The following is a 144,179-nucleotide window of genomic DNA, read 5'->3' as shown; positions in this document are numbered from 1 at the left end:
TTCCAAATATCCCATTTCTTCCAAAACTCCAGGCAATTTTACATTCTACCTTTCTACTGGATCTCGAATTTCTAGCTGCATTTTTATCCTGCCTGCAAAATTTTTCAAAATTTCTCACATTTTCCTAAGTCTCATTCTGAGTCTTTCTCTGTCTTCAGTTCGATGGCATCCAGTCAAGTCGATCCTATCTTTCCTGAAGGTCACATCTCCTTCGAGGTGCGACAAGGTCGTCCTGAACATCGAGCCTTTAGCACCGGAACTTTCATTCCCCGGTGGTATTATTCCTGGCTAAAGAGCGTTTCCCGAATGTTCCCGGACCATTTGAGCGAGTGTGGATTAGAACTGGCGTCAGCAGTCGAAAAGCAGACCATCAATGGCAACCTGATCCATGCAATGGCGGAGCGATGGAACCCTCGGACGTGTACCTTCTGGTTCCCATGGGGAGAAATGATCGTTTTTATGAATGAATTTTCAGAAATCATGGGGTTGCCAGAACCAGCCGGTCGACCAAGCGATCCATTAGAACATCAATTCCTTATCAATGTCAAGGGTTTGGACCCCCGAGACTCCTTAGCTCGTATGACAGGCCGCCGATCTTGGCCCCTGATCCAGTTAGAAGGAAATGAATATGTTGACCTACTTGAGTTATACCGCCAGTACGGGACCTTCGTCGAAGTCAGCTCGCTATCAAGAACAGCCAAAGAAAGGATTCAGAATGCAATGGTTCTATGCACTGTAGGATTATCCCTCTTCCCAGATGGACAAAACTACATGGACATCAGAATAATCCAGCTTATGAGAAGATGGGGAAGTCGGCAAACCAATCTCCTCTCTGTAGCCATGGCAGCGCTCGCTTTCCTATATCGAGGTCTGACTCGATTCTCACTTGGAGAATCCATTTTAGTCGAAGGATGCATCTACGCACTTCAGTCCTGGTTTTTCCAACACGTTCCAGCCCAAGCAAGCTCTTTCAGATACAATGGTCAAGAACTCCTTCCAGTGGCGCAGTACCGGTCTATGATCAACAACATTCAAGAGGATGACGTAGTCTGAGACTATTTTGATCGACAGTTGTCTCCTCCCCGATATACGTACGCTTATGGCAAGCGATTCAAGTTGCTAGGACCTTTCTTCTGCACTTATTACCAACCAGAGAGATGTGTTCGGCAGTTCTCTCAAAGGCAGCAATATGTCGAAGCCCGACTGTTATCAGGAGCTATGGCAGAGTTCGACCTCACTTCCGCACAATGGTCCGGGGCATATCATTCTGCCCGCTACAACTGGGATTCTTTTGTTTCTCTTAAAATCTTTCCTGGTCCTAGAGTGTCTGCCGACTATCGTGAATGGTGGCAAATCGTCTGTCCTCCACCTCTTTGTCAAGATCAATAAAATCTTATTCTTCTCATTTTAATAAAATTCTCTTTCTTCCTATTATGGTTTGACGACCTCGCCTAGGTAACAAGGCATATTTTCGTTGTTTATTTCTTTTGCAGAAGGAATGACAACACAATTGTCGTGATTCCCACGACGACTCAGTCCTTAGTAATGGGACATCTTTTCCAAATTGTCTACCATATTTTCAGCAGATATTTCCTCCAAAAGCTAATTCCTTCATAATCTAATCAGGTCTTTTGCCCTGCAGAGAGCATCCATATCATTTGATGGTTGAGACAAGATCAGGCAAAAGAACCACGGCATCCCAGTACTCGTCAGCCTCGGAAGAAGAAATGGGTTCCCCTCGATCCGAGAAGAGTCAAGAGCAGCAACAAGAAGATGATGGCATAGATCCTCAAATGTATGCCATGTTTCGAAAAATGATGAACAAAATGATGAATGAGCAGCCCGGGACCAGCTCAGAAAGGAATCCATTCAGAGAAAGGTTCCATGGACACAAGGGTAAGAAGGCTCCCAAGAAGCAGATCCAGCCAGAAGAGATTTCAGATGAATCAGACTCCATTGAAGATACTGATGAAGAATATGAGGTGCCTCCGGCATTTCAGAAGCGTGGCCAAAGTAAAAGCTGCAGATCAAAGAGCAGAGATAAAGAAGAGCCTTTGCAAGCGCAGTTTAAAGAAATGGCCCGAGTTGTCAAGGATCTGCAAGCCCACGACAAGGGCAAGAAAGTCTTCACCAGTGAGGACTTTTATGACGGCTTAGAAGGGGATGATGATCTGGAGAATCTTCCCCGAAAATTCATCAAGTTCGATGGTTCTGGCGACCCAAAAACCCATCTCGCCATGTTCTTCGTTGAATGCTCTAGGTTCAAAAGAGACAACAGAGCATTGTTCTTATGCTTTCCCCGCAGCCTGGAAGGAGTCGCGGCCAAATGGTACGCGGAACATATCAATCCTATAGAACTGAAAGAGTTCGACAAAGTCGTGAATTTGTTTGTCGAGCGATTTCTGTTCAATACTGAAGCGCTCCCAACATTGAGCCATCTCTGCAATCTAAGGCAGAATGAAAATGAAAAGGCAAGGGACTTCATTCGCAGATGGAGAGAGACCTGCAACAAAATGAGGGATCCTATATCAGAAAGACATGCTTTATCATTGATCCTCAATAATTTTTCGCAACCATTAAGAGGATTAATCTCTACATCACCCTCCAAATCTTTCATTGAACTCATTGAGCGAGCAGAATGGCTCGAGCTGAGCGTGGAGAATGGAGTCTATGAAGGCTTCACATTTTCCAAGAACAACCCTCAAGGTGAACAAAAGAAGAAGGCTCACTTCACTTTTGCGGCTAAATCTTTCAATAATAACAAAGGCAACAAGAATGATCATGGCAACAGTTTGGAGGGAATCAAAAAACAAAAGGGGAAGGACATCAACAGTGATAAACCTCTCCAATCCAGCCCTCAGCATCAAAAGAAAGATCGGGAAAAATCAAAGCGCAAGGATTGGAGAACTGATCGAGAATTCACCCCTCTGGATCAGACACTCGAGAGTATCATCGAGTATATGCTTGAGAAAGACCTTGTCCGGTTGCCTAAAGCTGCTGATCCTCCAGCAATTATGGGCAAATTCAAAGAACAATTTTGCAAGTTTCATCGAGCAGTAGGGCATGATACAGAAAACTGCTTCGTCCTTAAGAACATTGTTCAAGACTGCATTGATAAGAAGCTCCTCGTTGAAGATGAAAAGGAGGACTAGTCATCCTGACAAAGATTTTTCTACAATCATTCAAGAAGATGACAATGCCAACAATTTCCCATTTCCCATCTTGTTTTTCAAAAGAATAATGTAATCCCATTCTCTTTCCTTGATTTTAAAGCATCAATAAAGTCATCAATTTTTTTTCAATAGCTTGGCGTCGTCTTATTTACTTCCTCTTCCTTTTCATAATGTCTCTCTTGTGAAGAATATCTTGAGGACATCTATCAGTCAAGAAGCTTGTCGCCTTATTCATCAATTATCCTTCTTTTATTCAAATTTTTTCCCTAGTTACACTGGGGCATTTTTTTTGGAAAATTTATCTTTACCTCAAAACATCCTGTATGCAGGCAGGATAAACCATTCTCTCATTTTGCATATATATGCACTCATTTACATTCATTTGCACTTCATTTGCATTTCATGTGCATGTGCATTGCATTTGCATTAACTATGCACCCAATTCCATCCCCATTCAGGATAAGGGGTTAATCCTGAAAATCAGACCACATACATCTAAATATGATGGTTTTTTTCATTGCAAGTCAAATAATCCAGTCCTCGAACTGCCCATTCTCAAAACTTTCAATCCAGTTCCTGCGCTGACAATTTGCAAAACTTTGATCCCTTAACCGGGTTCTCCTCTGAAGATCTGAATTTCGATCCAAGCTCCTTTTCTTTCAAAATCCAACTTTCAAGTTTGTCCATATTTTTCTTTTGTTGATCCGGGTTCCGACTCGAGATCTCTTTATTCATTCGAGCTCAGATTCGAGCTCTTTATTTTCTTTTGTTGATCTGGGTTCCGACTCGTGATCTCTCTACATCATTCGAGCTCTAACTCGAGCTCTTCATTTTCCTCTGATTGATCCGAGTTCCGACTCGTGATCTCGTTACTTCATTCGAGCTCAGATTCGAGCTCGTCATTTTCTTTTGTTGATCCGGGTTCCGACTCGAGATCTCTTTATTCATTCGAGCTCAGATTCGAGCTCTTCATTTTCTTTTGTTGATCCGGGTTCCGACTCGAGATCTCTTTATTTACTTGAGCCTGGACTTGAGCTCTTTATTTTCCTTTGTTGATTCGGGTTCCGACTCAAGATCTCTTTATTCATTCGGGCTCAGATTCAGGCTCTTCATTGTCTTTTGTTGATCCGGGTTCCGACTCGTGATCTCTCTACATCATTCGAGCTTTGATTCGAGCTCTTCATTTGTTGATCTGGGTTCCGACTCATGATCTTTGTATTTTATTCGAGCTCTGACTCGAACTCATCATTCTCCTTTGTTGATCTAAGTCATTTCGATCCTCAGGGTCTGTCAATTGCTCAAATTTGATATTTCGCCCACCAATTCAAATTTTTGGATCAGTCAAATCTCAATTTTGACCCCAGGGTCACCCAATTTCCAACTTCAAATTCCACTTCTCAAATCCAATTACCAAATTCTCAATTTTGACCTCTAGGTCACTCAATTTCCAATTTTCGACCTTTGGGTCACTCAATTCTCAATTTCGACCGCCAGGTCATCCAAATTTCCATTCCTCGTTCAGGATAAGGGGATAATCCTGAAACCATTCATAGAAGCGATCCAACTCTCTATAATGGTTCTCGTTCTTCATCGAACTGATAGTCGTTCTTCATTGAACTGATAGTGTTTCAAGTGAACTAATAGTCGTTCTTCATTGAACTGATAGTGTTCCAAGTGAACTGATAGTCGTTCTTCATTGAACTAATAGTGTTCCAATCGAACTGATAGTGTTCCCATGCGAACTGATAATCGTTCTTCATTGAACTGATAGTGTTCCCAAGTGAACTGATAATCGTTCTTCATTGAACTGATAGTGTTCCCAAGTGAACTGATAATCGTTCTTCATTGAACTGATAGTGTTCCCAAGTGAACCGATAGTCGTTCCAATCGAACTGATAGCGTTCCCAAGTGAACTTATAATCGTTCTTCATCGAAATGATAGTGTTCCCAAGCGAACTGATAGTCGTTCTTCATCGAACTGATAGTGTTCCAAGCGAACTGATAGTCGTTCTTCATTGAACTGATATAGTTCCCAAGCGAACTGATAGTCGTTCTTCATCGAACTGATAGTGTTCCCAAGTGAACTGATAGTCGTTCTTCATCGAACTGATAGTGTTCCCAAGTGAACTGATAGTCGTTCTTCATTGAACTGATAGTCGTTCTTCATTGAACTGATAGTGTTCCAAGTGAACTGATAGTCGTTCTTCATTGAACTGATAGTGTTCTCAGTGAACTGATAGATGTTCCTCATTGAACTGATAGTGTTCCAGCGAACCGATGGTCGTTCTTAATTGAACTGATATTATTCCCAGCGATGGTCGTTCTTAATTGAATCGATATTGTTCTCAATGAACCGATGGTCGTTCTTAATTGAACTGATATTGTTCCCAATGAACTGATAGTCGCCTCCTTTGGGGAAAGGAGAGGATAATTTTCATCACGGATGCGTTAAGCAGGACTTCAAATACTCTCTTTCACCAAGGATTTCAAGAACATGTCAATTTGTCAGGCAATTACCTATTGATTTCAAAATTTTATTGCGCAAATTTTACCTCAGTTTAACTTTAGCATTACTTCCAAAAAAGTGAAGCTTTTGCGAAAAGAGATTCAAACTTCAAATTCTTTCTATTGGCCAACCAAAAGGATGAAGGATAAATCCTCGATATGGCCAGAAAAGAAGAGTCAATGTTATTGAAAAGTCGTAGATGATCGATATTGATCGCAGTCAATGACACATCTTTAAAAATTATTCTTGTAAAATGAGGCAGTGAAAATATCCTGAGCGTTAGAAAAGAGAGAATTCATCCAAGCCCTATCTTCTCAAAATCACCTAAGCTGCAATTAAATATCCGCAAAAGGGATCTCTCAATTGTCGTCAAGATGAAGGCGAATTAAGCGAGTAGACCCCCGGGGCCAAAGAAGATTTGAAACATCTCCAAGATGATGGAGTTTGTGACGGATCCTTCCAGGGAAAGTCTAAAGCACTGTCGAGATGAAGGCAGATGCGATGAACCTCTCGACAATCCCTAAAAGGTATTTAATTTCAGCTATCATCCAAAGAATCCCCAGCCAATTAGCCAATATCATCAACATGAACCCATCATCCAAGAAGGATCGAAACATCTCCAAGTTGAAGGAGCTTGTGACGTACCCTTCCCAAAAGAGAGCAAGAGAGGAAAAAGAGAGAGAAAAAAAGTCAGAACATCTCCAAAATGAAAGAGAATGTAGCCAAAACACCAGAGGGCCAAAAGAGTGCAGAAAGATTACCATGAGAGAAACTCTCAGGATATCAAACTGCCAAATTTATCAAGAATCTTCTTTAAATTTGTGAAATTCTATTATCAATACTCTTTCATCAACTGCTTTCACAATATCAAATTCTCTTTCCTGCTCATATCAAGGAAATTGATAGCTTCCTTGAAAAAGGTCAATCGCAAGTAATTTGGGTTTCCAATCTCGATTCTACGAAGTGAACCTTGTTTGGAGGTAATGCTTTGGGTAGAAAAGAAAGAATGTCTTTGCAACAATATACAACATTTTCAAAAATTTTAAATCAACAGCAGAATTCTCAACATTTTGACAATATTTTCTAGCTATCTTGACATGAAGTGAGAACTTGATGTCCGTCTTTGATACATCCTGACACCAATTTTAAATCCCTCTTAAGGACTTGATTCCTTCCCTTCTTTGAGAGCATGAACTCTCAGATTGCACACTTCCCTGTGTCCCCACTGTCCCACCATAGACAGTCCCATTTCGGTTCGAGGTCGAACCACCAATCATTTTCTCGCGAAAGGCAATTTCAAAAGCTGATTTTAGTCTCAGCAATGAGACGCCCAAAATCAATCCCTTTTCAAGCTTTAGGGACCCCGTTTTCCTTCCTTTTGCAAAACCCCTGTCGGATTTACTGTGCAAAATCCGAAGGTTCCATCATGGTCTCTTCCTTCGAGGATTCCATCCATTTTCTGCCCGATCAGGATAAGGGTATAAACCTGAGCCTCACTCAAGGAGGTATTTCATTTTCCACCCGATCAGGATAAGGGTATAAACCTGAGCCTCAATTAAAGAGGTATTTCATTTACCGCCCGATCAGGATAAGGGTACAAACCTGAGCCTCAATCAAAGAGGTATTTCATTTTCCGCCCGATCAGGATAAGGGTATAAACCTGAGCCTCAATCAAAGAGGTATTTCATCTTCCGCCCGATCAGGATAAGGGTATAAACCTGAGCCTCCATCGACGAGGTATTCCATTTTCCGCCCGATCAGGATAAGGGTACAAACCTGAGCCGCCATCGACGAGGTATTCCATTTTCCGCCCGATCAGGATAAGGGTACAAACCTGAGCCTCCATCGACGAGGTATTCCATTATCCGCTCGATCAGGATAAGGGCATAAACCTGAGCCTCCATCGACGAGGTATTCCATTTTCCGCCCGATCAGGATAAGGGTACAAACCTGAGCCTACATCGACGAGGTATTCCATTTTCCGCCCAATCAGGATAAGGGTACAAACCTGAGCCTCAATCAAAGAGGTATTTCATTTTCCGTCTGATCAGGTTAAGGGTACAAACCTGAGTCTCATGTTATGAGATATTCCATCCCCAATCAGGTTAAGGGCCAAACCTGAGCTTCGTTCCATACGAGATATTTCTGTCCCATCCAGGTTAAGGGCATAAAACCTGAATTTCGCTCTTACAGAGTGAGTCTTTTCTCTCCATTCTTCGCTTCATATCTACCATCTTCCTCGGGCTAATTTCTTCACACCCAGTCAGATCCTTCTAACTGGAGCATTTTTTTATGTATAGCCCAAATTTGGTGTGTTTTTCTTTGCCACTAAGCTCGGCCATGAGCCGGCTTAGTAGCAAAGAGGGGCATCTGTAAACACCCACAAAATTCTCATTTTTTTATTTTCTCAAAAATCAAAATAGCACCTCTGAGATGGCGCCACATGGAGGGCTCAGATTGAGCCTGTTTGAAATTCAAAAATTTTCAGAAAATCTATAAAAACAAGGCTCCACGCCCATCATAGGGAGACCATTTTTTTTAGCTCTTGTGAACTTGAAAATTCGACCTAGCCTTCCTGAAAATCCGATTTTTGCACTTTGGAATTCACGCACCTTTGGCTCAGTGAAGAAGGTGTAGTGGGTCGATTTTGGTAAACCATCCGAAGCCCGGAGCGAAGGACGAAGGAAGCTCATGATAGCCGCCCCTTTCAAGAGCTTCTACGCTGCGTAACGAAGCAAGGTGCACTTCTTTTCCTCTTGATTTGATTCCATAATTCGATTCGGGAGTCGTTTGAAGAAAGAGCTCATCCGAGAGATGGATTAAGCTATTCTCATAAAACAACATACATAAAAATACTCAATTATGCTTCTTTGATGATTTTTAACCTTCATGCATTTAGATAGGTTTAACTTGCATTTTATTTCATTCATTTAGCACATTTCATGAATTAACTAGAATTAATTTAGCATTTATTTCAATTCTGCTCATTTTCAGTAGGTCTCTGTTTTTGTCAGTCAGTCCACACGTCATTTTATGCATTTATTTTTATTTAAAAATCCCAAAAAAATCACGGAATGCGCCCTTAGGTATCCCTAAAATTGTGCCAAAAATTTGGTGGCATTTGAATTTGTTTACTTCGGTAAACGTTCAAAATGGAAAGTCGGGTTTTGTTACCCGGGATGAGTTTTGAAAATCATTTGCCGACTTGTAAAATAGAGATATCCCTCATGGGAGATCCGATTTTCGATCCAAAAAATGTTCTGAACTCGGAAGAATGTCTAGTTTTTAACCTGATTTTATCAGAGTTTTCTGATTTTTTTTTATGTCTGACAAAAATCCGAGAGTTCAGGACACGTGTCAGAGCCTGATCTGGGCCTCTGAGATCTTGGATCGACTTAGGGCTATGGTTTCTCTTTGTGTGTTGCTCCAAATCCAAAACTGTAAAAAGTGAAAGTTATTTCCGAGGTGTCCTCTGTTTTCATCTGAAAGCCTGTGATTTTTAGAATAGTGTTGATACCTGCTTCAGATTTTTCTTGTCAGTTCTTTGTTTTGTCACATTTGCCTGTCCTTTTGATTTAGGCAGAAAAAGTTATATTTTTATCCATGTTTCTGTTGATCAAATGTCAAAGTCATGAACATATAAGTTGTTTAGGAAGGGGTCGTGAGTAGATCTGATTAATTTCATAAATTTCCATGGCTGTTTTATATTTTTTTAGCATTTTACATCAGATTAGGGTGATTTTTACCTCTATCAGAACTAAATCTCTGTTATTGAACTCACCATGGCTCAAATCCCGAGGCTGTAAAAACCAAAAATGTTCCATTTCGGGTCCTTTAACAGTCTGCAAAATATCAGAAGTTTTCATGGTGTAAATCTTGCATTATCATATTAAGCATTGCATTTGGTTCGGATCCATAGGCAAAATCCACCATTTTAGGATTTCCTTTACATTTTAGCATTTAAATCATATCATTTCGTGATTTTTAGCATTCTAGGCTGTTTATCAGAGTAAGTAGATGCTTCATACCGAATTTGGTGCAATTTGGAATCCATTTGAGGTTCGGATTAGCCATAATATCAAAACAGGGTCCCGCAGGACCCGGATCCAAAGTGAAAAACAAGCGAAATTCGTTATTTTGGATAAATTGCAAAATGTCAAATTCTAATTTTACAGTCTTAATGTGTTTAGCAGCATGTCATCATGTCTCTTACTTCATTTTATCATCATTTGATTCAATTTGAATTTCGAAATCTCAATTTTACCAAGTTTTCCTTCAAAAAACCCTGATTTTAAAGGTGTAACTTTAATTTTAGGGGTATTTTGGTCATTTTGACCCCAATTTCGAATTTAAAACTGTTTTCCACTGATTTCCATGCATTTTCATCATTTCAAATATCAAGGAAGCATGAGAATAGGGTTTATATCCAATTAAATCCAATAATTTCATAATATTATTGGAAAATCTTGGAAAAACCCACATATTTGAGCTAACCTTATTTTAAGTTTGACAGGAACAATCAAAAGAAGGAGCTGAAGTCTGCAAATTTCTTTTATTTCCTTTATTTAGTGATGTAATAATGTAAATTTTGGAATAAGAGAGTTAATTTTCTGCTTAGACTACGATGCATATCATATAGTTTGAATTTATGCAATATCCTGCTTATATGATTCATGCATTGTTATTTCAAAAGCACTATGGATGTTCACGAATGGCACGTGCACCAACTACTAGGGAGTTGATGAACTCGGTGGAATCCATATTTACGGCCCTAGTCGGAATATGGACGAGACTCAGATCCATCATCTTTCTACTAGTCACATTGAGCCTACACTCTTAGGCTATCTTAAAAATGCACATCATATTTCAAATATCTTCAAAGCATTGTGCATTAAATCAATTAAACTCTGAACATATTCATGGCCACAGTCAGAATATGTGAAGGATTTAATTTGACTTAATGCACATTTTCCAACAAATTTCTTAGAAAACCTTTCAAAGCGCATTCTTTCATTCATATCATTTGCATCATGAAATCATTGGTTTTCTTATGATTTTCTCAAAAAGAACTTCATCCTCAAGAAATCGATTTCTCAAGAAACTCTGAAGATTTTCCAAAATCGGTTTTTCCCAAGTCAAGTTTTCATAGTTTTCCATGGAAACCAGTTTCTCAAGAGACTTCTAAAATTTCCAAAGGTGGATGTCCAAAATCCAAGTTTCCTTCGTTTTTCCTTGAAAATGTTATTTTCTTAAGGTTTTCAAAAAGAGTTTTCCAATCTTCCTCAAAGATCAAAATCAATTTCCAAGTATTTCAAGGGTAAGATTCCCAGGATTTCAATTTCCCAAGTTTCAGTTTTTCTTCTCCAATGAGTTTCCCTATAAATTTTCCATCATTTTCCTAAGAAAATTCTCAAAGTCCGAATCTTCCTGAGAAGTGTTTCCCTTTTCAAATGTTCACCTTTTTCTCAAGAATCACTTCTATTTTCCCAGGATTTTCAACCATTCATGATTTTCCCAAGTCTTTATGAACTTTCTCATGATTTCAAAAACCCTTTTTCATCTGAGTTTTCTGAGAAATTGATTTCCATCTTTTTCCTGAGAGATTCTTTTCAACTCCAAATACTCTCTAAGCATACATCATGTTTTCTCAAGCTGCATTTTTCAAAATCTCATAGCACATGCCTGAATTCTCTGTGCATTTAAGATAGAACACAATTTCGATGATTTAGCTATGTCAAGCACAATTTTGGTCCTTGGTTCGATTACCCCTATTAAAGGCGGCAGGAACGGTCGAACCTCGTACCGACAGGTCGAGCCCCATCCCATGGATTTTCCCGTAATTTTCAAAACAGAGGCGAGTATTTCAAAAACAATTTCCAAAATCCGGTCAAGTTTGAACCGCGAAAGCGTTTCTCTCTCTCTTCCGCAAGGAAGGGGAATACGGGAAAAAATTCGCGACGATAACAGTTTGGGAGTAATATGAACATTTCACCAGTTATTGCTTCTTCCAGTTACGGCTCACCGACTTCTTGCGCCGATATAAGCTCCAAGCAGCAGACTATTCTTTCTGGTGATGATGTACGTCAGATCGTTACAGAATCACTGAATAACTACTTCCATGACACCGTCGCCCCCTTTCTCCGAAATGAGATCAACAATCTTGTTTTGAACAGAGGATCTTCGATTCCAAGTCCCTCTCAGGTATAATCACATATTCAGTTTTTTGTCTGCCTTAGAACACATATGAGCATAATCAAATCACATATTTAACTTTTTCCCTACCTTAGAGCACATATGAGCATGATGGAATCACATATAAAGTTTTTTGCCTGCCTTAGAGCACATATGAGCATGCTATAATCACATATAAAGTTTTTTGCCTGCCTTAGAGCACATATGAGCATGATAGAATCACATATAAAGTTTTTTTGACTGCCTTAGAACACATATGAGCATGCTATAATCACATATTCATTTTTTTGACTGCCTGAGAACACATATGAGCATGTTATAATCACATATTCAGTTTTTTGACTACTTTAAAACACATATGAGCATGCCAAAATCACATATAGAGTTTTTTACTGCCTTAGAACATATATCATTCATGATAGAATCACATGTAAAGTTTTTTGCTTTGCGTGCCTTAGAGCACATATGAGCATGATAGAATCACATATAGAGTTTTTCTGTCTGCCTTAGAACACATATGAGCATGATAGAATCACATATTCAATTTTTTGACTGCCTTAGCACAAATACGAGCATGATCGAATCACATATTTAGCTTTTTGCCTGCCTTAAAGCACATATAAGAATGGTAGAATCACATATAGAGTTTTTCTAGCTGCCTTAGAACTCATCTGAGCATGATATAAGGGCATATAAAAAAATTTTAATGCCTTAAAACACATATAATTCATGATAGAATCACATATAGAGTTTTTTGCCTGCCTTAAAGCACATATGAGCATGCTATAATCACATATAAAAAATTTTTATTGCCTTAGAACACATATGAGCACGTGATAGAATCACATGTAGTGTGTAATTTATTTTATTATATTTTGTTTATCAATACTGACTATTTTTTCTTGTGTAGGCTGCTAGCGATAATCAGCGTAGCGGAGCTGAAGGGACAGATAAAGGCAATGAACAAGAAGACGCACAAAATCTTGGTGATGATTAGAGAACTGTGTTGAAGAAGTTCTAATTTTTTTTGTTTCTTAATTATAATTGTTGAATTGTAAATAATTAAACTTGTTAATTTTAAGGTGGAACGATTAATTGTTTGTAGATTCCTTTTATATGGAAATTTTTGTGTAGTTTGTTTTTTATTTACAGAAAATATAAATTGTACAGGAAATATAAATTATATCATTCTCGGTATTTAATTTTCAAATAAATTTTTTATTTTTTTTCGTGTTTGCGACGGATTAGCGACGGAAACATCCGTCGCTATGGATATAAACCTAGCGACGGCGTAGCGACGGAAACAGTCGTCGCTATGCATATAAATCTAGCGACGGCTTAGCGACGGACGTAAATCCGTCGCCAAGCTGAGGTCGCCGTTTAGTACCGACGGATTGGTGACGGAATACATCGCTCGTTATTCCATCGCAAGTAGCGACGAACCGAGCAACGAATTTATTCCGTCGCCAGTTAGCGTCGAAAAATTCGTGACGTAAGCATATCGTCGCCTCGTCGTCGCTAATCCATCACTAAGCCGGTTAGCGATGGAATGTGGTCGTTGCTAATCCACTGCTTTGTTGTGGTGGTACGTAACTATCTCTTTCCCCATTATATAAGGGGGTTGGCAGCTACAAAGATGATGAAAGATTGTGGCAATGACCTACCCAAATTATACATTCGGGTTTACGTGGTATAGGGTCCTCCTGGGCTCATCGTGGGCGTCGATCGGATGAGGAAAATGCCGAACACCCGCATGCACACTCTCTGACGTCAACATATACACCTGCAAGTACGCTTTCTGTGTATATTGTTTTTATGTACGAAAATCAAAGGTAAACAAGAAAACAATGAAAATTCAATAAATCAAAGAAATAACCAAGGTTTTTCATCCATCCACTTCTTATAACAATGAGTATTGTATTGGGTAAAAAAGTAAACCTTATATCTAAATTAGATTCATGAAAGATCCATTTTAAATAAGAAAAAACTGAACTAAAGTTGGATTTAAATGGATCTCTTAAATCCGAATTTCATGTAGATCCGCCCTTGCGTCACTTTTTAATGGTAAGTTGTTATTTGTTTTTACATTTTTTATATATTTATATTTTATGTAATTTTTTGCATTTTGACAAATTTTACATATGAAAATATTTTCCTCGAGATTCTTTTCAGAACAAACAACATTTTGAATTTATCGCAAGATTTTCCGTTGCTGAGAAAATTTTGATAAGAAGATTATTTCTGACAATGGAAGTTGGAACAATGTCATGCAATTGGAACCAACCCCAGAGAGTCCAGACCCGATCCCCAAATAGGATAGTTTTTTTGGACACTATTTATCTGGACCTGGGTCGTGGTTGTCTTTGTCAGATCCGTTTACATCACCGCCACAGTTGGGGACAGAATCTAATCAGTGGTGCTGCAGATGTGGACAGCTTTTTGTGCATGGGCAATTTCTTGGCAAAGGAAGGCCATGAACGTAAATCTCACAAAGTTCCCAAACTTTGTTAAATGTGAGGTGGCTCGTAAAGTTTGAGACAAAATGCTTGTATTTTTTTGTAAAAAAAAAATATATAGGGACAACAACAACTACAACTACAACTACGACTACAACTACGACTACGACTACGACTACGACTACGACTACGACTACGACTACGACTACGACTACGACTACGACTACGACTACGACTACGACTACGACTACGACTATGACTACGACTACGACTACGACTACGCCTTCATCCCAAAACAATTGGGGTCGGCGATATGAATTTCTGAATTTCCTGACGTTGGCTTCTCTTTCTTTGGGAACTGGCAAACGGAGACTTACTCTTACTATTAGGCCTGTCACGGGCCTATTTCCTTCAATGGGCCAGCGCAGCGCGACGGTCCTTCCTTACCGCCGCAAGCCTACTCGTCAGCTCGCTTGCCGGTCGCGGAAGCTTGTGATCAGAGTGCAAGAGAGCAAGAGAGAATAGAGGGAGAGAAATTGTAATCACAACGAGGGTGAACAAAAGAAAGCTCAACGCATTTAATTCATTCACAATTTTGCCCGCAGGCTATTACAGTTCAAGTATACGGGCTGCCCCTTCGGGGTATTGATTCACCTGAACCGGGCAGCTTACATCAGACTCAATAAAAGCAAAACAGACTCTAAGTGCAACTGTACACTGTAAGTCGCAAGGGAACATGCTCCGCCCTTCAAATCATGTGTCGTCCTCGGCGCCATCTGTTTCGTGGTAAGCCCTGACTTCAGCCGGGTAGCGGCTGTTCATTCGAAATGCAGGCTCCCATGTTGGTTCCGTTGTTTCCTCCCACTGCACCAAGTATTTCTTCGCTTGCCCCAAGTAGTTGACCTTGTGGTGAAGGATATGACTGAGGTGCTTCTCGGCCCGTTGTGCTGCCGGGGCCCTCTGCATGATGGGAGCACGTCGCGGCACATTGCGTTCCGGGTCTCCATCATCTAGATGGAACTGCTTGAGGTTGCACACGTGGAACACCGGGTGCACCTTGAAGTCTGGGGGCAACTCCAGCTTGTATGTCAGCTTGCCCACCTTCTTTGTGATGGTGAAGGGTCCCTCATACTTTCTGAGTAGTCTGCGGTGCCGCCCGCGGAAGATGCATGTGCGACCAGGATATAACTTCACCAACACTTGGTCCCCAACTTGGAACCCTGCAGGCCGACGGTGTTTGTCCGCCCACTTCTTCATTCTCTTTGCCGCTTTGTGTAAGAATGCCTTCGCTAACTCATTTTGCTCGTGCCAGTCGCGAACAAACTGATAGGCGAATGATGGCCTTCCCTTTTCCTGTGTGGCAAGAGTGTGCGGGGTCAGTGGTTGTTGCCCTGTGGCTATCTCGAACGGACTGTGGCCTGAAGACTCGCTCTTCTGCAGATTATAGCAAAACTGTGCCACATCAAGGAGCTTCACCCAATTTTTCTAATTGGTACTAACAAAGTGTCTAAGGCACTGCTCCAGGATCCCGTTGATACGCTCTGTCTGCCCATCTGTCTGCGGATGAAAGCTAGTTGAAAACAGCAACTCAGAGCCAAGTAGCCGAAATACTTCACGCCAAAACTTGCCTGTGAAACGAGCATCACGATCACTCACAATGCTCTTTGGTATGCCCCAGTGCTTTACCACATGCTTTACGAACAACTCTGCAGTCTTCTCTGCAGGGCACTCCTTAGAAGCTGGGATGAAGGTGACATACTTTGAGAAACGATCCACCACAACTAGAATAGAACTGAGGCCCTCTACCTTTGGCAGACTAACAATAAAGTCCATGGTGATGCTATCTCAAGGACGTTCTGGAATTGGTAGAGGCTCAAGGAGACCGGCAGCCTTCTGGTTTGTCCCCTTATCCTGCTGGCAGATGAGGCATGTCCGCACATATCCCTCAATGTCGTCTCTCATCTGCGGCCAATAGTAGCCGCGCTCAAGGAGTGCTAAGGTCCGCTCCTGACCAGGATGGCCGGCCCATAGTGTATCATGGCACTCCTTGAGTAGCTCTCGGTAAAGGCTTCCCCACCGTGGTACAAAGATGCGTCCCCCTTTTGTTACGAGGAGGCCATCTTGTAGCCAAAATCGCCGAGTCTTCCCTGCCTGCGCCAGAGAAACAAGATGTTGTGCGGTCGGATCTTGCTGCGTACCCTCGCGGATGCGGCTCAGCAATGCACCCTCCAAATGCACTTCAGAAGACTTCGCACGCGCAGCTGCCAGTTCAGCCCTACGGCTCAAGGCATCCGCCACAACATTGGTCTTTCCAACCTTGTACTCTAAGGCAAAGTCGAACTCAGCCAAAAACATTTGCCATCGAGCTTGTTTAGGCGTCAACTTCTTTTGTGTCTGAAAATAGCTTGTGGCCACATTGTCCGTCTTGACGACGAACTCGGCACCCAAAAGGTAGTGTCGCCAGGTCCTGAGGCAATACACAATGGCGGTCATCTCACGTTCGTGCACTGTGTAACGCCTCTCTGCATCCTTCAGCTTGCGACTCTCATATGCGATCGGATGACCATCTTGCATAATAACTCCGCCAATGGCAAAGTCTGAGGCATCAGTGTGGACTTCAAAGGGTCTCGAATGATCAGGCAGTCGCAGCACTGGCTTCCTCACTAAGGCTTTCTTCAAGACATCAAAGGCATATTGGCACGCTCCTGTCCAGAGCCATACCCGATTCTTTTTTAACAAATCCGTGAGGGGCGCAACAATGAGGGAATAACCTTCGATGAAACGCCGATAATAGTTTGCCAAACCAAGGAATGACCGCAATTCTGGCACTTTGCTTGGCGGAACCCATTCCTGGATGGCCCTTATCTTCTGCCCATCCATACGCAGCACACCACGCCCCACAACGTGGCCAAGGAAGTTGATCTCCTCCTGCCCGAAGAGACACTTCTCTCGTTTGACACAGAGGTCATTATCCTTCAACACCTGAAACACTGTTCGCAAGTGCCCGACATGTTCCTCCATGTTGCTGCTGTAGATCACGATATCATCCAGGTAGACTACCACAAACTTGTCTAAGTAAGGGTAGAAGATCTGGTTCATTAAAGTCGTGAAAGTGGCTGGAGCATTTGTCAACCCGAATGGCATTACTAGAAATTCGTAAGCACCATAGTGAGTGACGCAAGTTGTTTTTGGCTCATCACCTTCGGCAATCCTCACCTGCCAGTAACCCGATCGCAGATCTAGCTTGGAAAAGATACGGGCACTGCCTAGCTGATCGAACAAGTCTGCTATCAATGGCAATGGGTACTTGTTCTTCACCGTGACCTTGTTCAAGGCTCGGTAATCCACACATAACTGTTTAGAGCCATCATGTTTCATCTGAAAAAGGACCGGGGCACCAAATGGGGCTTTTGATGGACGAACAATGCCTGCGTCCAACATCTCATCTAACTGCCTGCGCAGTTCTTTCAGCTCAGCTGGCCCCATACGGTATAGAACCATAGCAGGAGGCTTCGCTCCCGGGGTCAACTCAATCTTGTGGTCGACCTCGCGTCTTGGCGGAAGACGCTTTGGCAATTCCGGGGGCATCACCCCCCGAAACTCCTCCAACAGTGGGGCTAGGGTCAGTGGCACTGCTGCTTCTACCTTCCCTTCCTCTGCGCGCACTGCCACTAAGAATGTCTGCTCCCCATGCTTGACACCCTTCTTTAGTTGCATTGCCGACAACACTGAAGACTTGCCTTTCTGCGTAAGGCACTGCACTGTGTGGGACAGGTCTGACTCCATGATCGTCAGCGTGTTGAATTTTGGCAACATTATAACATTCTGGCTTCGCAGAAACTCCATACCCAAAATCATCTTGAAATCGTCCAGGGGCACCACAGAGAAGTTGGCTTTACCGACCCAACTTCCCACTTGAATAGCCACATCCCTTGCTTCACCAAGGATGGGCTTGGCCTCAGAGTTTACCGTTTTAATGGTCCTCTGCTTTGGCCCATGCTTCAAGCCCAACCGCTCTGCCTCTTCCCGCGAGACAAAGTTGTGTGTGGCCCCGTAGTCTATCATTGCTGAAGTAGACTTTTCATTCATAATAACTTCAGCGTACATGAGTTCCTTACTGACCTGCATGTTTTTAGCTGCACAACTTCTGGCTGCATTAATCGATCTCATGGCGCCCATCCTCGGTTGCATGGTCTCAGTGTCGCTGCATTCAGTATCGCTGCATTCTTTCTGTGCAGCATTGGCTTGCCCGTCGTCCTTTACAAGGCGCTTTGGGCATTGCCGGGCGATATGTCTATCACCACAGAACCAACATGTCACAACCGCACCCTTGTTGCTGTTGTTATGCTTTGTGTAGTTCTGTTTCTTTTCGGATTGATGGCGTGTCGACGCCTCACCTTTATCGTTGCGCTGCTCATCCTTCTTGCCTCCGTGGTCAGGCTTCTTCCCAACTTTGGTTGATGGGGTGAAAGGCTTGCGCTGAGTGTCAACTAAGCGCTCAACCGCCACATATGCATCTTCCAAAATACGGGGGTTACTCCTTTCCACTTCAGACTGTGCCCATGGTTGAAGTCCCACAATGAACCAGTTGAGCATGTCGTCTTCTGGCATGTTAGGTATCTCCAGCATAAGCTTCTGGAACGTTCTGACATAGTCTTGCAACGAACCAGTATGTTTGAGCTCACGAACCATCCGGTAAGCCTGTCTCTGCGCATTTCTTGGCATGAAGTAGTTGCGCAACTCTACTTTGAAGTCGTCAAAGGTGTCTATCACACATTGACCCCTCTCCATGTCATTGCGTTTCCGCCTCCACCAAGCGATAGCATCACCATCAAGTAAGGCCGCTGCAGCCTTGATCCTCAGATCTTCGAGGGTCACATTCTGGATATCCAAGTAGTCTTCTACTTGGAACAAGAAGTTCTCAATGGCCTTGCTGTCGCGAGAACCATTGAATTTTGCGGGTCTAGGTACATCAATCCCTGATGGTCTCTCACCATTTCCGCCATTCAGGGTCACCGTCCCCTGCAACGTACGGTTCCTCAACTCAAGATCGGTCACTGTAGTCGTCAACGAAGTGACCTGCCCCATAAGTAAGTTCACCTGCTCTTGCAGGCTCGCCACCACATCATTCAATCCATTGAATGATTCACATGCGCGTGAAATCGCTTCATCATGCGAAGTCACATCTTCCACCAGCTTGTTAACAGTTGCAGCCAACTCTTCTTGGCCCCGAGGTGAACCCATCTCCTCAGCTCCGGCAACTGCCTTGCCCTTGGTGTTGCGCAAGTGTTGATAAGGAGCCACGATGTCTTGCTCACAAATCGCAGCCTGTCGACGTGTCTGTCGACACCGACTCCGGAGTCCCTTCCCCAGCACGAGAACGAGCTCTGGTACCACTTGTCACGGGCCTATTTCCTTCAATGGGCCAACGCGGCGCGACGGTCCTTCCTTACCGCCGCAAGCCTACTCGTCAGCTCGCTTGCCGGTCGCAGAAGCTTGTGATCAGAGTGCAAGAGAGCAAGAGAGAATAGAGGGAGAGAAATTGCAATCACAACGAGGGTGAACAAAAGAAAGCTCAACGCATTTAATTCATTCACAATTTTGCCCGCAGGCTATTATAGTTCAAGTATACGGGCTGCCCCTTCGGGGTATTGATTCACCTGAACCGGGCATCTTACATCAGACTCAACAAAAGCAAAACAGACTCTAAGCGCAACTGTACACTGTAAGTCGCAAGGGAACAAGGCCATTAACTCAATTAAATCTCAGTTAAACTGAATCAAATGACAATGATACTTCAAACAGAAAATTAAACAAGTAGTTAATTTTGCACGTAATTTTTTCAGGCGATGATCATGCATATATTTTAGGGATATTTCATATAAAAATATGCATGATTTCATGAGAAAATGATTTAAAAACCCAATTTTATGTTAGTTTCGAGTAAATGTGCTAAAATGATTTAAAAATAGAAAATGCATGAAAATAGTTTTATTTTACATTTTAATGCCTATTTTAGTGTTTGACATAATTGTAGTAGTTTAGTTTTTGAAAATCATAAAAAAATTAGAGTTAAAATAAACTTAGTTTTGTATTTTCTAAAACATAGTCATTTTCAGTTGTTTTGTAAATAACTTTTTGAAGAGAGGTTTTTGAAATGCAATTTTACAAAGAAGAGGGACTTATGGAGAAAAGTTCAAAATTATAAATATCATACGTAAGGGGAAGAGAGACTTGTCTTCTCTCTTTTGCCCAAGCCCTCTCTTCTTCCCCTTCCTCTCCACCTCTTCTTACATCTTCTTCTTCTTCTCCCTATTTTCTCCTCTTTTTCTCATCCTCTTTCTGGTGGAGAATTCTGACAACGGTTGAAGCAAGAGAGAGGATTCCAACCTCTCTTCTAACCATTCCAATTCGGTAAGTTCTTCTTCTTCTTCTTCTTCTTCTTCTTCTTCTTCTCCTTCTTCTCCTCTTCTTCTTCTTCTTCTTCTTCTTTATGAATTTTCATTTTGATTTTTGTTAAGCATTCATAGCTCATATTAAAAGAAATATGTTTTGATTTACAGTTTTTGTTTCATAAAATTTTTAATTCGTAGTTACATGAATCGGTTCTGCTTAAATAAATAAATAAAAAAGAAGAAGAAAAAAAATTTGCCGATGGAACTCAGAACTTCTGTAGCTTTTCCGGTTTTCTTAGATTTGAAGTCTTGATAAAACCTCAGATCTAAAACATTAAAAACAAAAAAAAATTGTTTCAGCAATCGGTGATTTCAACATTTCTACAAGAACTAATCTGAAATCTACCGCCGGAATTCAATATTTCTACAGAAGCTTGATCGATCATCTGAATCGATTCTCAATTTTTCCGGCGACTGAATATAAGAATCCGATTGATTAATTGATCAAAATCCTGTAGAGTTTTGATTTAATTGAATTGAATCGGCTAATTCTTAATCGATCATCCGATCGAATGTCATTTGACTCCCGATGATTGAAGCGTGGTTTGTATGAGTCGTTGCCGGGGATTATCAACTATTTGCTGTTTTCCGGCGACTGAATATGAGAATCCAATGGATTAATTGATCGACTGCCTGATGTTGATCGATTGAACGATTAGATCAATTCCAGTTTGTTAAAATGTTGTTGAAGCAATGATCTAACTGAAGATCAGTGGAATATCAATCGATTGAAAGCCAATGATCGGAATATCTGCGTTTTGATCGGAGCATCTGAATTTGAATCGGCGGCTTATGGATCTCCGGTAAGTGTGGTTTCATTAATCTCTGGTGAAAATTGTTTGACAGCTGATTGGTTGATCTGTGTCACCAATCAGATGTTTGTTATCGATCAAACTATTGAGTTCTGAGAATTAGCTAATCTGAATATCAATCGGAGGTTTGAGAATTTTGAACTATCAGAGTTAATTTCTGAAGGCCTAATTTCTAAAGCTGTTAGTTTCTTTGTAAGAAAAGTTGATCAAATGAATAATTTTCTTTCTGAGCATTGATTTCTGAACTATTTCTAAACTACTAATCTCTTGACTGAATGACTGTTCGGATTATTGTTTGAACATCGGATTACTGAGCAATATTTGAATGTCGATCTCAGTCTGATTTCCAGCTTACTATCTGTTTGCTGCATGACCATTACTGTTGATTATATGTTACTAACTAATTAGTAACTACATTTACTGAGTTGTTTTGAATTTAGGTTTAATTAGTTGATTTGAAATAATTAGCAATGGTAATTGCTTTGTAATTAGAATACTTAGCTAATTAGTAATTAGTTTACTTAGTAAAGAAATATGATGTTAGTTTTTGATACTATTTTTAGTCTTAGAATTAATTAGTTAATTGTCATTAGCTTCCTTTCATGATATCTTTTAGAATTTTTTAGTGTACTTTGTTTAGTATAATTTTTACTTTTATCTCGTGTACTGCTCGTGTTCATTTGAATTGTGCAGGATAGCACAGACTGGAGTGGAAGCGATTACGTGACACGAAGTACAAAGAATAAAGCTTCGTTTTACTTTTTAGTTTAGAATTAGGACTTTGATTGGGTTTGTAAATATTGCACTTTACGCCCTCTGCGAAGGGTATTCATTTGTTGTAATAGTTAGTTGTTTTTACTTGAACATTTTACATTTCAAATAATTCGGCAATAAAGAATAGTTCAGACTTGTGTACTCGAATACGATATATTCTCGTTCCCTGAGTTCGACCCGGTCTCATCCACTAGTGAGAACCGGGTTTTATTATTTGATGTCTGGTTTTCACATGTTTTTCATATAAAAATCTTTTCAAAATTACAACGATTTTAAAGAAGACATCAAATTTTTGGCGCCGTTGCCGGGGAACGGCGTAATATTACTATTCACTTTATTGCCTAGTGTTGGTGTTGCATTTAGGTTTAGAACCACGTATGTGCATATCTTAGAGAAGAGCTTACTTTTCTGCACAGCCCACCTATTAGGATCCCCTTAGAGGTGACTGTATACGATTGGTACCGTACACATAGATTTCATATTTCTTATGCATAATCTCTGTTATGTGTAACTGCGTGGTGTTTGTTTAGTTTTTGTTGTTTTTAGTTTACTCGCTTTGTGGTTTGCGTGGTTTGGCCGCTTAGTGCGTTAGTTAGGTAGAAAACCCAAAGTTAGGACGTGTGCTACACCGGTCTACTCTAAGGTGTACGCAATGGCTGACGATCATCATTTGATCCGTCCTTTGAGGGAGTACTTCATGCCAAATACGTATACTCCCGCCTCCTGCATCACGAGACCTGATGTAGGAGCGAGCCATTTTGAGATTAAGGCCAGTGTGATTCAAATGTTACCTTCGTTTTATGGCCTTAGCAATGAGGACCCATATCGTCATCTCGACGAATTCCTTGAGATTTGCTCGACTGTGCGAATCAATAATTTTGGAGAAGATGCTATGCGGTTAACTTTGTTTCCGTTCTCTCTCAAAGATAAAGCCAAGCACTGGTTAAAATCTCTTGAGACGGTTCGTATTACTACTTGGGAAGGAATGCAAAGAGAATTTTTAAAAAAATACTTCCCAATTGGTAAAACGAATCAGTTTCGTAAAGCTATAACTAGTTTTTCTCAAATTGAGGGAGAACAATTTCACGAGTCTTGGGAGAGATTGAAAGATTTTCTCTGCAAGTGTCCCCATCACCAGGTGCCTTGTTGGCAGTTGGTGCAGTATTTTTATGACGGGCTTACTGAAAAGCATCGTCAAATGGTTGATTCGTCTTGTGGGGGCACTTTTATGCTCAAGAGTGAGGACGAGGCGTGGTCTCTATTCGAGACCTTGAGTGAAAACACGATGCATCATAATTTGTCTTCACGGCTCGATAGGACTACATCTCTGTCTAGTGGTCCTAAGAAAATAGGGATTTCCGAAGTTGGGTCCGAGTTAGAATTGCGTACCAAGGTTGACCAGTTGACTAGGAAGTTAGATCAATTCCTAGCCAATTCTTCGAGAAATCCAGTAGAAAGAGTGTGCGAGCTATGTGCTAGCCCTGCACACTGTGTTTCAGATTGTCCGGCAGCGCCATTATATCCTGAATTCATTCAGGAGCAGGTGAATGTTGCCCAAGGTTTCGCTAAACCCATGCCCGATTCATTTACACCCTCATATAACCCAGGTTGGCGAAACCAGTTTATTCCCCTATCCCATCAGCCCTCCCAGACATAGTATAGACCCAGTAACCCTTCACAAGGTTACTCGCACCCCATTTTTCCGCAGGTTCATCCCCCAGCCCAACATGCTTATACTCAACCCCATCCTCATGAGCCTTCATTTAGTCAATCCTTCCAAGATAGGATATTACAAGTTTTGAGTTCCCATACGCAGTCAATAGCCAAGCTAGAGATTCAAATGGGACAGTTGGTTGAGACTTTCAGTAGGCAAAGCCAGGGGAACCTTCATAGTCAGTCTGTTGTCTCTAAGGGAGAGGATTCCATGTCATTTGACTTGCAACCCACCGATTCACATCATGAGCTAGTCAAATCTGTTACATCCCTTCAGTATGGGAAGGCGTGTCACTCCACTCAGGAATCGACTCATGAACCTCATATCATTTCTACTGACGAGTCGATCTCTATGATATCTCAACAGAAGGGGCTTTACTCACAGCATACATTTTCATCATATAAAGCCCCATTTTCTCAGCCTTTAGGATCACCAATCGTTTTGAGTAAGCAAGAGGTGCAGATGCAGAAGGTGCTTGACCAAGTCAAGCCTGATCATATTCACCACTTGTCTGAAGTAGCATTCATTGATACTCGGTCGGTCCTAGACTCTCGATTCTTGACCAGTCTCTCAGATGAGACTAATCTCTGTTCTTCACGTCGAGAGAGTTATGATCCTACAGTTAGAGGTAGACGGGATAGAAACACAGTGCGTAGTGTCACATATGACACTCTTTTCTATATAGAGCCCGGTTGAGTCTGACTTCATGTCCATTGATCTCATGGACGATGAAGGTTTTTCCAGGGATCCGTCTGGCTGGGGACGTGAAACTTAGCGCTTTATGGGAGGCAACCCATATCTTGTATATTATTAGATTTGCTTAGAATTTATAGATTTTATTTTGTTTTTACTTTTTCATGAGTTTTTCATGTTGTTTTTGTTTCATTCATGGTTTCATGTTTTGTCATGTATGTATTGCATTCATTACATTCATTACATTAATAGAACATGCATTTTTAATTCATGTCAGGTCATTCTACTCTTTTCCCTCATTTAATTCTCTCATGTGCATTCACTTAGTTTCATATAAGCATGGGGGAGTGCCACTGGGACAGTGTCATTCAAGCATGGGGGAGGGTGTAGTTTGCACACCTTGATATTTCTGTTTACGTTCTTGCACATGTTTACACATCTCTCATGAAAAGTAGACTTTTAAAGAAAGAGTTTGAACTTATATGAATGTTATTTCAAATCTGATGTTTTTAGAGGATTTTTAAGCCCCACGAAATTTTTTTCTGACATAGATCTAAAAATTATGGTTGTTTATGCGGATTTCGAGAAAATGATGATAGATACATGTTAAAGTTTATTTTGAATCATAAATATGAATATGCATAGTTGTATTTTTGAAAAACTAAGCAAATGAACAAAAGTATAAAAATGAGCTCAAAAAGTGAGAAAAAGCATGTGTTAGGTTGTTTGGATAATTTCACAATCCTTAGTAGATGGAACTTAGATGTAAGTTGAAACTTTTAATTCCATTTTCGAAAAGGAGAGTGGAAAACTTTGTGATCCTAAGTAACTGAGAACAGATACAAGTTGAAATATTTGACTCTCATGTTATAAAGGTGAATGAAGGAAGTCACTTTTATGTCTTAGTTGATATCTTTTGGTATGAAGTATAGAAGATATCAACATTGCACAAGGCATAAAAGCAGACCACAGGCAAGCTATATGAAAAAAATAAGTGCGCAAAAAGAAAAAGCGTGAAAAGAGAAAAAAAAGAGAGAAAAGAGCTGAAAAAGAGAGAAAAGTTCAGTGCTTAGAAGTGTGATTGAGAAAACCTGTGCAGAAAACATATGAGTGAGGATAAGTAAATAATAATTTGTTTTTATTGGATTTTCTAAGAATAAAACATAAATAATTTTGATATTTAGAAAAGTGAAAGAAATTCTTTTTCTGTGGTGGTGTATAAAAGACTCTAATTATATTGTGATTTTGAAATAATAGGAAATATTTGTGAAAATAGAGTCTTTAATTACCTACTGATTGTGAGGATGTGTAATATTATGCATACATGACAGAGATGTTTGTGGGTAGCATCACTGCAAACCCTCACGAGACCTTACTCGTCCACTGGGGTAACCCAGGGGTTGAAAGGGCTTGTTGCATGAGCTAAATGCAACCGTGATTCCTATGAAAGTGAGTTAGGTGATAGTTTGATTTCATGCATTTTTCTAGTTTGCTCGAGGACTAGCAAAACATAAGCATGGGGGTATTTGATCATGCATATATTTTAGGGATATTTCATATAAAAATATGCATGATTTCATGAGAAAATGATTTAAAAACCCAATTTTATGTTATTTTTGAGTAAATGTGCTAAAATGATTTAAAAATAGAAAATGCATGAAAAATAGTTTTATTTTACATTTTAATGCCTATTTTAGTGTTTGACATAATTGTAGTAGTTTAGTTTTTGAAAATCATAAAAAAATTAGAGTTAAAATAAACTTAGTTTTGTATTTTCTAAAACATAGTCATTTTGAGTTGTTTTGTAAATAACTTTTTAAAGAGAGGTTTTTGAAATGCAATTTTACAAAGAAGAGGGACTTATGGAGAAAAGTTCAAAATTATAAATATCATACGTAAGGGGAAGAGAGGCTTGTCTTCTCTCTTTTGCCCAAGCCCTCTCTTCTTCCGCTTCCTCTCCACCTCTTCTTACCTCTTCTTCTTCTTCTTCTCCCTATTTTCCCCTCTTTTTCTCATCCTCTTTCCGGTGGAGAATTCCGACAACGGCTGAAGCAAGAGAGAGGATTCCAACCTCTCTTCTAACCATTCCAATTCGGTAAGTTCTTCTTCTTCTTCTTCTTCTTCTTCTTCTTCTTCTCCTTCTTCTCCTCTTCTTCTTCTTCTTCTTCTTCTTCTTCTTTATAAATTTTCATTTTGATTTCTGTTAAGCATTCATAGCTCATATTAAAAGAAATATGTTTTGATTTACAGTTTTTGTTTCATAAAATTTTTAATTCGTAGTTACATGAATCGGTTCTGCTTAAATAAATAAATAAAAAAAAAGAAGAAAAAAAATTGTCGATGGAACTCAGAACTTCTGTAGCTTTTCCGGTTTTCTTAGATTTGAAGTCTTGATAAAACCTCAGATCTAAAACATTAAAAACAAAAAAAAAATTGTTTCAGCAATCGGTGATTTCAACATTTCTACAAGAACTAATCTGAAATCTACCGCCGGAATTCAATATTTCTACAGAAGCTTGATCGATCATCTGAATCGATTCTTAATTTTTCCGGCGACTGAATATAAGAATCCGATTGATTAATTGATCAAAATCCTGTAGAGTTTTGATTTAATTGAATTGAATCGGCTAATTCTTAATCGATCATCCGATCGAATGTCATTTGACTTCCGATGATTGAAGCGTGGTTTGTATGAGTCGTTGCCGGGGATTATCAACTATTTGCTGTTTTCCGGCGACTGAATATGAGAATCCAATGGATTAATTGATCGACTGCCTGATGTTGATCGACTGAACGATTAGATCAATTCCAGTTTGTTAAAATGTTGTTGAAGCAATGATCTAACCGAAGATCAGTGGAATATCAATCGATTGAAAGCCAATGATCGGAATATCTGCGTTTTGATCGGAGCATCTGAATTTGAATCGGCGGCTTATGGATCTCCGGTAAGTGTGGTTTCATTAATCTCTGGTGAAAATTGTTTGACAGCTGATTGGTTGATCTGTGTCACCAATCAGATGTTTGTTATCGATCAAACTATTGAGTTCTGAGAATTAGCTAATCTGAATATCAATCGAAGGTTTGAGAATTTTGAACTATCAGAGTTAATTTCTGAAGGCCTAATTTCTAAAGCTGTTAGTTTCTTTGTAAGAAAAGTTGATCAAATGAATAATTTTCTTTCTGAGCATTGATTTCTGAACTATTTCTAAACTACTAATCTCTTGACTGAATGACTGTTCGGATTATTGTTTGAACATCGGATTACTGAGCAATATTTGAATGCCGATCTCAGTCTGATTTCCAGCTTACTATCTGTTTGCTGCATGACCATTACTGTTGATTATATGTTACTAACTAATTAGTAACTACATTTACTGAGTTGTTTTGAATTTAGGTTTAATTAGTTGATTTGAAATAATTAGCAATGGTAATTGCTTTGTAATTAGAATACTTAGCTAATTAGTAATTAGTTTACTTAGTAAAGAAATATGATGTTAGTTTTTGATACTATTTTTAGTCTTAGAATTAATTAGTTAATTGTCATTAGCTTCCTTTCATGATATCTTTTAGAATTTTTTAGTGTACTTTGTTTAGTATAATTTTTACTTTTATCTCGTGTACTGCTCGTGTTCATTTGAATTGTGCAGGATAGCACAGACTGGAGTGGAAGCGATTACGTGACACGAAGTACGAAGAATAAAGCTTCGTTTTACTTTTTAGTTTAGAATTAGGACTTTGATTGGGTTTGTAAATATTGCACTTTACGCCCTCTGCGAAGGGTATTCATTTGTTGTAATAGTTAGTTGTTTTTACTTGAACATTTTATATTTCAAATAATTCGGCAATAAAGAATAGTTCAGACTTGTGTACTCGAATACGATATATTCCCGTTCCCTGAGTTCGACCCGGTCTCATCCACTAGTGAGAACCGATTTTTATTATTTGATGTCTGGTTTTCACATGTTTTTCATATAAAAATCTTTTCAAAATTACAACGATTTTAAAGAAGACATCAGGCGACAACTTAAACAAGTAGCTCAACTAAGGCATTTATTTTTTTAGGCAACAAAATGGTAAAATTGTTAAAAAAAAATCAAGTGGTTTTTTAATATTGAATCGGCCATGTTTAACTCATTTGTAAAAACAAGGAATGGTGCCAAAAGTCAATACCATCTACGTCATTGGCAGTACTTCAAATAACTAAAATGCCTATATTTTCTTTTCTATAAGCTAAAATAAGTGTTTTTTTATTTTTATTTTAAAAGACAATATACAAAACTCAAAAGAATCACGTTTTCCAAGATTGTGAAAGTTAACCTAAGGTCGGTATTTGGCAGTTTTCAAAAAACTTGTGATCATATTGAAAATTCAAGAAAAGTAAAACACTTTTTAAAATGGGGGAAATATTGGACCCTATTTTAAATTTTATCCTTTTTTAAGCAGTTATGTAAAGGGGGATGTGGTAGAGAGCGTGGAACCCCTAATTTTTTGTTCACATCAACACCATTTGCCTTTCTACGCGTAGTCACATGACTGCCAACTTCCTTATTTATTTTGCTCTCTCTCTCTCATTGTCTATCAAAACCTAAAGGTAATCTAACTTATCTTCTTACATCAAATTCCTATTGCAATCTAAGCAACTCTCTTACTATAAGGTCTTGCTACATTGGGAATAAAACCAGGCTGAGTCGGGCCCAAGAAGGTCTCATCAAATTTGGACCTTGTTTCAAAGTGGTGCTCATGAGGCAAGGCCTATAGGCTCAGTTTAGGAGCCAGAGAAAGGGGGTTGCAGCTATGGATTCCACATAAACATGGATTTGTCACCTCCCGTAGCATTTCTTTTCCCATTTCCAATGAAAGACTATTGAGAAAAGGAGACGGTCAATTACTATTGTGAGGTCTTTCGTGTGGTCAGTGGGGTGGTTGCATGTGAGGGTGCTGAGATGATTGCACTGGAACCAACTGTACTTGAGCACGGGTGTATCCGAAGCCTTCAGAGGTGGGCCACATAAGACAGAGTCATAGTGGGTCCCACATAGGGTTTTCGTAGCTTCGGCGGGGGTTCTTCATCATATATATATATATATATAGAGAGAGAGAGAGAGAGGGAACGATCAATATGCACCTTTAAAAATTGAGCTAAGTGGTAGTTGAAAGCACCTTCGGAGGAGTGGGAGTGGGTGATACATTTGCAAATTACCACCTTCCAATGGTGGTAGTTTATTTAAGAATTTGTTGGTGACGTTTGGTATGCCAACACCCTCAAAATTTGATGCTATGGATTCCACACTCTCACTTCCATGGTGCTCTGACGGTAGGCTCCCAAACAGAGCTAAAAAGGTTGCTTTCAAGAGCTGGGCTTGATCAATTGATTTTGGACTAGGTCATTAGGGATGTAAACAGATGACATCAGTTACGATCTGAATCAAATAAATATATAGAAAAGTAGGATCTGGATCAGGTCGAAACACCAAATTCATGCCTGGATCAATTGGGAATAAGTCTCAAGAGTCCTATGTTAATTGCCAAGCTGAGGCCAAGCAAGCTCCTTGCAAGTGCAATAATTCAAAGAAACCACAATAAGCAAATTTGGTACATCACAAGAAGATCATAATGTCAAAAAACAGTTTTCTTTGAGTTTATTTGGGTTTTTTTGCTTAGAAAACACTTCAGAGCTAAATAGAAGCTTGTCATGCCTGCGTTATAGGGGTATATGTTTAAAAAGTAGCGCATTTTCCAGGTTCCACTCGTCCCCTATGCCATTTCCTATTCATACTCATATATTTTATGGTTGTTTTGATCAAATCTGACCTTATAGATGGATTCAACACTGTCGATTTGATAAGAGACGACCTTTGGATACCTTTTTTTTTTTTGACAAAAAAAATTATGCTTTTTTAGATCAGAAAATTTTGAGTTTTATCAGTCACTGATTTTTGAATCATCAGAATATTCTGCACACAAGGCACATTTCAGCTATTTAAATGTCCATCTTCACTAAATGAATGATGTAGATCACACTTATGGAGTCCGATGTAATCAAAACAATTTGCATCCAAGGGTTACGAAGATAAGGATATTTGCATTTTCCTTGATGAAAAAAACCCCTGAATTTCAGTTGGGCATGCAAAAACAAAAAAAAAACATTTTGCATGCGTTTCTGCAAAAATCCTTTGGTTCCACGATATGCAAGCGCCCCCTAAATATCAAATTTCATATTTTATTTGAAACTTATTTCTTTTGGCTTAATGGGAAGGAAGAGGGCCAGAGTTGCATGTGTCTCTGATTCTAAGATTTCAAATCCAAGTTTGAGATATGAACTAAAGACACCCTTACTCTTGCTTGTCTTTCAATCAATAATCTAGAATCTTTTGATCATTGAATAATCAATTCATTAGCATAGAAGCTAAATGATTGACTTAGGGGCAAATGAACCATCTATTAGTAAAAAGGTTATCACATGGAAGCTTATATTTAAAATGCATTAATAATGTTTTAAATTCCACTTCCAACTATGTTTGTCTATGTTGTGATCTCTTTGTTTTTCTGCTCTTCTTTTCTTGTCACTATAAGTCAAGAAACAACACCTGCATTATAGCAAAAAGATTTTATTGTCAAAAGACAACAGGGCAACAAGAATAGAAAGTTTGTCTCACTAACATATGGACGACCACTGTGTGGAAACCAACTGTGCGGATCGGATACCATGATCCATCATAGTATATCTGAACTCACCCAAATAACAAAGTCCTAGGTAGGTTTGTGTTGGGCTTTTTGTATATATATATATATATATATATATATATATATATATATATATATATATATATATATATATATATATATATATATATATATATACTCGAATCAGGTCGGGTACTTGACAAAAAATGCTGGGTTGAGTTGACTATCTTGCAAAAATTCTGACCCAAATTCAACCTGCATATTGCTCGGATCGAGTTTAAGTTGACCCAAATATTGTTTTGACGTGTACTTTTCATGCTCATACTCGAAAATTCGGGCTCGGGTTGAGTTGGGTACCAGATACAATCATACAAGCTCGACCCGTTGACAGCCTAGATGGCGATTTGGATAGACTCGGTGGTACTACGTCCCTGTTGTCACGTTGGAAGTTGGTCAAGTTGGTGAGCGTGTGCGAATAGGAAGGAGCCCCCATTGGCTGCATGGCAATTTGGTCATTTTGGGACCATGATAAAAAGAAGCAAAGAAAAAGGAAGTGTTTTGAATCTAGCGAGAGGTTGTGTGAGCATCTGCTCGGTTTTATGCTTTTCAGATAGCGACAGCTTTACCAGGTTGAGAGCCCGAGAGAGAGAGAGAGAGAGAGAGAGAGAGAGAGAGGTTCCTCCTCCTGCCCGCTCTACCTTCTCTCTGTGCAGCTAGGGGAGGATTGAGAGAGGGAGAGAGGTTGGTGGGTTGGGGAAGGGATGGAGAGGAGGGTGGTGTATTTGTGTGCTTGTGCTGGTTTCCTTGGAATAGTGGCTGCCATTCTTGGGTTTGCAGCAGAAGCCAATCATGTCAGGGTATGCATATCTTGTGTAGGAATCTTCTTTTTTTTGTTGGTTTCTCTCTCTAATTTGGTGGGTCTTTGTTTTCTTCATTTAGTTTTCTGTTTTTGTCAATTGGTTTCTTATAATTTGTTGGTTGGTGTTTTTTCTTAGTGTGGATTTGGTTTTTCTTTCTCTTATGGTGTTTGCATCTATTGACCCTTTCTCTTTTCCTTTTTTTATTCCTTCGGATTTTTTTCTACTTTTGGCGGATTTTGTTGGTGGAAATTTGGTGGTTTTTATTTGCTGTGGTGGAATATGTTGTGCAAAAGAGTGTCCTTATTATGTTTCTGGTCATCTGATGCAGTCCTTAATTAAAAAAAATTGGGTACTTAATAGGAAAAAAGATGCAATCTTTAAGCCTTCTATGGGTGCAATGGATAGTAGGGGTGAATGTACAGGTTTAAAAAATAAAAACACGGATCAGAATTGTTGTTACTGCAGTGGAATTTTTCTATTTTTCAATTAGATCACGGAACTTTGAACGCCTATTACTCCATATGTTGGATTTTGGCCTGTTTGTCCTTCTGTATTACATCTCAATTAGAAGCTTGTTGGGAGATTCTATTAGCTTGAACTTAGGCATAATTAGGTTCAGACTTGAGAGGAGTCCCCTATGCTAACTGTGGCTGTTCTTTAATTGTTTTTGTCAGTCAGATATTCTTTACGACTCTACAAGCTACACAATAAGTTATCTGCAAATCACTTCAGGTGCTAGAAGAGTATAGATGATGAATTTCTGTTTATCAACTAAGAAATTATTTTTGTTGATTTTTTTATTATTTTTTTCTTCCCCCTTGTCGAGGCTTGGTCTTTATATGAGCATTAACATGGTTTTATTAGCTGCTTGCCTCAAGGATACCTTTTTCTTTCCTTTTCTAAATTCACATATATGGGAGGCAACATCTCACAACTCATATATGTGACCAAAAGGAGAGGCTTGGCACCTCTTGTCGTTCCTTAGGACTTGGCACACAGTGACATAGACTTGTGACCGAGTTTTGTGCATCTCTAATAATATATTTTCCACTTTTCTGTTTCTAGGATACACCTCTCCCTCCCTCCTCCGGCCAAATTTAATTGTGATTTACCAAAGGAGAAGGCAGTATAATGTAAAATTATGCTTTTGTTGTACTCAGTTAACTAAACGATAGAAAGTTTCTGTTAATTCATTTTCCACCTGTGTTTCTGATGTTCTTTCTTTGGTTTCCTCTGTTATTTTGTTGGGAAATAAAAAAAAAACACAAGAATGTAAAATTTAGTCTGCGGCTTACAACCCAGATTCCTCATATTGTATGGTCAAACTACCTCAAGCTTGCCTGACACCATTTAAATTATGTTTTTATCGTACTCGGTTAACTAAAAAATAGAAAGTTTCTGTTAATTCACTTCCACCTCTGTTTCTGATGCTCTTTCATTGATTTCTTCTATATTTTGTTGGGAAATAAACAAACAAAAATGTAAGATTTAGTCTCCAACTTGCAACTTTGACTCCTCATATTGTATGGTCAAACTAAGTCAAGCTTGCCTGGCACCATTTAGTTTATGTTTTTATCGTACTCGGTTAACTAAAAGATGGAAAGTTTCTGTTAATTCATTTTCCACCTGCTTTTCTAATTCTTTTTTATTGGTTTCCTTTGTATTTTGTTTAGAAATAAACAAACAAAAATGTAAAATTTAGCCTGCGGCTTACAACTTAGACTTCTCATATTGTATGGTCAAACTACCTCAAGCTTGCCCAACACCATTTAAAACCTTAGTATCCTATGAGAAGCTTCTGGAACACCCCGATCCGGGACCTCTAGAGTCCATGTCCGGTTGGTATTACTTCCCAAAGGGAAAACATATAGAGTTTGTTGATTTCAGTCAACCCTAGATTGTATTTTAGAGAGACGAGAGAAAGAGAGATGGACGAGAGAGAGAGAGAGAGAGAGAGAGAGAGAGAGAGAGAGAGAGAGAGAGAGAGAGAGAGAGTATTCTTCATTAACCCTAATCACCTATTTAAATAGGTGATTAGGTGTAACGAAATTACAAATAGGTATACATAATTATACAAAATTACGTATGACCACCCCAAGGATTATGAATATTAATATTGAACATTTTAACACTCCCCCTCAAGCTGGAGCATATATATCTATCATGCTCAGCTTTCTGCAACATCTTGAGAAACCGGCACTTGCGAGAGGCTTGGTGAAGACATCTGCCACTTGGTTTTCAGAAGTCACATGACTAGTAGAAATATGCCCTGCCTGCACTAAGTCACGTATATAGTGACAATAAACTTCAATGTGCTTTGTTCTCTCATGAGAAACTGGATTGTTAGCTACATAGGTGGCTGCTCGATTATCACACATCATCAACATTGGGGATGGAATCATCACTTGTAGATCCTTTAGAATGGACCGAACCCACATCATTTCAGCAGTTGTTTGAGCCATAGCTCTATATTCTGATTCAGCACTAGAACGAGCTACCAAGTTTGTTTTTTACTTCTCCAAGTAATTAAGTTGCCTCCGACAAACACGCAGAACCCTGTGGTGGACTTTCTATCATCGATGGCCCCTGCATAGTCTGCATCTGAGTATGCAATTATATCAAGGTTGAAGCTTTGTTTATATAGCAATCCCTTTCCAGGGGAGGATTTCAAATACCTGAGAATCATCATAGCTGCCTGCCAATGCACTCGAGTAGGTTTGTCCATGAATTGGCTTATATTGCTCACGGTTAAGGAGATATCTGGCCTTGTTACAGTGACATATAAAAGTTTACCAACCAAGGATCTAAAACTTCTACTGTCAATAGGTTCTGATTTTCATCATACATATGCAGTTTAGGATCCATGGGTATATTGGCTGGTTTGACGCCTAACATCCCTGTTTCCTGCAGTAGGTCAAGTATATACTTTCTCTGTGATAAAACTAACTCCTCACTGTTTCTGGCTACCTCTATGTTCAAGAAATATCTAAGAGATCCGAGATCTTTTGTGACAAAGTGCTTCTGAAGATGAATATTTGTGTCTCAGATGTCCATTGCACTACTCCCTGTAAGAATAATATCATCTACATATACAACCATAACCACAATACCAACGGAGGTTTTCTTGATAAACAAAGAGTGATCTGAAGATGACCTGTTGATCCCAAATGCAGACATAATTTTAAATAACTTCTGAAACCATGCACGGGGACTTTGTTTAAGACCATATATGGCCTTCTTTAGTTTGCACACCTTGCTACACTTCCCCTGAATCTCAAACCCAGGAGGTTGTTGCATGTACACAGTCTCATACAGATCCCCATATAAGAAAGCGTTTTTCACATTTAAATGACATAAACTCCACCCATAATGAACAACTACGGATATGACCAACCGAATAGTCTCAAGACGGGCTACTGGAGAAAAAGTCTCAAAGAAGTCAACTTCATATGTTTGAGTATATCCTTTTGCGACTAACCAGGCTTTGTATCTTTCGATTGAGCCATCCGAGTTATACTTAATGGTGTAGACCCACTTACATCCAACAATATCTGCATCAGTGGGAGGAACAACCAACTCCCATGTGTCACATGTGAGCAAGGCATCCATCTCAACCTGCATCGCTTGCTTCCACTTAGGATCTAATAACGCTTGATGATGATTAAGTAGGACAGAAGTGGCAGATAAAGCAAAGATAAATTTTTTCATATGAATACCAAGTTGTGCCTTAGTAACAAACTTGGAAATAGGATGTAAGGTGTATTGTCTTTTACTTTTTCTAAAAGCGATAGTGAAAAGAAGTGTTTTCTCTGGTTACGGGTCATGGATCTGGAGATCCAGACCCGTGATATTCACTTCTCATTAATGGCATTGTGTAATATATTTTATTGTAATGAGGGTATTTTAGTACCCTAATTTTGTAATAGCAGGTTAATATAAAGGAGTATACACAGCAGCCGACCCTAACACAACAAGGTATCAGTTTTTTCCCCAATTTCTCTCTCCCTTTCTCTATCTCTCTCTGTTTCTCAACTCTCACGCATGGAACGACCTGGAGATTGTAAATCTAACATGGTATCAGAGCCACACTTCAATTAAAACTGTAATCGATCTCAAAGGTACGTCTGAAAGATCTATCCCTTCTCGATTTCCTCTTCTAAGTCAAGAAAATATTTTTTTTTGGTTTGTCCCCCCATCTCATCTGATTTTTTTTTGGTTCACGACTGACCCAATCCTTGTTCACGACTGACCCAGTCCCATTCTTTTCTTCTCAACCAGACCTGACATCATTCAGATCTGCCTTCCTTCCTTCTTCTCCCTACAGTTTCATTTATGTTTCCTGAACTTGATCAGATCTGATGTTAATCAGATCTGATCAAACTATCTCCCAATCTAATCTGAGTCAACTCAGAGAGGACTGAGTGACTCAACCCGGATTTTTGACTCAAATCCTTTGTTGAAAATACCTTTTTTTGTCATTAATATACCCTGTTTATCATTCTTGATCATAGCGTGATCTAATCACGCAATCAGGTCCTATTTTGATTCAACTGCATCCTTGATCAGATCTGATCAAGCCGATTCACTCTCATTTCTTCTATTTTATCTCCTTTAGCTTGAAAGCATTGCGTCAATATCAAGTGGGAATTCATATTCACAATATTTTTTTGTGTTATTTTCATACCCAATATTCCATTCCTATACAAATCAGAAATCTGATAGATATTCAATTTCTGTTTCAAATCAGCAATCTGATAGCCATTGATCTGATTTAGTTTCTACAAAAAAAATGGTTACAGAAACTGTAGGATTGTGCTGAACCCACTCTTAATACTGTGAAACATGGATTCACTTCCTAGCCAATCGGTTCTTTCTTCAAGTTTCCTCAACCAACTCGTGTCTGAAAAATTAAATAATGGTAACTTCTTGACTTGGAAGAGGCAAATCATACCTTTCATTAGGAGTCAGGATCTTTCTGGACATCTGGATGGATCTATTCCAGTTCCTCCTGAGTTCATATCACGAGAAGAAAGGGACAGCAAAGGGGAATCTACTACAGTATATGTTAGAAATCCTGAATTTGTGGCTTGGATGAAAAGAGACCAAGCGCTAGTTGCTTATATTACATCAACTGTGTCACAAGAGGTATTTGTAGCCATTCCAGATGACTGCACTGCCATGCAACTTTGGAAGAGACTTGTTCAGACATACTCACAGGTTTCTCAGGCCAGAATTATGTTTCTTAAAAGAGAATTTCAAATGTTAAGAAAGGATTCCATGACTATCATGGAATATTTGAACAAAATGAAGGTTATCACAGATCAACTAGCAGTTGTTGGAAGTACAGTTACTGATAAAGATTTGGTACAACAAACCCTCAGTGGATTGGGACACGACTATCATATGATCGTCACTTCCCTGTTATGTTTACCTGAGCTGCCTAACTTTGAAGATCTGCGTGCAAAATTGTTGCAATATGAGATGAATTTAAAGGGACTTTCTGAAGAATCATCTATGCATACTGGGGCACAAGAAGTTCTTGCTATAGGGGTTACTTATGCACAAGGACGAGGAAGCTATGATATCAAGGGAAATGGAGCACAAGGGAGAAGTGGTCAAGGAGGTCGTGGATTATTGCCTACACCCAACACATATACCAATACACAAAGACAAAGGCCAATTCCTACCTGCTTTCTGTGTAATAAAAATGGGCATATCAAAGCTAACTGCTGGTTCAATCCCCTAAATAAAGGAAAATCAACACAAACTGAAGCAAAAAGAGGCACATACAATACAAGGACAAACGAAGAAGTAAAGGAGTTATTGTTGTCAGCATTAGCAGAATTGAATCTGAAACAAAATGAGCAAGGTACTTGGTATGTGGACTCTGGCGCAGCGACTCACGTTACTGGTGATGCAGGTAAGCTCCTAAAACTTGTTCCTTACATTGGTAGAAGTAGTATAGTTACTGGAGATGGATCACACCACTCTGTCTCGCATATTGGAAACTCCATTATACCCTTGCCCGAATCTTTCATCAACCTTTCAAAGGTTCTTTATGCTCCTAATATCAAGAAAAACATTGTTTTAGTTTCTAAACTTGTTGATGATATCAAAGCCTCAGTTGAATTTACTCCCTCTTCTATTCTTGTCAAGGATCTCTGCACGAAGGAGACGTTCGCTAGAGGAAAACGACAAGGCAATATGTATGTTTTTCAAGAAGATCCTTCCGCACATATTTGCTCTGCAGACCCAAACTTGAAGCTCCAATCATCGTTGCTTTCTGAAAATCCTACCTGTGTTTTCAGTGTCTCTGAAATCAATAAGCCAAACCTTTGGCATGGTCGTCTAGGTCACTGCAGTAGTAGTTTCATTGAAAAGCTTGTTTCAAATAACCTCATTCCCAAGTCAAGTTTAGGAATAAATGTCAATGACAACAAATGTTCTAGTTGTCTCTTATGTAAGAGTCATGTTTTACCATTTCATTCTATCAATAAAAGAGCTTCAAGACCTTTTGAGACTATCTGTTCTGATGTTTGGGGGCCTGCTCCAGTTGCTTCCATATCTGGAACTAGATATTATCTTTTATTTGTTGATAGTTATTCTCGCTATTCTTGGATATTTTTCATGAAACATAAATCTGAGACTTTCAAGTTGTTCCGTAACTTCCATTCCTTTGTCAAAAACCAATTTTCTGAAAACATCTTAAGTTTCCAATGTGACGGAGGAGGTGAATTCTCCTCCATTGACTTTACTAACTTTCTTCAAAGTAACGGGATAAGGAAAAAGGTGTCTTGCCCACACACACCTCAGCAGAATGGGATTGCTGAAATGAAGCATCGCCATATTGTTGAGAGTGCGATGAGCATGATGCATGACAGTAGTCTTCCGATCACTTTATGGACAAAGGCTTTTCATTCTGCAGTTCATGTGATAAATCGATTGCCCATGACTGTTTTGGAAAACAAGTCTCCTTACTTGTCTCTTTCTGGTGTACATCCCAACTATTATGATTTGCATGTGTTTGGTTGTTTATGCTATGATCATGTTGACAGTTCAATGAGGCATAAGTTTCAGGATAAGGTCCTGAAGTGCAGGTTTGTGGGTTATGCTGATGACTATAAAGGGTACAAGTGCTATGATTCGGTGAGCAAGCACATCAAAATATCAAGAAATGTCGTCTTCGATGAATTGAATTTTGATTATCGATGTACTAGTTCTTCAGAATCAAAACCTAAAGTTGAGGCTTATTATCCTTGGTTGAATTATGAACTTCTCTCAGGAGCTAGTGATGTTTGCTCAAACTGCACTTAAAAGGATAAGAGATCTGTGTCTACTGATGAAATGATTGCCCATGAAAATACAGACCCAACTTTGAATCCAGAAAGGTATAAAGGCCTCGTCTACACTCGACGAGAAAGAGAGCCGCCCACCATAGTTAATTCGGATGTGGACGCATCCTCTACATCCAACATCGTTGATATTAGAAGATCCACACGTTCTCGCCATCCAATTGAAAGGTGGGTCAGTTATGAAAATTTCTCATTAGATTTTCAACTTTTTCTAACAGCCTTGAATAAAGAAGATGAACCCACAACGTTCTCTCAAGCGTCAAATTCCAGAAGATGGATTGAAGCAATGAATGAGGAGATGGAAGCTCTACATGAATGTGGTACGTGGGATGTCGTGCCAAGACCACCTGACAGAAACGTTGTTGGTTTGAAATGAGTGTACAAAATAAAGTATAAACCAGATGGGACTATAGAGCGATACAAGGCGAGACTTTTAGCCAAAGGATTTACACAAGAGCAAGGACAGGATTATGATGAAACCTTTAGTCCAGTGGTGAGGATGGGGACAATCAGAGTCATACTTTCTTTAGCTATTGAACACCAATGGACTATTAGCCAACTTGATGTGAAAAATGCTTTTCTTCATGGAGATTTGAGAGAAGTATACATCCGTGTTTTAAAACTCGTCGAGTCAACTCGTTGACTCGGCTGACTCGACTCGGGCCAAAACTCGGGCTTGACTCGGCCTGACTCGGGCGAGTTTTGGGATGTTTGAAATTTGTTTTTTGAGTTTCAAATTACAGTTTCGAAATATATAAGTATATATATTTTAACAAGGGTTACCCCTAGATTTTGTATAAAAAAGAAAATAAAAATCATTTAAAGATAAAAAAGCATTTAAATCCATAGAATAAAATCGCCATGTTGTTCGAACTACTGTTCACCCAGTGTTATCAACTTATTCTAGCAAAATATTTTAAAGAAATGATTCTCACTATATACGGCGGCGGGTCAACTGTGCCTATGGGAAGTCACATTTAGGTTTCATCATCTATTTGTTATGTGAACAAGCATTGTACATATTCAAATATTAGTAGTCTTTTTATAGGTGTGCCATTAATATATTTCCTGCATAGTTTTATACATGAAAAATTGCTTATTTATGTTGATATTGGGCATTCAGTAAACTTTCAATATGCACATATATCCCTGTTTTACATTTATGGATTTGTTAGAGAGGGAATTAAAACTTTTAAAACAAGCTAGCATATATGATTGGCCATTTTAGGAACCTTAGGTAGTAGCAGATTGAACTCATGGTGACCAAATCCTCTAATTCAAGTCATGAATTAGTCAAAGTGCTTGTATAGATATCAAATTCAGTTATTCAAGCAAACCTCTATAGCTCTTTGCAGTTGTTTTTATATTCTTACAGACGTTTGGAGGCTATGTTTACTCAAAAACATGGTTTCAGACAAATTATATATTGTTTTTCTTTTAAAATCAAAAGTTAACAAAACCCGGTCCGAGTCACCGAGTTGACCCGCCGAGTCACGAGTCAATAAAGAACGAGTCGAGTTCCGAGTCACGGGTTTTAAAACCTTGGTATACATGGAACAACCCACTGGTTACGCAGAAGGTAATCCTACAAAATATGTCTGCAGACCTATGTCACATGGGTGCGGGTGCGGGTGCGGGTGCGACACGGGTGCGGCACAATTTTAAAATTTTTGGACACGGGGACTCGGCAAAAAAAAAAAAAATATATATATATATATATAATTTTATTTTATTTTATTTTTAAAATGCCACAGGTGTCTGTGCACAGTCACAGACTGTGACTGTGACTGTGACTGTGACTGTGACTGTGACTGTGACTGTGACTGTGACTGTGACTGTGACTGTGACTGTGACTGTGCACAGTCACAGACTGTGACTGTGACTGTGACTGTGACTGTGACTGTGCACAGGCACAGCACTGTGCACAGTCACAGACTGTGCACAGTGCACACTGCAAAGACTGTGCACACTGCAAAGACTGCACAGTCACAGTGCCTTTTTTATATATATTTTTTTTAAATAAAAAATATAAAAAATTAGTTTTTTAGGGACATTTTTGGACTCGGTCAAAGTTGACCGAGTCCAAAATGTGGACGGACTCGGCCTGGACTCGTTGACCGAGTCCGACTCGGCGTTGACCGAGTCCGGGCCGAGTCCGAAGCCGCACCCGAGTCCGCACCCGTGTCGGGGCGTGTCGACTCGGGTGCGGCACCTCCTTAGCCGAGTCCGTGTGACATAGCTGCAGACTAAAAAGGGCGATATATGGATTGAAGCAGGCATCTCGATCTTGGTTCGACAGCTTTTCTCTTGAAATACAAAAATATGGTTTTAAGAAATCTCTTCTTGACCACTTCTTATTTATATTTAAGAACCAAGACACAATTACTCTGTTGTTGATATATGTGGATGATATCATCATCATTGGTAATTCCAATGAGCACATTGAAGAAGTCAAACATCTCTTGAATCAGAGGTTCAAAATGAAGGACCTTGGTAAACTACGATACTTTCTTGGAGTTGAAGTCGACAGTACTTCTGAAGAGATGACTCTTACTCAACATAAGTATACCATTGATGTTCTCAATAAAGCGGGTATGAAAGACTGCAAGCCCTTGAGCACTCCTAGCGTTCTTCATCAAAGGCTTAGCTCTCAAGACGGAGATCCATTTGATAATCCCACACAGTACCGTAGCATAGTGGGTATGTTACAATACCTCACTTTTACTCGCCCTGATATAGTCTACTCGGTGAATCAAGTTTCTCAGTTTATGCATGCACCATGTGAAGGACATATGGAAGCAGATAAACGGATACTACGATATCTGAAGGGAACGGTTGGGGATGGTCTCATATATAAGCGAAAGATAAATGGGCAAAATGCATATGAGATCACTATTTATTCTGATGTGGACTGGGCGGGAGATCCAGATGAACGCAGATCAGTATTCGGCTATTGTGTATTTGTTGGGATGAATTTGGTTTCTTGGAGTAGTAAAAAACAAAAGGCTGTTGCCAGATCCAGTACAGAGGCTGAATACAGGTCAATGGCAGCCGCCATTGCTGAGGCAACTTGGATTAGACATCTACTGACAGAAGTCGGAGAATCGATCTCTCGATCACTTCTTTTGTGTGACAACCAGAGTGCCATTAGTATGTTCTTTAATCCAATCCATCACAGTCGTGCCAAACATATTGAAATAGACCAGCATTTTGTGAGACAAAAGGTAGAAGAGAAAGAGATTGAGCCTGAATTTGTTCGAACTACAGATCAAGTGGCGGATATATTTACAAAGGATTGACAAAAGACAAATTTTGGATGTTAAAAGGCAAGTTATTCATGGTTCAAGATCATGCACAACTTGAGGGAGGGTGAAAAGAAGTGTTTTCTCTGGTTACGGGTCATGTATCTGGAGATCCAGACCCGTGACATTCACTTCTCATTAATGTCATTGTGTAATATATTTTATTGTAATGAGGGTATTTTAGTACCCTAATTTTGTAATAGCAGATTAATATAAAGGAGTATACACAACAACTGACCCTAACACAACAGGGTATCGGTTTTTTCCCCAACTTCTCTCTCCCTTTCTCTATCTCTCTCTGTTTCTCAGCTCTCACGCGTGGAACGACCTGGAGATTGTAAATCTAACAGATAGATCTATCATCATTAGACATCTCAATATTTTTAGGAGAACTTACTTATGAAGAAGGTGGTGATGTAGGTGCTGATTCAGGTGGTGATCTGCGAGTGTACACCATAGGAGGATCATGATACCGAGCAGTTGGGAAAGACTGAGAGAATGTCTGAGAAAACGACTCCAAGGGAAAAGGAAGAATAGGAAGAGGCAGGGTATCACCATGTTCAACATGTATTCTGGATGCAGTGGTAGAAAAAAAAGGAACAAATTCAAAGAAAGATACATCCACACTAATATACTCTCGACGAGAGATGTGATCATAACACCGGTAGCCTTTTTGATTTTTTGGATATCCAAGAAAGACACACTTGATGGCTTGGGCAGATAATTTATCACGGTTAGGTCCAAGTTTGTGAACAAAGGAAATACATCCAAATACTTTTGGAGAAATCGAGAACAATGAAGCATTAGGATAGAGATTTTGAAAAGGGATTTGTTCTTCCAAGGATGAAGATGGCATACGATTAATGAGATAACAAGCAATGAGAATAGCATCCCCCCAGTATGAGGGTGGCATATTTGATTGCAACATAAGAGTATGAGCAACATCGAGTAGATGCCTATGTTTTCTCTCTGCAACACCATTTTGCTGAGATGTATGAGCACAAGTAGTTTGAGGGCAGATGCCACGATTACGATAAAATTGTAACAATTCATTGGATTTGAACTCGAGAGCATTATCAATGCGGATAATCTTGACAAGAGAATGAAACTGAGTCTTTATTTCAATGACAAAAGACATAAGAATGGAGGCAACCTCCGACCTTTTTTTTATTAAGAAAACCCATGACAATCTGGAAAAATCATCAACAGTAACTAAGTAATAACGACACTGAGATCAACTAGGTACTCTACTAGGTCCCCATACATCAACATGAAAAATCTCAAACATTGCTTGACTCGAAGGGCTCTGACGAGAAGGAAAGGAGCTTCTGTGATGTTTGCCCAATTGACAGGCGTCACACTGAAATGAGTCAGATGGAGAAATTTGAGGAATAAGTCTACGAAGCTTTAGCAAAGGAACATGACCAAGACGGAGATGCCACTAATAGATACTGAAAAATGGCTCAGACACAAAATTCATGCATCCAACTGGCTGATGAAGATAATAGACACCACCCTCCTCATGGCCTCCACTAATCCTCTTCCCAGTCAGCAAGTCCTGAAAAATACAACACACAGGATCAAATATCACTCTACAGTTATCCTTAGCAATTCGACTAACAGAGGAAATTAAAGAGCATGGAGAATATTAGTCAATTGAAGTGTGAGGGATATAAGAATGTTTCCCTGGCCTACAACATGAGAAGATTTCCCATCAGCAAGTATAACATTGCGAGGTTCAACAATAGGGTGTAGCGTAGAAAAATTATGGGAAGTTCCACACAAGTGTCTAGAGGCACCCAAATCAATGATCCATCTACTACCTTGATAACTCACGCTATCACCTGTAGAGCATGCCACATCAGCAACCGGCATAGGAACGCTTGAACTAGGAAGCCGGTGAGACACCAATTCATTGTACTCTGCACGACTTAAAATAACTGAATCGTTGGAGGAGGTAGTAGGGGTCTCTGCCTCGAGTTTAGCAACTTGAGCCTTGGACACATTCAGTTTAGATGATGGAATAGGAGGTCGACCAGTCTTATCCCAGCACCTATCTTCAAGATGTCCAAGTTTACCACAATATGTACATTGGAGCCTTCATCTTCTTCCAGTACTGCGTCCATGACGTCTTCCTCGAAAATTCAAGAAAGTACCTCTTCCACGGCTTGAGGTGATTGCTAGGGCTGATGCTTGTGATTCAGATTGAGTTTGAGGAAGAGTAATGACAAGCCTACTTAGACGATTATAGGCTTCTGCAAGAGTAGGAACATCAGAACTAGTTAGCATTTGAACTTTGGCAACTGAAAAATCAGATGATAACCCTGTAAGGAACCAGGCAACCATAGTCTGCTCTTGATGAGTCTTCTGTTTGGTGCAACATAAGGGTCTGTTTGGTGCAACATAAGGGTCTGTGTGCATTTAGCCTCTCAAAAGCAGATTTAACAGAGGCATAGTATTGGGCCAAAGTCTGATCTCCTTGCTGCAACTGATAAATCTCCTTCTCAACTTGTAGAATACGACTCACATTGGTTTCATGAGAATATGTATCACGGAGATTGTCCCACATTTGTTTAGCTGAGGTGTAATAAATCAGTCCATCAACTATATGAGGTTGTACACTGTTCATTATCCATGACATCACAATGTCATTGTCTTCGTCCCAGGAGACATATTTTCTTGTTCTTTCAGGGGCTCCAATTCCAACAGGATATGCTTTTTCCGATGACCCGAAATGAACATCATGAAGGTGCGAGACCACCTTGCATAATTAGTGTCATCTAGCTTAACTGAGGATCCATATGAAAAGGGATTCACAAAGGCCTTATATTCACCAATGACCTCTGTTTTTTGTCGTTATTTAGAGCACGCGAATCAACCATAATGACAAAAAAAATTGCTCATCAAGGGCCGCAACAAGACACTACTAGAAATAATTTTTTTTCTCGCAACAAGGGTCACCTGCCTGTGTAATCTTCTTCCAAATCTGAATGGCGATCAAATATCACCCCAACCACAAGCTGAAAATATTCTGTTGCAATGACTATCGACTTCAAGACTGATTTTTTTTTCAGCAAAGACGACCAACTTCAAGACTAGAACACCTACCAGTTAATCTTCACAATAATGATCTGATCACCGACGTTTTTCTTATGCAACACGATAATCATACATAGACCCACAAGCCGATCGTGATCCATAGCATCCACACCTTCTTCACGCTTCTTGATTAGCGACAACATCATAAGCTCCATGGCATCTTGTCCTTCTTCACAATCAGCGACAACCTCATCACCACGATAAACACCAGCACACGATCACGGTAGGCAAGTGACCTCAACACTAGCAGGGAGGAAGACACAAACACCACTGGTCACAACAACACTCTAACGGTCACAACACCAGCACACACGACCTGCATTGCTCACGACAGCACGTCACCACCAGTGGGAACATGATTACGACAACAAAAAGGTTTTAATCTACAACAGATCACGATGATCAGCGACACCCACTTCTACTTCACCCTTCACGACTGGCAGCCTGATCACGATCCATGATCAGATTTTTTTTTCAAGCCGATCATCCACTTCTTCTTCACCCTTCACGACCAGCAGCATCCTCGAGCAACAGCAGCAGCAACGTCATCCCAGAAGGGAGACCCGCTCTGATACCATGTTGATTTCAGTCAACCCTAGATTGTATTTTAGAGAGACGAGAGAAAGAGAGATGGACGAGAGAGAGAGAGAGTGTATTCTTCATTAACCCTAATCACCTATTTAAATATGTGATTAGGTGGAATGAAATTACAAATAGGTATACGTAATTATACAAAATTACGTATGACCACCCCAAGGATTATAAATATTAATATTGAACATTTTAACAGAGTTCACAAAGAAGAAGCATGACTAATTTTTTTTTTAATAAACTCAAATTTCTTAACAAGGTTCATCATTCATAACATAAAAAAACATAAACATTACATCAATATTCAATGACAAAGAATTAATCTAACAAATGTTTATGTAGCACAATCGAAGTAACTGGTCACGTCCTGCGTCCGCTAATGTACCTAAAACCCACAATTATAATTATTCAGGGGTTGAGTCTACAAGTCATTAAAAAATATTTATAAGCAATAAAAGACTTTAACTTACAACTGCAGTGATTTCTAAGCCCCTAGTCTGAGTTTAGTTTTCAAGATACCACACAAATGTTGTATATTTTAAATTTACCCTTAACTCTCTCATCCAACACTCACTCTGACTTTAACACTAGGTCGGCTATGCCGGTCATAGCTATCTATGAGCGTAGCAACTTGTGTATAACACCTTAATTCTACATTGTTAGCCAGATTATAAACTATATGCTCCCAGTGATCATCAAGACACTGCAGTGAAACAAAAATACAACCGCACTGGTAGCTAGCCGAGAGGTTAGGCTTAGTTTCAACATGGTTCATGTTACATCATAACCATAAATGACTTTTCACCATCTATGGTTGTCTAGAGTCTCATATACTTTGTGAATTTAAAACCCTAGGTCATATCTTAAGTTCATTACCCTGAACCTTATTCTCAAGCTCAACTTTCACTTGTTCTCCTACGAATGTCATTGTGAAATCATCATGACGGATTTCATTCTTAGTCTTAGAATCTTCCTAGGGTTCACATCGTATATCATACTAAGCATACAATAAGGTAGTATCTTTACATTGTTAAATGACCAGTGACCCACTCTCCATGATGGCTTCACTCTAGCCGCGAACTAGGTAACTCTTTCCATAGGTCGTTACTTCCAGGATTTAAGGGGTTAAGCATGCTAATCTCAATTCTTTCTAGCATTCATGTCGTATCACAACCGACATACATATACATTCATCTTACCGCAACTAATTCATGCATGGTCATTCTATGTGTATCATGCTCACACGCAAGAGATACATTTCTAAACATGTTGACTTACGGGAGATAATGATAACATACAACTCAAACATGATTTATTTACAACTAAAGTTACTTATAATATCCCTTACCTAATGGTAGAGACCACCCTCTCTCAGCAATCTAATCTCTCTTAGGACCACTTGGATCTGTAATTCAAGTCAGATCCACTAAGTTAGCTCAACTCTCTCTCTATATATAATTACTAAATTGCCCCTATAGGGGTTGATCAAAATTTTCTCTCTTGACTCTCTGAGTTTGGTTGCAGATATAGAACCAACATATTACTTTCTGCATTTTGTTTCCAACGAGCTGAACCTTGCTCGAATCCGAGTTCGAAGTGCAGAGTTATGCCCGTTTAACCGATTGAGGTTCGAGGCATGTTCCAGGGTATTTTGGTCTTTTCACCTAACTTGGTTTCGGGTCTTCTGGTTTCCTCGAACCCACTAAACTAAGCTTGGTCTGAGTTTGGATTCATAGGACCCGAATTGGAATGTCTGCACTGAAACTCTCTTTGATTGTTTATCTAAGACCCAGATCCAAAGTAATCTGAACTGAGACAGGAGTTGACACTCCTTGTCTCGTTCCATTTGCAAAGCCCGATCCAGATCCGGATTCACACCATGCCTTAGTGGTACCACTAAGATGGAGGGAGAAGGTTCTCTTTCTCCCTCTGTCTTGTCTCATGGTGTTTCGAACCAGACCGAGACAGAGAGAGGTCATCTCAGTGTACAAAATCAAGACAAATTTCTCTCTCTTTATCTCTCTCTTTGTGTGTCCCATCTCAGTGTACCGAGCCAAGACAGAGAGAGGAGTCTCTCTCTTTGTTCTGTCTCAGAGTATAGAGCCGAGACAAAGAAGGGGGTCTCTCTCTGTCTTGTCTCGGTGTATAGAGCCGAGACAGAGAGAGGAGTCTCTCTCTCTCTCTCTCTCGACGTATAGAGCTGAGACAGAGAGAGGGGTCTCTCTCGCTTTGTCCCATCTCCCGTCTCGGTGTACTGAGCCGAGATAGATAGAGGAGTCTCTCTCTTTTTTTGATATCGTCGACAACCACTCGGTTACCATTTTTTTTCTCTGTAATGTTACCGGCAGCCAACGGTTGCCAGTTTTTTTTTTTACAACCACGCCGACAGTCATGGATGTTGGCCTTCTCAAGAAAACCCCAAAAGAAAAGAACCAGGGGGGAGGGCGTTACCTGCCGGCGGTGGTCCGACGACTCTTTCTCTCTCGTTTTCTCAAACTTCCTCTCCCACTCTCTGTTATCTCAGACTCTCTCTCTCATTGAATCGGGTGGGGCTGAACAACCACCGTGAAGACTCTTATAGGGTTCTCACAGAAGGCTATGTCACATGGGTGTGGGTGCGAGTACGGGTGCGACACGGGTGCATTGCAATTTCAAAAATTTTGGACACGGGAACACGGCTATATATATATAACAATAATAAGATTGTAAATTTTAAAGCAATAAGTTGACCGGTCAAAATTGACAATATATATATATATATATATATATATATATATATATATAACAATCATAATGGATAAAAATAGACTCGGTCAAAGTTGACCGAGTCCAAAATGTGGATGGACTTGGCGTCGATGCGTTGACCGAGTCTGACACTTCGTTGACCGTGTCTGTGTCCGCACATGTGTCGGGGTGTGTCGACGCAGGTGTGTCGACCTTTTAGCCGAGTCCGTGTGACTTAGACGGCAGGTGAGGATAACTCTCACCCTCCTGCCAAATGGGGAAGGTGAGGCTTATCCTCATCCCCCTCCAATGAGAGGGGAAAGTGGTTCCTCGTTTTGAGGAACCGTTTTCCCAATCTCGTGTTCCCCTTTTCTTTTCTTTTAAAACTTACCTTTCCCACCCGACATAGTCGGCTGGGTTTTACAGCTTCCTAGATTGCACTTACTTGATCATGGAAGATGTTCTATCCAAGATGCAAGGTGATACAAAATGCAGCATCTCATGCAAGGCATTCTCTGTGAAAAATGAGGTCCAATGATAGCCTAAATTTCTTTTGATAATACTTTAATGTTCTCAATCTGAAAAAGACAATCCTGGAATGTATTTTAGAATACCAAAATAGCCTAAATATTCAATTGGGCATCTGAACTCTGATGGGACACCTATAGATTGTACTGAATATCCTGTGATATTCCTGGATTTATCTTTTTTATCCATTTTCCTACAAAAATTTCCTGATGAAACTGCAGCCACCATGCTTCCTTATGTAAGTGTTTTGATTGCGATAATGGTGAGCATTGAGTGGCATTGTTGTTATCCACCTCAATTGAGATGAATGAAAATTCATATCCTCAATTAACTACGACTTTCATCATTTCAGAACTTATTGCAATTAATAAACGGGTCAGCATGCTCCTTGATCTTATTGTTAGATGTAAAAGCATGCATTAAGTATTAGCCATTTATTTTTTCACAAAATTGCTGTAAATACAAAAGCATGCAGTAAATATTAGCTATTTCATTTTTGTCAAAGCTGCTGTTAGTTTACGGTTAGTATACATGCTTCACCTTGGAACCATGAGTTGTTGTTGCACATGAGTCTCCAATTAAACAATTTTGGTGGCAAGGGGCCCAAGTTTAATGCCCATCTTAGAGAGAAGTCCATGTGTCTAATTTCATTGGACATGAATATTCTCTTATATGAAACCAAAATGATCTTTTAATCCCCTTTTCCGATGCCAATCAAAACTTTTTAATTTTGAAAAAAAGGCACATTGAATCATCGACATTTCAAATTAAGAGGTGAAACTACCAGTCCTAATTTTAGTCTCTATAGCACAGAATTGCATTCAAATTACTGTTTATCTGACAGAAGATATGGATCTTAACCCACTTTGCACAATGTCCAAAGTCCTTACTTCTTGCACCCTAAAACTAGACATTATACTGTCCCGGAACATTATTCAGTTTCTTTCTTGCCAAATTTGCCCGAAGTCAATGATTATCTATTAGGGATGCCGATTATGCATAATGGTGTTGGTATAGTGAAAAAATGATGTAAAAAAATGATCATGATGATGAGAATGCTAATGAGAGTTGATGGACAAGTTGGAGAAGAAAGATGACGATGATGTCAGTGATAGGGACAGGATGAGCCTGTTTATATTTTGGACTTGATCCAACTCTAAACACTTGTACTATGTCCAAATTAGGTTCCAAAGTAAACTATCTTGTGCAGATCCAGAGCTGAGTCTAGGTTTGGATGGGTTAATACCTATGTTACCGCGACACGGCACTTAGGGTGCTGTACCCATGTCGACACGGTATTGTACCTGGACATGGCATTTGCCGTGTCCTATATTATATTATATATTTTCAATATGTAATATATATTTTCAGTATATATTTTAGATATATAATGTATATTTTTCAGTATATATTTAGCCGTGTCCCTGTACCCACATTTTTTGGAATTGCTGTGTCGTACCCTCCATACTGGCACCCATACCTGCACCCGTACTTAGGTGACATAGGTTAATACTATATGGAGCTTAAGTATGCAAAACCAGCATTTTGTCAACAAATTTATAAACATATATTAGTTCTTACTCTTAATCAGATCCATGTTTGAGTATGGATTTGCGTTATAAGTATACAAGCGTCAGAAATCTTAACTATTCAGATCCTTTAGATACCTCATTGGTTCTGCTTGTTAGAAACCAGGTTACTTTAGTATGAGGTTGTAAAACCTTGCCATTGACAGCGTAGTCACAAATCTCGCTGATATTTCGAATATTGTGCAAAACAATGCAAAATGTTACTAAAATGAGGAATAAACATTTGAAAAGCATGATTTAAAAAAATTGCTATATTTTAATTTCTCAGGATTTTATCCCGACTTTTGAAATGCGATAAAATACAATATTAATTTTTTCATGAAGGGTGTTTTGTTAAATTTTCACAGTTCTCTCACCTTGAAAATGAAAGAGCTTTTGAATTAATTCAAAAGTTGCTTTCCTTTTTTTTTTCACGCTTTCCAATAAAGGAAACCATGCTATTTGTGAATGAAAAGAAGGGTATGGGAGGCCTTTTATAGATAATTATGAGATGCTCTCTCTTCTCCCTCATCAATATGGTACTAAAACTTGTCCCTTTACATAAACTACAACACATCCTAATAAAGCAAAATCCTTACCTTAAATCATAGTTAGATTATAATAGAATAGAAAACCTTACATTGGTTCCTAAATAAGCAAATCATGATTTTAATGAATTTGTAGGCAACTATATTTTATAAATTTCAATGTATTTAATAAGTTTTTAAATATGCTTCATATTTTTTTAGATCATGAATGTGCGGAGATTTTTCCGTTATTTTTCTGAGAAAACATGAAACTTGAATTTCTCCCAAGATTTTCACTTGCCGAGAAAAACCCAAGAACAAGATTTGTGGCTATGATTGGCAGCCCTAGTTGATGATGACAAAAACGGAAATGAGCATAGGATTGATGTCTTGAATTTTTAGTGGCAATTATGGATATCAAGAAGTATGATGATAATGATGATGATGATTTACAAAGATAATGTTGAAACGTAGAGTTGGATTCTAACAATGGGATCCATTTCTATTTCCACAATGAAACTTAAAACCAAACACTAAGGGTGCATTTGGATGCACCACTTCTCTAGTAAAGGATGTAATTTATACTCCATTTTGAATGTTGCAGCTTGTTCCAGTTTTTGGGATAAGAGAAGGCTCGTCCAGACTGCAAACACCACCTTAAGTATAAACATAAGACTGCATAGTCTGCTCTCCGTCTACATGGACTTGGACTACATATCATTCTCTTGTCAAGCTCTTAGTGTTTCTTTTCTTCTTGATTCATCTTATTTCTTTGCTTGTTCTCTCAGTTTTTTGTTTTATCTTTTTCTACCTTGAAGTGCATCGAAGTTTTTTCCTCATAATTATGTATATTGATATGTTGCTACTCCTATAATTTATGGAATAATGTGAACCATTTCCAATATAGAATGCAGTTTTTTGGAGTTTGGATGGAACCAAGTTTCCTAATAACGTAATTATTATAATGTCCTGCTCGTGCTTTGAGTAACTTGCATAATGGTTTAAGACTTACTGGACATCTATCTTCATTAGAAAATTATGTAGACATATTCTCCCGCAAATGGAATGAATTGATTGTCTTGAAGTTCCTTAAGTTTCTTACATGAATTTCTGACAGGAACATCTTGAACTGATATGTCATACTATGACTCTTCTTGCTTCATCATACATGATTTGTGATATTAAGTTATATTTTAATTGGTAACACCATATAACTTTACAGCCAGGTGATGTTACATTGACTGAAAATGGGACCTGCTTATACCCACGGAGCCCAGCATTAGGTCTTGGTTTGGCAGCAGGGGTGGTTCTTATGATTGCCCAAGTAATTATCAACACTGCCGCTGGTTGCATCTGTTGTCAGAAGCATCCACATCCATCTGGTTCCAACTGGACAATAGCATTAGTCTGCTTTGTTGTCTCATGGTAACTTTTCTGAAAATATAATGTGTTTTCCTTGTTTAGATGTAGTCCATTTTCTTGTGTTACAAAATCTTAGATTTGTCAGATTTGAACAGGATGGTTGTTATGTTATCATTTTCATAACCCTGCGGTAAATAATAACATAAATTCACATTTGACTGTAATTAGCAGACAAAATGCCAATGTTTGTCATTACATGGGATGTGCTGGAAAAAACCATAAGTTCCATCCATCACTTATTGATTGTTTCTCATCCATATGAACTGTTATTGCATTTGATATATCCTCCCACATCTTTCAGAAAGCATCCCGAACAGAGAGCTTGTTCTATGATTTTCCAGTCTGTTTATGATTTTATGCAATGTAAATGTTCAGAAATTGGTTGTTATATCTTCTATGATCTTCCAATCTGTTTATGACTTTATGGGATCTAAATCTTTAGTAGATTTGGTTAATTTATTCTTTCCAATGCCTTTGTGTGATGTGATCTTGTATTTTGGGGTCAAAGTGGCAAGGAGAGAGATTGAGAGAGAGAGAGATCACTGGAATGTGTAAGTTATTGAACAGGTTGCAGTCCAAGTCATGTTCTCATTGTTCCCCACAGTATGCAATCGACATCGTACTCTAACAATTTTAACAATTTTTTGTGGCATTAGCACTTTTAATTCAACTAATTATAACAGGAAAATTAAATGTGTTTCCTGCTATAAAGAAGCATAATTTTAATGTATATTTGAATTAACATCCTATTCTCTTAATAAAAAATGAATACTTTCCCTTTAAAATAAAATCCATCACACAATCTGTATAGTTAATTATGGAAGGGTTTTAAGATTCAAAACCATAGTTACCAAAAGCGTGTAAGGAACCCAAGAAGGCTGCTTCTTCAGAAGTGGGAAACCTGTTGTTGCTTCCCTGAAAAGAGGGGAAGCAATGGGAAACCACTTCCTAATCATTTGAAACACACTTCTGAAATGTAGGAAGTGTGTTTCACAAAACAAAGGAAATACACTTCTATGATATGAGAAAGCATGTTTTTTTTTAACAACAGACAAACGCACTTCTTTCATTCATAGAAGCATTTTCTTCCTATTTATAGTTTTTTTTGTTTTCAACGGATTTTGGTAAGTTTTTATGGGTTTTTATGGTTTGTCCCCCGACGTTGCCCCTTACCCTGCTTCCTTCTTGCCTAAATTGGGAATAAGGGTTTTGATTTCTCTTACCTTGAAGACTAGTTCCAGTCAGCAAACATGAATCTACCACCAGCGAAAGTGAGTACGTAACCAAGAATTGTGACTGCTACCAAGAGGGGCCTTATACGACACCTTGTTTTTGGCTTTGTTCAGAGAGCCAGGCACCCTTTCATTCTTCCCTTCTTTAGAGTTAAGGTTTGAGGAGATGGTGTTATGGACTCCGGACATTCAGTGGTCTAGCTTCTCAAGACCCTTCTTCTTCTTCTTCTCATTGTCAGCCTCACACCAATAAGACTAACCAACTGACCAAGTGGCTACACCATCCATGTGTCAGATCTCCCAGTTGAATAATCGTAACTTTTGTTTTGTCTTCAGCAAAAATGGGTCAATAGTAACACCTTTGCATGTGTGCATGCCTTAGCAAAACAACAAATGGACATTCAAGATTTCATATTGTTATTATTATCATTATTTCTTTTTTCATTTCGACTATGAAGTAGAAAGTGAAGGGTTGCGCCAAAGCAATTCGCCTCGTCTAGGACGTGATTACCACGAAAAGAGCAACTTCATGTATGCTTTACTGGATGAAGGCTCTGATTTTGCTTTTTTCAAAGTACTTACTATGAGGGATGCACCAGAACAGATAAGCAATGCTAGCGCCTTCTTTTAAAGCAGTTTGCTTCTGCAGCTCCAATTTTTTTTAGTGTTTTTAAGCAAGCTATGGCTTCTGCCTACTCGGGCGAAAAGGGTTAAGCAGTGTTAGCATCTTCTTTGAGGCCGGTCACCACCGGAATTTATCAAGCTTGCATGGTCGAGAACATCCTTTCTGTCAGCATTAACAACATTCTCTTTTTTCTTTTCTTTTTTCTCCTTTTTTTATGATGAGGAACCCTCGCCAAGAACAAGGTCACTTAATGGGCCTGCCCCCTTGTGAGGTAAACCTCGGTTGACATCACCGACACCCAAGCTCCAACATTCAATTCACTTTTAGTAAAGCTACAATAGCTGGTGGCTCTTTGAGTACTCTTTGTATAATAAACTTAATATGTTGACATTTTGTTGTCTTTTAACTTTATTTGTCCATATTCATAACAATTTGATAAATGAGTTAATGTTGGTTTGCTTAAATATGCTAAATTATCAGCATAAACTGGACTTGATGAATTGATTTTTAATTTTAATCTCTTACAGACTTATTTTCTGAAGTATCATTTCTTTTGCTTTATAACACTCCTACATTTGCTTTATCATGCTTCCCCTTTCGCTTCTTTCACTTCCTAAATGGTTCATGCTTCACACTTCATATATTTTTAAACAGCTCGCTTCCCGCTTCCGCTTCTCAAATTGCTTCCTGTATCCCTTTCGTTTCCTGATAACTATAATCAAAACAACCAAATACGCGTACAAGAAGGGAAAAGGCAAGAGAGAGAGAGAGAGAGAGAGAGAGAGAGAGAGAGAGAGAGAGAGAGAGAGAGAGGGTGCAGCCAATGCCCAGCCCAATGAGGGGCTAGGGCTGGTTTCTCCTTCATTAAGGACATATATAAGTATTTATGTACGAGTCTCCTTATTTGGTAACCATAACAACAAATATGGTAGATATTTTAAAAATATCATGATATTTATGAGAAAATAGGGCCAGCTGATATTAAAAAAAAATATCGCTTCATAATATCGGCTATAATATATATATTGCAATAATCATGATATTTTAAAGAAATCTTATTTTATATATTTGAAGCTTATATTTTTTCCTTTATTTATTTTATTTTAAAAACTTTCTAATTGTTTCTTTATGTTTTCATAGAAAGTACTGTTAAAACCTGTTATTTCTTATCCTTTTAATTGTTTTTTACATTTTTAAAAATTTTAAAAATATCTGAGATTTTCGTAAGAAAAACCACTTTGGGAAAAAATTCCTGAAAAAGTCTCATTGAGAATGAGATTTGTGGCTATGTTTACTTAACAACTTGGAAGCATAATTAGTAGTACTGAAAATTACAAAAATGCTTTCAATAATTTAATAATACTGGGTCTAATTAGGGGTGGCAATCGGGTCGGGTCGGCGGGTCAGCATACCTCAACACGAACCCGACCCGGTTATTAAATGGGTCGGCTGTGGCAAACACGAACCCGACCCATTTATTAAACGGGTAACCCGACACGACATGGTTAACCCATTTAATAAACGGGTTGGGTCGGATAAACGGGTTGGCGGGCTGGTTTGGGTAAACATGTAAACGGGCGGGTCGGGTTCGGGTAAACAGGTTGGCGGGCGGGTCGGGTTCGGGTAAACGTGTAAACGGGTTGGCAGACGGGTCGGGGTCGGGTTCGGGTAAATGGGTTGACCCACTCGCCTAACCCGTTTATTAAACGGGTCAGCCGGGTTGGCAGGTTGGCATACCCCTAACACGAACCCGACCCGTTTAATAAACGGGTTAGGCGGGTCGACCCGTTTATGACACAAACCTGTTCAAGCTAAACCCGAACCCGGCTAAGAAGCGGGTTGGCGGGTCGTGTCAGATTTTGCCACCCCTAGGTCTAATATCCTGCGTCAAGCTGTACATGGGTAAGGATCATTAACAGTCTGATTTTTAGCTCTCAATGTCTTGTTTTTGCTAAGGTCTTTTATGAACAAGTCAGATGTTGATTTTTCCATATGCCATTCATTAGGTGTTCACTACACTTCTGAGACTTTCATGGATGATTTGAATCCTGTATGACTCATGCTCCTCCATGGTGACTGTGGCAGTTCAACCTTGCCTTGACAAGGCCATTTAATGTCTTGGATTATATCATTTGTATGTCCATTTCCATTTCAAGCCTTGCCCTTAAAAGTAATCTCTGCCTCTCAGAAATGCAGACTTTGTTAAAATGTAAAACTGTACATATATGTATATATAATAATATTATATTATTATTATATATATATAAATACATTTTTAATTTCTTTCTTTTCTGTATTTTTTTTCCTTTATTTTTATTTTTTGTCTTTATGTCATCTAGTTCAGTTTGAACTAGAATGACTGTTGCTAGTCAAGTCCTGTCCAGACTTGACTAGCAATAGAGCTGTTGGACTGTGCCCAACAGCTCTATTGAGTCCTCTTTCAGCTGTGTATATAAAGGGGTGCAGCCCCTCTTGTATTTCACTCCAATGCTTCTTAAGCAATTGGTTTTTCATATCAATAAAGAATACATTTTTATTTTTATTTTGTTTCCAGTTATACCCTTTTTAAGGGTTATGCTTTAGTGTCATTCTTGACACTTGCTCTTGTTAATCAAAGCTCGTGTTTCGAAGATCCCCATTTCATTTCATGGTATCAGAGCCGCGGAAGTACTAAATCTTGAGGAAAAGCTGCCTCGGTTTCCGTGCTCGTTTGCAAAAGTGTTCGCCACTTGAAGAGAAGTGTTTTATCACTTCATTGGAGAAGATTTCACATCTTGTTGTATTGTTTTTTTTTTTTTTCTTTCTCATTTTCCTTCTTGTTTCTCTTCTATCCCTATTCTTTCTCTCCTTGTAATCGATGGATGACAATGATAAAGTCACCATCATGCCTATGAAACTAAGCGATACGAACTATGTAACATGGGCTTCAATCATGAAGCACCATATATGGGGAAAAGGCTTATGGGGGATTGTGGATGGTTCCGATTCGGAACCTAAGCTATCTCTTACTAAAAAGGAGGGAGATAAAGACGTCCCTCTATCGGAAGAAGAGAAAATCAAGGCTATTGCCTCATACGAGAAGAAATGGAAAGAATGGAGAATATCTCATGCGAAGATAATGTCATGGCTTATCAATAGCGTTGACATTAAAAAATGCTCAAGTCTTGCCAAATTTGATCATGCCGATAAGGCATGGGAATACCTTAAGAATATGTATTCCCTTAAAGATATTGCACACGTGTGCAACCTCCAAGAAAAAGTTCGAATGATGACACAAGGAGACAAAACTATTCGTGAATATTACAATGGGTTGTCCGAACTTTGGGAAGAACTTTTCCTTTTAGAACCAAAGTGGCATTGTGCCGAAGACATCGAGCTTCGTCAGAAACAACTCGATGTTGAACATTTTTACCAGTTTATCACTGGATTAAGGCCGGAATTTGAAACCACTAAATCGGCCCTACTTCACTGGGGAAAAATTCCTTCTATTGTTGAAACTATTGAAGAGTTAACAATGGAAGAAAATCGTCTCCGGAAAGGTTCTTTAAAAATTGAAGATGATTCCGTTTTAGCCGTGTCTAGACCAGGGAATCATGTTCGATCGTATAGGCCTCCTCACTTTAACCGACAAAATGGTGACTATGATAAGAAGAAAGTTATTTGTCATCACTGTCATGAACCGGGACACTACAGGCCACAATGTCCCAAACTTAAGGAGCTGAGAGAAAAAAGAGCTGCAATTGCTGGATCGGAGCCTAAAGATCAGGATGCACCAGTTTCCCTGGCCCAACTAATGGAGATCCTTCAGCCTCTCATCAAAGGTGCCTCTTCCTCATCTGAAGCTTCAACCGGCGCAGCAGCCTCATCTTTTTCTGATTTAGGTAAAATTTCTTGGCTTCTTGACTCTGGTGCATCTTTTCATATGACCCCAAATAATCAAAGTCTATCCAAATGTGTTAAAAATAAAACAAGTGTGTCAAAGGTCTTTACTGCTGATGGGACTTCTCTTGAAATAGAAGGAATAGGAGATTTTGAAAAAATTTATAAAACAAAAAATTTTTTTATTCCAGAAATTAGACATGTTCCCAAATTAAATTTAAATCTTTTATCTGTATCTCAAATTTCTGATTATGGGTGTAATATTTCTTTTTCTTCTCATGGTTGTTGGGTACAGGATCGCTAGTCAGGCAAGCTGATTGGGGAAGGCCATAGAGAAGGAGGACTCTATTACATGGATTTTTTGGAAATGCCGAAGAAAGCTTTTTGTTATAATATTCAAAAAATAGAGTTGGAACTGTGGCATAAGAGACTTGGTCACCCACATATAGCCAAAATCCAACATTTTCCAAATCTAGGGAAATTTTGTAACTCTGAATCATTTGATTGTAAAGATTGTATTTTCGGCAAAATGAAAAGATTACCATTTCAGAACAGAACCTTTTTCTCTTCAAGACCACTTGAATTAATACACTCGGATGTTTGGGGTCCTGCACCAGTAATTTCTAAAGGAGGATTTGTTTACTATGTTATTTTTGTCGATGATTTCTCCCGACATACGTGGATGTACTTTCTCAAACATAAGTCTGAAGTATTTTCATACTTTCAAACTTTTCATAATATGGTTAAAAACAAATTTCAAAATGATATTACTATTTTTCGCACAGATTCAGGGGGAGAGTTTTTATCCACAGATTTTCAAAATTATCTTAAATTGCATGGCATCACACATCAAAGATCTTGTCCTTATACACCTCAACAAAATGGACTGGCAGAACGAAAACATCGCCATATTATAGAAACCACTAGAACTTTATTAATAGCAAATCAAGTCCCTAAAGACTTTTGGGCAGAAGCTGCCTTAACTGCCATCTATCTCATTAATAGGATGCCATCTTCTTCGTTACAAAATATCACTCTCATTGAAAAACTTATGAACATTTCTCCAGACTACTCTAGATTAAGAATATTTGGGTGCAAATGTTTCATATTTACTGACAAAAATGATAAACTTTCCCCTCGTGCGATTCCCTGTGCCTTTTTAGGATATGCTGAAAACCAGAAAGGTTATAGATGTTTTGACTTCAAAAATAATAAACTATATGTGTCTAGAAATGTTTCCTTTCTTGAAAGGAGAGCTTCTTTGATTTTAGAAAATTAAAAGACGTCACTGAGTACTCCTTTTTGCTAGATCTAACATCAACATCTGATGAATATGACCTTGATTGTAACTTTGATGATGATCCAAGAATTATTGATCTTAATGTTGAAAATGAAGTTCATAGAGATACTAGTATTCAATATTCCAGGCGACAAGAGTCTAATACTCCATGTGCACTTGAGAAATATTCTAACATTCCAACTAGACAATCATCCCGGATCTCGAGGCCTCCAGAAAAGTTTGTATCATACGAGTCTTTCTCACCCACATATAGGGCAGTTATTGCATTAATTCACTCATATGAAGAACCATCCACATATTTTCAAGCAAAAAATGATATCAAATGGATAGAAGCCATGAAAGTTGAATTAGATGCACTTGAAAAGGCTTCTACATGGAATATTCAAGATCTTCCTCCAGGGAAGAAAACTATAGGATGTCGATGGGTTTATAAAATTAAAACCAAGAGTGATGGTACTCTTGAAAGATATAAAGCCCGTTTAGTAGCCAAAGGTTATGCCCAAGAATATGGGATTGATTATGAAGAAACCTTTGCTCCGGTGGCTCGTATGACTACTGTCCGAACCTTAATTGCCTTAGCTTCTATCAAAAAATGGTCTATTTTTCAAATGGATGTCAAAAATGCTTTTTTAAATGGAAAGCTAGTTGAAGAAGTATATATGGAACCCCCTCCTGGTCTAAGTATTCCTAAGGGTAAAGTCCTTCGCTTAGAAAAAGCTCTTTATGGACTTAAACAAGCACCAAAAGCTTGGTATGATAGGTTTAGTCGTGTTATGATTGATATTGGTTTTCAATTCTGTTTAACTGACACTGCTTTGTTTATTAAGAATTCTGATGCAGGGATCATTGTGCTTCTTCTCTATGTGGATGATATGATCATCACCGGAAGCGATAAACAGGGAGTTGAAACAATCAAAACACTTCTTAAATCTCATTTTGAAATGACTGATTTGGGCTTGTTGAGATATTTTTTAGGCATTGAAGTTGCTTATTCTCCTAGAGGATATTTATTATCTCAGACTAAATTTGCTTTTGATATTGTTTTCAGGTCTGGTATTACTGATGATAAGAAAGTTGACACTCCAGAAGTTGTTAATGTTAAAATGAAGATTGATGATGGAGAACTTCTTGCAGACCCTACTCCTTACAGACAGCTTGTCGGGGCACTTTCCTATCTATCCATTACCAGACCAGATATAGCACATGCTGTTCATACAGCAAGTCAATTTCAACATGCTCCTACTTCTGTTCATATGGGAGCAGTCATGCGTATTATCAGATACATCAAGTCCTTTCTTTCACGAGGACTTTTCTTATCTTCCTCCTCTTCTCTTGATTTAATTGCATATACTGATGCTGATTGGGGAGGTGATCCCAATAACAGACACTCAACCACTGGCTTTTGTGTCTTTTTAGGGGAATCATTAATCTCGTGGAGGTGTAAAAAGCAGCAGAAGGTATCTCTCTCATCCACCGAAGCTGAATACAGAGCCATGACAACCACGACCATGGAAGTAGTTTGGCTCTGACGACTGCTTGCTGACATGGGAGTTGAAGCAACAAAGGCTTCACAAATGTGTTGTGACAACAAAAGTGCGATTTACATTGCCAGTAACAGAACATTCCACGAACGCACCAAACACATCGAAATGGATTGTCACTACGTCAGAGAGGAATATCTACACGGGATAATTGATCTGCCATATGTCACTTCAGAATATCAGTTAGCAGACCTCTTTACAAAGCCTCTCGCTGCTCCCCGATTTCACTTTCTCTTAAACAAACTTTCGCTCATTGTACCGTAAGTTTGAGGGGGAGTGTTAAAATGTAAAACTGTACATATATGTATATATAATAATATTATATTATTATATATATATAAATACATTTTTAATTTCTTTCTTTTCTGTATTTTTTTTCCTTTATTTTTATTTTTTGTCTTTATGTCATCTAGTTCAGTTTGAACTAGAATGACTGTTGCTAGTCAAGTCCTGTCCAGACTTGACTAGCAATAGAGCTGTTGGACTGACACAGTCCAACAGCTCTTAATAGAGCTGTTGGACTGACACATTCCAACAGCTCTAAATAGAGCTGTTGGACTGTGCCCAACAGCTCTATTGAGTCCTCTTTCAGCTGTGTATATAAAGGGGTGCAGCCCCTCTTGTATTTCACTCCAATGCTTCTTAAGCAATTGGTTTTTCATATCAATAAAGAATACATTTTTATTTTTATTTTGTTTCCAGTTATACCCTTTTTAAGGGTTATGCTTTAGTGTCATTCTTGACACTTGCTCTTGTTAATCAAAGCTCGTGTTTCGAAGATCCCCATTTCATTTCAGACTTGAGCAACTTGAGTGCTCTTGTGTGCAAGAGCAATGGCACTTGTGTATGATTGTGCGGTGGCACTTGTTCATGTCTGTGTACAATTGGAGTAAAGACGTAACCATGCAGATATGCATCAGGGATAAGTGCACGGAATAGTTAATTGATGCATAAAAACTGGAAATTAGAATGTAGCAATTTTTCTATTGTAGGGCCAATGAAACAGGATTATATTAGTGGAGGGATCTCATACTTGAGTGTCGGATTATTTCCAGACTGCCTTAGCCAGTAGAAGATAAAAGGTGCCATTTCTTGTTTGTTGTGGGAAAACAGTTGGAAGATCTGCACTGCGATTGATTAGGTGTTCCTCTTGTTAAAATATATATATATATATATATATACTTATATATATACATTCGTATATACTTATATATATACATTCGTATATATATAAGTATATATATACATATATGTATATATATACATATTCTTTTTAGTGAAATACCCGATAGGGGTATTCTTGTAAAACTGCAAATGTACTTTTAATTTTTTTACTTTTTTTTTTCTTTTTCCTTTTTTACCTTTTTCTTTTTTTCATTTTTACTTTTGTTTGAACCACAAGGGGCCCCACTCTTGTAGTCGTTGGGGCCCCAACGGTCAGATTTCTGACCGTTGGGGGCTCCCAACGACTACAAGGGAGCCCCATTGTGGTCCCTTCTTAGTGCCCTCCTCCTCTATAAATAGAGGAGGTGTTCCTCTCTTGTAAGCATGGGTTTTTACACCCTTCTCTCCCTTTCTTCAATAAATCCAACTTATGACTTTAAGTCATTTTCTATATTTGAGAGTTTGTGTGTGCACATTTGGTGTTTGTGTTCTTGGCTCTAGTAGTCACTCTTAAAGAGTGACTTTTTGCTCTATTGGTGCTTCCGCCTCTTTTCATTTCATGGTATCAGAGCAAGGTTGGTGATTGGGCTTTTCCTTTGTCATCTTGGAACGCGTGCCTCTCAAAGTTTTGAAGAAAGGAAGTATATTTGGTGCCGATGGAACGCGACTCTAAAGTGAAGCTTTCTTTCAAGCTAAATGGGTCCAACTATCTCATGTGGGCCTCCGCTATGGAAAATCATCTAAGAGGTAAGAAACTTTGGGGCTTTTTTATGGGAACTACTCCCGAACCCTCTCTTGTTCTTACCAAAATTGAAAATGAAGTTGAAAAAGCTTTAGATGGCGATGAGCGCATCAAAGCCATTAATGAACATCAATCCAAAATTGAGGATTGGGAAAGTAACCATGCCAAAATTTTGGCATGGTTTATGAACAATGTAGACCTTAAAAATTGTGCTAATATTGCCAAATTTAGAAGGGCCAATGAGGCTTGGTTTTTCCTTAAGGGTATGTATACCCAAAAGGATCTTGCTCGGCAATTTTTTTGTCAAGAAAAAATTCGTTTCACCAAACAAATGGATATGAGTGTCCGGGACTATTTTAGCTCTCTAACCCCTCTTTGGGATGAACTTGCCCTTCTTGAGCCTAAATGGGTTGCTCCACAAGATATTGAACTAAGAAGGGAACAAATTGAAAAGGAGCACTTTTTTCAATTCCTTCATGGACTTCGCCCGAAATTTGAACAAGTGAGGGCATCTCTTCTCCATAGAAGCAAAGCTCTACCTATTGAAGATGCCCTTGCCGAGATATGTCAAGAAGAAACTCGACTTGGCTTGAACATTAGGAGTGATGAAGTTTTGGCCGTTAATAGGCCCGGATCGAATGTTAAAGCATATAGACCTCCTCACTTTAACAAAAATAGCAATGGGCCTAGAAAGGGAATTATATGCCACTATTGTAATGAACCGGGGCACATTAGACCGGTGTGTCCAAAGCTTAAAGGAAAGGTTGCCGCGGTTGGAGAAAGTTCTCCAAAGAAAGAAGAAAGTATCAAAGAAGGAGATATCAAATAAACTCTTAATCATATCTCTGAAGTTCTCCAACACCTTCTCAAGTCTTCTCCTTCAACATCCGGAGCCGCCATCGCCTACTCTTCATCACCTCCAGGTATGTGGATACTAGACTCTGGTGCTTCTTTTCATATGACATCTCATAAAAACTCTCTTTCAAATGTTTTTTCCGAACCCATGTCCTCCTATGTTTCAACAGCCGATGGAACGTCATTGAAAATTGAAAGTATTGGAACACTTGACTTCAAAAATTCTCAAAACTTTTTCGTTCCTAAAGTAAGAGTCGTTCCAAAAATTAATTTAAATCTCTTTTCCGTTTCCCAAATCACCGACCATGGATGCCAAGTCTCTTTCTCACCTAAAGATTGCACTGTGCAGGATCTCCAGTCAGGGAAGCTGATTGGGCAAGGCCATAGAAGGGGTGATCTCTATTTTATGGACTTTTTGACGCTTCCATCTAAATCATCTTGCAATCTTGTTAAAGACAAAAGTATTGGAATTTGGCATGAGAGACTTGGTCATCCAAATTTTGTAAAAATGTCTCTTTTCCCTTTTTTGAACAATACTTGTAAAGACAATCACATGACTTGTAAAGATTGTATTTTTGGGAAATCTAAAGCTACTCTGTTTCCTCAAAGAAGTTACTTTACCACTCGGCCATTTGAACTTGTTCATTCCGATGTATGGGGACCCTCTCCAATTTTGCCTAAAGGAGGTTTTTCGTATTATGTGGTCTTTATTGATGACTTCACTAGATTTACGTGGATATACTTCCTAAGTCGCAAATCCGAAGTCTTCTCCTTCTTTAAAGAATTTCATGCAATGGTTAAAAATCAATTTTTGGAAAATCTATCTATTCTTAGGTCCGATTCGGGAGGTGAATATATGTCTAATGATTTTCAAAGTTACTTAAAAGAAAATGGAATTTGTCATCAACGTTCTTGTCCCAACACTCCGCAACAAAATGGTCTTGTAGAAAGAAAGCATAGGCACATAATAGAAACTACAAGAACATTATTGATTTAAAAAAATATCCCAAAATCCTTTTGGGCCGAAGCGGTTCTAACCTCAATATATCTCATCAATAGAATCCCTTCATCTTCTTTGAAAAATCTTTCTCCATTTGAAAAACTTTACAATATGTCTCCCGATTATAAAAGATTAAGAATTTTTGGATGTAAATGCTTTGTTTTAACTCGCAAAAATGATAAACTTTCTCCTAGGGCTATTGAATGTATTTTTTGGGGATATGGCGAAAAACAAAAAGGATATCGATGTTTTGACATACTTAAGAATAAACTTTATATCTCAAAAGATGTCACATTCCTCGAAGAAGAAAATGGTTTTTTGCATCAACCAAATGAAAATATTGACTATTCCTTTTTATTTGACTTGTTACCTCAAGAAAACATCATAGATGATCATGTTGATCCTAGTGAACCTCTTAATGAAGATCTTGTTGAACATCCAAATAATGATCAAAACTTAGAAGAAAATACTTCAAGACAAATACAAGTCTACTCTAGAAGGAATGAAAGAAATCCTCCTTGTGCCCTTGAAAGATTTTCTCAAAGTGAGTCGATAGAAGAAACCTCTCAAAGAAGATCAAATCGCATTCCCAAGATACCAAATAGATTTGTTTCTTATGACTCTTTTTCTCCTAATTATCGAGCATGTCTACTTGCTCTTCACTCCTTTCATGAACCATCTCATTACAATGATGCTAAACAATATGCTCATTGGAATGAAGCTATGGAACTTGAACTTAATGCCCTTAAAAGGGCGCAAACTTGGGAAATCATTGATCCTCCCAATGACAAGAAACCCATTGGATGTACCCCCACAAGGGTCTAACAAATTTGTTATTGCATAGAGTAACTCAGAGAATACAAGGCCACAAAGGGCCTATTTATAATACAAATGGACCACTAGGGAGCAGCCCCAATATGGCCCCAAGAGTCATATTTATAACCGTTGGGAGCAGCTCCAACAACTATATTGGAGTTGCCCCAAAAACACAAAAACCGAAAAAACAAAAAAACAAAATAAAAATAAAAGTAAAAGATTGTCAGTCCTTAATGGGCTGACGCCTATTATAATAAAAGACTGAAATACCCTTGCTGGGTATTTTGGTTTACAACAAATATATATATATATATATATATATATATATATATATATATATATATATATATATATTAACACTCCCCTCAAACACATGGTGGAACAACCGAGAGTTTGCCAAGTAGGAAGTGAAATATGGGAGACAGAAGCACTTTATTGAAGAAGTCTGCTAGTTGATACTCGGATGGAACGTAGGGCAATGTGATGGTCTTCCTCAGAATTTTTTCACGAACATAGTCACAATCTATTTCGATATGTTTTGTCTTCTCATGAAATGTGTGATTACATGCAATGTATACAACGCTCTTGTTGTCACAGCATAACATTGAAGGTTTCACAATATGTACTCCCAAGTCTTCGTGAAGTTGTCTCAACCATACCAATTCAGACGTAGTTGTTGCTATGACACGATACTTAGTTTAAGTAGAGGAGAGACACCTTCTGCTGCTTTTTGGATCGCCATGAAATTAAGAAATCGCCTACAAACACACATAAATGAGTGGTTGAGCGTCTATCATTTACATTCCCTTCTCGGTCAGAATCAGAATATGCAATGACTTCTAATGAGGAGGACGATAAAAACAAGCCATGATTAATGAATTTCTTAATAATCTAACAATTCTCGTTACAACACTCATATGTACTGTAGTGGGAGCATGCTAAAATTGACTAACAAAATGAATAACATGAGATATCAGGACGAGTAATAGAAAGATAAGACAAAGCCACAATCATTTGTCTATAAGGAGTTGAATCCTGCAATAGCCCTCCATCATCTTTCTTCATTTTGATATTTATGACCTTCGGAGTATCAACCAGTTTTTCATCCGAGTGTCCTGATCGTTCAATGATCTCAGCTGCGTACTTAGTTTGTGACAAAAAATAACCACGAGGTGAGTAGGCCACTTCTATTCCAAAAAAATATCGTAAAAAACTAAGATATGTCATATCAAAGTTGGCTTTGAGCACATCTTTGATATGATAACTCCCTGCCTATCATCTCCTGTGATTATAATATCATCTACGTAAAGTAATAAGATCACAATCCTTACATTGGAAGACTTAACAAACAACACAGTGTCAGTAAAACAAGATTTAAAATTAAGCTGCTTCGTTACATTACTGAACCTATCATACCAAGCTTTGAGAGCTTGTTTTAAGCCATACAAGGCTTTGCGCAACCGAAGAGTTTTTTTATGTGTTAATTCCAAGCCTTGCGGAGGATCCATGTAAACTTTCTCGTCCAGATTACTATTCAAAAATGCATTTTTTACATTCATTTGAAAGATAGATCATTTTTTAATTGATGATATGAAAATGAGAGTTCTCATAGTCATTTAAGCAACTGGAGCAAATGTTTCGTCATAGTCTATTTCATATTCTTGACTATATCCCTTGGCTGCTAACCTAGCTTTGTATCTTTCTAATGTTCTATCCCATTTAATTTTTACCTTGTAGATCCATCTACCTCCTTTATTTCGTTGGGGCGTTCCCTACTGAGCGACGCGCTGTACTCTCTAGGCCCGGAGGCAGTGATAAATGTGCAAGGGTTGCTAGGTCGTCGCCCAGAAGCGACGCGTCACACCGGCGCCCGGGTGTGGTGTCAAATAGGCAAGGGTTCCCTCACTTTGTTGGACGGGTGGGGGTAAAGAAGTTAGTCCAAGACCATAAAATTAGGTTAGCCACTTGGAACATAGGGTCTTTAACTGGTAAGTTGGTAGAGTTAGTAGATGTTATGTGTAGGAGAAAGATTGATATTTTATGTCTTCAAGAGACCAAATGGGTAGGTGAGAAAGCTAAAGTGATAGAACCTTGGGGATATAAGATTTGGTATACAGGAATAAATAGGAATAGGAATGGAGTAGGGATTGTTATGAGTCGTCAGTTTATAGATAATGTAGTTGAGGTCCGTAGGAAGGGTGATAGAATTTTACTTATTAAATTAGTATTAGGTACGGATATTATTAATATTATTAGTGTTTATGCACCTCAAGTAGGTTTAGATGATTCCATTAAGCATCAATTTTGGGAAGATTTAGATGGAGTAGTACAAGAGACATCTTATGGAGAAAAGCTTTTCATCGGCGGTGACCTTAATGGACATGTAGGCATTAGTAGGGATGGATTTGAGAATATCCATGGAGGCTATGGTATAGGAGAAAGAAATGAAAGTGGAGAAAGGATTTTAGATTTTTGTTTGTCCTATGATATGATCTTAGCAAACACTTGGTTTAGGAAGAGGGAGTCTCACCTAGTAACATTTAAAAGTGGGGTTAATACGAGTCAGATAGATTTTTTCCTACTTAGAAAGAGAGATAGGGGTTGTTGCATCGATTGTAAGGTTATACCAGGAGAAAGTGTAGCTACACAACATAGAGTCTTAATTTTAGATCTTAGAATTAGACAATGCCGCAAAAGGGATAGACATAGGATAGATCCTAGAATTAAGTGGTGGGCACTGAAAGGAGCTAAACAAGGAATGTTTGTAGAGCAGGTAGTTAAGGAAGTTGATTGGTGTCTCGAGGAGGATTCAGAATCAATGTGGAATAAGATAGCGGGTGGTATGAGAAAAGTAGCTAAGGAGGTATTGGGTGAGTCTAAAGGCGGTGCACCACTAGGTAAGGATACATCATGGTGGAACGAGGATGTCAAATTAGCTATTAAGGTTAAAAGAGAGTGTTATAGAAATCTAAGTAAGAGTCGTGATAATGAGAATTTGGAGAAGTATATGATAGCAAAGAAGGAAGCTAAAAAAGTTGTTCGAAACGCGAGGGCTAAGGTATATAAGGAGGTTTATGACAAGTTGGATACCAAAGAAGGCGAGAAGGATATTTATAGGCTTGCAAAGATGAGAGATAGGAAATCGAAGGATTTAGGTATGGTTAGATGTATCAAAGATGAAACGCAAAGGGTTTTAGTCAAAGATGAGGAGATTAAGGAGAGATGGAAAGATTATTTTGATAAGCTATTTAATGATAGTCATGCTCAAGATCTTGGAGACTTCTCCATTCCTTTTCATGAGATAAATCGTAACTTCATGCGCAAGATTCAAAAGAAAGAAATTGCAGAGGCTTTGAAGAAAATGAAATCAAGAAGGGCAGTTGGCCCAGATGGTATACCTATCGAGGCTTGGAAATGCTTGGGAGAGAAATGTTTAGAATGGTTGACAAATCTTTTTAACTTGATTTGGCGAACAAATAAGATGCCTAATGAGTGGAGGAAGAGTACTTTGGTGCCTTTATATAAGAATAAGGGTGATATACAAGATTGCACAAACTATCGTGGTATAAAACTCATGAGTCATACTATGAAACTTTGGGAGAGGGTGATTGAGTCTAGGTTGAGTAAGGTTGTCATGATATCGGAGAATCAATTTGGTTTTATGCCTGGAAGATCAACTATGGAAGCTATACATCTTCTTAGACAACTTATTGAAAGATATAGAGAGAGGAACAAAGATTTGCATATGGTTTTTATTGATTTAGAGAAAGCATACGATAGAGTACCTAGGGACGTTCTCTGGTGGACAATGATGAAGAAAGGTGTTTCTCTCAAGTACATTAGTATAATTAAAGATATGTATGAAGGAGTAGTAACCAATGTCCGCACTTGTGGAGGGGTGACAACCAATTTTCCGATAACGGTTGGGTTACATCAAGGATCTGCTTTAAGCCCTTTCCTATTTGCGATAGTGATGGATGAGCTTACGAGATCAATTCAAGAAAATGTACCGTGGTGTATGTTGTTTGCTGATGATATTGTTTTGATTGATGAGTCTAGAGCTGGGGTTAATGCTAAGTTAGAATTATGGAGACAGACATTGGAAGCTAGAGGTTTTAAGTTGAGTAAGAGTAAGACTGAATATATGGAATGTCGGTTTAGTAAGCAACGAAGTAGTGATGGGAGTGTAGTGAAGCTTGGTGAGCAAGATATACCGGTGAATGATTATTTCAAATATTTGGGATCCATCATTCAAAAGTATGGAGAAATTGATGGAGATGTAAATCATAGGATAAAGGTTGGGTGGATGAAATGGAAAAGTGCTACTGGAGTGCTGTGCGATCGTAGAATGCCATTGCGGTTGAAGGGAAAGTTTTATAGGACGACTATTAGACCCGCTTTACTATATGGTACGGAATGTTGGGCTGCCAAGAGACATCATATTCAAAAAATGAGTGTAGCTGAGATGCGGATGCTTAGATGGATGTGTGGAAATACAATAAAAGATAAGATTCGGAACGAAGAGATACGTAAGAAGGTAGGTGTTGCACCCATTGAAAATAAGATGCGAGAGAATCGTTTACGGTGGTTTGGACATATTCGGCGAAGGCCTAATGATGCTCCAGTTAGAAGGTTGGAGAAATGGGAAAATATATTAGTTAAAAGAGGTCGGGGTAGGCCTAGGAAGACTTGGATGGAGATGATAGGAAAGGATATGAATGCTTTGAACCTCACCGAGGACATGGCGTTGGATAGAAATGATTGGAGGAAAAGGATTCATGTGGAAGACCCAAAATGAATTTCTTTTTTGGTTCATATCGCTGACCCCAATTGTTTTGGGATGAAGGCGTAGTTGTTGTTGTTGTTGTTGTTGTAGATCCATCTACCTCCTATGGTCTTTCTTCCTTTAGGCAGTGTTTGGATTTCCCAAGTTTTTGCTTTTTCCAAGGTTTCTAATTCATCATTCATCGCTTTAATTCATTCTTGATGATTTTTAGCCTCATGATAAGATTTTAGTTCTGAATGAGTGTATGGTCATGAGGGATGATCTATACCTTGGTTCAAAGGGATCATAAGATACAAATCTACTGGGAGCTTTAGAAATTCTTATGGATTTTCTAAAACTAAACAAATCTATATCTTGGTTTTGAGAATACCTTTCTAAAGCACATGGTGGATGATCTTCGGTACGTCGAGCATATGTTTGTATATTATTGTGAGATGAGTCTATATCATTAAGACCCATTCACACTATCACTTGCATTATGCATGTCTTCATTTATACTCTCATGTGTGTCATGAATATTTTGACACCTTTCATGTTCATTGACAAGGCAAAAAAAACGAATAGTCACAACTTTCTTGGATTTTTTCTTTGCAAAAACCAATTTCATTTTCAAGAAAAGTGACATTTCGAGAAACATACAATTTGTCTCTTTTAATGTCCTAACATCTATATTCCTTTTGGCTTTCACCGTAACCTAAAAAATACAAGGGATTGCTTTTGGAGAAAGTTTGTCATTCTTATTGGTAAAAATAAAGCATTTGCAGCAAAAAACCCTTAACCTTTTATAATCGGGAAATGTTTTAAAAAGTTTTTCAATAAGAGAGATATTTTCAATGTTTTTGGAAGGCATTCTATTTATCAAATAGACTGTCATAAGGGCGACTTCGGCCCAAAAAGCTTTTGAAACATTTTTATACACAAGAGGTGTTTTAGTGGTTTCAATAATGTGTCTATGTTTCCTTTCAGCCTATGTCACATAGGTGCGGGTGCGACACGGGTGCAGCGCAATTCTAAAATTTTTGGACACGGGGACTCAACTATATATATATATTAAATATATATAATTATATATATAACAATAAATTAACACATAAAGATTGTAAAATTTAAAGCAAAAATAAAAAAGCAATTCTTAACAACACAAACTTACCAAAATATAACACATAAAGAAGCTTGTGAGTGTGATAAACAACAAAACTTATCATAAATCTGCCTCATCGTTTGAATTAGAGGGAAGAACATGATCGAGGTAGTCCATGTTGAGAGTATGTAAATTATGCTCTCCCTCCAAGTCAAAATCTTCTGAATTTATCCCAATTCTTGGATGGTCCACAACTGCATCAAAAAATGACTATATTAGTATCTAACTTAAAACTTTGAATACAAATATTTAAACACAAACTTTGAATACAAAGAAAAAAAAAGTACATATACTCTTCTTTGGTGCGGCCAGAAATTAATCGTAGATTTGAGTGAACATAAACTAAATCCTATGCTCTTTTACTAGTGAGTTTGTTTCTTTTAATGTTGTGAATTTGAACATATGTACTCCAATTTCTTTCACAACAAGATGATGTAGCAGGTTGGGATAACAACTTCATTGCAATACGTTGCAGATTTAGTGTCTTTGATCCATATGTTGCCCACCAATTAAGGGGATCTTCCTCGTCCCTTGCCACGAGTGCTGCTAAAGAATCAAATCTCCCAGTAGAAAACTTGCCAAACTCACTATTTACAACCATAAACATGTGAGGATCATTAAAAAGTCTTCCCAAACATATCATTCTATTTCTTGATATCTCAGGATCTTCATTTGGAGAAACACGACCAAGACCTGCTGTCAACAATTTTTTGCATAATATTTTGGATTGAGAGAGTGTGCAATGCAATGCAAAGGTGTATTGCTTTTATCCCATCTTCTCACTAAAAATGAATGTACATGATTGTAAAATTCTGAATCATCAAGTGCAATATCTTTCTTCTCATGTTTAAAAATGATATTTTGAACTTTTTCAATCATATTGTCCCACATTTCATAAATTCTATGAAGCATGGGTACATCTCGGTCAATTTCTCTCAACATTTCCCAAATAGGCTCTGTAAACTCAACAAAATATGTAATTTTATCCTACCAAAAATCATCACAGATGCATTTTTTGATAGCTTGAGCCTTGACATCATCTTCAGTATGATAAAAATCCCAATCTTGATCAACCACCATCATCATCAATGCATTCTTGAGTTGCTTAATTCTTTTCATCATAACAATGAGAGAAACAAAACGAGTTTCAACAACTTTCAGTAACTTGAGATCAGAATGCCTATTAAATATAGAAAGAGCATGATGATGGTTTACAACAAAATTTCTAATATTTCGAACACCATGCTCTATTTCCTCAATCCATAAACACATTTCACGTGCATGTGTATCATCTTTTGATGGATTGCATATACTCTTAAGTGCCAAATTTAAACTCTGTGTTGCACAAGGAGTCCAAAAAATATGTGAATATGTATCTTCACTTGCCAAATTCATTCCTGCACGATTGCAAACTGGAGCATTGTCAGTAATGATTTGCACCACACTTTCTTCACCCACTTCTTTTATCACTTCGACAAATAATCTCTTTAAATATTCAGCATCTTTATACTCTCCAGATGCATCAACAGTCTTCAAAAAGATTGGCCCATTAAGTGAGTAAGCAATGAAGTTTATCAGTGGTCACCTTTGTATATTTGTCCACCCATCAGAAACAATTGACACTCCATGTCGTTTTCATGCAAATTTTTGGGTCTCTAACAAGTCTTCAATATTATTTTTTTCCTCTGCAAGAATGACTGTTCTTAGTTTTTCTGAACTAGGAGGCACATAACCACTCAAATTACAATTAGCCAAAGATGTAATCATATCTTTCCAGTATGGACTTCTAGCTACATTAAAAGGAATTGAGCTTGAGTAAAAGAATCGACCAATCTTTTTATCAATTTATGCTTTTGCTATGTTTTTGAATGACGCTTGTATTGTTTTATTGCTTTTCATCTTTCTTTTCTTTAAAAGCTCTTCTTGTATATCACTAGCAATAGAAAAAGACAATTTAATCGAATCGCTTCTCATCTCTGCAATTTTCTTCTTTTCAGCTTCCTCTTGTTCTTTTTTTAATTGCTTTAACATGTCTTGTCAACCCCAGAACATGCCCTAATTCCTTGACCACGAATATGCAAAAGATGTGCTTTCACATGCGTATAAAAACCTATGAAAACAATCTTACATAGATTACAATGAAACTGCACATTCCCACCACCACCACTACTAGCTTTTACCCCTTTTGTCACAAGCCTCCAAAGTGGTTAAAAAACTTCTAATTCAGGGTTAGAACTTGAACCAAATGTATTGACACTACCGCTAGAACTCGCCATTATATATGAAAAGTTAAAACTGAAAAGAAAATAAGTAAATAAAATAAAGTTAATAAACACTTCAAAATAATAGTAATAGGAGCTTCAGGTTCGTTCCCTCCGTGTAAATCAGGTTCAAACCAGGCCCTCCTCTGCAAACCAGGTTCGAGATAGGGGGCCTACCCCCTATCTAACGCAAAAAGGAGGGGCAGGGCAAGCCCCTGCTGAACCTTATCAGTGCCAGGGGCTTCGCCCTTGCCAAAAAGCCAAAGGCAGCAGGGGAAACGAGGAGGGGTCGAGCCTCTCCTCATTTCCCTTTTGTTCGGTAGGGGTAAGAAGGAGTGGGGGAAGGAGGGGGCTCGGCTGACAGGCCGAGCCTTGCCACGTCGGACAGAAGGGAAACGAGGGGCCGAGCCCCTCTTCTATGAATCGAAGGCAAAGGGAGGGGCCGAGCCCCTCTTCTGCGAGCAGAGGGTGCAGGGAGGGGCTCGACCCCTCGTTTCCCTTCTGTCCGGCGTGGCAAGGCTCGGCCTGTCAGCCGAGCCCCCTCCTTCCCCCACTCCTTCTTACCCCTGCCGAACAAAAGGGAAATGAGGAGGGGCTCGGTCCCTCCTCGTTTCCCCTACTGTTCGGCGGGGCAAAGGCTCAGCCTGTCAGCCGAGCCCCCTCCTTCCCCCACTCCTACTTCTTACCCCTGCGATAAAAGGGAAACGAGGGGGGGGGGGGGGTTGAGCCCCTCCTCTATGAATCAAAGGCACAGGGAGGGACCGAGCCCCTCTTCTACGAGCAGAGGGTGCAGGGAGGGGGGCCGAGCCCCTCTTCTACGAGCAGAGGGTGCGGGGGGGGGGGGGGGGGGCTGCCTGACATAAGCGAAACGAGGAGGGGCCAAGCCCCTCCTTTGTGAATAGGAGACACAGAGAGGGGCCGAGCCCTTCTTTTGCGAGCAGAGGGTGCAAGGAGGGAGGCTGCGAGCAGATGGTACAGGAGGGTCGACATACCTGTTGAGTGTTGACGGAGGGGGAGACAGTGGCTTGCACCTGTGCGTACCGTCGCCAGAGTCTGGATCGCCGGCGTGGGTGTAGGAGAAAGCTGCAGGGGCTGAGGGGGAGAGGCAAAATTGAGAGGATAAGCCCCTTCCCCTGTCGATAAACCCCTTTTAAGGTTCGACTGTAGATGAAATTTGGATCTGGGTCGGGTCCGGACCCGACCCGGATCCAAAACATATTTTAAAAATCAAAATCGACATTTTTGGACTCGGTCAAAGTTGATCGAGTCCAAAATGTGGACGAACTCGGCCTCGACTTGTTAATAGAGTCTGACTCGGCGTTGACCGAGTCCGAAGCCGCACCCGTGTCGGGGCGTGTCGACTCGAGTGCGGCGCCTCCTTAGCCGAGTCTGTGTGACTTAGCTTTCATCTAGTCCATTTTGTTTAGGAGTGTATGGACATGATTTTTGGTGAATAATCCCATTTAGGTCAAGATAATTTTGAACTCTTTTGACACAAATTCTCTCTCGTTATCGGTTCTAAAGATTTGAATATTAGTTTTAAACTGATTCTTAATATAACAATGAAATTTTTTAAAACACTCAAATACTTTCAATTTTTGTTTTAGAAAAAATATCCAAGAATGTCTACTATAGTCATCTACAAACACAACGTAATAGGATACCCCTCATTTGGATACGACCGGAGCTGGTCTCCCTACATCCGAATGTATTAACTCGAATGGGTTCTTAGTTATAAAATGTCTTGGTTCAAAAGGCAAAGACTTTATTTTGCCAAGAATGCAAATGTCGACAAGTGTAATTTGGTCACGCTAGGATGTTCTAGTATTTTGTGCTAAATTTCTTTTATCTTTTTTTTCACAAAATTACAAAATGGTTGTTTTGGTAACTCAAGATTGTCCACAACATAGATATCTCCTCTTCTATAGCCTCGTCCAATCGGCTTTTTGGACTGGAGATCCTGTAATAGACAATCATTAGATGAAAATAATACTTTGCAACCTTGGTCCGTAATTTGAGAAATTGATCCAAGAGTCTATTCATATGCGAAAACCATCAAGATCATATCCATATGGTTAGATTTACCAAAAAACATATCTAACATGCACATTTTGATGGGGAAGACAAAGGGTGCACCACTTAGTGGGTAGACTATCCCCCTTTTCTCTCTCTCTCTCACACACACACACACACACACACACACATATATATATATATATATATATATATATATATAGAGAGAGAGAGAGAGAGAGAGAGAGAGAGAGAGAGAGGTAGCTGCCTACAACAGCCTACCGCGACTGAAACAAGGGTTTCCAAGTTGTTTTTCCTAAATCTGATCGCCCAGATGTGTTTGGCATAGTCGATTTGCTAGGAAACTACAATTGGACCGTGTTTTTTCAATAAAAAAACATGATTTTTTAAGCCTTACATATGTATGATATTTATAAAAAATTTACACCATCGATTTTCAAACCTTAAAAAAACTTACCTGCGTTCCTGAATCAAATAATGCAAAAGTTCATTTCTATAAGTTTTAACACATAGAACACATCTATACAGCAATATTCGAGAAAAACACGGAAAATAACCTTTCAAAAGCCCCGTAGGCATGGATCTGTGTTGGCAGCTACTCTCTACTGTATATATATATATATATATATATATATATATATATATATATATATATATATATTTGAGAGAGAGAGAGAGAGTTCTGACATATAATTATTGGAGATACTAAGGATTTGAGAAAACTGAAGGCAGATTCATCCTTGGACTTGAGTTGGATAAATCTTTGGGATTAAATAGGTAGATGTGTTTCCCTTTTTTCTTTTTGTTTTGCATTTCTTAGAAAGACCATCCCATCCATCTTAGATATGGAAATTCGGGGGGGGGGGGGGGGAAGTTATTTGTTTAGTCACTGTAGAGAAACCTGGAATATAGAGAAGAAAAATGCCATCCTATCCATCACAGGCCCTTGATCTTCTTAAAATCTTTATTCTTAAAATCAGTAAAATGATTTATAGTCCTCATCATACATAAGAATGACCAACATTTCTTCCTGAAACTCAATTTTTCTACTTCTCTCAGAAGAAATCAAAGACTTTCTAAGTACGGATATTTAACATTGGTTTTAGCATATTGTAGTTTATGAATATGCAATCATGCAGTGACCCTGATTTACTGCCACGTTTTCATTCTTCTGCTTGTGGTATCTCTCATTGAAACAAAACTTTTATTTAGAGATTTTGGGACATGCGTAGATGCAGTCATTTAGTGACTACTGAAACCATTTTTGCGTGCTTCTGTTCGTCATTTCTGGTTGAAGTCTAGTATCATGTTGCATATCCTAGCACATTCCATTATACATCTGGTATCACGGTGCATTGGGATTATGTACTGTTCATTTTATTTAGGAAAAGGAAAAACATTGGGTGCATAGCGTGTTTTTTTTACACAAAAATGATTATTTCTATTCTCATGAGTTGCCTTGAGTAATAGCATAATTTTCAGTCCAAGTCTTTCACATTATGTTCTGGTTGCCTAGTCTCAGTTATTACTGGTTTGGACCATAGTGACAAAAGTTTAAAACAGCAAAATCTAGTCTGGAAAAAAACTCGGGAGATTTTGAAAATTTTAATAAATCTCGCTTTTTTTGGAAAAATCTTGGGAATAAAAAATAAATTTAAAAATATAAAAAAAATAAATTTTATAAGAAAATATAAATAAAATACATTTAAAAATAAAAATCTTAGGGGCTTTCACAATAAATATTTTTAAAAAATATAAATATCGCGATATTTGTCACAGAGGTTTGGACTTGCTGTGTGGGATATTGTTACCAGAATTGTCATGCTCACAAATGCCTTTTAGCCTCTTACCTCTATGATCATTGAAGTTGTCTGTTCTATTACACATTCTTTCTTACATTCACTTGGTTGAATGGCTTTATGCTTTGAAATGCACAGAGATGTTGCTAAGCCTATATCTATTTAAATCTAGATGCATGTATTTCTAATATCCTCCTTGCCTTCCATCCAGGATTACATTTATCATAGCATTCCTCTTGTTTCTGGCTGGAGCTGCCTTGAATGATCAACATGGGGAGGAAAATATGTACTTTGGTTACTACTGCTTTGTGGTGAAGTCTGGTGTATTTTCAGGCGGCGCGGTCCTGTCTGTTGCTAGTGTCTCACTTGGTATTATTTACTACATTGCTCTGTCTTCAGCAAAATCTTCTGCTGCCTGGGGAGGTAGTCAACAAAACCAAGGAATTGCATTGGCAACCCCACAAATTCCACCTCAGAGCAGTCAGCCAGCGTTTGTGCCGGAGGATACGTACAACAGGTTGCGATATCCTTGAAATGTGTTGGATGGAGGTGAGCTTCAAGAAGACTGCCTCTACTTCTGTACATTGTGAAACTTGGGGTACCAATGCATTATTTATGTAAAGGTGCTGATAGTAGTGTGGTGGCATATAAGATGATGAGATAGCAAGTATAATGGAGAAGGTACAGTCTGTAACTTGGATTTCTCATTTTACTGATGAGTTATGTATCAAAAAATTGTTGGGCATGATCCTAATTGCTTTTTTGGCAAGTGGTCTTTAGTTGAATTAATTTTTTAACAACGGTTTGTAGATGATTGATTGAACTTGAAAAGACAAAGACAACCTCATTTCTTGTTGGGCAATTCGTGTGTCATTTCATTTATAATTGCTGACAGGAAAAATAAAAATTAAAGGCTAAATTTAATTTGTTGAAATCGGTTCACTAATTGAATCCAAGAAAACAATAAAATTGGTCTGAATCGAATCAAATCAGATCATTATTTGAGTCTGGCAATTTGAAAGATATATATATATATATTAATGGTTTCATGAGATTTTTTTTAATTCAAATGATTCGTATTACTGAATTCTTGTCGAAAAGCATGTGAGATTTGTGCATGTCCTGATGGGATCTTTAGGGGAGTGTGTATTCCCCTGTGTTTCTATGGATATCCAACTGGATCCGTATTCAAATAGTCAGATTCTGTAAAGCAAACAAGATGCAATTAATAATCAGATTCGGATTTGGCATGCAGATTTGCATCAGACTATGAATTGGAGTTCCAACTGAATCCGAATGAGATGTGATTATTCAGAAAAATGTCTCTGATTAATCAGATTCAGATGCAATGTTACCTTTTCCCATCCAAATCCACATCTGATTAAGCTTATATCAAATAAGGTCAGATTTTGTAATGCCTAGATCCAACACATGTCCCGCCTGTTACATCCCTGCCAATATGACCTTGAATCAAATTTCAAAACGATTCAGGGAATCTGCCGATTCCGATTCTCAACTGAATCAGCTGATTTTAACAAACAAATGACAGGTGTTAAGAAAATATTAAAATGATATTAAAAACCATTCATTTATTTAAAAATAAGTCAAGTCAGCTCTTTTTTTTTTCATGAATGACCAGGAAACCACCCTTGGAATCAGAGACTTAGTTGTGCCAGCTAAGCCTGCCGTACTTGAGACTGTGTAAGCCTGTGGTACGCCCTTTGTCCCGAGAAAGTTGCTTAAGTTTAGGTTGAGCAAAGGCTTATTATCCCTTTCTCTCTCGTTAATGCAAATCCAAGCGGCTGATGTTCATGAGAATGGAACCCCGACCACCCTTGTAGTGTGCCCAAGGGCCCCTTCCATTGCACCAAACCCCCTTGGGGCTCAAATCAACTCGGTTTTGTATCGTTTTTTCACCAATATATCGGCCATTCAAGCTACAACGAGATCCTTGATTTTTCTGGCAATGGCTAGGCCAACGAAATTTGGATCAGGTGCAGGTCAGGAAAGATCCAACCTGTATCCGATCCATTTGCAGCCATCTAATGGAGCCGGCAATTGGTCGCCCAAAGTTTCATTATTGGGTTTTTCTTGCAGAGAACGTCTCACGATAAATAAATAAAAAATTTGTTTTCTGGGAAAAACATAATTATATTTAAAATTTAGAAACTTATATACAAAATATATACAAATTAATAAGAAACACTAACAATATGCTAAAATAGCACATTAAACAGTAAAAACAAGTTAAAAGATATTTTGAAAATATCGCATTTTTTGGGGTTATATTTGTTTTAAAACTCTATCGATAAAAATGTGAGATTTTAAAAAAGTAGCCGTTATTTGTCACTGGCAACTGGTAAGGGGGAGTGGCCTTAAACGCTAGGGCTTTAGCGTCTCTCTCTCTCTCTGGCAAGATGGCCTTGAGGGTTCTCCTCTCGGGGAAATCAGCATCCAAATTCCTGGACCAGTTGCTTCAATCCCCTTCGACGAGCTCATCTTCGATCTTCTCGTCGTTGATCGGAGCTCTCCGTTCGTTCTCTTCTCGATCCGACAATCCTCAAAGCCATCCCCGGATTCAGCCTCGCAGGTCCATGGTGACATATGGTCCTCCCACCGCTACAACATCGCCAAAGCCGCTCCGCCGCTATCAACACCGATTCTCGCGTGCCCGCCACCGTGATCACTGGCTTTCTTGTCGCCGGAAAGGTACTCTTTTGCCGCCTCCGCTCTGTAATTCGAAGAATTAATGCTAAAAGGAACCGCTTTTGGGGTTGTATGTCCTCTGATTACGCGAAACGAGGAACGGTTTCCGCAGATTCTGGAATTTCACGTCGTTGATTGTACTTTTACGTGCGATTCCTTCGAATCGTTGTGAATTGATTTGAAACGTCTTGGAGAAAAATGCGATTTTAAAATTTCTCGTTGTTGATTGTAGTTTTACGTGCGATTCCTTCGGATTGCTGCGAATTGATTGAAACGTCTTGATGAGAAAATAAAACTATTCAGAATTTTCTTTGCAATCGGTAGCGCGTTCGAGTTTCGTGAGAATTAATATGACCATACTGCCTCTGGGGAAAGTTGAAGTTGTTTGTGATCACACCTGAAGCGGGGAACGCATTTGATTTACAAAACTGTTTTTTTTTTCAAATTCTTTTGGAGAAAAGAATCATCTTATGGCGCTTATAAATACTTTAATCTGGTCCATCTTTTGATTTTTCAAAGTGATCCTTTTTCTTAGTCTTTGTTTTTCTATTGTTTGGTTTGAAACTTAGTTGGGGTTGGGATGTGTTGACTTATAAAGTTATCAGTTGCAGACTACACTGTCGAACCACATTTTAACTTCTCAACACGGAAAGCGGATTGCTGTTATAGAGAACGAGGTAAGACTTTTCTTAGTTTCAATAGTGGTCTGCTCTTTGAATTTGACCTTTGATGATTTTATTTCCTTTAATTTTGAGGAAAACTTTGAATAACAATATCTGGACTCCTGTAGCATGCAGAAAAAGTTTCATAATTGGCCTAATGCACGTAGATGCTAAAAGAAGCAGGTTATATGTCCCCCTGCTAAGACAGCCGTTAGACCAGTGCTTGTTCGGGTCCCAATGAGCGCCATGTATGTAAGCACGTTTGTGAGCATCAATTAGCGTTGGAGTCCGGTGCGGTTGCAAAGACTTAAGTACCCTTTCTGCCATTGGTGTCATAAAAATGACGATTCTAGAAAAAGAGCGGTTGCAAAGACTTAAGTACCCCGAAGATGGTTATTTAAGACCCAGTTCCTGCACTGCAGGATTATCTGAGAAAGGAATCCCTCCTGAAGAAGGCCATGAATATCAAGCCTTTCTCTTTCTCCCTTCTCTTTCTTTCTGCCTCTGTGCACATCCAGCAGACGATCCTACATTATTCCACCAAGCACCGACTGACCTGCACACTGATTGTAGCATGGTTCAACTTCATGAGTTGTCGAGTCTGATTCAGAGTTTTTGCCCTTATAGCAGAGGGGGTCTGGGGGCTCCCCCCGACACGAGTCCCGCTACGCGGTAGGCAGACGGGGGTCGGGGGGCCGCCCCTAGCGGGGGGTCGTAGGGGGGCAGCGCCCCCTGGAAGATTTTTTTTTGGGCCTTGTATAAATTTTTTCTTTTCTTTCCCTCTTGTAACTGTCGAAAAAGAACAATAAAGTTTTTCCTCTGGGCGACCATGGTTTTCTACTCCCTCTCGGATTTGAGGGGAGGTTTTTCCACGTAAATCTGTGTATCATTGTGTTTTGTTTGATTGTTCTTGTTTATTGTTTCCTTCGATTGTTTCTTGCTCGCAGTTTTCGTAACACCCTTTCTCACAATTGGTGTCATGAAATGACGATTCTAGAAAAGGACAAATTTTTTTTGCTACGCGATTTACGAAAATCGCATTGCGATTTGCCTTTTTTTTTGCAATGCAATTTAGCAATTTACGAACATCACGTAGCAATTTGCAATTTTTTTTTTGCTACGCGATTTTTGTAAATCGCTACTCGATTTAGCGATTTTCTATTTTTTTTTTCGCTATGCAGTTTTTGTAAATCGCTACTCGATTAAGCGATTTGTCATTTTTTTTTGCTACGCGATTTTCGTAAATCGCTACTCGATATAGCGATTTATGAAAATCGCGTAGCGATTTGCCATTTTTTTCCCCGCTATGTGATTTTCATAAATCGCTACTCGATTTAGTGATTTGCCATTTTTTTTGCTACGCGATTTTCGTAAATCGCTACTGTGTATAAATCATAAATCGTGATGTCGAACTTTGCTCCCTTGAGCACGATCTTCGCTGTGATCAGGATGTAGTCACATGCCGTCCTGATGGCAGTCTTGAGGTTCGTGATGGGGAAGCCGGAGAGGAATGTGTGATTCCCGATGTTGGCAGGGAGGTGGGTCATGTCGGAGAGCACAGTGCCAGAGGTCGAGATGAGGGCCTCACGGTGCCAAAACCAGATGAATGCCCGCCAAGACTTGAGGGTGCGAACCCCCATGTTTGAGCAGCGTCAGGGTGGCTTGGAAGGCATAACCTTGATCGGAAGTATTGCTGACGTAGGGGTAGACGGATTGTACTTTGAAAGACTCTGTTGTAGGTGTATTGGAGGAAGATTCCATTGTAGGTATCCCTCGAAGGCGACGGAGGGGCCGCTACAGTCGGTTGCCCACTGGACGAGGGCAACATTCCGGCCACTGCTAGCAGGAAGAGGACAATCGCCATCGGATCGCCGACTCTTTGCCTCCCTTAATTTCTTCTCTAGAGAGAGAGAGAGTTTTACAGTGTTTCACGGAGAAGGAAGAAGAAGAAGATGACTACGGAAAGTTCAAACGGAGAACAAAGAGAGAGCGTTTCAGGTTCGTTTCACTGTTTGGACTTTGAAGAGTTAACATCATCCTCAACTTTCTGGATGAAAGACATTTTTGTCCTTTTCTCGTACCGTTTTCTTTTTTTTGAATGAAAGACATTTTTGTCATTTTCTTGAAAAGTCGTTTCATGAAGAGAATAACAAAAAAGAGTACTTCATTCTTTGCAACCGCACCGGACTCCGATGCTAAGTGATGTCCGACACACACGGGAATATGAGCCCCACATGCTTATATACGTGGCGCTCATTCGGACCCTCGAACATGTACTGTAGCATTCTTGGGGGGAGAACACACAACACCCTCCCCTAAACAATTGTTTATGGAGGTTTATGTTTTTTGCATCCTTTTGCAAGGCTTGCTCCTCTATTTCTGACACTTTCAGTTCTAATCACAGCATGTAAATGAAAATGAGACGGTCAACGATCAATACTTTGGACGCCTGGTGTATTAGTTATAGAATGACCAGGAAAGTATCTGCGAGTTCCCCATTTGTATGTATGACACAACGTAGACGCATAAGTTAAACTGCTTCTGCTTTCATGCACATAGCTCTCCCTGGGCAAATTTCTAATTTTTTAACTACATAACTCGAAGAAGTGCTGTTTCCTCTATTAAAATTTGAGAATCTTTATGGTAAATGCTGCTATAATATAGAGTAGTTTCTGGCAGAGATTTTGTTACAAAAATATTTTGAACATTACCTTATCGGTATACAATAGCAAAGTATCATTTGACATTTGATTATATCATGGCACCTATGTCACAAATGTCTCCAGTGAAGTTGGATATGTCCATATTCTCACATATATTTTTATGTTTACCCCAGAACATTAATATTCTGTAATTATAATTTGTATTTATCACAGTGTATCATGATATTACCACATTATCTTTATATTGTCGTAGGATCTGGAAAATTTTAGATATCATTTATTTCTCCTAGGCCAGTAAGGTGCTTGCATGAGCATGTGCACAATTGCATACCAGAAAGAACCAATTGAGGATTTAAAACATGACCAATTGGCAGCCCCGTAGTGATGTTCTTTCGAAAACTCATACTAACATGAGAAAGTCGCAGGTTTTACCCGATTCAATCTAATTATGCAAAGCTGATTATGTTCTGAGTTTGACCCACAAATGCAAGCTATACGCTTAGGAGTAAAAAACACAGCACCTAGCTAGGTGCTCACTCACTAGCCTAGTGTCATGAAGTGTGTATGCACTAGGAGAGCGCCTAGGTGGGGGTCACTTAAAAAACTACCGATGTATTTACAATTTCTGAAAATGTAATCATTCTAATGCAGCAATTTTATGATTTTTTTTTTTTATAGTTTTCAAGTTCTGCATATTATTTATTTCTATTTTAAGATTATTGTTTCTTATATGGATTTCTATGTGATGCCTTACTTTCTAGCTGTCACCTAGGTATAGCCTAGTGCTTTTGACTGCATAGCTTATATGTGACTCATGTTTGGTTCAATTGAAATATATGTTGGATTTTTACCTGGTTTAAGTGTGTGCGTATACCTGAATCTAGGCATGCACACGAGCCGAGCCTAGGCTGTTCGAACTTGGCTCGCTTCAAAATGCTTGTGTTCAAGTTCGGCTCAAGGTCGGAGCTGAGCTTGAACAGCGTTGTTCAGACTCGGCTTGGTTCCGAGCCGAGCTTGACTATTGTTCCAAAAAATTTTTACCAATAAAGGGTCCTGAAAAAGTGAGAATCGATTCCCAATCTCTCAAAACGTTGGCCAAATGACACACCATTACGCCACACTGTGTGTCATCATTATTATAACCCAAACAATTTACATATACTAAAAACTCGCTAGATTATCATACAGAAAAAAGTTACAGGGCGTGAGATTCGAACTCAATCACCTTTTGAGATACTCACTAACGGCCTACACAGCACGCTTTAGTTTATCGAGCAAACATATTTTATATATACCTTATGTGTTGATCAAGCTCGGCTCATTTATCCACACCGATCCTGGACTTGTGTTGAAGCCCAGCTCATTTATTTTTTCAAACGAGTTCAAGCCGAGCTTAAACGGGTCGAGCCCAAGCTAGCTAGGCTCCTTGTGCATCCCTACTTTAATCAACCCAAAACCTCATTAATGTCCAACTTGATACTATATAGTTTTTCCAAAACTAATGTCGTACCTGATAAGCTTAAGTGTCATTCTTAACAAAGTTCTGAAGCCAAACACAACTTGGACCTGAGCCAGGGCTAGTTGGAAGCAGTCCTTGGCTTGCTAATTGCACCTCAATTAGGTACATGGCATTCCTAACAAGTTCCAAAATCCTTTTTGTTTGTCTGATTCTATATTGATAGTGCTTTTTTGGGAGGACAGATTCATTTAGTCATGTGAAAGTGAATGAGATATTAGATTAGGATCTAGAAAATCATGAAATAGTTTCTCATGTTTATTTGAACTATGTGGGGGTGAATGTGATCAAAGTTGTTTGTTTGTTTTACACCATTAAAGATGGGTCCAACTCGATGTGAACTTTTTAATGTGGATTCAAGTTTTATCCAATTTTAAGTACAAATGAACTAGGTCTATAAATATTTTTTTACTAATGGTCTAAGGTTAGAAGAAAGTCATGACTCAGGTACAAACCCAAACATATATATCATTCATCTAATGAAAATAACATGCGACAAAAATGTTATATATATATTCTTCATACATTTAATTAAAAAAACTACCTACAACAACCACTCTGAAAATCAGTAACCTACAATACAAAAACCCCAACCTCTATTGAATGCTTGTGCACAGTCAACCCCAACACACTAATTGAAACCCCAACACACTAATTGAATGCCTGTGCATAGTCAACCCTAACCCTATCACCCTAAAACAAAACAATCAAATATTAAATAGAAGACAAGAAAAAAAAACAAAAATCATCTAGATGAAAATAACATATAACAAAAAGGCAATCCATATATCCTTCATATATCCAATTAACAAAACTACCTACAATAATCACTCTAAAAACCAATAACCTACAAAAACCCTAACCTCTATTGTGCACAGTCACCCGCAACCCATCACACTAATTGAATGTTTGTGCATAGTCAACCCTAACTCTATTACCCTAAGACAATCATCAAATATTAAATAAAAGGCAAGAAAACAAACATAAATTATCTACAATACCAACAAATATATATATATATATATATATATATATATATATATATATATATATATATATATATATATATATATATATATATATATATATAAACCCTAAAAATAGTAAACCCTAAACATAAAATCATGTGCCAAATATTAAATAAAACACAGACAAACGTACATAAATCTTTCACAACAACAACGAAACACAAATACTATAAGGCTATATTAAATATATATATCTACAAAAAAAAACTTAAGAATGTAAGTCAACAATATATATATATATATATATATATATATATATATATATATATATATAAACTCACTTTAAAACTTAACTTAAAGACAAAAAAGTTGACAAAAATGATGCTGCAACCTCGCCAAAATGTTGCAAGATAATTTCACAAGAATTGCCACAATGGGGAGAAGGGGAGACGAAGAGAGGGAAAAGAATTAGAGTTCTAACGAGAAACAAACAAAAATAAAATAAAATAATTTTATATATGAATCAACAAGCATGCGAATGTACAAACATTTACAACACATATTTGTAAGTGTTAGCATACATTTGTGGACCACCTTAAGAAGTATTTAGTAAAAGGAGGTTTGCAGGTTTTCTTCGCGAAGGTCGTACTATATTTGTGAAGATCGTACTGTATTTGTGGAGGTCTCATTAGAGTGTGAAAGTCAGAGATATTCGCAACAGGTATTTGCAAATGTCACACATAATTGTGAAGCTCCTCGAGGAGTATTTACTTAAGTGAGATTCACATGTTATATTCGTGAAGATCGTAATGTATTTGCGAATGTTGTACTATATTTGCGAATATTCACATAATCTTCTGTTTATTGAAAGGTTGTGAATTTCCTACAACATACCTATATATTGCGCGAATCTTAGCAGGTTTGCATGTGTGAAGGACAAAAATATCCTAAAAAAGTTTATAATCCACCGTTTTGGATATGCATGAGATTTTGTCAAATTGGTAAGTATTTCGGGAAGCATGCCATTTTGCAAAGACAATACATTCATTTTCCGTTTCATATTTTACCCCTTATAAATATATATTAATACAACATAAGAGAAAGTACCTAGACAAATTTTTTTATCTAATGATAGAAAATACTAAAAGAGTAGATTTCTTAGAAAATTGAGTGATTAAATTTTGTACCTGATAATGGCACCTCATTTTAAGAGTCTTTGAAAGTTGATATGTACATTGAGGGAGCTAAAACTTATTAAAAACATGAGGTTGTGTATTAACGGTACATATTATCACATGAAGTGAATGTCTGTGTTACAGATTCTAAAAGGTTCATTTGGATCTTTAGTTCAAAGCTAAGCTACTGACATTTCAAACTTATAATGATATAACAAGTGAAGGTTCAAACCCAAAAGGTACCTTTATTTATGCACAAGAGCTTCACAAGTAGTTTTATTCTTTTTATAATTTTGATCTAAGTGGAGGATTGCTGGAATTATGTTTCAAAATTATGCTTTTACCTAGCTTAAACTCTTTATCATGTTTGATTTAACTTTAAACAAAGCTACCTAGCTAAGCTAAGCTCGTGATCATGTTTATTTTGACTTTGACTTTCTAAACTTCTAAATTAGTTGTTAGAGAAATTGATTATTGACCCTTAGGCAATTAAATGAGTTAGCTGTTATATGATCATTGGACACTTAATTGAGTTGATTGGATTATAAATGTTGTACATTTATTTGTGGCCATTGAACATTTATTCATCATTGTACTTGGCTTATATATACTAAAATCTTTTGTGAGATTAGCATTCTTTCATTCTGTTGTGTTTCACTCACTTTTCCTATCTAAAACTACTCAAAGATGATAATTTTGTAGTAGGTAGCCTTCATAGTGCAAATTGAAGTCATGTTTAATACGAGAAGACATACTTTGTTGTATCATGGAAGTAAAGTTGCAGTCAACCATATTGCACCAAGGAATCGATTAGCAAATTCTTTATTTAATTGAGTATATGTTTTAGCTAATTTTCCAACAAAAGATACATTTGAGCCTAAAGAAACCTACAAGGATTTGCAAAGATTTAAATCTAACTTGTCCTTTTGCTCGTGTGAAGTCAGTTGGACATAGCATAGACTTTCTTTTAGTTATTTTTCTTTTGAAACTTTGGGAGTAAAAAAGAACTAACCAACTTGGGTTACAAGGATGAACATGTTTTTTTATTGGGAAGGACTAACGAAAACTGGAAAAGCAAGAAAATGCAGAATATATTAAGTAAATACATACCAAGCTCTAGGAAGTTCTTGGAGCATAGTTTTACTGATAACTAAAAAAACTCAAAACTTTGAACAAAGAACACATAAATGCCGAACATGCGATTAAATCAGTCACAAATGAAAATATCAGTATATATCAATAAATAAATTATATAAAAATAAAAATGAAATGTAAATAATACACAAACTAGGCAAACAGTATTTTTTTACCACGTTAACATCAAATAAAAAATACATATTTTCAAAATATCGGTTAATTTTTACTATTGATGGTTACAAATTGAACCTGTATAGAAACCAATCTAATTGGACAAAAATAATTGCTAATCCAACGAGACAGATAAATGCACCAAAAGAAAAAATGCATAAAAGTCTATAAAAATGGATAAATTGACCTCACTTGCTACGCAATTTCAACTAGAAAATCACATAAGTTACTTTGAACCATCATGCACAAGTCAGCAATTATGTTTGGTTGCAAGTCTCATGGGAGAAGCACAGGCACAACTCACAGATAACTGCTGGAGAACGAACTTGGTTCCTGTCTAATAATGGATACAAATTGGTTACTTTAAAGGTCTATGAATGCAAGCCTTTGGATATTTTCAGGGGGGTGATTGTAATCATTTGGACATCTTTGCAGTGAGTTCTCTGACAAACTTGCCAGCAACCATTGCAGTCATTCCATCAACAGTATCACGCTGTGGATTGAACTCCACAACATCAGCAGCAACAACATCACCTTCCAAGTTATGGATGATGTTAAGTACATCTCTGAAGGAGAGGCCTCCAGGCTCCAGATGTGACACTCCAGGTGCAAATGCAGGATCCAGGCAGTCGATATCTAATGAAATGTACACACCCTTTACACCTTCACCAAGTTTCTGCCAACACAAGTATAACACAGGATCACATACATACACATGCTTTCCTTTTCATCACTAGTACAAATTTGATTAAGCATATGCAGCCATAGTCATGCTTTGCACTGTTAATTATGTATAACAAAATGGAGTTCAAATAGGAGAAATTTTGCCTGTGCACTAGTTAACATGAATTTGAAAGCATAATATCGTCATTTATGTGAATATCTGTGCATGATACTCTGAAGCTTTGCTTGCAAGCAAACGAGGTGTTTGCATGTGAATATGTGCACATGTAGGAGCATGAAGATTGAATGCATACAATGAATTTGTGCCTGGTGGATTGTCAAAGAGTTTAAATCTGATACTGGGGTGTCCTTGTATCTTGTACCTGGGAGTATGGACCAAAAACAACCATGAAGCTCATTATGTGATGATGCCAGTGTGAGATCAGAAATGCATGCACACACAAAAACAAACGAACACATGCATTACTGCATGCTGTATATAAATTTGTGCATGCATGCATGTGTTGTGAATGTTGGAATGTGTTGCAAATATGCACTTGCACATACATGAATATGAGACCTTTGCACCAAATGCACTGAAGAATGCAGACTATGAATTGTGTACTTGCACTGACTGAAGAAAATGTTGAAAAAACACACTAGTGGGGAGATACAGGCATGGTGTATTCATAAAACAATGCACACATGAAAGCATCTCCAGAAAATCATGATCATGATGGCACACACACACACACACACACGAGAGAGAGAGAGAGAGAGAGAGAGAGAGAGAGAGAGAGAGAGAGAGAGAGAGAGAGAGAGAGAGACCAGATTCTCCAAATTTGCCCGATCCTTTGAGAATGTTCGCATTTCATATTGCTCCACTCCAAACTTTTTTGCTTGCTCACGTCCTTCACTTGTTATTGATCTAATACCAACCTACCATACCATCCACCACGGAAATAAGAACTGCAGTTGTGGAAGAGAAACAACCATAATGACATGACAAAGTATCTGGTTCACATGTATAATCTCTACATTTCCAAGACAAAGTGTTTCACAAAGTTAATAGCATAAAATACCATGCAGACAGCAGCAAACTTATCTACAAGAACAGATAGGAATCACATATACTGAGAAAGCTATAACCACCTGAAATAATCCTATGGATAAATAGGAAAAGCATGAACCCCAAGGAAGGTGGACAAATTCAGAGAATCATTATTCCAACACCAGAAAAAATCTCATGCAGAAGCACAGTGACATATCCCCACCGGTTAGATATGCACATTAATTATTCAAAGCCAGATAACAGGTCTTATCAAATCCACAATGTTACCCTACCACTGAATATATTAGATATTTCTCATTCCTAGCATGAAATGCACCAACAAGCTGTCCCATGGCCAGTGGCTAGGAAATAGGACACAGTATCCATTGACCCAAGTTCAAATCTTGGAGTGGCTTTTCTTTCTTTACTTTCTCTGTGCATCTCATCTATTGGTTGGGCTTACAATATCAATGCCAGACACAGGCCTTATTAAAGCAGGTTGGTACTCGCAGCTTGCTTTTAAACGTTTACCAGAATCATATGAAATGCAAGCATGACATACTAAAACTCACGTTTGGTAACAATTCAGTCTCACATGTCAGACCATAATTACAGAGTTTTCTAGCATGGGTTTTGACATGCAACCAAAGAACCAATACACAGTAGCACACCGGCGTCTTTTTGGTTCAAATGATGCTACACAAAGCACCAGAGCCCTTAAGCATTCAGTAAACTCAGACTGCATACCACGACCCAGGCTTCCATGTGGCAGACTTATATTATCATCCTTTATACATGTGCTGGCATTAGGAGATGTTGCCCTAAAAATTTAAGCAGTCAGGAAACATTCAGCACTATCATTTGGTTACAGTTTTGATTTCCAAAGATCCTTATTTTCACCTATATCATGCTATCATCTATGTAACACGGACTCTTCTAACAGGACAACGCACCCGTGCGGACACTTGGACACGGCTACCTTTGTGTCAGGTGAAGTCAGCCACACCGAGGTCCATTTTTGGACCAAAAGTAGATTTGGTTAACCATAACCAAGTCCAGTTTTATCTAATATTATATTTTATATATATATATATATACATATGTGCATACACATATATATATTATCATGATGCTTTTGTATTTCATTAGTGTTAACTTAAAACTGTTAAAAATTATATATATATATATATACACACCCTCTCCGAATCCCCACAGACAAGTTTTTTTAAAGTGCCGCATCGCCACATCCGCACCCCCACCCACACCTATGTGACATAGGCTATCATTTAATTGGAAGGATTTTCTAGATAATGAAGCTTTCTACTACATAACAGATACCACGATCTTTCTTGTATTAAAAGCCATTAGGATTTGGTATGCATGAAAGTCCCCAAAATATACTAAATATTTGAATTTTCTCTTATGATAAAGGTTGTAGGTATTGTATCATTACCTGTATCGGTTGAGTACAAAATAAGATACATATCGTAGAAAGTCATAATTTCTTCATAAAAAATTTCAAAAATTCTAAAAAATTCATGAAAACAGAAAAAACTAGCAAAAATTCTAAAAAAATCATAACACATGAAACAATGATGAATTGCACAAAATACAATCAGAAAATCACATATGAAACATTTATATCTCCATGAGCTTCATAAGACATCTCAAACATCAACTATCTCACAAGAACAAAGCAAAATATTAAATATCTTGCAATTGAAAATGTGCCACAAGACTTGTACTTTCATATTACATAAACAAAAATATTATGAAAATAGTTGGACTCAATTTTTAATTTGTTTTTAATCATTACTTGAGTGCCCCATTGCCATGCCGGATCATATGATGTCATCTTTGTTGGAGGAGTGTGGAGTCTAATTTCTCCCTTGATATAAATCTCTAATTTCTGCGGATTCCGGGGCAGTGGCCCCGAGGCAAATTTTTTTAGAAGGTAGCTTTGTATTTTTTCTCATAATAAAGATCTTTTACCTTAACCCACTTTTTTGAGTGAAAAAATGGTGAAAATGCACTTTTACTTTAGCAAACTGCAAAATCCCTCTCCCTTGTGCACGGAACGGCTCCCAAATCGCTCTCATGAGTCCTAGGGTGAGTGGATACCTCTCTAATGGTTTCTACACAAATGAGGGAGTCGGCCCTCAAGAAGTCTCATTTTTTAAACGTGCTACAATACACCTCGTATCGTATGATACGATATGCACTCATTCATATCATATCGATATTCTGTATAGTAACTAGTAATGATACGTATTGTACCACAATGATAGGGTAGGATACATACAACCAGTGTTATTAAAAATGCACCTCAAGGCGCAAAAAGCGCACCTCGCCTCAAGGCGAGGGCCTTTGTGCCTTGAGGCGCAGGCATAAAGCGTAAAAGGCTCGAGGCGTACGCCTTGAGGCAAAATGTGCCTCAATGTGAGGCGTTCACACCTCATTTTTTGGGTCAAATGAGGGTCAAAGCCCTCATTTGACCAAAAATGAAATTTTAAAAAAGCAAGCCCCTCGACCCTAATTAGGGTCGGGGGCCCTAATTTTCAGTCTCTCATCTCTCTCATTTTTTTTAGCGACCCTAATTTTTCGCGATCCTGATGGTGGTTTTTAATAAGGTTCTGTGCTTTTGTGGCGTTCGATTGGTATCACAGACGAGATTGCAGGCGCAAGTTGCAGGAGTTGTGTATTGGCGTTCGCAACAACATGTTGGAGAGAGGATGGCATCGCTCGGGCTGAATATGGTGTGTTGCACGGTAAGTCTTGTTTTGTTTGTTCTCTCATTTTTTCTCTTCGTCTTCAAGAAATCTTTTGCTTTTATTAGTACTTTGCAATTTTCCTTCCTTCTGTTTGGGTGGAGATAGGGCGATTTTGACAACCAGAGGAGGTACTATTCTATCAAATTCGTCCAGGGTGTAGCTTGTTGGTGCCAGAGTGATACCCTCTTATTTATTCTCTGTGAAGCTCAGAATCTTCAATTTTAATGCAGGCTATCAAGCACAAATTGTTTCATTGTTTTTGTTAAATTTTATGTTATGCCCCTCTTTTCTTTATAGGGTTATGAGAATGTTGAATTTGGTACCAACTCGTTTGTTGTTGAATTAAAAACAGTGATTACTTTTATTACTTTTTATGATTTTAAATACAGAAACAAATTTAAGAAAAAGGCTTAATCACTTCTAGTATGAAGAACTAAGCATCTCAGAGAGCCGTAACGTGGTATTGAGGTCGTCCATAGCCTAGTGCACGCATCACAGGTAGGTTTTGGGTTGTAGGTCTTGAGCAAGAGTATAGGTCTGATCTTCACTCATGAAAGCAAGCGGAAAGGCATGAGTGCAAACTGGCATTGTGTGGCAGCTGACCTCTTGTGATAGTTTTGAGCATAAAAGTAATATATAATAGTAATTTGACAATGTTTGAATAGCATACTGTAATGAAAATTAACGTAAGAATAAATTCATGCATAATTGTAAATATCTATCATCATAATTCATATACGTGGCATCAATCTTGTGCAACTAAAACCCCGAAAAGAAGAAAGGCGACCCTAGTTATGTTTGATCTGGGCCTGTATTGGCTTGCCCTAACGCATGCAGGTAGGCTTTTAAGTCGGCCCAAGACTCCACTAACAATGGTTCGCATATGTATTTTTGGACTTCACGAGGTACTTTACTTCTCCGAGGTAATTATTGACATCAGTGTTATAAAAAACACATTTCTTTATTTTTTTGTATTTTTAGATATTTTTTATAATTTTTTAAAAGTTTTCAATTTTTTTTTTGAGGCTTACGCTTTATGCCTCGAGGCTTACACCTCGCCTTGGTTTTTGGTGGAGCGCCTCGCTACGCCTCAACGCTTTTCACAACACTGCATACAACATTGGATACAATTACTAAACCATTAGAAACATGGAAATTAATGTACATATACTGCGATATTCTTGGCCATAGTTCATTGTTGTATCCTAGAGGAAGCTAATGGTACTTCCATGTAGTTACAAAAAATGCTGTCATCATGCAACTGAGAATATTAGCGAAGACAGGCATTTCAAAGAAGAGTAGAAAGTGGCCGTGGACCAACTTATATTTCTCAAGGATATTTCCATTTCTTGGTCAATGTGTGTATGAGTCCATAAAAAAATGAAAATACTTTCACCTGCCCTTGTTGGTATGAAACTAATCCAAATGGTACTTTCCACTTCCACTGGCCAGAGCTTGTTGATACTTGGGACAATACCAGTGTGACAGGACACAGACATGCATACAAGTGTACAACCACACGATGAGTGCAGGAACTTGAACTCAACTTGCTCAAACAACAGATAAACAAGCACAAAATATTGAATGAAAGTTTTGAGCTGAATTTACTTGAAAAAAGAATGACAGGTGAAACAAAAAAAAACTCACCTGCAGAAGCCGTCTTGCATATCCACCCTCCATTATCCTAGCAAAAGGAGAAGCATGAGAATATTTGTTTCCTTCAAATGCATGATAAATATCTGGATGAGCATCTAGATGAAGAATATCTACAGGTCCTCCAAGCTTCTCGGCTACACCTCTTACAACCGGGAAGGATATTGAGTGATCACCTCCTAAAACCAAAGGACGAAGAGGATCCTACAGATCATATTTAAGAGTATCAGTAGTACATTGACAAGCAAGAAGAATGTGCAACATGAATTATATAGAACAGGATGTTTATAGAAAATAAAACTCAGAATGAGAAGCAGTTTTTATGAATAAAAAATGAGAAATTTCCAAAACCATTTCAAATTTGAACTCAGAAAGAATTTAATTCTTCTCCAAGTTTCATATGCATTGCCAGACATCAAACTGTTAAAATGTAAACTGTAATACATATATATTATTTAATATTATTATTATATTTTTCCTTTTATTATTTTCTTTTTCTATTTTCCTTTTTATTATCTAGTTCAATAGGAACTAGATATTTGATCCAGTCAAGTTCTTGTTGGAACTTGACTGTTCAAATCAAGGTTGCCAAACTAGGAAGCGGAAGCGGGAAACGATACCGGAAGCGGAAGCGAGAAGCGAGGCATTTTAAAACTTATATGAAGCGGGAAGCGAAGTTTCAATTTAAAAGCGAAATATGAATAAAAAATGAAGCAATATGGAATCAAACAAGAAATAAATAAAAACTAAAATAAAATTGATTATTCTTATATTTCATGATTTTTCTATAAAAGAGTTAAATTTTTGTTAAAATCTAACAATGATGGTTACAAATTTAAAGAAAGTACATGGAAAGTGAGTGAAAGCATGAGAGAAAATACATGAAAAAGATGAAAAGAAATGTGAGAAAAGCATATAGTATGCATAGACTATGTGTATGAGAAGCATAGAAGAAGCGTGGGGGAATCGAGCTTCCCATGAAGTTTCGGAAGCGAGGAGTATTGTGCTTCCGAAGCGAGCTTCCGGTAACTCTGGTTCAAATAGCTGTTGGACTCTAGTCCAACAACTCTTATGTTGGACTAGAGTCCAACTCTCTTTTGGAGAGCTCAAAATGAGCTCTCCTCTCTCTTCCACTTTTTTGTATATATAGGGGTGAACCCCTTCAATGTAAAGAACAATGCTTCTTAAGCATTTTGTGCATGAATAAAGTATTATTTATTTTTCAAGTGTTCTTCCGTTTATACCCTTTCAAGGGTCATGCTTGTAGTATCTCCAATAGACACTTGTTTGTAAGTTATTCGTGCATTTGTTGAAGACCACCATTTCATTACATGGTATCAAAGCTACGGAATCCTTAGATCTTGAAGTGCTTCCGCCTCGATTTCTGTGCTACATTTACAAAAGGTATTTCATCACCTTGTTCTTGGCTCAAGAAGAATTGTTTGAAGAAAGGCGGGCTTGTGCTACAAAAAAAAATGGTTTTGTATCCTCTCTCTTATTCCCTTGTCTACTCTTTTTCTTTTTCTTTTTCTCTCTCCTCCTATCTATTCTTCTCTTACCCTGGTAAAAGATGGATGATAATGATAAGATCACCATCATTCCTATGAAGCTAAATGATACTAACTATGTAATGTGTGCTTCGATTATGAAGCATCATATTTGGAGAAAAGGTTTATGGGGTATAGTGGATGGTTCTGATTCGTAACCTAAATTATCTCTTACCAAAAAGAGGGTGATAAAGAGGTTCCTCTAACGGAGAAAGAGAAAAGTAAAAAAAATGGAAAGAGTAGAAGATAGGGCATGCAAAAATTATGTCATGGCTCATCAATAGTGTATACATTAAAAAATGCTCTAGTCTAGCTAAGTTTGAGCATGTCGATAAAGCTTGGGAATACCTCAAAAACATGTATTCCTTTAAAGATATTGCACATGTGTGCAATTTACAAGACAAAGTTCGAACAATGACTAAAAAAGATAAAATGATTCAAAAATATTACAATGAGTTGTCCGAACTTTAGAAAGAGTTGGCTCTTCTTGAGCCCAAATGGCATTGTGCCGAAGATATCGAGCTTCGCCAAAAGCAACTCGATATGAAGCATCTCTATTAATTTATGAATGGTCTAAGGCCGGAGTTTGAATCCACCAAATCGGCCCTTTTACATTGTGAAAAATTCCTTCTATTGTTGATACTATAGAAGAGATCACTATAGAGGAAAATAGACTTAGAAAAAGTACTCCAAAAGTTGATGATGACTCAATTTTAGTTGTGTCTAGACCGGGGAATCATACTCGTACTTACAAGACGCCTCATTTTAGAAGGCAAAACGGTGACTTTGATAAAAGAAAAGTCATTTGTCATCATTGTCATGAACCGGGGCACTATAGGCCTTAATGTCCAAAGTTAAAAAGAAGAAAAGAAAAAAAAGTTGCTTTTGTTGAATCCGAGTCAAAAGATTAAGATGCACATGTATCTATGGCTCAACTGATGGAAATTCTTCAACCTCTTCTCAAAGGGGTATCCTCCTTAACCGAAGCCTCAACTGGAGTGGTTGTAGCGTCTTTCTTTGGTCCATATAACTTTCCTTGGCTTTTAGATTCTGGGGCTTCTTTTCAAATGACCCCAAATGTTAATAGTCTATCCGAATGTCTTGAAAATAACTCAAGTGTGTCAAAGGTTTTTACAGCCGATGACACATCTCTTGAAATAAAAGGAATAGGCTGTTTTGAAAATCTTTAAAAATCCAAAAAAACATTTATCCCAGAAGTTAGATATATCCCTAAACTTAATTTGAACCTTTTATCTGTCTCGCAAATATCTGACTATGAATGTAATATCTCCTTCTCTTCTTATGATTGTTGGGTACAAGATAAGCTGATTGGGGAAGACTATAGAGAAGGAGGACTCTATTACATGGACTTTTTGGAATTACCCAAGAATGCATTTTGTTATAATGTTCAGAAATTAGAATTGGATCTATAACACAAAAGACTTGGCCATCCTCATATGTCTAAAATTCAATATTTTCCAAGTTTGGGAAAAATTTGTAATTCTAAAAATTTCTCTTGTAAAGACTGCATTTTTGGAAAAATGAAAAGGTTACCATTTCTTAGTTGAACTTTTGTTTCTTCACGACCAATTGAGTTAATACATTTGGATGTTTGGGACCCGCACCAGTTATTTCCAAAGGTGTATGGAATCTACTAGGACCTTGCTAATTGCAAATCAAGTTCCAAAAAGTTTTTGGACTGAGGCGGTCCTAACTGCCACCTACCTCATCAATAGGATGTCATCTTCCTCATTAAAGAATACAATTCCAATAGAAAAACCTGTTAATTTAACTCTAAATTATTCTAGATTAAAAGTCTTTTGATGCAAATGTTTTGTTTTCACAAACAAAAATGACAAACTTTCTCATCGTGCAATCCCATGTGCTTTTTTAGGATACGTTGATAATAACAAAGGCTACAAGTGTTTCGATTTTCAAAATAACAAATTATATGTATCAAGAAATGTGTCCTTTTTGGAAAAAGAAAGCTTCTTTGAATTTGAAAAATCCAAGGATGTCACTGAATGCTCGTTTTTAATTGATCCAACTTCAAAATCCAATGAATGTGATTTTGGATGTGACCTTGACAATGATCAAAGTCATATTGTTGTTGAAAATGATGATAATGAAGAGTTGCTATCCATAGGGATGTTAGTCTACAATATTCAAGACATAGAGAGCAAAATCTTCCATGTGCATTACAAAAATACTCTGAAGTTCCACCCAAAAGAACATCTAGAATCTCTACACCTCCTGAAAAATTTGTGTCTTACGAATCTTTTTCACCCACATATAGGGCAGCCATTACATTAATACAATCATATGTTGAACCATCATCCTATTCTCAAGCCAAAAATCATATATAACGGATAGAAGCCATGAAAATATAATTGGATGCACTAGAAAAGGCCAACACTTGGACGATCCAAGATATCCCTCCAGGTAAGAAACCTATAAGCTGTAGGTGGGTATACAAAGTCAAAATCAAAAGTGATGGGACCCTGGAAAGGTATAAGGCCCGTTTAGTGGCAAAAGGATATGCCCAAGAGTATGACATCGATTATGAAGAAACATTTGCTCTTGTGGCCCGTATAACTACTGTTAGAACTTTAATAGCCTTGGCCTCCATTAGAAAATGACATATCTTTCAATTGGATGTCAAAAATGTTTTCCTGAATGAGAATCTTGTTGAAGAAGTATATATGGAAGCCCCGCTTGGTATTAGTATCCCTAAGGGTAAAGCTCTTCGTCTAGAAAAAAACTCTTTATGGTCTTAAACAGGCTCCAAAAGTCTGGTATGATCAATTTAGTCATGTTATGTTTGATATTGGTTTGCAACCTTGTTTAACTGACACTGCTTTGTTTATTAAGAAATCTGATGCAAGCATCATTATTCTTCTTCTCTATGTGGATGATATGATCATCACCGAAGGCGACAAACATGGAGTTGCAAATATCAAATCTTTTCTTAAAACTCACTTTGAAATGATTGGCTTAGGTTTATTAAGATATTTTTTAGGCATTGAAGTCGCTTATTCCCCTTGGGGGTATTTGATATCTCAATCTAAATTTGCTCTTGATATTGTTTCTAAGTCTGGAATTACAGATGATAAGAAAGTGAACACTCTAGAAGTTGTCAATGTTAAAATGAAAATTGATAATGAAGAACTTCTTGATGATCCTACTCCTTACAGACAACTTATTGGAGCTCTTTCTTATCTTTCCATTACTAGGCCAGATATAGCTCATGTGGTTCATACAACCAATCAGTTTCAACATGCTCTCACCTTTGTGCATATGGGAGCAGTTTTGCGTATTATTAGATACTTAAAATCCTCTATTTCACGAGGACTCTTCTTGCTTGCTTCATCTTCATTAAATTTAATTGCATATATTGATGCTGACTGGGGAGGTGATCCCAATAATAGGTACTCAAGTACCGGTTTTTGTGTGTTCCTAGGTGAAGCCTTAATTTTGTAGAGGTGCAAGAAACAACAAGGAATACTTACATGGAACCATTGATCCACCATATGTTACATCAGAATATCAATTAGCAGACTTCTTCACCAAGCCTCTCGCTGCTCCCAGATTTCACTTTCGCTCAGTGTACCGTAAGTTTGAGGAGGAGTGTTAAAATGTAAACTGTAATACGTATATATTACTTAATATTATTATTATATTTTTCCTTTTATTATTTTCTTTTTTTATTTTCCTTTATTTTCTTTTTTAGCATCTAATTCAATAAAAACTAGATATTTGATCCAACGAGAACTTGACTATGCAAATAGTTGTTGGACTCTAGTCCAACAACTATAATAAGAGTTGTTGGACTCTAGTCCAACAACTATAATAAGAGCCGTTGAACCATCAACATCTCTTTTGGATAGCTCAAAATGAGCTCTCCTCTCTCTTCCCCCTTTTTGTATATATAGGGGTGAACCCCTTCAATGTAAAGAACAATGCTTCTTAAGAATTTTGTGCATGAATAAAGTATTATTTATTTTTCAAGTGTTCTTCCTTTTATACCCTTTCAAGGGTCATGCTTGTAGTGTCTCCAATAGACACTTGTTTGTGAATTATTAGTGCATTTGTTGAAGACCACCATTTCATTACACAAACTACACAAAATTTCCAAGATACAATATGCTATTGAAGATGATAAAACATATTTTCTTCATTAACTTCAGATATACAAAGACAACACAAGTGATAAGTTATGTTAGAGCAGGAAAAATGACAGGAAACACATTTCATGACTCAAAGGAAAGACTGCTAACAGATGCCTTGCCTGCTGCAAAAAGGTTGTACTAGGGATGTTCATTTATGAAAAGATGATTATCCTAGTGCCTAAGATGAGCTTAATGCATCAAGTTATTAATATGATTCATACAGGGTTTTGCATTAGAGAAGTTCGATTGGTGTGAAGAATTCCTTGCTCAATGCATGACAGGCTAAGATAGCCCTTATTACTGGTTTTAATATTCTATAGGCTTCATAAGGCTATCAATGCCAATGTCATTATCAGAAAACCTACTTATAGAAATTTCATTCACAATGGATACGACTCCACCATGGTTGGCTCTACCTTTCCTGGCACAGATCCATTGATGGCTATGAAAGATGATACATGACATCCTTTTAGAGAACCCAGAAAGATAAGACAAACTTAAGAGGAAGTCTGTGCCTTAGGACCTGGAATTGCATGTTTTCCCTGGGTATGTTACTGAAACCTGAAAGCTAAATATGTTGTTGGTCATACTAGTATTTCTTGATTGCTACGACCAAGATATTCAATAGATAAAAAGTGTTCAATTCTAAAGCACCATCGTCATCAAGCCTTATCTCAACCCATGGGGTTCACTTTATGAGTTTTATTTTGTTATTCCTTCCTATCCAGTCTGCAACACTAAGCCACAATCAACATATTAAAATCTATCAGTTCAATCAAACACACTCAATTAGGTTCTCAGGAACCAAATCACATCTTTCTTTCTTTTCTTTTCTTTTTTTTTGGGGGGGGGCTAAGCCAAGGGAAAACCTCCCATCACTGACCGCACATTGGCAGGCCTTCTGTTGGTTCTTTCAGACCTCCCTCCCCTCTGCCCACTGGGGAGTACCCAGCTTTGACCTTGATCAAGGCATGCCAACCATGGATTTTGGACTCATGACATCTCTTCACCTAGGATAAAGGCATGAAAAAGAAAGTGTTTAAATGTCACAGTTTTCCCATCCTTCGTTCAGATTTTTACACATCACAGAAGATTAAAGTTCAAGATGGTTGATCCTCATAACCGACTACCATCTAAGATGATCTAGTACCAAAATGGTACTGCTCTAGATTTCTACCAAACTGAGTATATGGTTGTAGTTTGGGAAATGATAATGATATGCCTATTAAAAGTCATCAACCAAATCACTTGCTTATAGCTCACCAATTTCTGTTTATGTATAGTTAAGCTCCTACACTGATTAAATGATTGCGAGTTGATCCAGATCATCTGTATAACAATTTTGAAACTGTGTTGCATGTGATCATAAAGGACTTGATATTGATGCTTATTGGAATGCAAATGCCTTTTTCATTGACACTACGACAGGTTGCTTTATCTCCCAATGTGTTTTGCCTAAGAACTGAAATAAAAGAATACAGCAAGCAAGAGAGAGAGAGAGGTGTGTGTTTGTTGTACGCTAGTGACTTCTCCAAATAACTTTCCATTATTTTTCCATTGGTTATTGATTATATATATTAGTCATCAAATAAAACCAGCATGCAAATTACTTAATGCAATCTGAACCAAAATAGATGTCTATTGGATGGTGGATCCTGGGTAGGGGTGGCAATCGGGTTGGGTTGGCGGGTCGTGTCGGCGGGTCGGCTGTGGCAAACACGAACCCGACCCATTTATTAAATGGGTAACCCGACACGACACGGTTAACCCGTTTAATAAACGGGTCGGGTTAAGGGGTTGGCGGGTCGGGTTCAGGGTTTTACATTGAAAAGTTTACGGGTTGGCGGGTTAGCGGGCGGGTTGGCGGGTCGGGTTCGGGTAAACAGGTTGACCTGAACTGTCTAACCCGTTTATTAAACGGGTTGGCATACCCCTAACACGAACCCGACCCGTTTAATAAACGGGTTAGGCGGGTCGACCTGTTTACGACACGAACCCGTTTAAGCCAAACCCGAACCCGGCTAAGAAGCGGGTTGGCGGGTCGTGTCAGAAATTGCCACCCCTAATCCTGGGCATGCCATTAAGCTATTTTATGTAAGGACACTTTTTATGATTCTGACTTCCGTTCCTTAAAAATAAGTGTATTAGAGAAGATGTACCATTATCCTAGAATAATTTATTGTAAATAAGATGTATCCTGTATTGGTTCCACTTGAAGTTTTGGACACATTCTTTCCTTCAAGTTACACTACAATATTCCAGTACAAATATGATGGCTTTAATTAATAGTTCTAGCGGATATTTTCATAACATATATGTGATAACATGTAATGCATCTCATGGCAAACAAGCTTAAAACGTAAAGCAGAAAGAAGGTAGCATGACAGGCAAAGGAAATAAACAAAGCATACTAAATCAGTTCTCCATTTAGAAGGGAAAAAGTATGCTAAGAACCACAGCAGTTCGTGCAGTGACCATCAACCACTGCATATTTGAAAAGCTTGGAAAATGAAAAAAAAAAGTTTAGGTTGCAGAAGTTCCATCATGTCAAGAACTTAAACATGTGGAAAGGTGATAATATAACTTACTTCATCCATGACTATCTTGACAGACTCACTTATAACATTCATCAATCTGTCATCATCAACACCACAGTCCCGAATCTCTTGGACAGGAACATCACCAACATCACTTAATACTCGTAAATCTTTCAAATCTTTCCCTGAAATGCCATTGCAATTAATAAGCATGAAGTGGAGAAAATATCCCCAAATTAGAAAAGGTACCTAATTAGCAAAAGACCAATATCTGTGACACAATGTCCAAAAGAATCTAACAGGAGAATAGAGACCTTTGCTCAAGTTGGACCATCAACAAACAGCAGATGAAACATGGAGTAAAAATTTATTTCAATTTCAAGGAAAACTGTCCTCATTGTCAAAATAAGAACATATTTATTAATATTATCAGCTATTTGTTTGTTTTACCACGATAGTAAAAGGTGTAAAATATAAGAACATCACATATATGCCATAGTCATCAGGTTCTCTGGATGTGGCTCACGGGTTGCCAGGGCTGGAAGCCTGGAACACCCTGGTAGACAGGTAGGACCATTTAAACTAAAAAGGACCCTGATACACTAAAAGCCAACTCATGGGTTACAGTTTGCTGCCCAAGGTAGAGCACCCAGTACATGAATTAAAAGTATGTTATTATACAAGATGCCTGAAGAGCAGAAACCACAACAATGTTCTTTCCATAGTTACTGGTTGGAGTTATCCGTAATACCCTTTACAGGAACAAACTGAAAAATGACAACTGCAGTAAACTAAGTTATGAAAAGATCTACATGAAGAAACAAAATATAGTATACTTGGTGGAACAAGTATAGCATTGTAAGAAGTTGGCTGGTTAACTTTGGTTACATAAGTTTACAAGGAGGATAACGACCACATGACAGCAGAGAGGTGTGCTTATGCATGGTTGTACATATCGTACTGTATCGCACCATACGGTACAATATGTATCATTACCTTTGTGTTTTGCGATACAATATACGAGTGTGTATCGTATCTGTATCGGGTGTATCGTACGATACACCCATATATCATACTACCCATATATCATACTGTATGGTACGATACAGTACCATACAGTGTCCACGCACTTAAAAAAAGCTGAAAGTTGTCTTTTTTCATTTTGGGTTTAAAAGGCCTCTTGAAGGCCAAGTTTTGCATATGTTTATGTGAGAAATCAGATGTGGGAGTCACCTTACTATCGTAGCAAGAGATAGAGAGAGAGGTAAGAGGGAAGAGAGAAAAAATGTTGGGCGGCAAATGGGATCTTCTCCCCTTTCCATTGATATTTATATGCTGTACAAGTGGTACAATACAGTACAGTGGTACAATATAGTACAGTATGCTGTACAAGTGGTACAATACAATACAGTGGTACAATACAGTACATGAAATATATCCATTTACATATACATATTTAACAGCCTCCCTCAAGTTGAGGATGATCTTCAATCATACTCAACTTGCCCTTAAGTAACCAAAATTGATGACTAACCAATCCTTTGGTGAAGATGTCTGCCACTTGGTCTTCTGATCTGACATACGAAGCCTCAATTTCTTCTGTTTCAATCTTTTGTCTAACAAAATGCTGATCAATCTCAATGTGCTTCGTGCGACAATGATGAATAGGGTTAAAAGAAATATTAATGGCACTTTGATTATCACATAAAAGCAGAGAGGAAGAGATGGGTTCATTCAACTATTGAAGAAGATGCCGTACCCAAGTGACATCAGCTGTCCCTGCTGCCATTGCCCTGTACTCTGCCTCAGTGCTGGATTTAGCAATGGCCTTTTGTTTCTTACTACTCCAAGTGACAATATTTGGGCCAATGAAAACACAATATCCTGAAACCGACCTACGCTCATCAGGGTCCCCACCCCAATCTGCATCACAATATGTAAGTAAACGGTGTCCTGTAGTGAAGCTTTCATCTTTGTGATAGAGCAATCCATCTCCAATAGTCCCTTTCAGATATCTGAGAATACGCTTAATACATTCCATATGACAATCAGTGGGAGCATGCATAAACTGAGATGCTTGATTTACAGCATAAGCAATGTCAGGTCTTGTAAATGTAAGATATTGCAACATACCAACAATGCGGCGATATAAAGTGGAATCATGATATAATTGGCCTTCTTTTGCACTAAACTTATGATTTAAGACAGATGGGGTGCTGAGAGGTTTACAATTAATCATACCAGTGGTGTGAAGAATGTCAAGACTATACTTGTGTTGACTTAGAGTGAGTCGATCATCTTGCCTATCGACTTCAACTCCCAAGAAGTATCGCAATGGGCCTAAGTCCTTCATCTTAAATTTGGCCATGAGTAAAGACTTGACCAAGGCAATATGTGCATCATCACTCCCAGTGATAATGATGTCATCAACATATATAAGAACCCAAGTAGTAACATGATCATTCTTATACATAAATAAAGAATGATCAAGTATACTCTTAGAAAAGCCATGCTGCTGAATTTCCATGGAGAAACTCTCAAACCAAGACCGAGATGCCTATTTTAAACCATAAAGAGACCTTCTCAATTTACAAACCCATGTAGCCGCATCATGTTCACTATATCCAGGAGGTTGCTCCATATACACCTCTTCCTTCAAGTCCCCATGTAGGAACGCATTCTTGACATCCAACTGGCTAAGAGACCAACCATGCTGAAGTGCCAAAGTGAGGATCACACGAATGGTGCCAATTTTGACAACAGGGCTAAAAGTTTCCTCATAATCTTGCCCATATTGTTGTGTGAATCCGCGTGCAACAAGGCGAGCTTTATATCTTTCAATGCTACCATCTGGTTTACGCTTGATCTTGTAAACCCATTTGGAACCAACAACATTTCTATCAACAGGTCGAGGAACAATATCCCATGTATGACATTCATGAAGTGCTGCCATTTCTTCGTTCATAGCTTCAACCCAAGCTCGAGAATGGGCTGCCTGATGGAAAGTAGACGGCTCTTTCTCTTTGGCCACATTGGTTAGAAACAACTGAAAGTCAAGAGAAAAATTATTGTAACTAACCCAACGATGGATAGGATGCCTTTCACGTGTGGATCGTCGAAGAGGGGGAGCCTCGTGAGATGGAGTTGGAGGGGCTCCTCGACGGGCATAAACCAAACCTGAAAACCGTGAAGGTGCATCCTGGATGATGGAGTTGTCTGCTTCAAACTGAATTGGTTCATCAACAACAGGATCTCTGATAGAGTCATATAGCAAAGTATCACAAAGCCATGGATCATAAGTAGTTTGCTCATATACCTGAGAAGTATCACAAGTGCTGAAATGGTCATCATCAAAAACAACATTTCTAGACACCTTAATCTTACCCAAAATAGGATCATAACATCTATATCCTTTATACCCATCGGCATATCCCAGAAATCTGCACTGAACTGCTCTGTCCTGAAACTTGTTACGTAAAGAATGATCCACATGGACATAACAAATGCATCCGAAAGCATGCAAATCATCATAAGAAGGGTGAGAACCGTGAAGCAAATAATAAGGAGACTGATCTCCTAATAATTCCATAGGCAACTTGTTAATGATATGCACTGCAGTGTGAAAGGCCTCAGTCCAAAGAGAGAAAGAAATATCAATATTGTGCATCATACTTAACGCGGTTTCAACAATATGCCGATGCTTACGTTCTGCTACTCCATTCTGTTGTGGAGTGTAAGGACAAGAGGAGTTACGTGTGATGCCATGGTCCTTTAAATATTCACTAAAATCATGAGATATGTATTCTCCACCACCATCACACTGGAAATAAGTGATATTTGAATTGAAAAGGTTCTGAACAAGAGCATGGAATTGTTTGAAAAGTTTGAACACTTCAGATTTAGATTTCATAAAGTAAATCCAAGTGTAACGAGTGAAAGAGTCAAGAAATAACACATAATAACGAGAGCCAGATAGAGATGAAACAGGAGCTGGGCCCCAAACATCAGAGTGAATAATTTCAAATGGCTTGGAAGCTCTTTTATTGATACTTTGAAAGGAAAGTACATGACTCTTGCAGACATTACAACTAGGACACTTATGATCTAATTTGACTTTGGGAATAAAACCCTGAGAAGACAATTTGTCAAGGAACCCTTGACTACAATGACCTAACCGACGATGCCAAGAAACTGGCTTATTACATTGCATAACAGAAGAAGACTGACTCAAATAAGCAGGAAAAGATGGAGTCACGGTAGATGACGTCTTCAAAGTCCCAGGGGCTGCTTCGAAGACGTACATGTTTCCGCGTCGTTCACCCTTAGCGAGCATCTTATTGGTTCGAAGGTCCTTAAGACAAACAGAAGACGGAGTAAATTCCATGGATGAATTTGTTTCATCAACCAATTTAGAAACAGATAAAATGTTTTTCTCAATGGCAGGAGTGAGTAAGACATTTTTCAATGGTAGTGTAGATTGTGACAAAGAGAGAGATGCATTTCCAGTATGAGAAATAGGGTGGTGGGAACCATCTCCCGTGACAATAGTGTCAGTGCCAATATAAGGAACCATGTTGGAAAGTTTACCTGCATCAGAAGTAACATGTGCGGCTGCTCCAGAATCAATATACCAAACTCCATCATCATTCTGACGCAAATTCATGTTGTTAAATGCAGTCATCAGAATTTGTTGCACATCATGTGGCAACCCTGCACTCTGTCCCTGATCAGTACCCTGATGTGCTCGAAAATTTCCCTGCGGCTGCCCTTGAAACTGTCTAACATTCATCTGTCCAGCTCTTGGTCCTGGCCTCCCTGCCTTGTTGCGATTCTGTGGGTTGTGCCAACAATCTGCTTTCACATGGCCACGCTTGTTGCAATGGAAGCAAGTAGGGACACGGGTACCTCTAGTGGCAGGTGGAGTAGTAGGAGTAGGAAGGAGTCCTCCACGGCCCATATGAGCAGCAGGTGGACGAAATGAGGTAGACCCAGATGTAAACATGACAGGGTGAGGATCATCAATAAGATGACCTTGAGTCAAACTAACTTCATACTTCAAGAGTTTGGCCTGTAAATCCTCAAAGCATGGAAGTGTAGAGGCAACCTGTAATGCAATGCAAAACATACGATATTGGGGCCCAAGGCTTCCCAATACCTGCTAAACAACATCTCTGTCAGAAACAGGATATCCAATAGCGGCCAACTGATCAATGATAATTTTGATATCCCCTAGAAATTCAGTAATGGTCTTAGTTCCCTTTCGCATAGATTGGAACTGTCATTTCAGTTGAAGTGCACGTGATTCAGAAACCTGTGAATAAGAGTGAGCAAGATGTCTCCATAGTTCTGCAGCAGTAAAATGGTCAGAGATAGTTTGTAATATACGATCAGATAACGTGGCAGTCAAATAGGCAACCACAGATTGGTCCTTCTGAAACCAAACATCATACGCAGGATTTGGAATAGCAATGCAACTCACCTTCCCATCATTACCAGTTACCTCTTGCGTAATAGTCATAGGTGGGGCGGGTGATCCCCCATCCAGATGCCCGGAAAGACCATGACTTCGGATAAACGGCAGAATTTGACGTTTCCAAAGTAAGTAGTTATCATGAGTTAATTTGTGAGAAACAAGTTGAGAAAGAAATCCGGGGCTGATTTTAGAATCCATAAGGAAGAAGATCAAGGATGAATCAAACAGCACGACAGAAATTCGTAGGTTGTACGGACAGAACCGTACGGTTGTACGGACAGAACCGTACGGACAGAAATTTTTGAGTTTTGGAAATCACGATTTTTCAGTTAATCGTGCAGAATGTACGATTTATCAGCTATATTGCAAGAAATAGATAAGAAATCACAAGAAGTTTGAGAAAAGAGGCACTTTTGAGAAATGAGGGTTCCCAAATTTGGGGAAAACAGAAATTAGGTTTGATAAAATTGAAAACAGAAATTAGGGTTGATAAAATTGGGGATAACAGAATATGTAAGAAGGAAAAGATGCACGATATGAGGAAATGAAGAAACAACGTCGAAATATAGTGATTCAACGGAGAAACAACAGAGAAAAGATGAAAAAAAAAACCTAATCCTTGAGAACGCCCAAAAACGCACGTCAAGGTCCTTAGGGGCCTTCCAGATGATCGTGATTACCACGCCCTTGGCTCTGATACCATGTGAGAAATCAGATGTGGGAGTCACCTTACTATCGTAGCAAGAGATAGAGAGAGAGGTAAGAGGGAAGAGAGAAAAAATGTTGGGCGGCAAATGGGATCTTCTCCCCTTTCCATTGATATTTATATGCTGTACAAGTGGTACAATACAGTACAGTGGTACAATACAGTACAGTATGCTGTACAAGTGGTACAATACAGTACAGTGGTACAATACAGTACAGTGGTACAATACAGTACATGAAATATATCCATTTACATATACATATTTAACAGTTTAGAGTCCGTTAGAAGGGAACCCATGTACCCTAAGTTCCTTAAGATCGATTTGGGGGCCGATTCGTGCGCAAAAGAGAGGGCCTTTGTGATTTTATCAAGAGTGCATTTCCACCATTTTTCACTCAAGGAAGTGGGTTAAGGTACAAAATCTTTATTCTTTGCTTTTTATTCCATGTTTTTGGGGGAAATGTGTGTTTGGTGCTTCTTATTTTTTGCTTATTATTGAGTTTTTTAATTAGTTTTGTTTTATTTTAGATCCTTCGTTGCCGTCTTCATGTTCATGTCATATTAGAGATGATCCTGCATGGAAATACTGCAGAATCATTGATGATATATACCACGACTAGGGTTACCATTGAATTTGAGAGGTTTGTTTTGTGGTGCTATTATTGGAGGTGGGTTGTATAGATTTAAACAACATATTGTAGGTCAAGATAAAAGTGTATGTCCATGTGATTCTTCATCTATTCCTGCAACTTTTCATGCTGATGTTATTACTGAAATTGAAAAAATTCTAACAAGAAGAATTTTGCAAAAATGCAAAGATAAAAGACTTCCAAGTTCCAACCATTGTTCTAGATTCTGAAGATAATGATGATGATGACTCGCTAAACAAAAATGGCCCAACACAAAAAGATCATCGAATGACAGATGTAGAACTGAGAAAATATTATCTTGATGTTTGACAAATAAGCTCTAGAAGATAGTTTAGTTTTAGGATCTTTATAGTGTAGAACTTTAGAAATGAAGATTGGCATGTAAGACGTTGGTTAAATGTAATGTTTGTAGTTATAATGAACTCTTATTGGTTAAATGTAAGGCTTTAATTGTGTTTAAAATTTAAATTATGTAGTTTTATAGGATGACTATTAGACCCGCTTTACTATATGGTACGGAATGTTGGGCTGCCAAGAGACATCATATTCAAAAAATGAGTGTAGCTGAGATGCGGATGCTTAGATGGATGTGTGGAAATACAATAAAAGATAAGATTCGGAACGAAGAGATACGTAAGAAGGTAGGTGTTGCACCCATTGAAAATAAGATGCGAGAGAATCGTTTACGGTGGTTTGGACATATTCGGCGAAGGCCTAATGATGCTCCAGTTAGAAGGTTGGAGAAATGGGAAAATATATTAGTTAAAAGAGGTCGGGGTAGGCCTAGGAAGACTTGGATGGAGATGATAGGAAAGGATATGAATGCTTTGAACCTCACCGAGGACATGGCGTTGGATAGAAATGATTGGAGGAAAAGGATTCATGTGGTAGACCCAAAATGAATTTCTTTTTTGGTTCATATCGCTGACCCCAATTGTTTTGGGATGAAGGCGTAGTTGTTGTTGTTTGTTTGTTGTTGTAGTTGTCTTTTATTTACATTGTCAATTATCAGTTACACGATTTGTTATTAATTTAAATTATGTAGTTGCCTTCATATGTAAATTTATTATTGTATTTTATGCAATTCATCATTGTTTTATGTGATATGATTTTTTTTGTAATTTATGCTATTTTTTTTTTAAAATTTAAAATTTTTTTATTAAAAATTTACGATACGTTTAAGGTACGATACGATACAGTGTTACTTTGGGCCCAACCGATATGGGTAAGGATACAATACTTATAACCTTGTGCCTATGAGCAATAGTGAAATGTATTCATAACAACAATAAAAGTTTCTATGTCTTCCAAGACCCAAATGAACCCATAGGTTTTCATTGATGAAGATGAACTAAACTAGTGGAAATACACAATAAACTAACAAATAGTGGCTTTACTTAACTATTCAAACCAAGGTTGTAAGTATCGTACTGTTACCCTATCGATTGGCCCCAAAATAAGATATGTATCGTATAGTATCATAAAAAATCATAATTTTTAATAAAAAATTCTAAAAATTCCAAAAAATATCATGAAAAATAAAAAAATAACAAAAAATTCTAAAAAAAATAACACATGAAACAATGATGAATTGCACAAAATACAACCATAAAATCAAATATGAAGCATTTATGTATCTATGAGTTGCATAAGACATAATCAAACATCAACTATCTCACAAAAACAATGCAAAATATTAAATATCTTGCAATTAAAAACATGCCACAAGACTCATACTTTCATATTACATAAAAATATTATGGTGTTGCACTCTATTTTCAATTGGTTTCTACTCATTACTTGAATGTCCCATTGCCATACCGGATCATCTGATGTCATCTTTGTTGGAGGAATGTGGAGCTTGATTTCTACCTTGATATAAAGTTTTGTAATTTTATTCATAATAGAGATTTTTTACCTTAATCCACTCCCTTTGAGTGAAAAAATGGTGAAAATACACTCTTACAGTCATACTAGAGCAAACTGCAAAAAACCTCTTCCTTGTGCATGGATCGACCCCCAGATCGCTCTCACAACTCCCAGGGTGCATGGATACCCCTCTAATGGCATCTAAACAAATGAAAGAGTCGCCCTCAAGAGGTCTTTAAAATCCCAAAAAAATTATGATTCAAACCTTTTTAAAGTGCATTGAAGGTGTACCGTACGATACGCCCTGTACCGTACGATACGATACAGGGCTGTATCATATCGTTATTTTTCATAGTAACGATATGTATCGTACCGTATCGTACGATACTTACAACATTGGTTTAAACTACAACACAAAAACAATGAAGGCACGATTATATACTATTAACTAATCCAGTCTAATTACATTACCAGTTTCAGTAGTGGAGTTTGTGCTACCACACCAAACAGCCTCCCTAATACGAGGTGGTGCAAATGCAGGGCCTTGGAGAAAAGATGAATTGTGCCCAAGAGGAACACCAAGCAGTGAAGATGATGCAACAGCACCTCCCAAAGCTCGCACGATCTCCGCCTACAATGAATATTGAAGTCTTCAGTCATCACAGCAGTCTGAAATTACTTTTACAAGACTATTACTAAAGACAGGTTGAAATTTCAGTAGACCCAACAGATGATATTGGCTATCCACATACATATCTTCATTTGACAAATTCAATAAATAGCAATAACAATTACCAAGTTCCCAGAAATAACGTGTGTGTGCAGTATGGAGTCTAAAAGTTTACAAAATTTTAGACTATTAGTAAAGACAGGTTGAAATTTCAGTAGACCCAACAGATGATATTGGCTATCCACGTACATATCTTCATTTGACAAATTCAATAAATAGCAATAACAATTACCAAGTTCCCAGAAATAACGTGTGTGTGCAGTATGGAGTCTAAAAGTTTACAAAATTCTCTGTGCCTCTAACAATAGTTATGTTTGTTATTGGTTGGTATCACCAAAAACACTGAAAAGTTTACCGAAAAACATGAATCATTTTTGCAATTGTATTCCATGAAAAAACAAACTAGAAAAAGGTGTTCAGCACTTTCCTAAGAACTTATTGAAGCACCCTTTGTGCTATGCCACATATCATGCCCTCAAGAATATCTTGGTTAAGTACATACTTTGGAAGATCTTAGGAAAGATTTTTGTTCTTGGGTGTGTCCCCATGTATGCCTGTGCCTGTACAGAAATGATTTCTTGACCCAGAAGTGAGTCTGGAAAACAATTCCTAGCAAGGATAACTAATAACTATCACTGACATCATCAAACAGAATACTCTACATTTAAGTTTTGTCTCCTTTTGACTCATGTAAACAAACACAAGCAATCCACAATGATGATTTTAAATCTTCTAGCAAGGCACACAATTATCTTTGAAGTTAGGACCAGATACCATTTTACAGAAGCAATAGCACATGCCTTTTCATGTTGTGATGCTAAATTGACAATGGAGTAAAACCTTATCCAATCACTAGAAGCCTAATCATAAGCTTCAAGAAACAAATAGTTCACTTACTTTCAAAAGCAATACCAAAAAGAAAAAGGAAAGTACCTTATGCTGCGCCCTCTCACGAATAAGAGTAAGAGAAGCTTCTACAATACGATTTTGACCCTCAATTAAACTTGTAGAATGGTTTATGGCATTAAGTCTCTGCATATAGTGAAGTCCCAGTCCTCCTAGATTCCTCATTGCTGGGAATCCAAAAAAACATCAGCATATTGTTGAACTTAGAAAAGACTTATATTTCAAAGAAATGCATAAAACCCAGAAGAACCAATGTAACAAAATGCATCTAATAGAGAAGGCTCAGACATGCAAGTTCAATAGAGAAGACTCAGATATGTGCTCATATATCATAGTTAGATGAACTAGTATGAGAATTCTATCCTTTCAAGTTCCATTCGGAAGCAAATCAGTATAAGATTATTGCAAACTAGGTCAAGCAGAAAAAGGTAACTTGAATTAATAAATCCACATCCATGCTTTAATCAATTTATTACCTGTTGGAAAATATAAAATACATAATATGCACAACAGACACATACACAGAGGCAAACATGCACATGCAAACACACACACATGCTCTTGCTTGGTGAATAGTTACAAACACAGAATCTCCAAAGAAACACAATGACCAGCAATACATATAGTAGAGATCCATTATACTAATCTCTCTTTGCTACGGAAGCTGTTGTAGATGGCACTACAGTCACTATCACGCCACAAGGACATTGACACATATAAGAATCTATGTCACACTATGTCACATGGGTGCGGGTGCGGGGGTGCGGCAGGGGAAAAAATGTAAATATATATATATATATATATATATATATATATATATATATATATATATATATATATATATATAGAAGGGGGGTCCGGGGGTTCCCCTCGGTGCGGGTCCCGAAATGACCCTGGGTGCGGTCATTTCATAGGGAAAATTCCACAGCCCATTTCATAGGGCAATTTTTAAAAAAAAAAATCCAAAAAATGGACCGAAATGACCCTGGGTGCAGTCAACGCACCCAGGGTCGGGTTGACCGCACCCGCGTCGAGTCGCATCGACGCGGGTGCGGCACCCTTCTAGCCGAATCCCTGTGACATAGATGTTACATAGGTGCGGGTGCAGCGATGCGGCACTTTAAAAAAACTTGGTTGCAGGAGGGTATATATATATATATATATATATATATATATATATATATATATATATAATTTTTAACAGTTAACAGTAACACTAATAAAATAAAAAACAGTTATCATATCATCAATTGCTGTTGCCGGAGGAGGAGAGGAGAGATCAGGTCGATAGTCGCCATCCGTTGAAGGAGAGGAGGTGTCAAGAGTACAGCCGCCGTCTGTCGGAGGAGAACAGGAGTAGGAGAGGAGAAGGGGGGAGGCATTGGGGTCGGAGGGAGGGAGATTTTCCCTATTCCCCCACCCAGCCCACTTTCATTTTTTTTTTCGGGTCCAGTTATGAACAGTTATAACCCTGGGTGTGTTGACCACACCCAGGGTTGGCTTCACCACATCAGGTGCCACACCCGCACCCGAGTAGCATCACATCGACGTGGGTGTGGCACCCTGTTGGCCAAATCCACGTGACATAGATGAGAATCAATAAGAATATGAGACACAAAAGGACAAATTTTTTGAAAATTAGGGAACAAGGACACAAATTTTTTTATTTTTAATTGACAAAGAATTAAAATATATTTTTATATTTTAATATATAAAATATTTTTTATTGGACATATTATTAAAAAAATTAAAATAAGATCAAAATAATGTAGAACATGCCATGATGTTTCACATGGCATGTCCGCATCTTGTGTCACGTCATCTAGATGGGCCTAAATAGCAGGTCCTGTGACATATTCACTCTATGTTCCCAGTGGATGGCTAGGACCAGATATCCAATGGAGACATACTTGTGCGACCTGAAAGATGTAAATTCAACACTTCATACATACATCTGCACACTTCAACCCACATTAACAAGCAAGCGAGGGTATTGACTATCGAACAAATCTCAATGCACATATATAAGTCATTGCAGAGGTAAGAGGACACAACCATTTCATTATGGCTTTGTCATGGTTGCAATAGCAGCTAACATCATGCAAAGCCTCATGTGGTCAACTCTATGATTTTTCAACTTCTCTAGATACAGAAAAAAACTGCAACCAGGAAACCCAGCAACACTTCAGACAATTCTGGGCTCTACAAAGGAGTAACAAAATACCCATTCTGAATCAATGACACATACCTATTTATTTACCCGTGACCTGATAAATATTTCAAAAAGGAGAAAAAAGAAAAAAGCAAGCAACCCAAAACACCTCTTATTGAGCATATTATGGGAATTCAGACACAAAATTATGCCATCCAAAATTCAAATTATATGATGCTGTACAAGATATATCACCTAATTATATATTTAGTTACAAATTACAAAATTCTTTCCGAGTATCATGAAGAATAAAAGAGTGCATTCTCTGCTCTGGAACTTGAAAGTATGCATAGCTTTTTCAAGTAAAATAAGCTTCATGCTGCAAAGATTGACATACAAAGTTGAGAAATGGATATTTTTATGACTTATCCAATTTCTTCCCTTTCCTTTGAGCAATAAACTTTGAGGTGCAGTTCATTTATGAGTCTAAAGTTCCAAACTCCAAACCATCACCTGAAGTGTCTAAAGCTTAAACATGCATACACAAAACCTTTTCGGCTTCTTAAATCCAGCATACCTATAAGACTCTTCGTGTGAATGCTTCTATGCATGTTTCTCTGGAATTGTGACTATCTCAAAGCTTTTCCATGTATCGCTTCTAAAATTAGATGAGTTTCTTAAACCATGCTCAAATAGAGGGAGAAAAAAATAAAAAATTCCTATCCTTATCAAAATTAATTTATCAAACAAGAGAAAAATTCAAAGCATATTGATGTATCAATGCCCACAATTCTAAGAAAATCTGAAGAGCTGTTAAAAAGGAGGTTGATTTATTTAGTAACAAAAATATTTCACAGAACACTCAACCAAAGGCAGAAGAACTCTTTGCCAACTTAAGCTATAAAATAAACTAATAATACCATAAAAGTCACAAGCTTTCCATTTCCCCAAACTAATAATAGCATAAAAGAAGGCGGTAGTCCTTCCGATTGTCATGGAAAAATAAAGACGTCCGAGTAAAATACCCACCAAAACTCGTAAAGAAATTCTTATGGGGTCAGATTACTGGGGCACATGTCAAACGAAGATGAATAAAATACTCACCGAATTCAATTCACCATAACAACAATCACGTTATCTTCATGCACCACCAAAACAAAAGTCACAAAACCTTCAAATCACTACAAAGCAAAATGGTTCTTTCGAGCCTCACAGGAAAAGAACGGACAAAAGAAAAACTTCACTATGTGATCATTTGACATAAAAACAAAGAAACATTGGTACCCATTAATCTTCGCGTTCACCAAGATCCAAGAATCTACTTTAGTTGTTTTCAACACCCTCAGATAACAGAACCGATACACACACACACACACACACACACACACACACACACACACACACACACACACACACACACACACACAGAGAGAGAGAGAGAGAGCAATTCATGGTTCCCTTCAAATCCAAAAAGAAAAGGAAGAATAACCAAAGAAAAACAAATAAAGAAAGAACTAAAAGGTCCGTACCGATATTGTACGCGTATGCTTGTGAAAGTTCCTCCTGGTGAACCTTTCTCCTGATCAAAGAGAAATAGAGGAAGGCCTTCTAATTTTTTTCTTTCAGCGAAAGGCCTTCTGATTTCGATGGTAGGAAAAACGAAAACCTGCTATTGCGACTATAAATAAGCAATGAAGACGCATAGACCATTGTAGAAAAGAACAAAACCGTTTCACCGTAAAAGGAAAGAAAAGAAATCGATGAGAAAAAACTACATGCAAAAACAGGGACCTCTGTATACGAGAGAGGGAGAGAGAGAGAGAGCTCGGACCTCAAAGTAGTGCACCAAAATGAGAAGAACTATATAAAAATAAACAAGCGTAAGTGAGAGAGAGAGAGAGATTGTACCTCAAAGTAGTGCAGCAAAGGAGAAGAACGACGCACAAAAGGAAACAAAAGAGAGAGAGAGAGACGCAGGCACTTTTAGTGTGTAGAGAGAGAGAGAGAGGCGCAGGAACTTGTAATGCAGTTGGAGAGAGAGAGAGAGAGAGAGAGAACGCAGGCACTCTTATATGATTGGTAGGTCGCACTTGTTAGGTCGCACTATGACAGTAGCAAACGTAACAGCAGAGCCTGACTTTTAGGCTTTTCGGGGTTGGCCAAGAACGGCCTTCCCGGGAACAGTTACGCTTACCAATGCCCCACACTCCACACAGCCTGCTCTACCTCGCAGTTTTTTTTTCGACAGAGAAATCTGGGGTTAGGCAGACCCCTACGGTCCTACCAGTTATACAACCATTCTATTAGGATTCGAACTTGCAATGTCCCAACACAAGGGGACGTGGACTAACTACTCCGGACAAACAAGCTAAGCCCCGTTGGTGCTCTTCCTAGCAGTTTGCAGAGCCCAATGTTGTCATCTTCCTTGCTTTTGCCGGACATTTTTTTGTCAAGTATATACACAGAAGCAGACCTCCTGTCCCGATCCCCCACCATCATCATCGTCATGCACGCGATAGCAACCTGTCATGCACACTCCGTATGACAGAATTCACATGCACCACAAACCTCTTGTTGGAATCTGTTTTCTGTGGGTGCCCAACAAATCCACCTGCTAGAGTTCATTTCCCTGGTTTGGCTTTGTAAAACACTTTGTTTGAACTTTGAAGAGCAGATTGATAAGTTGAGCATTGTAATAGATCTTTTGTTGTGTTTGATCTGATAAGTGATCAAACATGAGCACAAGCAGTACTATTCTCTAGTCTCTACTAACTACTGATTATGGTTTGTACGATAAGATGATGTATGGGCATTGTTGTTATATATTTATATAATATTTTTATCTGTAAGTTTATGGTATCCGATGTATGTATTAACAATTAACATTTCTTCACGGGTATTCATGTGTCCAGATTCTAGAGAATAGGTTTTGCTTTTAATGCATTTAATATAAATAAGGTGAATCTTTTGAAGCCATATCCTTGGTTGTAGTGATGTGTTTTTTTCCGTTTATTATTAGTTTTCTTCATAATAAAGAAGCCATCTGATTCCACTGTCTTGGGGTCGTCCGAGTGGCTGCGCCTTGGGAAAAGGTGTTGACCCCTTTGTCTTTGTCTTTGTCTTTGTCTTATGTTCGACTCTTATTGAGTGTGAGGGTGCGTTCACCCAGACGTGATTGTAAGTTCGCCCCCCTAAAATTGAGGGGCAGTACACTGGGTTAGGGGTGCACACGAGCTGAGCTTGACTGTTATTTCAATAAAAAATTTACCGGTAAAGGGTTTTGAAAAGATGGGATTTGAACTCCAACCTCTCCACAGAGATCAAACCATTACGCTAGGTTGTGTATTTTGTTTATTATGACCAGAAAAACTTACACATACTAAAATCCTAGGATTATGGTACAAAGAAAACGATTATAAGGTGTGAAATTTGAAATCATCATCTTTTGAGGAAGAGACTAACGCCCTAGCCATTAAGGAAACAATAACTTTTTCATTTTGAAAATATATTGTATATATACTTTTATACTAGATTAATTAAGTTTAGAGCCTGAACTTCACAAACGAGCTCAAGCTAGCTTGGTTCATTGTGCACCCTTATACTGGTCTCCCCCTCTTTAATAAGTGTCACTCATTTGTTTATAGGGGGCAGCCCCCCCCCCTAGGTGGGCAGAAAACTGGTTTGCAATCTACTTTTGCCATTTAACTGGTGGGCACGATAAGGACTTCGGTGTTGATGCCTCCACTCAAGGTTTACCTCACAGGAGGCCAAGCCCGTTAAGTGACTTAGTTCTTGACAAGGGTTCTCTCTCTCTCTCTCTCTCTCTCTCTCTCTCTCTCTCTCTCTCTCTATATATATATATATATATATATATATATAAAGAAGCTATCGTTCTCGAGGGTAGCAGATGTTAAAGTTTCTGCCTTTTCTGACTGGATGTTAGCAAAAACTAAGGTTGACACCAGAGAGGTAAATAATTTGAAGCAACATAACCAAAATTAATAAAAGAAAGACCAATGCCTTAAACTTTGGAAAGAAACCATGAAGAAGATACACCATCCAGCCTGAAAAGTTTTTTTTTTTATGAAAAATTCATTCATTAAGTGGAGTGAAGTAGAGAAGGACAATGGGTGCTGAGAGGTCACCCAGTGCCAAACAAACACAAAAGACTACATATCAAACAGGATCGACGAAGGCTTCACTGTTTTAAACACGAGAGGCTCCACTGTTTTGAACACGATACGGCATTCCCCAACCCAAATAAGATCAAGCCCCTTGCCATTTCAATCCAGTCTAAAAAGTTAACTTCACAACAATTAGAATCCCCACAATTAGAAAGCTTAAATCTCCTCTTATTCAGTATAATCAATCCACATGGGAAAGTTCCACAGACCAACAAAAAGAAAAAGTGAAAAAAACCCATGCGTGGTAGTGACAGCCTGCACGAAACAATGGTGCATGTACAGTCAGTGGTAACACCATGTTTGAAGAGGAAAAAAACCCCACCAGTGTGCTGCTTCTTGTTTTTCTGCCTTTGGTGTTTTTTATTGGCTTTAAAAAAAAAGACACATCTATACTAATTGAGACACTTGGCATGAGAGCCATGACATTTGTGAAAATAAAGAAAAAAAAGCTTCATAATTAGAAACCATAAACACATACACTGACATTTGGTTTGATTTTCTTAATTAGCTTTACCATTTCAGTGTGTTTGGCTTGCATAAAACTCTATTTGGTCCTGAGTGATTCTTTGTCTTATTTTGGCAGTTGCCATTGGAATCAATGCATCAAATGAATGTAACAACACTGCATGAGTTTGTGAAAGTATTTGTGTTAATAGTTGAGCATCTATGCCATAGGGATTCGGCTAGCAGGGTGCCACACCGGCGTCGATGCGGTGCGGGTGCGGCACCGGGTGCAGTCAACCCGACCCTAGGTGAGTTGACCGCACCCAGGGTCATTTTGGTTCATTTTTTTTTTTAAAAAAAAAAATTGCCCTATGAAATGGGTTGCGGAATTTAAAAAAAAAATCTTTGGGGGTGACCATGAGATCAGGGGGCCATCGAAGGAGGGCGAACTAAAGGTGGGAATCAATTAAGGAAGGGTCGTGGGTGAGGGCATCCCATTGCTTGCAGACGCACCTCAAACTCATCAGTGATTTGCCGGGCAACCTCCTCAAGATGTCCACGATGATCTCGTGGGGAAGCTCTCTGGTTGGTCTTGCTTTCGATTCCTCGCTGCAGCCCATTGTTCTTAGCGACACACACACACACGGAGAGAGAGAGAGAGAGAGAGAGATTTCCAATTTTCGACTGTATTGACATGTTTAAAACTGGAAAATATCGCAAATATTTTTTCGTGAGATTTTATAGAGTTTTATTATTCTTGCATTTTTTCGGGAAAATTTTGGCTAACATTAATTAAGTCAAAATTTAAAATATAAAAGGAGAAATTGAAAAAAACAAGTAAATACCATTAAAGGTTTTAGTTCAAAACTCTAATTAAAATTAATTAAGTTCCACTTTCCAAAGCTTCATTTTTGGAACACTTTTTCCTAAAGCAGCAAACCAATCATCTAAAGCAACAATTAATTCACCTAGAAAGATGCATGATATTTAATGGATCTTTACTAATTAATTCCGATTCCGAAAAACGGTTAGCTGCATGCATTTTTTGCAACGTTTCTCATTAAAGGGAAATATCGTGATATAATGATATAGACGCTTTTATTACGATATTTCAAAAAATTGCGCCATATGGCTGTTTTTTAAGTTTCGAACATTTTGTCAAAAGATTCCCATCGATACATGTTTGGAACTTTGGAGTAATGTCCCAATTTTCAGGTTTTTAAATTGTTTATTATTAGACAGTGTGAAAATTATCACGATATTGTTGAAACTGTCGTGAAAATTATCTGCCGTTTTTAGGAGTGTCAACCATTTGGAACCTGGTTCGGACCCAAGTCGGTCCAAACCCATACCTGACTTTGAGGTACTAATACTGGGTCCGAACAGGTTTGTTACAAGGAAAACCATGCATGTGTCTCATAAGAATTATGTGAACCAGACTCGGTTCATACTCAATAAAATAATATTTTTTAATCTTTTTTGTATTGAAAAAACCATGGGTTTTAATTGGAGCTCGAGTCAGACTTGCGTCTAGTAAGAAATGTTGCAAACCATACCTGGTGTCATATACTAATCAGACTCTTTGGTCTGACCCAGATTTTAGTTGGACCTCTTTCTTTATTACCAAACTCAAACCCTATGGGGTCTTTTATGGGTTGGGTCCGGGTCAAACTCAATCCATTGACAGCCCTAACAGTTTTAGACAGACAAAATGACCTGATATTTTACATAATACTTTTCAATTGTGATTTTACCATTAGGGGTGTCAACGGGTCGGGTTTGGTTCAAACCTTGGTTGTACTAGACTTGGAACTGCTTTTTGGGTATGGTATCGGCTCCAGACCTAGGTCTAATCAGGTCCATTATAAGAAAAATCATACTTGGACCCGATAAGAACTACATGAATCAGAACTGGACTATATACCCAGTAAAACCATATTTTTTATAATTTTTAGATTGAAAATTTGTGGGTCTTAATTAGAACTCGGGTCTGGTATAAAATTTCACAAACTATACATGGGACAATGTATTAATCGGGCCTTCGGGTCCGGACCTGGGTCTTAATCTGATCTTATTATTTATCACCATACCTGGACCCGTGCACCCAGACCCCCCTTATATATATATTATATTTTTGCCCCTGCCGCACCCCCACACTCGGGTTTTTTCGAAGTGCCGAATCCCCACACCCGCACCCATGTGACATAGTTGAGCATATTTGCTCATTTGACTAGAGGTTTCTTACTTAATTTACTCTATGCTAATAGCTGAACATATTTTCTCATCTTGACTGCTGTCATGGGCTAATTTTCGCTCAATAAGCCCATGCGGCGCAACGGTTCTCCTTACCGCCACAAGCCTTCTAATCGCTATTTCATAGCCACTTTTGCCACGGGCATAAAATAGCTCGCAACATGTAACACGATAGACTAGCCAATATGGCCAGACTAATGACCACAAGCCACTCACCAACACTTTCAATGTGCTGAATCAGAATATTGGCCCTTTGCGCTACCCCGCGCACAGCTGCCTAGCAGAAGCTCTTCAAGCGCATCTTCAAATGCGTTCTATGTTATCAATGCCACTTTGTGCATAGTCGTCCCATACCAACTAAGCACTTCCGAGAAGGGCACCAACCTGTCTTAGCTTGGAATGCCATGGAGCACATCACAGCTCCATGCGCAAGCCAGTTGAAACCTCGCCACTGAAGGATCCAAGTCTTTCGACCCCCAGTCCGAAGACCAGTTGATGATTTCATGCCATAGCGAAGCGCACCACCCAAACTCATTCGCTGGTGCATAGGCTCTCTCTTGCCTAGCCCCGAGTATCTTTACTCGGTTGGAATCACCTAGTGTGACTCCTGGGGGAATTACTCCTAACCCACACGCACCCCCGTGCGTCCAATCGCCTCGCGTGGGACTCCCGCAAGTTGAGAGGTTCTTAAGCAACTCTCCAAAGGCAACACCCTCTGGTCCGCTGGCACTGCTTAGCCAAACAACGCTCCACATCTGTGCCGCCATACAACGATGCATTAACGACGATATTGTTTCCTATTGCATGCCATGCTACCACCGCACGTCACCGATCAAGCTGACGCATACCACACATTCGTACACTCGATGCATTTTCCACTTAGTAGAGCTCCGCACTGCTCATGCCCCATTCCAAACTCAGCCCGGGACATGCTCCCCCAGCCAAGCCATTGTACGTTCTTGATAATGTTGGTGTAGGTAAGAACACAGTTAGCTTGATCTGCCAGTTCCCTTTTGTGTTAACTTTTGGCTAACTTCTTTTTCATCCAGCTCAACTTGTTCTGGTGTTCATCCACCATCTCCACAATCTTCAATATGCCAAGTCCCATACCTTAGCGCATCTCTGATCGCTCAGACAATAGTCCTCCGCTTTCTCGCAACGAGCATTCCATGCTCGTGGAACCCCATTGTAGTTCCAACTCAAGCAGGGCCTCGTTACTTGCACGACAAGTTTGTCATCATTAAGCTCATGGCTGGGTTGCCTTCCAACCTCAACAATGGCACTTTGAGCCCTTTGTGATCCTCCTAGAGAAAGATGACCACCAATGTTTCCCGCAGAGATCTCTATCCCTTTTAGGACAACATTTATGGTTTTTCGATGATCCATCTGAGTCCTCAAGTGGGGAATGCTTTGCTGGAGCATTAACCCAATGTGATCCTTCAGAGTGTCTTTATTGCACTTGTCCTCCTCACATAGGCACCTTCAGCCCAATGATGCTGCGTCCTCCTCACATAAGCACCTTCAACCCAATGTTGTTGCTCCCCTCCCGAAGCCCGCATGCTGCAACTCTCTTCTAGAGTCAGCAGAGAATTTCCGCAGGGATCAACGATCCAAGAACAACAACTCTTTTTGCACACACACTTCTCAAAGAACTTTCAATTTAAGGGACCAAACCGACGAGCATCTTTGCTCAACGTGGGCACTCTGCTAACCCACAAACTTGGGAGAGAGCACAAGTTTTATCAAGTCTCCCTGACCCAAAGGTGCAAATCCTTCCAGCCGAATCCAACGTGCATTCTCCGCATGCACAAGGCAAACGCTACGCTCCATCTGTGAGCCTAACGCACAACTGGTGAGAATCTTTTTGATTTATTTGTGTTCTCTTAGCCAGCAACTGAACAACAACCTTACGCTTCAGAATATCGTGGTAAAGATGTCCCATACCATCCAACCACTACTTTGCTTCAACGATTCGATTCACCAATCTTCAGTTACGTAATTTTGCATCGCAAGAATAAACCATCTTTGTTCCTTTCAGTGTCGCACATGAATAACAAGGTCTCCGTGAACCTTTTTTTTTTAGTGTATCTTGCTCAAGATATCGATCTGCTTTGATACCAATTGTCACAGGCTAATTTTCGCTCAATAAGCCCATGCGGCGCAACGGTCCTCCTTACCGCCACAAGCCTTCTAATCGCTATCTCATAGCCACTTTTGCCACGGGCATAGAATAACTCGCAACCTGTAACACGATAGACTAGCCAATATGGCTAGACTAACGATCACAAGCCACTCACCAACACTTTCAATGTGCTGAATCAGAATATTGACCATGTGCGCTACCTCGCGCACAACTGCCTAACAGAAGCTCTTCAAGCGCATCTTCAAATGCGTTTTATGTTATCAATGTCACTTTGTGCATAGTCGTCCCATACCAACTAAGCACTTCCGAAAAGGGCACCAACCTGCCTTAGCTTGGAATGCCATGGAGCACATCACAGCTCTATGCGCAAGTCAGTTGAAACCTCGCCATTAAAGAATCCAAGTCTTTCGACTCTCAGTCTGAAGACCAGTTGATGATTTCATGCCATAGCAAAGAGCACCACCCAAACTCATTCGCTGGCGCATAGGCTCTCTCTTGCCTAGCCCCGAGTATCTTTACTCGGTTGGAATCACCTAGTGTAACTCTTGGGAGAATTACTCCTAACCCACACGCACCCCGTGCGTCCAATCGCCTCGCGTGGGACTCCCGCAAGTTGAGAGGTTCTTAAGCAACTCTCCAAAGACAACACCCTCTGGTCCGCTGACATAGCTTAGCCAAACAACGCTCCACGTCTGTGCCGCCATACAACGATGCACTAACGACGATATCGTTTCCTATCGCATGCCATGCTACCACCGCACATCACCGATCAAGCTGACGCATACCGCGCATTTTTACACTCGATGTATTTTTCACTCAGTAAAGCTCCGCACTGCTCATGCCCCATTCCAAACTCGGCCGGGGACAACTGAAGCATTCTTATTTAATTCACCCTGCCCGCCTCTTTTTATGTACTCATTCCAAGTTTATCTTTGAATAAATTCAATGTGCAATTTTCCTTTTATTTATTTAATTTTAGCACTTTTAATAACCATGTGTGCTCGTTTGACTCATATGATATGGTTTACTGTACTCTCTAATGAGAAAACAACCAAACAATTGTAGCCAATAGTAACCTAGAGGCATATGCAACGTGCAGAGGTCAATGAAAAATCCTGGTGTATAAACTGCCTCAAGAAAACATGGATGGAGGATAAGAATATATTTTTCTGATCCTGAAGATAGCATAAACTGCATGCAGATTTCTTACTGTACACTCATGAGCTCTTACTCCCAAGAGTAAGTCTTTGATGTAAATGTTGTCATCTTATTGAAATTTGTAAGTCTAGATGTTGGTTTCAGTTTTTCCATCCCTTTTGATGTCTTTCAGGCTATGGTACCTGATAAATTAAAGATTTATTGGATGCATTAATCAGGTGACTAACTTCGATGGAAAACCAATGTCTTAATTTTCATTAGCAGCCATTTTTTTTTAAATGCAAGCTGGGGTGTTTAGCAGATCCTTACCAGTTATACAACTATACCATTGGGTTTTGAACCTGCAACGTCTCAACACAAGGTGACGTCCACTAGCTGCTCCTACCAGACAAGTGGAGCCCCATGTTACATGAAAATTAAAGCTTTGAATGGTAGTTATAATGTACTCTTTACTGTGTCCTTTACTGTGATCTCATCAGAGTTATTTGCACGGACGCTTGCTAGTAAAAAAAAAGTCATCCAAAGCTACTTTATATTGGATGCAGTCATTTGCATTCACCAAATTGGATTGTAACTGGGTTGTTTCTCTAGTGGAAATTAGGTTGGAATGAGTGCTAGGTCAGGTTCATGTTGACTCCGTTAGGTTTCTCAAAAATGGATTGACTTGAACCAGCTGATTCTTGAAGGTGGCGCCCCCCAAAATCTTTTGCACGATAGTCTATGATTTAAGGAAGCTTGAAATCAAAAAGGTTAAAAGTCTTATCATTTGGAAAATCAATTCAAAGATAAGCATAGTCAAGAACGAGTTGACTTGGTCATGGCATTGTCTTAACCTAGGCCTGGTTTTGGGGGGGCATGTGGCAATTTGATCCCCATCAATGACTTGGAAAGTCTTGTCCAAAGGATAAGACTCCATCAGGGGCCGTTTGAACCCTCGGACAGCGGTGTCCAAGGGATGCCCATCGCATGGGGCTCACGCCTTCCCGCGTGCTCACGGAAACACGAGAAGCGTACGGGACAATGCATCAACACACTTTTTCTTGTCTCACGCTGTTTCTTCCTTCCCCTTGGAGCAATGTGGGGCAGGACAACTAAGACACTTTGAAAAAAAAAATGGTTTTTGTCTGCACGTACTGGGCTGTCCAAGGTTAGGACAGGACAGGACAGGACAAGAGATATTGTCCTTGTCCTCCTTGACCTTACCTATCCGCAAATCAAACACTCCTTTATATACCAACTATGTCACAAAGACAGGCATGACTGGACACGCTACTCTAGTTTTTTTTGGCTTTATAACCCGAAGAAACCGCACTGGACATGAAGATCTGGTGGTGCTGGCTCAGCCTGCCATACCTACGATCATCGTAAGTGTAGCGTAACACTTCAAGGCTTGTGCATAGAGGCGACCCCATAGGAATTGAACCTTGACTGCCTGTCTAACAACCAAGGCCCCCACCCAACTACGCCAACCACCCACGAGGCCGACACGCTACTCCAGCCTGAATCCAAAAAAAAATAAAAAATAGAACATCAAGAAAGAGTTTTTTTAATTTTAATCTAGAAAACAATTTTTGATATTTTTATTTAAAAAGTACTTCAGCTAACATATTATGAAAAAGCATTAAAAATTGATAAAAGTACTAAAAAAATATTCTCCTTGCATGTCGAACTTTCATTGCCCATGATAGACAGACAAATTGTGTCTCACCCTTTTATATATATATATATATTAATGGGTCTGTGCTAAACTACATTGGTGTTAAATATGCTGACCATCCATCAAACGCGTTGATGGACGGTCAGAGAATAAAAAAATGCAAAAATCGTGTAAAAAATGCAATTTTGGGTAAAAAGACCTTTTGTAACGCACTAAAAACCAAGCGGATTTTTTGAAAGATCTTTAGTAGCACACTGGCCCATACCTTTAGTGGGACCTTTACTAGCACTTTTGGTGCACCAGTGAAGGGGTTTTCAACATAAAATTTTTTGCACGCTGACCGTACATCAATGCGCGCAATAATATATATAACGCACTAAACACCAATATGCTTTAGCTCCGGTTTAGCACAAACCCATTTCATTATAATATATATATATATATATATAGGGTTGAGCTTATCGTCGAACCCCCATATGGATGAAACAACACTTGGATGTGCGTAAAAAAATTACGTCCGGGACCGCATAAAAACCCTTTTCAGTGCAAAAAAAATATTTGCACTGATCACGCGTTTAATAAGCAGCACAAAAAAGTTTGATTTTTGTCAAACTTTTGGCATGCCCGACAATACACACACATATATATATATATATATATATATATATATATATATATATATATATATATATATATATAGAGAGAGAGAGAGAGAGAGAGGGTTGAGGGTATTGTCGAACCCTACATGTGTCAAATGACACTCGAACGCGCGTAAAAATTCCACGCTTGGTTAAGACTGCCACTAAAATCCTGTTTCAGCACAAAACAACAAATTTGTGCGTGATTTCATCCAATTTGCATTGGACAAATTGGGTGTTTGACACCTTGCTCCCTCTCTCTCACACATATATATGCATATACATGGTGGCAGTTGCTTATCACTTTTCTACCTAATTGCCAAGAGGCTTTCAAAGGATTTTTCTATGATTTCCTTAAATCTGACCATTAGATGTGTTCTAAATGCTTGATTTTATAGGAAACTGACTCTTGAATCATCTGATTTTGATATACATATATATTTTTATAAGGTTTTAAAAAATGATGGTCTAATATTTTTCTAAATATTCAAGGCTTACAAATCATATGTTTTTATCAAGAAAACATGATCCAAGTATTTTTTTCTTATTAAATTGATTATGTTGAACACATCTATATGGTTAGATTTAAGTAAAAATGAAAAAAGCTTTAAAAGCCCAATTAGCTAGGCAATTAGCAACTACAACATATATATATATATACTGTTGCTCCTTTTTTCGGTAGGTCATGTGAGGACTCTAAAAAATTATTGTCTTAGGTATTTTATGTTATATCTAAACTATTAAATGCGTTTATCACTGCTTATTTATTAAAAATAAGTTTTTTAAAATTGATTTGATGTAAAAATATAAATATTTTATCATCAAATTTTAATACAATAACAACCATTGATTTTTTACCTTTTTAAAATATACATCTTTATCAAAAACATGTTTTATATTGAATAAACAATGATAAATACATCTAACTATTCAAATATAGCATGAAACACCTAAAACTATGATTAAAAGAAAAGGGCAGCACAATCTCCACATATATATATATATATATATATATATATATATATATATATATATATATATATATATATATATATATATATATATATATATATATATATATATATATATATGGTCTTAGAATATGATAGTTGAAAAATATGTGAAGCTGAGTGTGAATTAGGCAATTCTGATGTTCTTTTAGCAAATCTAACCACATGCATTTGGTGTGGTCCATTTGCTAGGAATCAATTATCTTTTTTGAAAGGCAAGACAAGTTTAGGCAGACCCCTGCCAGTTATACAAATATACCATTGGGTTTTGAAACTGCAACGTCTCATCACAAGATGACGTGCACTAGCTGCTCCTACTAGACAAACAGAGCCCCGTTGGTGCTAGGAATTGATTCTTGGATCATGTCTTTTCAATGAAAAAATGTGATTTTTTGAATACCTGAATATTTATGAAAATTTTGAGCCGTTGATTTTGAAGCCTTAAAAAATTCTTCTTATGCATTATAATAGGATGGTTCAACAATATGTTTCTATATAAACCAAACATTTAGATCACATCTATATCATGAAAACAAAATAAAAATAAAAAAACCCATAAAAATCTTGCTTCATACTCCAGTACACATATTCTAGTAGTGCGCACACACACACACACACACACACACACACACACATATATATATATATATATATAGAGAGAGAGAGAGAGAGAGAGAGAGAGAGGGTGGTAGCTGCCTACCACTCAGCTGGCCTATCACTAGTCGATGCACGATAAACATCCATTGTGCACGTGATGGACGCTCATCGTGTGCACACTTTTTAAAAGCACTTTTAGCGGAGCACAAAAGTACCATTGAAGGCAAAAGATTTAGTGACACTTTTTAAGTGCCGCTAAAGGCCTTATGGCTTTCAACTCGCACTTTCACTAGTGGTTAGCCAGGTACCACTTTATATATATGGTTCTGCACCATGATAGTGTGTGGTGGTAGACACTCTTGTTTTTATAGCTGTAGCCAATGAATGATAAATTTAACTATATAGATAAGTTTAACATGATTTATTTAATATATTTGAATATTTTATCATGTTTAATATACTATAAGATTCTATTTTTTAGAGTAAAAAATGAACAACTCACAATTCATGAAAATAAGGATGGCCTAAAAATGATATACAACATCTATCATTAAGTCAACTTTAACACATAAAAATAATAAATAAAAGATACTAAACATGATTTAATTGAATTTTGCTATTGAAGCACACCCATGATTATGACAAGTAATTAGGTTTTTAAAAGGGAAGATGCATGATAAATATTGGCTACTAATGAAGGTAAAGAATGGGTAGAAATCATTCTTTCCTCAAAAATTTTCATTTTTTGTAGATTAAATGTTACAAACATGATCTACATGTTTCATTTAGTGAGAATCTTATTTTGAACCATGTGATTATGACAAGTAATTAGGTTTTTAAGAAGGGTTAAAAAATCAACAACCCACAATGTACTAAAATTTTATAACTCAAAAAATCATATTTTTACATCAGAAAAGATCTGATGATCCAAGGCTTGATCCTTAGCAAACAAACCATGCTAAACAAATCTATGTGGTTAGAGAGAGAGAGAGAGCATTCACCATTCAACATTACCAAAATACATCCAACAAAATATTGGATGAGAGAGAAACATAGGAGTAAGACAACCACAATCTAGATGGTGGCTGTGCACAATTCAGAGTACAAGCAAATCAGACCCCCCTCTCTACTATGTAATTTAAGAGCCAGATACACATCAGACATGACTCGTTGGCGAAGCCTTCCGAAATCGAATTTGATGCCCTGATCAAGCATTTATTTTAGCCTTTTATCATATTAATTCATGCATGATTCGATGAATAATCGCATTAAATTCCTACATTTATCGTTAGTTTTGAGAAAACACATGAAAAAGATAAATATTGAAAAAGCATAAATTGCAAGTTAATTTGACGAATGAGTTCGTTTAGGAATTAGTTAGTGATATTTTCTTTAGGATTTAGATTTTTAATTAGAAAAATAAATCAATAAAATAGTTTTTTTTAGAAAGTCTTAGTAGTTTAGTAAATAGTATAATTTTTTTTAGAATTTTTAGAAAACATTTTTATTTTAAACCTTTTTAGGAATTTTAGAAAATAAGTAGGGTGTTTTCTAAAACTCTCTCTCTTTAAATAACCCACGTAGGGTTTGAGAGGAGGGATCTTCCCCCTTATGCCAAACCCTTTCTTCCCTAACCCTTCCCCTCTACCTCTTCTTGCCCCCTTCTTCCCCTTCTCTCTTCTTCCCTTTTTCGGTAGAGCTAATCAATCCGACGATGGCGTACGGGAGGAGTTCAACTCCTTTCTAACCCCTCTTCATGGTAAGTTCTCATTCATCTTCTTCTTCTTCTTCTCTTTTTTTCTTCTCTTCCCTTCTTATTCGATAGTTTCTGTAACTTTTCTGTAGCTCACACATATCATTAAAACATCTGATTTCGTATATCATTTTTTTTAGATTAGCAAATTAGATCATCTTCACTGTCATCTGCATTTCATGGCATCGCAATTTTCTTTTCCTTCACCCGACACTTTGCATCTTGTTTTTAAATTCATTGTAGTTGCATTTGCATCTGTAGCACTTCATTTCATTACTGCATAGCATTGCATTCATCATATTTTCTCTGTATACAATCAAGCATAAATTTGCCTGCAACATAATCTACTGGAATGAATTTACTTCACCGTGAAATCCTTTGATTTCATGGTGAATCAGTTGTAAAAATTTTGTGATGTTTTTCCCTTGCCATGATTTCACCACTGATTTCACCAGAATTTCTCTATCGTGAATATTCTGATTGAAGTTGCATCAGATCCACCGTGACTCTCCAGTTCGCCGTGAGATTGTGGCTCTACTGAAATCAGCTTCTTAGACTCGTCGGAGTTTTTTTGTCTCCAGCTAGAATCCTCTTCTGAATTTGCCGGAATCCTCTTTCTTGAATCAGAACCCCCTATCTCTGATCGGATTCCTTTTTCTTTTTGCCGGAGAGGTTCCAGATCGGCCCGAAAACATTTTAACGCTGGATGCATTCTGCCATGAAAGCATAATCTGATCTACTGTTGCCAGATTCCCCTTGCTTATTCCGGTGGATCTGTCGGATCCTTCGCCTAATTGCCAGATTGCTTCCCCTTCACACTGTGCCTGAATTTCCATTTCTCCAACAGTTCTTCACCTAAGTCACCGTGAAGCTCACTTCCCATTCCACCGTGAAAATCGTGTTTGTTGTTCATCCATGAAAAATTGACATTTTTCACGGCATTTTAAAACTTCTTCACGACATTTGAAATTTCTGCCGTGAAGCCCCTTTTCACGACAGTGTGTGCCTCTGATTTTTGTGGCAAAATTTTAAATACAATTTTACAACATCATATTTTAATCATATATTTTTTTTATTTTAGGTTTTCACCACATTTCATTTTACAACACTTCATTTTCTGTTTTGTTAACTAGGTATTAGTTGTTAATTGAGTTACTTGAATCATTAGTTAGTTGTTAGTTGAGTAAGATAATTAGTATTGGTAATTAGTTTGAATTAGTAATTAGTTAGTTAGATTTAATTAGAAATCATTTTCATATAAATTTGTCATGTAGATGTCTTTTATGTTTTCTTTCATATTTTTAGCAATTAATTAATATAATTTGATTAGTATAGTTTCTGCTTCTATCTCGTGTACTGCTCGTGTTTGGTTGATTTGTGCAGAATTGCACATGAGTGGAGCGAAAGTGATCGAGTAACACAAAAGCACAAGAATAAAAAAAATTTGCTTTTTTTTTAGAATTTAGGAATTTAATTCTGAGTTTGTAATAAAGTCTTTTTACGCCCTCTGCGTAGGGTATTCATTCACTGTAATAGCCAAGTAGTTTACTTTTCTTTGTACTTTTTCCATTTCGGCAATAAAGAATAGTTTAGTTGTTTGTTTGAATATGAAATATTCTCGTTCCCTCAGTTCGACCCGGTCTCAACCACTAGTGAGAACCAATTTTTATTATTTGATGTCTGGTTTTCACATGCTTTTCACTTAAAAAATCTTTTCAAAACTACAACAGATTTAAAAAAGACATCAAATTTTTGGCGTCGTTGCCGGGGAACAGCGAAATACGAGTATTCACTTTATTTCCTTGTGTTTGTTCTCGTATTTTAAGTTGTTAGTTTAATTCCGTTCTTTAATTAGGATTGTTTAGTTGATTAATTAGGATTGTTTAGTTTGCTTTTCGCATTTAAGCTTAGAACCACGTGTGTGCATACCGTAGAGACAAGCTTACTTTTTTGCACAACCCACCCTTTAAGATTCCCTTAGAAGTGGTTGTGTACGATTGGTATCGTGCACATAGATTTCATTTTCGCAAATTCTCTGTTGAGTGCAACTGCGTAGTGCCTGTTTATTTCCTGTTTTCAGTATTTGCTTTTGTTACTCGCTTTGTGGTTTGTGTGGTTTGGCTGCTAGCGCGTTAGTTAGGTAGAAAAACCCAAATTAGGACGGTTGTTGCACCGGTCTACCTCGTGGTGTATGCAAGGGCGACACTCGCTTGACCTCGAGCTTGTCGAGCCAATCGAGGACCCCGAATCCCTTATCATAAGAGCCCATAGAGCTGCAACCATGGCTGAGGATCAGCAGATGATTCGTCCCCTTAGGGAGTACTTCATGCCCAATACGTATACTCCTGCCTCTTGCATCACGAGACTTGATGTAGGAGCGAACCACTTTGAGATTAAGGCTAATGTGATCCAAATGCTACATTCGTTTTATGGAATTAGTAATGAAGACCCATATCGTCATCTCGACGAATTTCTTGAGATTTGCTCGATAGTGCAAATCAATAATTTTGAAGATGATGCTATGAGGTTGACCTTATTCTCCTCCTCTCTAAAGGACAAAACCAATCATTGGATGAAGGCATTAGATACTGTTCAAATTACCACTTGAGAACATATGCAAAGGGAGTTCTTAAAAAAATATTTTCCAATTGGTAAGACAAATCAATATCGAAAGGCCATCACCAGCTTTTCGCAAATAGAGGGGGAAATGTTTCATGAAACTTAGGAGAGGATGAAGGATCTTCTCCGTAAGTGTCCCCACCACCAAGTGCCTCGTTGGCAACTGGTGCAATATTTCTATGACGGTCTTACTGAGAAGAACCGTCAGATGGTTGATTCGTCGTGTGGGGGCACTTTCATGCTCAAGAGTGAGGACGGGGCTTGGTTTTTATTTGAGATCTTGAGTGAGAACGAGATGCATCATGCTTTGTCTTCATGGCTCGATAGGACTACATCTATGCCTAGTGGTCCTAGGAAAGTTAGGATTTCTGAAGTAGGGTCCGAGCGAGATTTGCAAACTAAGATCGACCTGTTGACTAGGAAATTAGATCAATTCCTAGCCAATTCTTCGTAAAGTCTAGTAGGAAGAGTGTGCGAGCTATGTGCTAGCCCTGCACACTGTGTTTTTGAGTGTCCGACAACACCGCTATATCCTGAATTCGTTCAGGAGCAGATGAATGCTTTCCAAGGTTTCGCTAGACCTGTGCATCATCCATTTGCACCCACATATAACCCGGGATGGCGAAACCACCCCAATTTTGACCCATCCCACCAGCTCTCTCAGACACAGCACAGACAGGGTAACCTTCCACATGGTTACTCGCGTCCCATATTGACACCGGTCCACCCCCAGTATAGTCTGCCTTCTCCTCAGTAGCCCACATTGAGCACATCATTTCAGGAGAAGATGCTAGAGGCCTTTTCTGATATTAAGGTCACTCTTTGTTCCCATACTCGGTCAATAGCGAAGCTAGAGACTCAAATGGGACAGTTGGCTCAGGCCTTAAGCAAGCAAAGCGAGGGGAGCTTATCTAGTCAGTCTGTTGTCATCCCAAAGGGAAAGGATTCCATGTCATTTGATCTGCACCCCACAGATTCACATCATGCGCATGTCAAATTTGTTACATCTCTTAGGAATGGGAAGGCATGTCACCCCATTCAGGAATCGATTCATGAATCCAATGTCATACCCACTGAAGAGTCGATCTCTTCCATTAGTCCTCAGGAGAAGGGGCAAGGCCCACAACTTCTACAATCATCATATAGTCACCGAGTCCCAGTCTCCCAGGCATTCAGACCGCCGATTGCTTTTAGCAAGCAAGAGATGCAGATGCAAAAGATGCTTGACCTAGTCAAGTAGGATTATGACCACCATTTGTTTAAAGTTGCATATATCGATAGTCGATCGGTCCTAGACTCTCCTTTTGAGAGTAGTCTCTCAGAGGAGACTAACCTCTGTTCTTCCTGTAGCGAGAGTCATGATATTACTTTTAGGGGTCAAGTGGGTGGGAACACAATATGTAATGTCACAGATGACACTCTTTTCTTTAGAGAGCCTGATTGAGCGAGACTTCATGTCCATTGATCTCATGAACGATGAAGGTTTTTTCAGGGATCCGTCTGGCTGAGGACGTAAAACTTAGTACTTTATGGGAGGCAGATAGTTTTTCTTCATGAGCGGCAAGCCTAGATCATGTATGCATTGCATTCTTTTGCATATTTCTATGAGTTGTGAACTGTGAGACAGGTGAAACCTATGCAGAGTCATTCGCATGTCGTATCAAGTAAGGCTTCACAGAGTGGATCAAGTGACTTCTAATCCTTTTTTCTCTCATTTATTTTCGTTTTCATATGCATTCCCTAAGTTTCATACAAGCATGAGGAGTGTCACTGAGGACAGTGTCATTCAAGCATGGGGAGGGTGTAGTTGGCATACCCAATTTTTTTCGGTCTTAGTACTTACACTTTTGATGACAACTCATAAAAATTGAGCTTTTAAGGAACGAGTTTGAACTTATATGTCTGCTTTGCAAAATCTAATGTTTTTAGAGAATTTTTAAGCCCCATGATTTTTTTTTCTGACACATATCTAGAAAACCATGATTTTTTATGTGGATTTCAAAGAAATGGCGATAGATGCATGTTAGAGTTTATTTTGAATCACAAGTATGAATATGCATAGTTTTATTTTTGAAAACTAAGCAAATGAACAATATTGCATTTATTAGCTCAAAAAGTGAAAAAGAGCATATGTTTAGTTGTTTGATATCTTCGTACTCCCTAGTAGCTGGGCTTAGACACAAGTTGAAGTGTTTGAGTTCTATGTTGAAAAGGATAACGAAGGAAGTCAATTCTTTGTCTACGTTGATATCTGTGGCCTATTTTGTTCCAGCAAGTAGAGCCTGAGGGGTGATTACACCTGGTGCCCTAAAGTCGTCTGGTTTGGGAGCCACCGGCCTCAAAGCCCGTTACATGGACTTTATAGAGAGCCTAATAGATATTGACATTGCACATGACAAAGAAGTAGACTATACGTAAACTATAAAAAATTGAAGGTCTAGTGACTCGAGCAATTAAGTCCGAGGGATACTTTGTATCTGGTGCCATAAGGTCGTCTGGCCTGGGAGTCACTGACCCAAAGCTCGTTACACGGGTCATGAAAACTGGAAATTTGATATAGTGCTCAATAAAAGAAAGAAAGAAAAAAAAAATATGTGAAAAATTGAAAATCAAGAAAAAGAAAAGAGTGAAAAAGAGAAAAGTTCACTGCTTAGAAGCAAATATTGAGAAAACCTGTGCAGAATATATATGAGTGAGGATAAGTAAATAATAACATGTATATATTTGAATTTCTGCGAATGAAACATAAATGAATATGCTATTTAGAAAAGTGAAAGAAAAAGTTTTATTCTGTGGTGGCAGGTAAAAGACTCTAATTATGTTTTGATAATGCAATGGCATGAAATATTTATGAAAACAAACTCCTTAACTGCCTAATGCTTTGTATTTTAAATTTTTTATGCATACATGACATAGATGTTTGTGGGTAGCATTACTGTAAACCCTCACAAGACCTTACTCGTCCACTGGGGTAACCTGAGGGTTGAAAGAGCTTGTTGCATGTGCTAAATGCAATCGTGATTCCTACGAAAGTGAGTTAGTTGAGTAGTCTTGTCTCTTGCAGTTTTGCTTCAGTTTGCTCGAGGACTAGCAAATGATAAGCATGGGGGTATTTGATCATGCATTTATTTTAGCATTTATCATATTAATTCATGCATGATCCGATGAATAATCGCATTAAATTCCTATATTTATTGTTAGTTTTGAGAAAACACATGAAAAAGATAAATATTGGAAAAAGCATAAATTGCAAGTTAATTTGACGAATGAGTTCGTTTAGGAATTAGTTAGTGATATTTTCTTTAGGATTTAGATTTTTAATTAGAAAAATAAATCAACAAAATATTTTTTTTAGAAAGTCTTAGTAGTTTAGTAAATAGTATAGTTTTTTTAGAATTTTTAGAAAACATTTTTATTTTAAGCCTTTTTAAGAATTTTAGAAAATAAGTGGGGTGTTTTCTAAAACTCCCTCTCTTTAAATAACCCACGCAGGGTTTGAGAGGAGGGGTCTTCCCCCTTATGCCAAACCCTTTCTTCCCTAACCCTTCCCCTCTACCTCTTCTTGCCCCCTTCTTCCCCTTCTCTCTCTTTCTCTCTTCTTCCCTTTTTCGGTGGAGCTAATCAATCCGGCGATGGCGTACGAGAGGAGTCCAACTCTTTTCTAACCCCTCTTCATGGTAAGTTCTCATTCATCTTCTTCTTCTTCTCTTTCTCTCTTCTCTTCCCTTCTTATTCGATAGTTTCTGTAACTTTTATGTAGCTCACACATATCATTAGAACATCTGATTTCGTATATCATTTTTTTTAGATTAGCACATTAGATCATCTTCACTGTCATCTACATTTCATGGCATCGCAATTTTCTTTTCCTTCACTTGGCACTTTGCATCTTGTTTTTAAATTCATTGTAGTTGCATTTGCATCTGTAGCACTTCATTTCATTACTGCATAGCATTGCATTCATCATATTTTCTCTGTATACAATCAAGCATAAATTTGCCTGCAGCATAATCTACCGGAATGAATTTACTTCACCGTGAAATCCTTTGATTTCATAGTGAATCAGCTGTGAAAATTTTGTGATGTTTTTCCCTTGCCATGATTTCACCACTCATTTCACTGAAATTGCTCTATTGTGAATATTTTGATTGAAGCTGCATTAGATCCACCGTGACTCTCCAGTTCGCCGTGAGATTGTGGCTCTGCTGAAATCAGCTTCTTAGACTCGTCGGAGTTTTTTGTCTCCAGCTAGAATCCTCTTCTGAATTTGCCGGAATCCCCTTTCTTGAATCAGAACCCCCTATCTCCGGTCGGATTTCTTTTTCTTTTTGCCGGAGAGGTTCCAGATCGGCCCAAAAACATTTTAATGTTGGATGCATTCTGTCGTGAAAGCATAATCCGATCTACTGTTGCCAGATTCCCCTTGCTTATTCCGGTGGATCTGCCAGATCCTTCGCCTAATTGCCAGATTGCTTCCCCTTCACCCTGTGCCTGCATTTCCATTTCTCCAACAGTTCTTCACCTAAGTCACCGTGAAGCTCACTTCCCATGCCACCGTGAAAATCGTGTTTGCTGTTCATCCATGAAAAATTGACATTTTTTACGGCATTTGAAATTTCTGCCGTGAAGCCCCTTTTCACGACAGTGTGTGCCTCTGATTTTTTTGGCAAATTTTTAAATACAATTTTCCAACATCATATTTTAATCATATTTTTTTTTTTATTTTAGGTTTTCACCACATTTCATTTTACAACACTTCATTTCCTGTTTTGTTAACTAGGTATTAGTTGTTAATTGAGTTACTTGAATCATTAGTTAGTTGAGTAAGATAATTAATATTTGTAATTAGTTTGAATTAGTAATTAGTTAGTTAGATTTAATTAGAAATGATTTTCATATAAATTTGTCATGTAGATGTCTTTCATGTTTTCTTTCATATTTTTAGCAATTAATTAATATAATTTGATTAGTATAGTTTCTGCTTTTATCTCGTATACTGCTCATGTTTGGTTGATTTGTGCAGGATTGCACAGGAGTGGAGCGAAAGTGATCGAGTAACACAAAAGCACAAGAATAAAAAAATTTTGCTTGTATTTTAGAATTTAGAAATTTAATTCTGAGTTTGTAATAAAGTCTTTTTACGCCCACTGCGTAGGGTATTCATTCACTGTAATAGCCAAGTACTTTACTTTTCTTCGTACCTTTTCCATTTCGGCAATAAAGAATAGTTTAATTGTTTGTTTGAATATGAAATATTTCTGTTCCCTGAGTTTGACCCGGTCTCAACCACTAGTGAGAACCGATTTTTATTATTTGATGTCTGGTTTTCACATGCTTTTCACTTAAAAAATCTTTTCAAAACTACAACAGATTTCAAAAAGACATCATGCCCCTGAAGAAAATGTTGTTTCTTTCGGTCTATATCACCCACCATGCTGAAAACAACCGTACCCGCCACAATAATCTTCATTTTTTTTTGTTCCGTAAAATCATGGGACCAAGCAAGAGGTCCCGAATAACGAAACTCGAACAAGTTTGAACAGACGATGCACCCCAAGTTTGACAAAATAAGTCTAGAATGATCGGGCAAAGCCAAAATAGGTGAGTCGTGTCCTCTGCTACCTTCTCGCAAAGAACGCACATGCTAGGAAATTGAATCCTCTGTTTCCTAATGTTAATCTGGGTTTGAACACGATCTAGAGCCATGGAGAGAGAGAGAGAGCAAAACATATTAGGTCCCAGTTCTCATTTTGCCCGGTTCTGCCCCCATAGTTTTGAAATGTTTTGTGATAGATCTGAACCGTTAGATGTGTAGCATGCTGAATTTAGTGGGAATTGACTCTTTGATCATGTTAAAAAAAACATATTTTTATGACTCGAGAAAAAAATTGGTACCTTCATAACCATTGATGGGGTAGAACGAGAAGGTGTGCGGGAGCGCATTACGCTCTCTCTCAAAACTATAAGATCCGAAGCTTACGATCGATGGTGGAGGTTTTAAGCTACTCGAGGGCAGAGATGCTGGTCTTGCGACCCTTGGTCGGTGGCAACCTCACATCTGGGACTCATGATGTTGGGTTTCTCGAACCTGAGCCTTCCGTAGGAAGAAGAAGAAGAGGAAGAAGAAGAAGAAGAAGAATAAAGCCTAGCCTGATGGTGTCTTTAGCTCTTGCACAGAAAGCTCTCTCTCTCTCTCTCTATATATATATATATATATATATAGGTCGTGTGCGGTCATGGGACTCTATAATTTGCAAGGTACTTGGTCCTTTTCAAGGAGGTGTGGAGGTAGGGAGGTGACCCAGTATTTTAGCAGTAGTCCGTCAATCACTGAACTGCTCTCCAATTTAGACGAACTTGCTGTGTGTGTGTGTGTGTGTCCAGTTCAGAGACTGCACCCAATTGGAAGTAGACCTAGGCTTGAGCACAATTGAAACCAGACCCAGGCTTGAGCTCATAAGAATTCTGGCTTGCCTCAAGGCCATGCCATGCAGGGGCTCTCCAATTTTGGGGCAATTCTTACAGGCGAAACATAGTATTTACTTCGCCTGAAACTATGTACACCCACGCAGCACCATCAAGCAACGAGAATGGCATGCAAGGTTCAGGGAGATAAAAGAAATTATAGTAAAGAAATAAAACGCCACATCATTGAAAACAACCTTAGTTAACAACAATAGATGTGATGGGGCACCACTTCACTTTACTAATATTATACCATAATTGGAGAATTGAATGATCTAGCGATTTATCGTTTGATGCCTTTGTCAGTGGGTGGGATATCATAAGTTTTTATGATAGGGGTGCTTTGCCCTTGATATGTATAGTACATGTTTTAAGTGAGGCCATATGTGAGTAATGCTACTGTGCTTCCGGAGCACCTAATAGTTGCAGGTTGCATCTTCTCAGATATTATAGATGCATTCAACAAAGTTTATTTGATTGGAATCATCCCTTGGATCCAGTGGCGTAGCTAGGATTCATGTGAGGGGGGGTGGGGGGGCAAACAGGGGGTGTAGCAAAAAAAAAAATTTTGTGATAGTCGGGGGTTTGGGGGCAGCGCCCCCGAAAAAAAATTTTTTGAGATAAAATAAAAAATGGCTACAATTATTAATAAAAATCTATTTCATATGGACAAATCAAACTATTTGCTGCAGTCAGGGCTGGGCTACAAAAATGGATAAAAATCTATTTCATATGGAATCAGGGCTGGGCTAAGACTAGGCTTTAAAAAAAAGAAAGTTTTTAACTGTTTTGGGAGGCAGGACTGGTGCCCACCCCCCAGCTACGCCTTTGCTTAGATCATGTTTTTTAAACATGAAAATAAGATTTTTTAAGTCATGAAATTTTGATACAATGTAAGCTATTGATTTTTAAAGGTCTTAAAGACCTACTTGTATGCTATAATCACATGATCATAGACTTGTTTTCTACTAAGTAATTCTTGTAGAACATATCTATAGGGTCTGATTAACAAAAAGAGTTCAAAAAATTTGAAAATCTAATACTTTTATTAGGTGGGAGTATGTACTCCGCGAGCACCCTAACATTATTAGGTCTGGGAAACGCGACAAGCACCTCGCCATTTGGCTCGGCTCAGCTCATGAGAAACTTGACTCTCTCAAAAATTGAGCTCATTATATATTTCGTGCATATATTATATAATATTATATCCAATATACATATTATATATGTCCAATCCGCATCACAAAATGCATAGAGATCTAAAGAACTTTGAACAGTAATTCTCAGTCCAAAATTGATGGACCCTCTTAACATATCTAAACATTAGTTTAACTTCTTCAAAGTGTCCAACTGTCAGTTTTGTAAATAAACTAGAAGACATAATTTACCTAAAATATAACTAGATCTGGTCCAGTGATGGTTAGATATTGCAAAGACCCCGCGATCGCAGATGCTTCGAAAAAGCGTAGGATCCTCAAAATCCTTATCACAATCTTTATTATTTTTCTGACCCTTGATTAGCATAGGAGTATTCATTGGCTTATATTCAGGCATTTTAGCACGTTTAAGAATTTGCTTAACATATTTAGTTTGGCATAAGAACATTCCATCTTTATGGTAAATGACTTCAATATCCAGAAAGTAGTGAAGTTTCCTTAAATCTTTAACTGGAAATGCTTTCTTAAGCTCTTCAACAAATTTGTTTACAAGAACCATATCGTCAACATACACCAGCAAGATATAAAATGTTTTGATTGGAGCGGTAAACTAACATGGATGGGTCTACCATGTTACTTGAAAACCTGTATTCAAAAAGAAAATTGCTCAATTATTCAAACCAGGCACTTCACTACAAGCAAATTGCCAATTAGCGACGGATATTTGCGACGGATTTTTTCCATCGCAATGTTGCAACGGATTAACAAGAGAAACTAATCCGTCGCTAAAAGTTATAATATTTACGAAACTAGCGATGAAAAAACTTTTGTCGCTACCTCCGTCGCTAGTTAGCGACGACAAGTTTTTGTCGCAACACACACGACGGTTAGCGACGGAAGTTTTTCCGTCCCTACGTAGCGACGAAGTTATCGACGAAAATATTCCATCGCTAACTGGTCATCTAAATTTACTATGAAGTTGCTACAGAATTAGGCCGTCGCCAAATCCAGCGCTAATTTTCCCGTAAATCCCTAATCTGAGCATTTTTTTCTCTTTCCTATTTCGTCTCTCGCCCGCCCAACGCACTCCCCGACCCGCCGCCTGTGGCTCCCCGGTCCGCCGCCTGTGGCTCCCCGGTCCGCCGCCTGTGGCTCCCCGGTCCGTCGCCTGTGGCTCCCCGGTCCGCCGCCTGTGGCTCCCCGGTCCGCCTCCCGACGTCTCCCAGGTAAATCCCTCTTTATTTTTTTTTCGGCAGGGGGGCGCCTGCCCCTTTTATTTTTTCTGGCAGGGGGTCGCCCCCCTGCTTCGTTTGTTTTTTTCGGCAGGGGGGCGACCCCCTGCCACGTTTTGTTTTTTTCGGCAGGGGGGCGACCCCGTGCCTCATTGTTTTATTCGGCCAGGGGGTCGCCCCCCCTGCTTTTTCGGCAGGGGGGGAGGGGGGCGACCCTGCCTCATTTTTTTTTCGGTAGGGGGTCGCCCCTCCTGCCTCATTTTTTTTTTCGGCAGGGGGGCGACAGGTTGTGTGGCGCCCAGCGATCGTCGGGTTCCTGAACCACGACATCACCCCGTGCCTGCCGCTCCGGGAGACAATCACTGCCTCTGAAGACCTCGTGCTGCT

At 38.4% G+C, this 144,179-nt stretch overlaps 2 protein-coding genes and 1 non-coding gene across 3 annotated transcripts; 1 reads left to right on the top strand and 2 right to left on the bottom strand.

Moving 5' to 3' along the window:
- Nucleotides 1-23,402: 23,402 nt before the first annotated feature.
- Nucleotides 23,403-23,508, bottom strand: LOC149845421 (small nucleolar RNA R71). Its single transcript, XR_016430636.1, has one exon. It is a non-coding gene; the product is annotated as a small nucleolar RNA R71 (small nucleolar RNA).
- An 8,586-nt stretch (nt 23,509-32,094) lies between these two features.
- LOC149845420 (protein VASCULATURE COMPLEXITY AND CONNECTIVITY-like) lies at nt 32,095-79,439 on the top strand. The gene is made up of 3 exons (XM_089997616.1): nt 32,095-32,316; nt 53,233-53,435; nt 78,819-79,439. Exons 1-3 carry the CDS (start codon nt 32,221-32,223, stop codon nt 79,138-79,140), a joined length of 621 nt encoding a protein of 206 aa, XP_089853742.1. The 5' UTR covers nt 32,095-32,220; the 3' UTR covers nt 79,141-79,439.
- Nucleotides 79,440-89,779: 10,340 nt separating this feature from the next.
- Nucleotides 89,780-118,143, bottom strand: LOC149845419 (arginase 1, mitochondrial-like). The gene is made up of 7 exons (XM_089997615.1): nt 118,012-118,143; nt 114,358-114,497; nt 113,166-113,325; nt 104,048-104,181; nt 95,738-95,947; nt 91,097-91,207; nt 89,780-90,281 (listed from the first exon to the last, which is right to left on the bottom strand). Exons 2-7 carry the CDS (start codon nt 114,493-114,495, stop codon nt 90,021-90,023), a joined length of 1,014 nt encoding a protein of 337 aa, XP_089853741.1. The 5' UTR covers nt 114,496-114,497; nt 118,012-118,143; the 3' UTR covers nt 89,780-90,020.
- Nucleotides 118,144-144,179: the final 26,036 nt, after the last annotated feature.

This window comes from Nuphar pumila, chromosome 2 (genome assembly GCF_984573655.1).
Source record: "Nuphar pumila chromosome 2, dmNupPumi1.hap1.1, whole genome shotgun sequence".
NCBI lineage: Eukaryota > Viridiplantae > Streptophyta > Magnoliopsida > Nymphaeales > Nymphaeaceae > Nuphar > Nuphar pumila.
This window is presented reverse-complemented; position numbering and strand designations above follow the sequence as displayed.

What these genes read in the sequence shown, in the direction of transcription:
- LOC149845420 (XM_089997616.1), top strand. Translation starts at nt 32,221, where the DNA reads ATGGAGAGGAGGGTGGTGTATTTGTGTGCTTGTGCTGGTTTCCTTGGA. An exon ending in CAGAAGCCAATCATGTCAGG is followed by an intron (nt 32,317 to 53,232) that starts GTATGCATATCT and finishes ATAACTTTACAG; the next exon opens with CCAGGTGATGTTACATTGAC. An exon ending in GTCTGCTTTGTTGTCTCATG is followed by an intron (nt 53,436 to 78,818) that starts GTAACTTTTCTG and finishes CCTTCCATCCAG; the next exon opens with GATTACATTTATCATAGCAT.
- LOC149845419 (XM_089997615.1), bottom strand. Translation starts at nt 114,495, where the DNA reads ATGAGGAATCTAGGAGGACTGGGACTTCACTATATGCAGAGACTTAAT. An exon ending in ATGCAAGACGGCTTCTGCAG is followed by an intron (nt 91,208 to 95,737) that starts GTGAGTTTTTTT and finishes ATGGTATGGTAG; the next exon opens with GTTGGTATTAGATCAATAAC. An exon ending in GGGCAAATTTGGAGAATCTG is followed by an intron (nt 90,282 to 91,096) that starts GTCTCTCTCTCT and finishes TTGTGTTGGCAG; the next exon opens with AAACTTGGTGAAGGTGTAAA.